The sequence below is a fragment of the Corvus cornix genome, chromosome 4 (assembly GCF_000738735.6).
Source record: "Corvus cornix cornix isolate S_Up_H32 chromosome 4, ASM73873v5, whole genome shotgun sequence".
Classification (NCBI taxonomy): domain Eukaryota; kingdom Metazoa; phylum Chordata; class Aves; order Passeriformes; family Corvidae; genus Corvus; species Corvus cornix.
This window is the reverse complement of record NC_046334.1, coordinates 15,474,777-15,603,556: the sequence shown is the minus strand read 5'-3', so window position 1 is coordinate 15,603,556 and position 128,780 is coordinate 15,474,777. Positions and strand designations below refer to the sequence as shown.

Sequence of the window (128,780 nt, the reverse complement as noted above, 5' to 3'; positions counted from 1 at the left end):
GGATTCTCAGATAGTCCAGGCAGGGTGTTCAATTGCCTAATGCCCTCTGCCTCCACAGCAGCAATCCCAAATGCCCACCTGAGTCCTTTTGGGTCTTTGTAGTAGCCATTCCGGAGGAAGTCTATGCCCAGAATACACGGGGCCTCTGGGCCGGTCACAATCGGATGCTTTTGCCACTCCTTCCCAGTCAGGCTCACCTCAGCTTCCAAAAGGGTCAACTGCTGTGATCCCCCGGTCACCCCAGCGATGGATACAGGTTCTGCCCCCCACATGTCCCGATGGCATTAAAGTACACTGTGCCCCAGTATCAACCAATGCATCATATTTTTGTGGCTCTGATGTGCCAGGCCATCGGATCCACACCGTCCAGAAAACTCGGTTCTCCCGTGCCTCTTCCTGGCTAGAGGCAGGGCCCCTCTAGCCCTGGTTATCATTCTTTCCCTGGGCGTACATGCTCGAGGTACCTTCAAGGGGATCCGACATATCATCCTCCCTTCTGTAATGCCTGGCAGCTCGGTCACGGGAGGCTGAGGCTACCTTCACCTTAGCGGAACCCCCTCGGTTAGTGCCTCCCTCCTTGAGTTCATGCACCCGCGCTGCCAGGGCAGAGGTGGGTTTCCCATCCCACCTTCTCATGTCTTCCCCATGCTCACACAGGAAAAACCACAGCTCAGCTCGTGGGGTGTACCCTCTCTCTCTAGCAGGGGGACGACGGGCTCTGACTTGGGGGCCTGTGACTCGCACTGGTGCCACACTGACCCTCCTCATCTCCTCCCTCATCTCCTCCCATCTTCTCCTTCATCTCCTCTTTGAGGTCCTGGACCACAGCAGAGACATGAGCTTTCAGCGGGCCATTGATCATGCTGTCATAATGCCTGAGCCTGTTGGCAACAGAGCCCACTGTTTCTCGGGTATTGTCAGCATCAATCGTTGCAATGAAGGTGGTGTATTGCGATGGCCCTAGCCTTGCCAGGTTCCACATCATCTGTCCTGTGCACCTGACCTTATCGGGGTCATTATCATGCTGTCCATCCTTCCCAAAGAGTACCTCTAATATTGCCACCTCTCTTAGCTGTTGGATCCCTTGCTCGAGTGTCTTCCACTGCATTCTATGATGATACTCCTGCATTCTTTCTTTGTGAATGAACCTTTCTCTCACACTCATTAAGAGCCGCTCCCAAGAGAGAAGAGGCCCTGGCTCCCTCACAAATATCTGGTCCACACCTGGGTCCTGGGTCAACGATCCCAGATACCTTGCCTCACCACTATCCAGTTGCACACTTGTGCCCATAAGGTCCCAAACCCGAAGCAGCCAGGTGGTATAAGGCTCACGCCCCCTTCGCACAATGTCGTTTCGCATAGCACGGAGACTGTCGTGCGACAGGGACTCAGTAATGACCTCTGGCTCTGGCTCTCCTGCTGGCTGTGAGGGCCCTGGTTGCCCATCATCATTAACTGGTCGCACTGATTTGGTCTTATACTTCCTCCTTTGCACAGGGGCGACTGCTGCTGGCTGTGGTTGCCCTTGTGGTTCAGCTGAAGCCTGGACGGTTGTAACATCCGTGGGTTCCACTGCTGCACCATCGGACTCACCCTCTTTGGGGCAGGGAGAAGGTTTTTCACTAGCTGAGGAGGTGTATTCCCTTAGCAATTGGCATATCCCCTGGCGCACCTGGCCATCTCCTGGCACATCTCCTTGCGCACCTGGCCCATCTTCCTGGCACATCTCCTGGCATCCCTTTGCCAGTAACCCCCCCACCCAGTTTGGGTAGTCCATTTCTGAGGTGGACTGTTGGGCGGTATCAGTCTGTGGGGCGGGATCCTCTAGTGTCTGGGGCTGTGGCAGGCTCTGGCTCTGGGGTAGGATCTGCTAGTGTCTGGGGCCCGTGTCAGGCTCTGGAGCAGGATCAGGCTCTGGGGTAGGAACTCTACTCTCTGGGGCCATGTCAGGTTCTGGGGCAGGATCTCTAGTCTCTGGGGCTGGTGTCCGGGTAGATATCCAAGCCAATCTCAACTTATCCTTGAATGCTAAATAGAGTAGGCCTATCAGCCAGCAGATGGTTAGTATTCAGAGGGAATTTAAACCCTTTCGAAATTGATGGGTGGGCCCAAAGAACTGGTTGAGGGGTTGGGGAGAAAACTTTCCCCTGGTGTCATTTCCTCACAGAAGGTACCATTGTTAACATAACCCCAAAAACATGTGCTCAGTGTGTGATAGCTGTTTATCCATGTGCCCACATTCCGGAGGAAGGTTAAAAACCCATGAATTCCTCACCTTCTCGACCCATAACGCAAGCTGGGATAAACAGCAATGGTAGCTTAGTCAGAGGACCCATACTCAAGTAAGGAGCTGCAAAGGGGAAGAATATAGCCACGGCTACATGCCACCCAAACCAGGGTTAAACTAGACCACATAGTGCTGCCTAACAAGGTTCCAATATCCAGCCACAAAAATAAAGTTATCGAGGAACTGTTATTCCTTTTTCACCTCTATCTCTTAATGCCCTCAGGCCCACGTTGGGGCGCCAAGATCTGTCTCGGTTTTGAAAGACAGTGTCTGCTAAGGAGGCAGAGGCCCCCCTTGAAGTGGCAGATATAACCCCTTTTCCCTCCAAGTTTTATATTTTGAAATCAAGGGCCTTTAGGCAAAGATGTGGGGAAATAGGAATAACAGTTCTTTACTATATATTATTATATGTATATAACCAGTTCAAACAAAACAACAACAACTATGGCAGTAACAGCAATCACAAACCCAGTGCCAGCCTTCTCGGCTGTCAGGCTATTTCCGCCTCGGGTGCAGTTCCGCTCGCAGCCGGCCAGGGGCGCTAGGCGGCTCCCGGTGAGCAGGGCAGGTGCGATGGTTCCCCCGCGGCTGCAGGGGCGCTCCGGAGCGAGCTCGGGGAAACCCGCGGCTCTGGTGCTCTGGGATCCCGGAAGGATGGAACAAAGGCTTCACAACCCCTGGGGCAGCTGATACCCGGGCTCTCAGGAACAGCAGGCTGAAACGGCAGGACGGACGCAAATCCCGGGTGGCAGGACGAGATGTATCCAGATGGGAGAACCCCACGGAGGCCCAGGCAGGCAGGGCGAGCAGGGCTACAGCGTAGCGAAACTCGAAGCAGCAGCGGGGCAGGGCAGCCACAGCCCGGTCTCCCAGCAGGGCAGGGAAAGCGGCTTTTGGGGTTCCCGGCATTGTTTTCCAGCAGGAAGAAAGAACGGCCGCAAAAAGAAAGAAGCAGCAGCAGCTCCTTTCTCTGCAGCTTCTCTCTCCAGGATGCTCCGAGCGAACTGACCCCACACCCAGGTGTAGACAAAAGGAGTAGCCAGGCCCGCCCCACTCCCCTTTTTGTCTTTCTTAAGTACAGCTATTTGTCCCCTAGCAACATGCATATGGGAGAAAATTCCTTTAACAGGAAAAAAACTAAGACTAAACTAAAACCCCAACAACCTGCAAGGAATGAACCTTAACTTGTGAAAGTTCATAGGCATTATGGAACATTTTAAGGCATTCTGAGTGATTAATGAGTAATGCCAAGTAAGATGATGGAAATTTCTCCTGTTGGCTGCCAAAAGCTAGTAGGGCGTAGCCTCTAGTACAGTCTGATTCCTGTGAGAAGGTGGCTTCTTCTTAAAATCAGTTTTCTTCAATTTAGATATTGAAAGATGAAAGGTTGTTTTCCTCTCAGAAAAGTTTGATTCTTAACATCTGTAGAGCAATTACTTGCATAACGGACTGTACTCAAGTTAGTCTTCCTTGTTAAAGTCAACATATCCTTTTGGCTGTATTCTTCCCTACCCCCTTTTTTTCAGTGCTGTACTCAGCTATTTCTTTCCTTTGCCCTGCAGCTCCTTTAGCCTCACTGTAGGTACACTGTGTGGGTTAGACCCAGTGAAATCCAAGTGCTTTCCAGGATTTGTCCAGCAGGGATGTGCTTCTGGCAGTCAGCTTTGGTTCTGGAAAGTGCTAAGGTTAAGGAGGTGCAATAAAACAACTCTACAGGGAAGTGCTTTGCTGAATCAGGGTTAACAGAGAGTTTTGCTGTCTCAGCCTTCTTCAGACTCGTCATTGCTCGCAGCTTCATTTACCTTGTTGAACTGGTTTTTGTGTGTGCTTGCCTGGATGGGTTTCTGAGTTTTGCTCACTTTCCAACTCAACTTTGGAGGCAGGACTTTGAGGATGGGATTAACCAACTCCTCCAAATACGTGGAAACCTTGAAACCCTGAGCATTATGGCTGTAGCCTTTGCTTTACAGCACCAACACACGTATTTGTAGTGTGGCCAGTTCCTTGCCTACTGGTAGGGAAAGACATGAGAATCAAGCCCTTGGGAGGTTTGTGCAGGTTTTGGGATTGCCAGAACACAAGAAACTCTGCAGGTGTGCAGAGTTCTCTGTAGTGGTAGCTCTCTGTAGTGGTAGCAGGGAAATGCAAGGCAGAAGGGTGCTGAGAGCCAGAGGGGCTGGCAGGGCTCAGGGATTATTTACGGGGCTGGGGCAGCAGAGCCTTTATGGAGCACAGTCCTCGCCTTCTGACCTGGTGCAGAAGTGCCCTTTGCAAATGAAAAGGCCACCCAGGGCTCCCTCAGGCCGGGAAACACAATATCCATTGGACCCTTTTCACCTCCAAATGTGAAGGACTCATCAGTGGCAATAAATGGCAGCGGTAAGATGGATTTCTTGTCAACAGAGCTGGGAGAACACATTTTAATTAAAGGACAGCAGTGACTCGAACAGTGAAGGTAAGGGGGTGTGTCTGTTTAAAAACCTGATGCAGTGCACTGCAATGAGATGTTTTGAACAGCGTGGTAAGGGCATGAGTTTGACCTATTTCTGTGTATAAACAAATACATGTTTTACTTTACAGCAAATATATTTCAGGAAAGCTTACTGACCATGTCTTTGTTCTAATGATTTTACTATTGCTTGGTATGTGTTCCTTCTTCATTGGTACTCTGTGCTTGATTAATTGTTTCACAATGCCATAAGCTTCTGGCATTTGTCCCACAAACTTAATGAATGATCATACCTTTATTAGTATAATGTCATGTTCTATTTTTTTCTGGTGTTAAGGGATGCTGCATTCCCCTTCCTGAACCAACACTCAGGTATGGCCAGCACTGTTAGTGGTGAGCAAAGAGATACCCATTGTTCTTCTACAGGCCCTGCTGTAGATGTTGTGGGTAATTTTTTGGCAATGTATCAGTATCTGCACCTTATCTGGAAATAATGTTGTTTTATGCTTGAAACTTCTGATTTTTTTTCTTTTCATTGAAATATCCTTCTTGTCAACATGTCCAGATACAGGTAGGTCTATAGGCAGGTGAGAGGCGACTTAAACATAATATACCCACAGCCTGTGCTTTACCAGTGATGCCTGAAGTCTGTAGCCTTTTCAGGAGTTCAGAATTAAGTAACAACAGCATGCAGGCTGCCTGCACACCTTCATTTGTTTTTGGTTGGATTTGCATTTCTGTGAAGTGTTTAAATCACAAGCTTCTTCTCTGGAGAACTCCATTCTCATCCAATGCACAGGTAGATATGAATGGTTCTTCAAAAATTATATACAGCTTAAATACCATTTGGAATGATGATCACCTGTAGGAAGCTTTTCCTGATAGGTTTTTAAGGCAAGGAGCTCACTACTGCATTTCTGAGCTTATGATGAGCTGAAGAGTACAAAGAGTTTATTTTATTGATTTGTTTTGTTTGCATTTTACTTAGGGGAGATATTTTCCTTCATTTGCAATACATCTTACAAAGACAATGACTGAAAAAGGGGAAACTTGTATCCCTGATCAGTGAATAGAAACAGGTGAGAAAAGCTGCAGTCTGCTGATTTTGGAAACAGACAGGAGGGATGAGTCAACAGGTGACAGAAAGCTTTCTTTGGAGAAACACTGATTTATCAGACACACTTATACAAGTGCTTTTGAAGGGGGGCAGGTGGAAAACTGCTAGAAACTCTGGGTGAAAGCAAACCATTTCTTTTTCCTGGAGAAAACTCAGCTGTTGTGGAAAGTCTAGAGAATATTTTTTTCCATTATCTTTTGTTCTGAAAAAGATAGCCTGAAAAATCAGCCTGAAAGAACTGATACGAAGTTTATTTAATCTTCATGGAGATAGCTCAGACTCGAGATTCCCACAGAGGTTATCTGGAATAAGAAAACAATCAAGTATAAACCCTTCTCCTAGTATCTGCCAAGTACTTTGACACAAGCTGTGCTTTAAACCAGAAAATTACGAGGAACGTAATGTTGCAGTGTTGGTAGAAACCTTAGCCATACACAGTTGCAGAGAAAAGTTGAAGGGATCTTGGATAAATGTTTTTTGCCTGCTGAATGCTTGGTTAATTCCTGGTTGAAAGCAGTTGCAGGAGTAGTTTGTTTTTATAATTGTGCCAAGAAACGCCCAGAGTAAAGGACAGGTATTGCTGCTTTCCGAGTGTGTCTACAAACCGTGGTCAGGACCAGAGCCCAGCAGAAATTGCATAACCAACTTCATCTGCGCACAACAAACCTTTTCCCACAGGTTTCTTAGCCTGCAATTCCAGCTCTGGGTTTAGCAGCACGCTCAGGGTTTCCTTTGCTGCGTCTGTGTGGACACCTGGGATTCGTGTTTGCAGCTAGGTTCTGTGTTCGTTTCGAAGATTTTGAACCTTCCGAAATTTTTCAAAAAATTTGAGCCGTTTTCTTTTGGTTTTCCAAAACAAAAACCTCCCATACATATAATAATAATAATAAACAACCCAAGGAAAACAAACAAAAAAAAACAACAACAAAAAATAAGCAGACGCCGCAGGAGCACCCGCGGGGCCGTGGCGGAGAGCAGGGGCCGGCTGGCGGAGCAGCCGCGGAGCAGCCCCGGCCCAGCCCGGCCCGGTCCGTGCCCTCCGGCCCCGCTGGCCGCAGGCAGCGCCTCAGGAGCGGCGCGGGGCAGGGCACGGCCCTCGCGCCGCCCGCCCGGGCAGAGGCTGGGCCGTACCACGAGCGCTCGGCCGGGCAGGGGGAGGCGGGCGCGGGGCGGGCGCGGGGGCCGCGCTGCCGCAGGTCCCGCCGCCCCGGGCACTGCGGGGACGCTGAGCGGGGCCGCGGCCCCGCCGGACGGCGGCGCCCAGCCCCGCCGGCTGCGGGCCGGACCGGGGCAGTCCCGCGGGGCCGGGCGGGTCCCCCTCCCTGCCAGCGGCCGGGGGAGGGCCGGGCGCCCGGATGTCGATCAAAATGAGCGAGCTCCAGCCGTGCGCTGGCCGCCCAGGCGGGGGGAGCCGCGGCGCGGCGGCAGCGGCGGGGAGGCGGCCGGCACATGGGACGGCAGGCTTTCGCAGCGGGGTAGAGCCTGGACAGCTGCGGACGGAGCTCATGGATAGAGGACGCTTGGCAGGATAACCCCGCGATGGCTGCCCAGTCGAGGTACGGCATTAAATAACTTTGGTCGCGCCCGGTGCATCTCGCTGAGGGCTGCTCGCAGCCCGGCGCTGTTTGTGATGCCCTGGCTCCGGCTCAGGCTCACTTGGCTGTGGGGTTTTACCCCGAGCCCCGGGTAGGTTTTGTCCGTGTGTTTTGTTCACCGAAGTGCCCGCTCCCTCTCCCCGCCGTAAACTTTCTTCCAGCAGGAAAAACAAAGTCTTAATTGCTCCCCGTCAAATCTCTCCCAGTCCGAAAAGTTAAAAGCTCTTTGAAACTGATTTGCTTCTCCCCCGTGGACCTGTCTGTTTAAAAGCTCTTTGAAACTGATTCTCTTCTCCCCTCCATACTTGTCTCGCATTTGTTTGTTTCTGTTCGCCTGTAACCAGCCCGGCGTGAGCAGGTTTCTGTCAGTGCTTACAGCAGTGTTTTAAAAGGTGGGGAATGGTTTCTGTTCGGCCGGGTTGCAGAGCTGGCTGGGCGCAGTGGGAGCCGGTTGTGTCTGCTGGATAGATGGGAGGATAGAAAATTGTTACAACAGAGAAGAGTACCGAAAAGAGTTACTTGGTTGCTGTCAGGGAGCAAAATTCAAGTTGAAACACCGATCTTGGTTAAATACTTCGCAGCTGCGGTTTTAAAGAAGCTGCATTTTGCCAGCTCTCGGGGGAGTGGGGGAGTGTCCTGTCTAAAGTAAATTTCACACTCAGCATGGGGGAGGCAGCTTTTCTTATGCAGTAGTACTTGATGGAGCAGTGCTATTTAAGGTACCTGTTAAATGCCTTTTAGCGTTTACCATGCCTTAATGGGCATTTCAAAAATGCCAAAGAGAGAAATTCCTTTTTGCTCTTAGTCTCACACCAAAAAGCCACCCTGTTCCCCTTTCCTGCAGGCAGGGGGGGGGGGTGGGGGGGAAAAAAAGAATTAAAAATGGTGGTATATCCTACACATAAGTTTGGCACTCACGGTGCATTTTCACAGTGGTGCTTTTCTGCAGGTTTGAAGCCAAGAGCTGGCTTTAAATTACAACTGGAGAAGGACAGAGCCCTGAGGTTTGGGGAAGAAGCAGGGGAAGATTGATTGCTTGGTTAACAGCTGAGCTCTTCTCCAGCTTCCACGGCCTACTCTCTCGAATGTGGATAGACTGGGAGTGTTTGACATAAAGAGTACTTAACAAAAAAGGTGAAGATTGAGAGTTTAGCATCTTTTTTTCCTTTGTATGATCCGTTTTCATGATTTACTGGCCTGCATTATCAGCGTTGCTGTAATAGGACCACATGCTGGATGCAGCATAAATCCGAGGGATGCTGGCTGGCCCTGGAGCTTGGCTTGGCTCCAGGGCCAGGGACATGCCTGATGTCTCAGAGGTCGCACAGCCATTCTGCTGGGTGGCAGGAGGGCACGTGGGAGCCGGGTCCCCAACTCCAGCCAGCTGGCCGAGACAGGCCAGAGTTGGCACTGGGGCCAGTGAGCCACATCCCTGACCCCTAAGGTGAATGGCGCAGAGAACCGAGTGTTACACGCTGAGTGGCTCAGACTGAAGGGAGGAGAATGGTCCAAGGCCTGGGTCTGGGGGGCTGAATTTTGCAGGGCAGGTGCAAGGACCGTGCCCCACACCTGCTATTTGAGACAGACATGGGGACAAGATGTGCACGTGCCGTTCTGTACTCTTCCTCCTTCTCCATCCTGTGTGTTGGCTTTTGCTTTTGTCAGGATGCTGTGAGGTGCTCAAGCTATAAAACTGCGTCAGAACATTTCAGCACAGCAAGTACAGAGGTTACTCTGTATGCCTGAAAATCAGTGTTAAGATCTCTGATTATTGCTTGTTTTAAGACATTTAAAGAGTGTGGGAGTGCATATGAGTAGCAGAAATGAGTCTGTAGGAGAGAGGTTGCATTTGCCAGAAAGCCTGATGCTTGTGGTATTTCTGTTTCAGTGGCACAGATCTGCAGGGGTATCCATCTCATTTCAAAAAATTTGTGCTTTGTGGGTGTGTAGAAGCTTTTATTCAACAGTAAAGGATGAATTAATATTCATAATAATTAATTAGAACTCTACTGCATGAGACTGAGAAGCCATATGTCTCCAGAATTCATTTGCTGAAACATGTCAGAGGGTTTACTCTGCAAGGTAGCTGACAAAAGAAACGTGTGAGCTTTCTGTGTTCATTTGTGCTTTGCAGAAAATACAGGCAATTTTTGCAAGCTCAGTAAATTACTGATGAGGTGGTGTGATACTGAGCACGGTAGTGGTGTGTGTATCCCTCTGTACAAGGCCTTCAGGCACTCCTCCATCTGCTCACGTTTTCTATTTCTCACATGCTGTTTGCTACAGCTAGTGAAAGTGATGTGACATACGGGAGGATGCTTGTTTGGAAACAAGAAAATCCAGCATCCTTTCTTCAGCTTCAGTGCTGTGATCCTCAGTGCTCACCTAGCATTTGGGTTTCACTATTTTGAAGGGTGGAAGGGTAAGGAAAACAAGGTGATAAAACATGCCTGTTGCTGCTCCTTAGCATTTTAAAGATTGTAATAGTGATAGCTGAAGAATTGATGTGCTAATGGATGCCACAGCATTCTTTAAAATCGTCATCTTAAGAAATGGTTACAGGGTGAGTTGGGCATGGCTTGAATGTCAGCTGTTTGAGAATGATCAGCTTTTCCCATTAGCTGCTGTAAGTATCTTACATCTGGAGCTATTAGGTGGAGAAATTATCCTCCAGTTAGCGTTGTTTTGTGTATAATGTAAGGTTGTGTGGGTTTTCTAAGTTGGTCGCTGAGCTGTAGGTTTGCAGCTGTAGCTTTCTATGCGCTCGCTTCTGGAATGCACGGATGATCTGATGCCTGTGGTGTCCCCAGGCAACAGGGCTTGTGTCAGGTTTTTATGGTGTATTCAGGAACGTGTGAGCAGAAGCAGAACTGATCTGAATGAGGACGAGTTTACTTTCTTGTCGAGTGTGGTGTGATGTTCATCATGTGCCGTTCAGCTGCTCTGGGAATACGGCAGGACCCTTGGGAGGAGTGTGGGACAGACTGGCAGAGCTCATCTCTTTTCTGCTTCTTTCTTCATTAAAATATCTGTTACGCTGCAGCAATTGCAAGCTGAAGATCTTTAGATGAATATCTGCCGGCTTTTTTTAAGATGCAGGCTGCTTTTCTCAGGTTGCTTGAAGTCATTTTAAATTGTCTGTAGACCCTGTCAGTTACACTTATTTACAGTAGGAGGATAAACAAAATGCTTTGTTTCGGACGCTAAGAATTTCCAGTTGTCATATATATAACTTGCCTTTCAGTGTAGTCATGGTTAGCATCATTTCTGGTGTCCAGAACGAATGCAATTTCCTAATCTTTGTACACAGGTGAATGCAGTACACAGTCAGAGCAACATGAAACCTGAGTGTTGTGCTGTCATCCCTGCTGGGCTAACCTTGCTCTTCCTCCTGAGTCAGCCCTGCAGGGAAGGGTAATGATGGACAGCAATCTGGGAAACCCTCTGTTTTCACCCCCTAAAGCCAAGTTGTACCAGCTAAACCCAGAAGAGTCTTGGGAGGAGGCTGTGCTGCTCATTTTGGTAGAAAAAAATGATGCTGTGAAGAAATAAAATGTGGCCTTATCTGTTTTAAAAACACAGTAAATTCTGAAGGGAGTAACACTGAGGCTTTTTCCTGAGAAGCTATGTTGAATGAGCTTTAGTTCATTCCATGTCATTTCACAGTTTTCCAGGCCAGATGTAAAGACACTTTTCGTAACTTTTTTTTTTCATGGGTCCTGTTGGTACAGGCAAATGCCAGTATTGGTGATGCTGGGTTCCAGAAAGCTGATGGAGGTCAAGAAGGGCTGAAACAATATCTTGTTGGAGTTTACTTGTCTATTGAAAGCTAAAACATCCCATGAAACCCTGTTGGTTTTGCTTGTACATTGCCACTAGCCCTGCCTAGAAATACCACTCTGTTCTCTCCTGAACTACATGTCTAGATGATCTATGGCATGTTTTGTAGGCTGCTGGGGATTTTCCGTTTGCAGTTCCTTATTGCCTGGACTTTCTGAGCCTGGAGTTGCTCTGGCAGACCTGCAGCTGAAACGTTCCCACACAGAAGAAAGAGATGCTCACAGGGAAGTGGATTTTTCAGGTTGGTTTAGGTTTTTTTTGGCAGTGGATATTCCAATTTAGAGTAGGCCACTGAAAACTTTGAAGTACAATTGTCATGGCATACTTGAGCTGGTATACAAGGGAATGTTTCCTTAGGTCATGTAATTTTCCTGTGTCTGAATCTGTGTTATAAAGAGAGGCCTCTTCTCACAGCTTTTTATGAGAAAATCATTTGCTAGTACAACTGCAAGACACAGCACGAATAGCAGGAAAGAAGATTTTAATGAGCTGCATAAATTCTCCTCAGCACTTTTCTTCTGAGAGTAGCCATAGTGAACGATGCATGACGCTTTTAAATACCTTTAAAATATAATAGGAAAGGTGTCTCCTTAAAGTATGTGGGAATGCTACAATGGCATTGTTTTCCATGAGGTGGAGGGCAGTGAAGTGAGGAAGAGTTCTCCACAGAGCGCAGGGTATCATCCTAGGGCCTGGGTTTGGTGCTGGGTGGTTGGGAGTGCAGAGGCTGGTTTGCTTACCTGGCATGACAAGAGTTACTGTAGAGATGCATGAGCCTCAAAAAAAAGAGAAAGTACTTTTCCTGTTCAGTCTTGAACACAGCCTGGAGATTTTTTTTTTTTCCCCCTGTGGTATGTTATAGTGGAAAATGTACTGCCTATTTTATGTTTTGCAATATTGGCTGCTGCAGTTGATCTGTGCTCATGATAAAAAAGAGAAGACGGTGTAGGACTGGCTGGGGCAATTATCACTCCCGAACGAGGTGTTACCGTAAGTGGATTAAGATAGAGCTGCCTCTCCAGAAGAGTGCTTTTGTGGGGAACAGACAAGAGGTGCTGCATGTGCTACCAGAAGCTTTTCCACAGTTGCCTATTCATAGACAATTCAGGGAAGAGAAGCTGAATTCTAGATCAGAATCAAGCAGCTGTGGAAAGTGGTGAGAGGCAGAATTCTTGCAGCCCAGAGGGAAGATGGCTCTGCACACAGCCAGCCCCCAGCTCTCTTTTGCTTCTGAGGTGCAGAAGTTGTTGATCACCTTATTGAACTGCGTGGCTTTTTAAAAGTGCATTTCTTTTGCTGCCTTATTCTTGTATGGGAAGGGAGAGGTGGCAAATGGGGAGAAAGAGGAGGTGTGTGGGCACAAAACATGCATTTGAGAAGTTGCTCTGCTCCTGTTAGTGCTTCAGAATTGTCAGGCTGAGGTATCTAGGCACACTTGATTACGCAACCTTCATCACAAATGCGATATGCTTCGTGAAGATGTTTATCTTCTGGATTAGTTTAGGCTTAGATGTTGTTTGTAGAATTGTCATTTTCAGTTGTTCTGAGTGTTTATTGTACTAGCAACCTAAGGTTTTCCTTTACTGTTGTTTTTGCAATGTTATCATCAGGTTAAGAGAAAATAATGTCTCTGCTGTAATTTTTAGAGAAAGTTCAACAAGCAAATTGTTAATGTTTAACCTCAGAGGCAACAGCAAAACTCATTTTCAGAACTGCAAGAACTGTAGGTTTCATTTTTGTACTTGTAAATAAAAAAAAAGAGCAACAAAAACCAACCACAAAAACTCATCAAAGAATAACAAAAAACACCTCTATCACCAGTTCAAGGAAAACATAAGTAAGAAGTAGCCCAACCAAAACATAAGTAAGAAGAAACAAAAGAGGAAACTCTTGAGCATATGGTAGTATTTTTATTTCCGTACATCTTTTCTTTTTAGAATGCCATATAGTGTGTAAGCTGCAAGCAGCAAGTGATGTATTCAGCGGTGTATGATCAGCTCCTTCTCAGCACAGTGATGTTTAGCCGGTGGTGTGTGCATGTGAGGTATGTGAGAGAGCTTGGGTGCACGTACCTCCTCCCTGAGCTGAGCTGTGGGCACTGCAGGTGGAAATATGGATATCTGCTGGCATCTGAAATTGAAAGGAATTATGGAAATGTGAAGCAGTAAAGGGATATTGACATATTTGGAGAATTGGAGGCGTGATAAGAAATTGCTTTCGGTTTTTTTGTTCTTCTGCAGTTTGTAAGGTTTTGCTTAAAAAATATTACTGAGATAATTCATCTTTGCAAGCACAGCTCAGAAGCTCTCCCTCATAACTGGTATGCAGCTATTTCTCAATAGTCCTCTCCCCTGCTGTAGGCTATTTTGGAAAAGTCATCCTAATCTGAAGGCAGGGAATATACTGGCAGTTTAGAAGTGCTTTGGTGACATGCTTCTCTCTTCCCTGTCCCCACAGCCCTCGGCAGAACAAGCTGTTCTAGGAAGAGTTGTTTTCCTGATGTCAGTAAGCCTGTGGCTCTGCTGAGAACAGGCTGTCAGTCTAGAGACCTATTTCTTCATAGCTTTGCTAAAATAACATGTGCTAACAGAAAGAGAGCCTGGTCTATCCCTCTGTGCAGCAGAGCAGGGTGCTTTGCTTGGATTTTTGAAAGACTCCCTTAGAGCTGCCATTACCTGGAAGCTGTCGTGTCTGTCTGTCACTGCAGGCCTTTTTTACTGTGAAAAGTGCTGGCATAGCTAAAAGGCAACAAATACACTGCAGAGGTGAGATAACTGTGTTGGCCCAAGTGTGAACTCCATGATACTGGTGAAGAATGCTTTTTCTGGCCTATGGCTTCAGGGAGGATGGCTATGGGATGGTGGGTATAAGCTGTGTTGGCCAAAGAGCTCTTCTGGACCACTGTGTCTCCCTTCTTTGCTGAGACCCTTCAGCCCCCTTGTAACAGAGTGGTCAGCTTTATCCAGCAGTTAACTCTTAATCAGTCATTGCTTTGACTTTGGGTTTCTGATTTAACGCATGATGCTCTGTAGCTTGCATTCTGGAAGCAAGATGAATGAGTTGCCTTAATATTTAAAGGGAATGTGATCACTTTGCCGAGGTTTTGGAACACTGTAGGTGATCTTTATCTGTTTGCAAACCCATATCCATTTTACATGGACTGGCTTCAGCAAACTAGTAATAGGCTCTCTTTGCTTAGCTGGGTTTGTGGTCCTCCGTAAAGGGAATGCCTGGTTCTGTGTAATGTGCTACAGGGGTAAAAAAACTACTGGCCTGGAGTTTAAGAAAATTCTGTGTAACCACCCAGACTGGAGAGAGACAGAAAAATAGGTAAAATCATGTGCTGTTCTTTGAGAAGGACTAATCTGCTTATAGAAACACCATAATAATGAGATGTATTATTTGGAGACATGGGGTACTTTTACCACTGCGTCCTGCAGGAAAAGCAGTTGACTTGTACAATGAGGAATTAAGAACAATAGACCAAAATAACTTCCTAAATTGACTGACTTGGGAAAATTCAGTAACTCACTGTTTCACATATGAAAAAAGACTAGGTCATTTAGTGAATTAAATGGCACAAAGCTTTCCCTTGCAGTTCTCTATTTATTTGTAATAAAAATGAAGAGTTTAGCCTAGGATGGGAGAAGAAAAAACATGCACAGCTTCAGTCTAGAATTTCACTCTGAAGATCCTTTAACTTTTTGCTGTTGTTCCCTTCCCCTTCCAAATCAGTTCCAAACTCTTAGTCGGTAAATGGGATGACTTCAGCCTTGGTTTTGGTTCCAAGTGACCCAGCTCCAAGGTGGAGTTTCTGTACCTGCTTTAGCATGTCACTGATGAGTAGTGCTGTTGCTTGGTGCTGTGGTGACCAGACAGTGCAGCTCTGCACGAGTAGGACCATAGTGGATTAAAACAGATGGATGAAACTGTCAGTCTGTAGCAATTGATAACATTAAAACTTGGCTACCAAGCTGGTTCTTCCATTACTTAAACATGTGGATCAGTCTGGTTCCTAATGATTTGGAAAGGGTGTTTTCTTTCCACATCAGTTAAGTAAACTGGATGAACTGACTGGCAGTAAATAGGTTTCTCTCATTACACATCCCCTTTTCCTGCATGTTTGGAGGGACAGACTGAATTTATGTGCAGGCAATCTACTGCTGTTTCTTCCTCTTAAAATATAGACAGCTGATGCAGTGTAGTACTGTGTTTCACGGCCAGAACCTCCTTTCTGTGATTCTTGAATAAACGAAAGCAGTTTGTAATTATTGCGTAATCTGGGAATTGCAACCAAAACCTTCTTGGGATCTGGTTTGGGAACTGTATTGGTGTGTGTTGATATTGTTTTGCTATTTGAACAGCTTGTGAGAGAATTTATTGTGAAAACTGAGAAACTGTGCATACTAAAAAACCCCAACTAAACACCCCAAATCAAGAAAAAGAAAACCATACACACACACACACAACCCCCTCTCCTGTAATGCTTATAAAGTCAGATGCAGTCTGGGTTAATTTTTAAATATAATGAACATTTAGTTGACGTTCTGTCCTTTAGGCTGGACACTGGCCAAATACAGTGGTTTCAGTTCTTACCTAGAACTGACTTTGGTATCCGTGCTGTACTTAGTTATAAAGAGACACATATGGAGCTCATGGTGTTTTAGTCACAGGTCCTGTGTTCAGTACTGTTTCCACTCAGCTCCCTTAAGAGTTCTTATTCCTGTAACTTTCTGATTTGGCAGTCCTTTGTGCTAGTCAAACAGTAGAAAATAGGAGAAAAGGTCCTATTTTCAACTATAGCAGGAACAAACATCAAACTCATGTTTGAAGATATTCCCCCCATCCCCTTGAAAAAGTCTGATAGAAATGCTGTATAAAAGAAGGTATTGTGACGAAAACTCTCTTCTTTCTGTGTCCCAACCCCATCTTCTGGGCAATTTCTTCTTTGCTTCCCTGTTCCTTTGTGCATCGATTAAATATCAAGTTAATGGTTTCCTTTTATAAAAATTGCTTCCTTGAAAATGAGCCATCCTCCTCCCTCGCAGCCTAATGATGGAAAAGTACAGATGATATTGATATAAGCTGTGTTTACTTGAATGTAACAGCTTGAAAGACTGTGTACAGTAATCTGCCAAGTGAATAATGATTTGGTTTTGCTTGTTCAATATTTCTTCCTTTCCCCTAGAGAGGGGGAGGTCTGAACAACCAGTAGCAGTTGCTGAGGTTAATAAGATGCATTTAAAAGGTCTTTAATTATGCCGTGCAATTTTCTTAGAAGGTCCTTGAACTATTCTTTCACCCCTTCCTCTTCTGTTTTGAGTGGGTGAGTGCAAATAAGATGGAAGTGCAAGGGAGGTGCAGGCACTGACTAGATACAGATCTAGGATCCTGCAAAGTCTCAATGGAAAGCAGGAAACCAGAGGAGGATTGAAATGGTTTGTGTGAGTTCAGCTGGCCAAGGGTGTGCTGAAAGCTAAGGCAGTGGTGAGAACTTGCGTGACAGGGCTCAGCAGGGTGAACACGTAAGGTGTTGTTACAGCTGCTGCTCCAAATTTTATTGGTTCCTCTGGGTGTTTCTGTGCCGTCCTCATTTGGGACCAAATCGTAGCCTTCAGCTTGTACGTTGGGTTCCAGCTGATCTACCCCTTCCATATCTTTTGAGAGACTTGTATAAGGCAATGTTGTACTTTAGTGACAAGAGGAATTTACACCAGTATCTGGTTTTCTAGTTTCCTTTGGCTTTAAGTTTTTCAAGTCCACTTCAAAAAGTTGTTCCTGGTAAAGATCTTCGCTTAAGCTTGTGCTCAAAAAGAATTCTTGACCTGGAGCTTTTACACAGAGAATGGGTTTTGCATATGTATAAGCAAGTGCTCAAAATGGATTCCTGGTTCACAGCTTGAAACTGAGGAATGACAGAAAAAGAGATGTAGAAAAGGGAGGGATATTAACCTTACAATTTCCTGTGTTCTTTCTCTGTTGTGTGCATTACTACAAGCACCACATTTTGAAGCAGGGCTGTTAAGTGAAAAAATGGGGAGTTAAGGCACAATTTGCTAGTTGGGAAGGATTCTAAGAGCTGTTCTGAGGATTAATGAAAGGGCAGTTTAAAGAGGGATAGAAAAATGCATAGTGAGACTCTTTCCTTACCCTCTTTTTTCAACTGGCTTCCAGAAATACTTATGGCAAGCTTGCTTTGCAGAATTTTATTCTTTTGCAGCCCGTGTTTAGTAACCACGGGCAAGATGGAAAAGTTACAGAATGTGTTAGAAAGTGTGTGCTGAGGATGTAATCCTGCAGTTCCAAATTACTAGGATCAACTTGCCTTTTCTTGAAAATACCTAGCTTTCTACAGTTGACTTGGCTGGATGTACCTGGGTTATGTGAGGCGTTAGCTGCTGCTGGAGGTGTTATTCATTCTGTTTGTGGGTGTTTCATTAATGAATCTCGGGGCCAGCGAAAGAATATAGAGAGATGAAGCAATCCTGAGTCAGCGCATCCCTGCGATGATGCAGGAAGCTGTCTGCTTGGATGCAGGTTGTTCAAGAGGCTTTCTGTGCTTGGCACTGGATGTAGCTCTAGGCAGACAGTCAGGGGGAAAGGAGTCCAGCAGCCTGCATGTAAGAATGTAAAACCTTCTCCAGGAGCTTGGTGCAGTGGTTACTGTAGGGCATCTGCTCTGTCCCTTGGTAAGCAAAGCGCACGCCTCCTGCCTCATCCTGAGGGCAGGGAGTGAGTATTGTTGGAAACGTGCGTGGGAGGGCAGGGATGAGGAACCCCGGGGAGAGGCAGTGCTGATTCATTCTCCTTCCAAGTCTGTTGCCACCATGCTGCTGAGGACAGGAGCTTGTTGGCTGTTGCGCTGAAAATATTCATAAGGGCAGAGGCTTGGAAGGGCATTATCAGAGAAGGCGATGTATTCCCTGGAAGGTGCCGTGAGTCACCACTGAGTGGACAGAATGCTGGATATGCCTGGTGAAACCCCTCACGTGTATTTCTGCAGCACTTCAATGGGATTTCCAGCCTTGGCCACCATCTTGGCGTGAAATCACCACTGTCATTTTCTGGGTAGACGTGCCTTCCTTTGGCTGCCAGCTTTTGCTCCTTGAAGAGGTGATCAGTTTTTATGGAAGTAGAACTTCCTTGACATTTTTTGCTCTGCTCTTAGAGGCACAAGAAATGATGCTGTGTTTACAGAGGAATGCACCCACTCACGACTGTCTGGCCAGTGACTCTTCCCCAGTTTCACCCAACCTCTTGGCAGGCAGCCACTCCCCCTCTTGCTTACTCCACGCTGGCCCATCTGCAGTCCTGCTGCCCATCCACTCTCTGGCTTTGGGATCCTGCCTAAAAGGAGGGTTTCCCTGTGGACCCATGAGCACTGCCTGACCATCCTGGGCTGCTTCACCGGGGCTCTGCCTGACAGGCATCAGCTCATGTGGCTCCTGCTGTTGCATTAAGTTGTTTGCTCGATTGTTTAACAAAGTGCTTTTAATGGAAACATAAAACTGGATAGAAATACAAAGCCTAATGGAATAATCTCTTAATTGCAGTGCTGCAAATGACTATTCAGCACATGATTACTGTACTTCCAGGGGGAACAGGGAGGAGGAAAGGATATTGAATGAAAGACACTAAACACTTAAGCTGCTAAGAATGATGATTTATTGCCAATCTGAGCATCGGGCTAAGCAGGGCAAATAGACTGACAATAGTAAGTGCTTTTGGAGGTAGAAATTGCCTCATTCAGGGTATTCACTGTGTGTGCAACATGTAAATTCTACCAGGATAAAAGCACAAAGAGTGATTAATTAATAGTGGCCAGATACTCATGCATGCAGTGTCCTTAGGCAACCCAGAAAAAGGTATTAATCAGCACATTGCCCAATTATTGGCAGATAGCTCCTGGTGTGTAGTAGTTTGCCGTTTCAGCTAGAAAATGCTTTGTTCCTCTGCCTCCCTGTAAAAATAATGGGGTTTGCTGTGTTACGTGGTTCACAAAAAATACTCCATGTTTTTAAGCAGCCAAGGAGATGTGCTCAGAGGCACATTGACGTTATCACTTTTTAGTATTGCTGCAAGCCTTTCATGGTACATTAGTCTTTAGAGAAACTGTGTCCATCCTTCAGATATCTCACCTAGGTTAGACAGCAGCAGGTGAACAACTATTATGTTGGTATTGAGCTGGCTGTTGATTTGGTGTACAGCTGTGTGTTCTCCAGACCAGGGCATGATTAGCAGGGAACATGTTCCCCAGGAGCACATGCTGCTCAGGGAGGTGAGGTAAGCAGCCTTACTGATTCCCACCAGCACTTCCCTTTCTCATGATTTAGTGCCTGGATTCCCGGTGCTGCCTTAGGCAAGGCTGCCTGACTTCACCTGCCTGCAGAAGCCCCTTCGTTGCTCAGACCTTTCTTTGCACTTCTGGGACGTGCTTGGTGCCTGCTGGACTCTCCCTGGGGTGCACAGATGCAGACCCAGCACCAGGCTTGCACCAGGCAGGTCAGAGATTTCCAGTGTTTGCAGTGGCCTCGGCACTGCCAAAGCCATGCTGCTGTCCCGTGGGAACTGGAGCTGGCTGTTGCTTTTGGTCCGAGCCAGAGGGTGATGTTCCCACTGCCTGCACGCAAGTGTGGCTAATGATGCTGGAGCTGAGCACTTGGCTGTTTCTCAGTCTGCTTCCAATACCAGGGGAAAATAGGTGCTTTTTAAGTAGAGGTGCAGATGATGTGGTGAAAATGTGTTTTGTTTTGCTTGTTTTGTTTTTAAATTTGAAAATCAGAAATATGTCAAATAAGTGTGTACAGAATTGAAGGGGAAAAGTATTTGCATCCGTTTTATTATTATTCTTTAAAGGGATTCCTTTTTGTAGCTGGTTGCTAAAAGTAACAGCTTATGTAAATATTCTTAAAAAGCAGGAAAAAGGAAAGATAAGATACTTCAGAGTGTATTTTGGAGGGGTATATGCTTTGCAGTGTGCATTAGGCATGCATCAGTACCTGCCTAATGCACCCTGTCATGGATTATTGCTCTTGCTTAGATTGAACACTTGCCAAGTTCTTTCGAATGACAATGAGATGCTTTGTTCAGGCTGATGATTCGATTGCAGTTTGAAACTCCAGCACAGAGAGGTACTCGGCTACAGAGCATGTGCACCTCTTAATAAAATTGAAAAACAAATACAAACCATAGGAAAGTTAGCAGGTCCTTCTGTGTATAGATGAAAAAAATTAGGAAATACTTCTGGAATAATTATAGTCTGGCAGAGACTGCAGGAAAGATTTTCAAATAGGCTTTTCAGCATATAAATAGATCTTTTCAACAAACATTGCTAATCTCGTTATGCTTCTACGTAGTCCTTGCTATGCAGATAAGACTTGTCCAACCTGTTACTTGGTACATGCTGTTATGTAAGTGAAAAACTCAAAAGGATAGGAAACCTTTCTTTCATGCATTATGTGTTTGCTGCTAATTCCTATGAAAGTATGAAAGAACTTATCTCTTTAGTATTTTTAAATTTTTCTTAATCTCAATTTAGTTACAGTACTATCCTGTTCATAGCATGTTAGATTTGATTTACTCAATTGTTTGGGAAGGATTTACACTGAGAATGTTTCACAAGAAATGTTATAAAGTTGCTCTTGTGTTTAATAAGTTGCAGGGGATTAAAAATTCAGGAGGCAGAGTTGTATATATCCATATTTCTGAGACAGTTTCAAATGCTTATATTTGCAGGTTTTGCTTTTGATATGCCTCACAGCAAATTAAACCACTGATAGCATTTGATGTGGAGTTAATTCTTTGAACAGCTTCAGGTTTGCAGTCGGAAAGGAGCAAATTCTCAGGCTGATGTTACATTCTTTTACACGCTGGGCTTTGAGCTGCATTGAGCTGTCAGCTCCAGGAGTCTGTGCTGGCCCTCAGCTGGGATGGTCGCAGAGGGAAGAAAGGAGGACCCTTCGGACTGTGCAGGAAATCTGAGGTGAAAGGCTCTTGGGCTCTGCAGCAGTCTCACTGCCAGCCCTTGCAAGCTGTCTGACAGCATTTACAACAAGCTGGCTGAAGTCAGGTCTTTAGAAAACAGGGGTTTGGGGATGGCTGAAGGGAACTAAGCTAAGCTGAGCTGCATGTGAAGTGAGTGTGGCAATACGCGTATGTTAAGGCACCTGTGGACCTCATGGCAGAGTGACTGATGGAACAGGAGCTACTTGGCACAGCATGGACAAGGTCAACTGAGAGCAGGCTCCTGGGGAAAGCCAGTGATATATTCACTTGGCCAGATGTGCAGGGATGGTAGCTATGTGAGGAGAGTTGTGTGAGAAATGCACATCCATGAAGCAGCTGCTCACTAAACATTTCTGGTTTTCTTCTACTAACTGTGTATCTTGTTGAAATTATTTTTTGCTGTAGTGGAGAACAATAATGTTGGGGTTTTTTTAGTGGCATTTAGGAAATTCTGTAAAATCAATGAACAAAAGGCATGTCCACTTGAATAATTTTAATGTAGTCCTAAAATAGAAAATGTACTGCATTTGACTTCCTGCACATGCAGTAAGCATTTCAGTATCCTCTCAAAGAACTAAGGTAGTAAAATAGATTGTAAGCCTCGAACCTTTGATTTAACTTGCAAAATTATTTCACATGGAAAATTAAACATTAGTTTTCTGAAATTTAACAGCTGATATCACCTGGATTATTATTTTTCTTTTTTTATGTTGCTGCAACTTGCTTTTTATCTTAAGGCCTTTTAACTGAGAAGTCTTTCAAAGGCTTATGACTTTTATGAGGATCCTGGGGAAACTGTAACTGGGTTGGAGGGGACTGTTGGGCTTTGCTTGACTGAGTACTTCTGTGTTACATCAGGAATAACATGTTTGGACATTGGTAGGTCTAAGAAGCATGGTTTAATTTCCTATAATTCCCTATAATCAGTAAACTGAAAATATGTGTGTGAATCAAAACGTTTTAATTGTGTGAAAAAATGAATTAAAATAGGTCTGGGAAATTAATATTAAAGGAAAAAATACTTTTTCTTGATCCCTTAATTATTTAGGTCTCTTTCAAATAGTACTAGTTTGCAACAGCCTTTTTGCCTAATCTCTCATGGTTTGCCAGTAAAGGACATTGTTTTGGAGCATATTTTAAAGAAATAGAAAACTGATTTCATTTTTACATTCTGCTCTTTGTACGTTTCTACTGCAAACACGCAGTTCTCTTGCTGCCTTTAAACCTATTGATTTTACTGAACAACAAGAACAGCAAAAAGAGAAATTTCAAGGCAAAAGCAAATGAACAGGTAGGATAGGTTTTATATAAGGTAGAATGTAAGTTGTGCCCCATGCTTTTTCCCAGGCAAACCTACAATAGTTCATCCCAGGTGCTGGATTTCTGCCATTGAGATGAGGAATTCAGAGGCAGATGGGTACAGTGGGAGATTTCATGCACCATTTCACTGAAGAAAGTCTTCAGACTGCTCGGGCAGCAGCTGATAACCACTTCTGACTATTTCAAGTACGCCTTGTCAGTGTTAGAGACACTGATATTTTGCCAGTGATGGGTGAGTTAATAAAATATCACAGTCCTGCCTCTGTGTTTCCGCTGGGGAACACCTTCTCCCCGTGCTGGGCAGTTGTGCACACATGTACGTGCTCTGAAAGGCTTGCTGCTCACCTCGTGGTAGTTACCCTGCTGCTGTGCTCATGCAGCTGATTTAAAAAGCCCTACCAGAAAGATTAGGCTTAGAGATAACAGCTGAAGACAGGCAGTGAGGTGCAGAGTGCTGGAGGATCTGGCTAGGCTTAACAAAACTTGAGATTTGGCACTCTTTCATTGATTTTACTTCAGTCATGTAATTTTCCTGAGCTGGGGTTTGTAAGCTAATGAGTTAAATTTGTTTACACGTCTCAGGCTGACTTAAACAATCGAGAAAAATACATGATGTTTTTTATTGTAAGTGACATGTAGATAATCAAGAGGAAGAAACACTGTGGGAGGGGGTAATGCTGCAGGGCAGTCCATTCCCAAGTAGTGAGAGTTGTTCCAGGTGCTGTTAATCCTGGTGGAGAGCAGAAGATATCAAGCTGAGTTTCTAATGGGTCTACTCACTTTAATTTTTCTTGCTGCCCACCTCCTGCCTGAACACTGACTTAATCCAGATTGCCACTGTGCTGCTCTGACGTGGACATGCGTGAGTTCATGTCTACATGCTCAGGTCACAGCAGTTGCCAAGTGCTTTACCTCCATTTTCATCACGGGGAATAGTCCAGCTTGCAGCAAGCTCCAGGTGCTTCCCTGCAGAGGCAGGGAAGGTGCCACTCGAACAGTCGCTGCAACAGCGGCTGGGGCACAGGGCTGGTGACCCTGCTGTGCCAGCATCCCTGTGCTTGCCCTGTGGCAAGTCGGGAATAATGCCAGGTTGCATTTTGTGGATGAGACTTCGTGACTGCAGCTGACTTTTAAATCCATAAAAATGGGAAAAGGTCACTTCTGAGACAATCGTGGGTGACTCAGAGTCCCCTCTCTGTTGGAGCAGGATCTGCTCAGCAGGGAATGCCGCTTCTCCATAGAAGCGGATTCTCAGACAAAGCCAGGATGTAGCGCGCTGTCAGAGGGATCTGGGTGTACCAGCTGAGCCTGACCAGATTGGCCCTGGGTCTGAGAGCTCTCTGTGGGAAGAGGCACTTGGGGCTATGTGAAAATGTTTGCTCAGCTGTGCAACAGAGCAGTGTTGATGAGTTAGTGGCAAACTGAAGCCTCCCATTTTGATACAGAGAGTGAAGTTTAGAATAACTTATTTTTCACTGTCACCTCTGCAAAGTAAACCCATTTGGGCAACTGTCTTATCTGTATCCTGACAAAGCTAACTTTTTGATCCTTGCTGATGAAGTGAGAAGAGACATGGATGGGCTTCTCTTGGCTGCAAAAGCTGCTCACATGGAAGCTCAGCCTTGTCTCGGCTGGTTCACCACAATCAAGGTGTGCAGCTAGGAGAAGGCTCTCAAAACCTGGGGAACTCCTGGACTTGGGTCCCATCCTAAGCTGCACTTCTAGAGCTTCTCCATCGGCTGCAGCCAAGGCGCCAGCCGCCTTTCTGTGCATACGCGGTCACTGAAATAGCACTTGAACTGCAGATCTTCACTCACCTACCCAAAAAGACACGCATGCCTTCAGGGCTGAATGGCAGTCAGAACACTCACGTGGCTCGGGGAAATCCTGGGATGTGTGCCTGTGACTGCCGTGTACGGAACGCCTTGCAGAGGCGAAGTGGTCAGGATTTTTCATTGCACATACCCGGTGATTTAAATTTTTCACATTTCCTGCTTTGCCTGCCACATCCAGAACAAACAAGGCCTTGAATTCATCAACTCCTTGTCTGCTTTCCTTGTAATTACACTTCACACAATCACACCTTCTTAAAAGCTCTTGTAGGATATTTGCATTTAGATGGAGAATGACAGCTTTCGTGTTCCCCATCTAACTTATAATTAACACCTTTTCTGACTGTTCTATTAACGTCACCTACATGGGGAGAGGCTGTAAGCCTGGGTTACTTGAGAGACTTCATTTCTACAGCATCTCAAGTAGAGAGGCTGCCTCTTGGTTTGTTCAGGTCTTCAGCTATGGCACCATAGTTACATGCTCTATAATTGTCACGTTTTTCCAGATTTCCTAAGTTGGTGTTGTAGGTGGCAATTTATGACTAAATAATAGTTAGATTTTAAACTTTTCAGGGTGTGAGGGAAAGTTCGAGTCATAAACTTCACTTGTTTGCCTTTTTTGAGTAGGCACAAGAGGTTGTTACTGTCAGTTATTTGCATCTTTTGACAAATCTTTTTCCTCTTTTGAGACTTCATGGCCACAGGCTGAGAAATCTTGGGGTGTGTTTTTAAGTTCACAGCCATTTGCACTGGGGTTTAGGCTCAGTTCTATGAAGGATCTGTCATGTTTGAAGAACATCTGAGAGTTCCCAGTTTCTGCTAAAGTTGCTGGGCGCTGCAGGGACTCAGTTCTTCTCAGGAAAAGATCAGGCTTACTCCTGGGAACTGCTTGATGATCAAAGGCCTATTGATGCTGAAAGGAAGCAAAAACCTTTTAATGGCTGAGTAATGAATATAACTTTAAACTTGGCAACAGTGGGAGGAAACAAATAAGTAAGAATTTGAACCCAAAGATTACCACAGGAGAGGCTGAGATGATGATTAATGTTACAAAAGTAGAACTGTTTTTTTTTTTCCTGGCAAAAGCTAACTTAGCTTCTACTTAAGCAAAGTGGCAGTTCCCTTCTGCCTGTTACAACATCCCAGCCTTCTCTGCTTCAATTTTTTTGTGTAACCTAGAGGGCTCTGTATTTAAAACATAAAAAGAGGTGTCTTCAACATCATTTTTCCATATGCTTTGAAGGAAAGGTTGCAGCAGTGCTGCATTTTCTTGGAACATTGTTTTTGTTCAAAAATATTTGACAGGAGGTTTCTTACAGTCATTGTAGATAAACAGGTGGGCTGTGAGGCGTTGATCTCTTGCTTTGTGGGTCTGATGTCCCTGTCATACAGTCAGTAAACAGGGCTGGATAGACTTGATGAGTTGAAGGAGCTAGAGGAAGCAAAATCTTGAAAAGCAAATTCCAATTCATATTACTTCAGTGTGAAGATATGTGTTTTTGGGAAGCACGTACCAAAGCTGATTGATGATGCTGATGCAGAAAATTATTGACTAACTGTACCATCTGTTGTACTTCTGCCATATGTTTTTCTCTTACCATTTGTGTATGTTCAAACTGTGTGTTTTCTGAGAAATAGTGTTTGATGTGAAACAGAACTTAAAAAAATTCAGCAAGTAGCAACTTGTCAATGTTTGCATAAAGGAAAGGAAGCAAAGGTTGGGCCAAGGAGTTTTTGATGCTGTTTGGTATTAACTGTAGTGTTGTCCTTTCATCTGCTTGTGTTGCAGTCACTGTCAGGCAGCATAGGTGATACCAGTGTGAGAGCTGAGCACAGCTGTGCTGCTCAGGAGCTTTCTGTGCCATGCCTTTATCCACGTTTCTTTTCAAGCTCATGGCCTGATGAATGAACTTGCATTTTTAATCTTTGTAGATGGGATCTTGGCTCTATAAATTGGTGGCAATTCTTCTGTGGAGACTTTCACAGGAATAGAGCTGGGATGCTGCAGCAAGGCTGTGGTGATGCATCCTTGTGATATCTGTTTAGTTGTGTCTTGCCTTAAACAAAAATGTCTCTCAATCATGATCAGCAGTTTCTTATGTGAAAAAAAGAATCATTTTTAATGCCAAAACAGCTTCAATCAATTTGTGTTTTCCTGCAGTTGTACTAAAATGAAATGTTGTGTCTCAATGTTTCAGAGGAAGAGGTTCTGCATGTTGAGAGGGAAGTGAGTGTTTTTTGTATGTTTGCTTTTTAGGCTTTCTCCACCCCTTTTCCCTGCTCCTTGGTAATTCCTTTTGGGAGCCAGAACTAGATCTTATTACAAATAAAGCAGATTTTTATTTTCATTTCATTTTCATTTGAAGAATGCATGGGACAGAAGAGGCAGAATTTCTTCCTGCAGCAGTCTGTTTTTTGAAAATGTTGTCATGGTCTGGATTGTCACATATCAGCATTTGAAACTCTGTAGTAAGGATAGGCATGTCACTGAGAGCAGCTTCAGAGCACGTCGGTATTTGGTGGCTTGTGTTACAGATCTAAGTCTGGATGATGTTGCGGGTCAGGGTGTGTGCTTTGCTGAACTTCCTGAACCAAATCCCTTTTTATGGGAGCCAGTGCAGTGCCTTCACCTTGGGCTGCTTTGAGCCTAGCAGGATTCTACTGTTTCAGTCTGTAACAAAGCACAATTTCGGGTTTTTTTGGGGGGTGGGGGTGATTTGTGCGTGTGTCCCCCAAATCCCAGGCTCCCATGTGCTTGGTGTGTTGGTGCCGAGCCTCAAGGTCCAGTTTCCCCAAGCTTTTCCACAAACCAGTAAGGAAGAGCTTGGGGGTGGTTTTGAGGTTTTGCTTGAGTTCTCATTCTAGGAGAATCTGAGTATCAAAGCTGTGAGTCTGATGAGGTTCCTGAAGAACAGGGGTTCTCCCTGCAGCTTTGGCAGAAGCAGGGTTGGGGCTACGCGTGCGCGAGGGACGCCTTGCTGGAGCCTGGCAGAGGGCGTCTCCGCACGGGTTTCCTTGCTGGCGCCTGGCAGGCCATGGAGACCTCCTCTCCTCTTGGCACGAGGCCACGCAGGGCCTGAGCTGACCGTGGTTCTCAGAGGCTTTCTGCCTGGCTTCCTGGCACTTGACCTTGAGGTAGCTGCTGTGTGAGTTACAGCATAGCCCAGGTTTTCAAAAGGTTTTCATGATACCTATATGATAAAGTAGAATTGGAAGGAGTTTTAGCTCTTGCATTCAGGTAGTTTGAGGTCTTTTCTGTAACTTGGAGAGGGGAGGGCTGCTGCTCTCAACTGCACGATTAAATAAGTAGCTACTCAGTGTTTTTTCCCCTTATCCTCTGCTTTTGAAACTGTAGCTTCTTGTGTTCAATGAAGTTGGAGGAAAACTCGGAATGAAAATTACATTGACCCAATTCAGACAGGGAGGCAGAGGGTGGATGGCAATCCTGAGCAGCAAAGGAGAGGGGAATGACCCCTGGTCTGGCTGCAGGGGCAGTCAGCTGTGCATGGCCAGCAGCCTGGGCCACTGTACCCCGTGAGGATATGAAGACTGACCTCGCTGAGCATTGCCCGGTACTCCCGTACGTGTGCGAGCACCCGTGTCCGCCGGGATGTTCCCAAGCAGGCACCTTTGTTTCTTCTCAAACCTTCAGGAACTGGCACTATGGCAAATAGGCGGTGTCCCTGGCCATCCCATCTGCCCCCCTTCCACACTCTTTCTAAAGAATTTATTGCTGGGAAGAGAGCTTGGGGTCAAGGAAGGTTCAGGGAAAGAAAAGGCCTTTAGGGGTATTACAGCTGCTGTCTTTGCAGCAAGCAGCACGTAAGTTGTTTTGCATTCAGTGTCAGGGTACATATAGGAAACATAGCTACTTCTCATCATAAACATTATTGTTGTGAGAGACTCAAGTGGTTAAGGGTTTTCCTTTTGTTTGAACGTGATTAGAACCTCTGAGCAAAACAACTTGATTACTCTGAATTTGGGTGCTTGCCAGCCTAGAAATAGAAGGACATCCGTAATTCTCATGGATGTAGCGCAATGTTTTAGTAAAAAGCAATTTTCAGGGTCATAATATGTGCCCTGCCTTTTTGTGAAACACATTCACTTAAAAAAATCATTTGCAAGCATACAATTTCGGATAGTAAGTATAGCTAAGGTTACTTCTAGCTTGCCTTATAATTATTCCTAAGTTTTTGCTTTTTGCAGTTGGTGTCTCCCACACCTGACTGCACAAAGCTGTCCCGGTGCACACACAGGGCAACTGCCCAACTAACTGCTTATAGATAGGAAATTGCTGGCATGCAAAATGACATCAGATGCACAGGGGAAATGGTTCTATTACACAGTTTATTATGGAAGGATTGTATGTATTTACTGAAGCAGTGGTCTGTGATTCCTGTTTCCTTCTTTTTTCTTTTATGAACATTTAAAATTGTTTGCAGAAGTAGGGTACATAGATATTACTGGACACTTCTCTTTTGCTATATTTGGAAACAGTTCGGCACTAGCAAAGGTGGAAACTATGCTAAATGTGCACAGTCTAACCCCGAATATGTTTTTCTGTCTTAGTGGTGCAAGTATATCCTTACTGCAGTTCCATATATAGAAATTTGCCATCCGGCAGCATCGTTTTCCAGAGCTCCCATTGAGTCAGGAAACCCCCTCTGCAGCAGTCAGACCTCTTGGGTAACTGCTACAGCAAAGCCAGTCCTCTGCCTCTCCTCTAGGGATGATTAAACTTCCAGCAGCAGATTATTGGTGTAGCATTTGGGAAGATGTCACTGGTGGGGAAGACAAGGCTCTTCTCGTGCAAAGTGGGACACTTGAGAATTAGCATGTTTGAAGAAGAATATAGGAATTGTATGTATATAGTAGACTGTTCAGTAGAGTAGAATTAGGACAGGAGAGAGATGCCTGCGTGCTTTTTCTTCCCCAATGTCTATAAAGATTAGAGGAAGAGATTCCTTTGTTTTGTAGTAGTATTTCAAAGGCAAGGTGTAGTTTAAAGTATCTGGTTTTCCACGAAGTCTTTCTGCTGTGCATGTGACAGAGGTTTATTGGTGCTTTGGTGTGGGGCTGGTGGAATTGAGTGCATGCAGATGTGGTTGAGGAGGAACAGGGGGATTTTACCTGGTGTTTTCTGGGTTTCTGAGACCTTTCTAAATACGTTCGCACGATTGCCTTAAATGCAACTACACGGGTTTCCTTGTGAGCAGCTTTCAAGCCTGTTTACTGCCAAGTAGGCAAAGTTCATTGTTTGAAAGTGGCAACACCTTCAAAATGATGGATTCTCTTTTACTCCTGGGTGAAGAGTTGGGGTGGAAGTCTGGAGGAGAACAAGAATAGTAGTTTTTCACACTTTATTGTTGCAAGTGGATTTGCCAGCTGGTGTGCTTATCACCCCCACTGACTGCTTCTCAGTTTGTTTCACAATGAAATGGATGGGTAGTTTTTTCTTTCCCACTCTTTTTGAAGGATGGTATCAGGAGTAGAAATCACTGAGAAGGATGCACGTACCTACCTCGTGTGTCACGTTACTGTGTTGTGCAGCAAATTCTTGATGTAACTTATTTGTTAGCTGTAACCATCCCGTGGATTTCAAAATGACTTTCATTCTGGATGTATGCCATTGTCTGAAAACCAGGATTTCTGTACAAAGAAGATACTTGCTGATAACACTGGTGTACAATGTTAATCGTCCTTCATTTCTCTCTTTCCTAAAGCTTGTGCAATGAGGACAGAAACTTGCTGCGGATTCGAGAAAAAGAGAGACGGAGTCAGGAGGCACTGGAAGACAAAAAACAGTTCTCTGAGAAGACTCCCCTCTTTGCAGAACCTTACAAGGTAATGGTATGGGCTGTGGTGGGGGAAGAGAGGAGGAAGGAGGGTTGGGGTGGAAGAGGAGAGCTGTGGCTCTACATAGGGTGTAGCAGACTTGAGCATGATAAATACAAACACGACATCTTCCCATCTGCTTAATTTTATTTCCTCAGAGTATGTGCTTGAATCTCTGTCAGTTGTGCAGGAGCAGTATGGACTTTAGACTGTCCTCCTGTAGTTAGAGGGAGAGTGCTCAGGAGCAGCTTGGCTGCCTGTCTGCCTGCAGCTATATAACAAATGGATCTGATTTTCGTGCTCCTGGAGGCTGCAGGTGCACCAAGCTCAGGTTGGAATAACTGATAGTGGCTCAAGCAGTCCTGCCTGCTTTGGAGAGAATTGCAGGATCAAGATGAGCTTGCCACTCATGGTGATGTGTGGTGATTAAGTTAAAATCCTGAAGAATGTCTCTTCCTGAGCTGGATCTCTTGGGGAGCTTTTGAAATATCCACCTCTTTGTTCTTCTGTTGCAGACTAATAAAGAAGATGAGTTGTCAAGCCGAATTCAGAACATGCTGGGCAATTATGAGGAGGTCAAGGAGTTCATGAGCAACAAATCCTGTCAGAACCTTATAGGGATTCCAAAGAGTGTTGCCCCTCTGTTTCCCCCTGGACAGCCTGATCACCCATACTTCCCTGAGAAGGCCATCCGTACACTGCCATCTTCATTCCAGCACCCGAACCGCCGTCCACCCGTGGGACCCATGGTTGTAGCCCCTCGTCCTCCAAGCCACTCCAGTCACTACCAAAAGGCACAGTCAGGAACAGAACCACCTTCAGCTTTGCACACCAAGAGCCGCAGCTTACCCAGCGCTCGGAGCCACGGTCAGGAGCACGGCCGTGGTGGCCGGGACAATCAGGCAGGTATTCCCCACAGCCACAATGACAAGCCTGGGAGTGGGGAAGGTCGTGCTCATGGCCTGCAGGCCTCCCCTCTGGCGCTTTCCCCGTTCCTGCCATGTTTGTTGTCTTCTCCAGTGGCACCCCTGTCACCTCTACATTCCAGCCAGCATATCAATTCCAGGTCACAGAACAGCAGCAAAAGTTATGGGTCGACCTACAGTCAAACCAAATCATTACAGGACTTAGTGACAGGATCGCAGGAGAAGGAAAGTTGGGAGAGCCCAGTCGTTACCTTGACCAGCACCACTCAGCCTTCCTCTCAGACTTTTCCCCCTTCTTTGGCATCAAAAGCCAGTGCAATGCAGCAGAAACCAACTGCCTATGTCAGACCCATGGATGGCCAAGATCAGGCACCATTTGAATCCCTGGAGCTCAAACCTCTCCTGGAGGAATACCATGAAGGACCCAAAGAAGATGTCTCAGATTTGAAGGCAAAAGTTAAAGCTGAACTATCCAAGTTGGAAACCTCTTCTGAGCCCAAGGAAGAGACCGATGAAGATCTCTCAGATTTGAAGGCAAAAGCCAAAGCTGAACTATCCAAATTGGAAGCTCCTTCCGAGCCCATAGAGGTGAGTGCAATTTTTGGGGGTCTCTGTTCGAGCAGGGCAAGTTTGGCTGTGGAGGAGCAGGTCAGCAAACAGCAGTGACTGCCAGATGCAATGATGACTCTGTGTGTGTTACCCTGTTTGGAAGGTGCATTTTGAGGTTCACCTGGGTGTGAGATACCTGTTTGAATGGTGAAAATGTGACACTTCCTGTGATTTTTCTATTGTTTTCTCAGTGAGGCTGCAGCAGGTTTTATGGTTCGAGCCTGCCTCTGTGCCCATAATTTTTGTTTTCCTCAAAGACTTGTTGAAAAGAAGGGGGAAATGATACGATGAGAAGATAAAGTGTTGATGCAGAGTGTCAGTACTTTGAGTGGTGGTGGGTGGAGGCCCCAAATCCTCACTGAATATTGGGACAGCCAGCAATGCAGTGAATTCTGTGGTCACCTGGGCTTTGTGATAAGGGACTGTGAACACCTAAGGATTCTCCTCTGTAAGTTTGTAAAATCTCACTGTAGATCCACAGGAAAGTATGACTTGATACTGCAAGCTTCCTTGTTGTACTCCATCAGTTTTTCCTGACCCAAGGCCACCTCTGATTTGTCATGTGGGATGCAGGCAGAAGCCCAGCCTGGTAAAGCAGTGGGAGATGAGGAGCAGCACTGTAGATGTGCTGTTCAGCAAATGCAGCTCCTTTTCCTGTGCCCTTCGAGCCCAGTTTCAGCTGTGCCAAGGGAGCAGCACACTGACTCTGCCTGCCTCGTGGCTTGGCCTCCTGTGAGCTCAAAGGCACTTGGTCCCCTGCTACATTTTGAGATTTACTGTGCTCATCCTTCAGCACTGAGGTTATTGCTATGCCCTATGGGATGTAGCATCCCATGGTGCTGACCTAAGGCAGCTGGGCGAGGTGAGCTATGGAGATTGTTTCAAATAGTATTTTGCCACCTTTGTAATGAAAAGAAAGAGTGTGGGTGCAGTCTGCTTTTCATGGAAAAGGGTGTGGATCAGCTGCGAATGGCTGTGGGCAGTATCTTGTGGGAAATGAGAGGAAACTGCCAAAATGACATTGTTGAGAAGTTGTGAAAATACTTTCGTGCTGAGAGACTTTATTTGCTACCAAGTAGGTTTGGCATTGCACATCACACCTCAAAACAGGAAGTTCACTGAGGTCCACATTACCTTATTTGTTTACCTGGATATTTTACTCCTGGGAGATAAAAAAAGCAGTGCAGGGCATCACCTTCTACATTATCTTATTGTCTCATCTGCGTTATTGTCTTATCTCTTTTCCCATCCCCATACTTATTCTGTCATCTCATGTATCTCTGGTTTAATATGAATTTTGATAGGGCAGCATTAGCTATGACTCTGTGTGCTGAATGAAACCTTTTTCTCACTTTCTGTTGAGCATGTGAGTCTGAGTCCAAATGCCCATGAAAATCCTACCATTGCCAGTGCAGGAGTAGCATTGCTCACGCTCCTTCTGTTAGATCTGTAGCAAAGGAAGAACACAATAAAAAGGGAATTGAAGATAATAAGAGAAATGGTTTTGCACAAACCAGGACCTGGATTTTAATTATATGCTTAGTCCCTTTTGAAGCTGATAGAGGAACCTTTTTTGTGAATATGCTAAATGATCCTCCTTTGCAGAAGGGATCTTTAGGCTGTGGCCCCTGACAGTTTTCTGTGCATAGGCAGGGAGGAGCACAGGCATTTTGGATAATGGCTCTGTAAGCTCTAATGAGAAACACATTACTTCAATTTCTGCTTTTTTCAGTCTTGTCATTGTCATGTTTGCTAATTTCTGTTTGGTCTCAGTGATAAACATCTATTTGATAATAGAGCCCTCCAGTGCTGAAGCCTGGAGAAGAGGAAGAAACAGTGAGGTTGCACCAGTGGATATATGGCCTGTGTGCTAGATGTACAGTACAAGAGAGCCTGATTGGGGGTCTGTTGGCTGATGAAAGGTCGTCTTTAGTTTTTGGTGAAACAGGAGCTGCAGGGAGGCTCCTGCCCTGCAATGACCCTGACAGTGAATAGGTTTAGACCAGAAGAAGCTCTGCTGTTCTTCCCTCTTCTTCCCTGAACTGTTTGGCCCCAGTTTCCTGAAGGGCCACATGCCAAATACAGTTTTTCCTGTGATCTCCCTTGACATGACTTAGGAAAGCCATTTCCTGAACCACATGTGTTCTGGTTAATTGAATTTCTAAGGCGTGTTTCACCTGCAGCTGTAGATTCATTATTGACAGCTTCTGCTCATGGGTACACTGAAAAGTTCAGCCTTCCAGCCCGAATAGACACACAGTTTCACTGTAGAGTGAGTGAATCCAGAGTGTGTAACAGTGCAGTGTCTTACTTTGCATTCAGAGACACTGAACAGCTCCTTCCCCTCTTCCCCAAATCCTTCACTTTCAAATGTCATCACTGTCCATTTAAGGCATCTTTCCAAATTTGTTGTGAGAAAGTTTGAAAATATAGCACACATGAAGAAGCTTAGATGTATCCCTTCTCTTCATGAGAGAAGGTGCCAGGTTTTACCTCTTCCTCAGCACCTAAACAAAGATGCTTTTAAAGCCATTCTCTCTCTCCATGTCTCTAGGAGAGCTGCAGCACCAACAGAGACCCTTCTATTGCCTCCATTGACACAGACTGTGATGTGTGAAAGGGAATCAGCTTGACAGCAGGGCAAGAAGCAGCGAGGCTGTTTCAAGGAAGAGTGTTTATAAATCCTCAAGCATTATTAAGGTCATAGTGTATGGAGGAATGTATGGCCCTTTAAGTTCACTGAAGATTTGGCTTTGTTTTCCCCAAAATTTTGTGTATGTTAAGGCATAGCTCCTTTTACCTTGCATAATGAGGCCTCATTGGACTCTTCTGCCTGTGAACGGGGAAGCAAATAGGGAAACAGCCAATTTAAAACAGGGAAACAACAACAAGCAACAATGAAGCAGCCCAGATATGTTAAGTCTTTTTGGTAACACTGTATTATCTTTGAAGCACAGGGTGCACACAAAGACCTCTGTGTTCAAATTGCTGTCATTGGGCTGTGTTTTCCTCAGTAAACATTTATCAATGGTCACCAATTAAAACATGGTTGATGTATAGTAAATAATAATTACTAAATAGCTATGAAAAAGTTTGGATGGCAAATATAGAAAGTCCATTCTAGATACATAATTTTTCACTGGACTTCTCTTTATGGCACCTGAGTTTTTTCTACTGGCAGGAGTTGTCAGACAGGTGAATCCTGTAAAGTAGAAATAAATGTATTGTTTTAATCCTGCATCCTTTCAAAATGAAAATCTTTAAAGACATATGTAGCACTGTTGGCCTTATGTAATGAATGCACAGTATTCATTCATGTAAGTTAGGATTTAAGCTATTGTTGTCATCTTTCTGCTAATCCTATATGTATTTCTCATTTACTGAATAGAAGGGAGCTTGTGTTTTGTTTGGAGTTTTCCCCCTCACCCCTCGTATTCCGTTTTTTGGCTATTTTTTTTCCTTGCTTTGCGCCAAGGCAGGTAACAAGGTGTTACTTCTGTGTCTCCTCTGCTGCCCTTTTTATAATCAGAAGTGCCTTAGGTGATTGGAGAAGGGTTTCCATGCTTCACCACAGGCATTGTGTCAATTCGTCCTGTTGCTGGCGTGTGACTGCTAAAGAAGGAGATCAAACGTGAATGAGAATTGTTACTTTTTCTGACTGTTTCGGGTAAGAAAAGTTTTAAAGGCAAAAAAAGTAAACCTCAACTTCACCATAAGAGCTGAAACTGAGCTATCTCATTTTTGGTAAGCATCCCTAACAACTTGCATGTAAATATCCAAAGCTGTGCCATCCAAGGCCTTTCCAGAACCCTTGGGCATTGTGGTGTGAGTTAAACTGAACTGCAGCCAGAGGAAGGTTTACTGTGGGATTCTCTGCTGCTTCTTGTCATACCAGGTGTCCAAAGATGTATCCTTTTACTTGGGTCTTCTCCATATTCCCTTTTGGCTCTCAGAAGTGAAAGCAGTTGGTACTTTTAATGCTCTTACATTATTTTAGTTTCTTTTTCCCCTCATTCACTGGGTTGCAGGTACATCCAGAGGCAATGACCTTAATCAGTGCCTCTTGGGATGGTTGCATGGACCACAGGCAGTTTGGGGGTTTGACTAGTGGTTATGAGGTCAGGATTGCACACAGCTTTTGCATTTTTAAATGCATAAACACATGTTGGCTTCTCTTGTTTTCTCTCACTTGATGAGCATGCAATATCTTAGGAGAAATCACAGTCAATCCCAGTTGACAGGAAAGAATTATGTCAGTGCTGTGTTTTGTTTGGGTTTTTTCAGCTAAACCAGGCCAGAGCATGAGGGTGTAGTTATGTAAACAGAAAAAGCTACTTGTATTTGATTTAATAGGTGAGTCCCACAGGATGCAAAAGAGGTTTTTCCCTTGTGTGCCTCTCCTTTGGAAGAAGCCATGCATCCTATCCAGGCTGGAAATAAACCAGCAATAAAATGCCAAAGCAGCTCTGACGGCTCACACGAAACATCCTCCACCAACCTCTCTGTAGATTTTTTAAACTCTCCGCACCGTTTCTTGCATGAGTGGAAAGTGCCAAAGGGACAGATGTTGCCAATTTGAACCATACAGGGGGAAGGCAAATATTGCTAAGCAACCGAGTGCTTGAGAGAATTTTTCGGAGAGGAGCCAAGGGAGTTATGCCTGGGAGCGCCTGCAGCTTCTCATGGCTCAGTGCGAGGGAAGAGATTAAAAGTTCTTTCCTGTCAGGGCTGACGCCGCCAGCACAAAAGACACCATAACCTATTGACACTGATTAGGGCTGACAAGGGAATGTATGAAAACAGGAAATCTGCCCTGCCATGTGGGAAGGCAGTAAGACATGTTCACAGAGGTAAGTGCAGCACACAGCTGGTGCCAGGGTGGGGTCAGCAGATGGCTTCAGCGGGACAAGGTGAAACCCAGGCAGGCACCCAGCCCCGTGAAGTCCAGTGGAGGCCATGTCTGGGTCTGGCTTTCGCATCTGACTGGAAACAGGTTGCTCAAGGATAGGCTGGCAGGGAGAGGGGGGTGTTTTCAGTGAATCTTGTAATAATTGCAGGCTGCTTCGTGTAAATGGAGTTAACTTCTCTAGTTACTGAAGGATGAAAGAGCTTATAAACAAGGCAAGTCTTAAAACACCTGTGTGTGGTTGTGCTCCTTCCTGACCAAGCAGCACTTCATAGCTAACTGCCAGCCTGAATGCCACTGGAGATGTTTCCTCGGAGAGTGAATCTGCCTGTTTCAAGTCTCCGAATTCTTTTGGCTGTAGATTCTGGTGTCTTGTTCAAGAGATGTATTTTCAGGAATGAAACACAAGATTTATCTTCCTGCATTAGTCATCACATTAACACTCTCCTAAGGCTACTTTGAGCACCTCCTGGACTTTGATCTGATTCTTTGCTTTGTTTAAATGTGCAGAAATGTTTAACATGTGCTTTGTGTTGTATTTCTTACTTCATGGGATAGTTTTTTACTAGCTACCAGTGAACATCAGTGGAAGTGGCATTTTGCAGCTTAAGGATGCTCCATAGGAATAGTCTGGATCAGCACAGTGATGAGGGTTATGACAAGTCTGGTGGTACTGCTTTTGCTTCTTGGGCACTGGTCACGGTGCTCTTGCCCCATGTGGGTCCTGCAGCAGGAAGGTGCCTCACTGAGGTGTTGGTCAGCTCTCTGGTTTTCAGTGAGCAGCAGCATTAAGGGGAGAAGAGTTTTCCTGCTGTTTGTATGAGCTGGTACAGTCCTACATCGAGAAGGGCTTCCCAATGTTCCTGCGTAGGGCATGAGATTGCCAGAGCTCACTGAAGCTTGACTACAGTAATATGGTAATTTTTGAAATGAATTCAGTAAGTAGTGGTGTTCTTGCCCTGGCACACTACTCAGTGCAGTCTGTTTTTCTATAAGTGTCTGTAAGTTATGCCTCTCTTACACAAGTAAATGCCTGTCATTATTGTGTGCCTTGAAGTTTCAGGTCTCATTTTTAATTTTCTCTGATGTCTAACAATGTCACTGTCTGAATTATCTTTAATATCCTTCTCCCTCCCAAGCTCTAGATGCCAGTTTTCATCTTCATAATGATGAGCATTTATTACCTAGACAATAAAATAGTGCTTAATTATTTTAAGCAGCAGAATATTTTAATTCCCTGTTGGAAAAGGTGATACTCCTAACTTTTTGATCTCCTGCTTTTCAACACACCAATTTCTCCTCTTAACTGCTTTAGCAGTGTTATGTTTTCTTGCCAATTTGTTCCATTGGTCAAATGGAACATAAATGTCATTAGATATCGAGGCGCTCTTTATGCATGCAGTCAGGTGTATCAAATAGTGGGAGACATGATCTTGGCAGTCTATCACGCTCCAAGCAAAAAGCCTGGGTGCACTTCCCAGAGAGGCTCTGCCATCAGCCCAGCTGCCTTTGCATGTACCCAGCCACAGGGAGACAAACTGCAGCTGACATCACTTTGTGCTTGTTTCAGACCCAGCAAGGGCTGGATGCTGGCAAGTGTCCTCTGTCCCCTCCCTTTCCTACAGCCACCTTCATCTAATAAAAGACACTACTGCCTTCTATAAGCCCCTCTTTTCCAGGATACTGAATTTAACAACTTTGGCCTTTCTGCCTTTTCTTCAGATGGAGCTTTTCTGGAATCAAAGGAGGAAGGAACAAGGGTGATGTTTGCTTTTGCTGCTAAGGAAATAAAGCTCAATAGTACTTAGCTTGTGGAATAATTTTTAACCAGTTATGAAACTTGACCTAAACTTGCATTACTTACAGAAACTCCAGTTTGGGTGACTTGTTCAAAAGTGCACTTTCCTTTGAAGAGAAATAGTAACTTTTGCTATTCAAGACATTACTGTACAGCTTAGGTTATGCCACAGTCAGAAATGTTATCTTGGCTGGATTGCAATGCTTCACTAAGTCAAAAGAAAAATTTGACCATTAAAAAACCCCCCAAAAACCTACTTAAAATTTTCAGATCTTTTTTACTGCTTGAAGTTAGAAAGAATAGCAATAACATAGGAATACTTATTTTTTTCTGCTTCTTGGGAGATGAGAGAGTTCAGTATCTGTATTAGGATAATTTTAAGAGAATTTATTTACCTTGAATCAGAGCCCAAATTCAAGAATTTGTTTTAATACACTATTGAATCGAAAGCACCCCAAGAGGGAGAAGTGAGTGAGCACTTCCCCATTATTTTTAAGGTTAACTGCTGTATGTGTTTACAAGTATTTTTCTGTGTCTCTAGAATTTGCACACTGGCAGAGTGACTGAGCATTTTACAAGTTTGTTGTAAAATAAGCAATGTGTGGAACGATTCCTTATTAACACTGTGTGGTATCTATTTCTTCTAAAGCTTGTATTTTTGTAACTTGGTTTAAGAACATTAGTTTTTTAAAATATGACTTATGCATGTTGTGTTTTGAATAGCAGTGGCTTATGAAGAATGCTATAGGTTTGGGAAGATGTAGGGTGAATTCATGTAACAGGAAACAGTCATGTTAGATTCAGATCCAACCAACCTAGTCCTCATCATACAAGGAATACTTTGGTTTCTTTCATCAGCCTGTCAGCTGATTGCTGTTCAGACCAAGTTGTAATTCAGACTTGGCTGGACACCATCTGTTCTCTAAAGGTGACGGGTATGGTGCATTCAGCCTGAATGTTTTCACTTGAAGCAGGCATTTTACTGAAGGTGCTCTTTGGCTGTCACACGTTGCTTGTCTCTTTGCAGTTTTGCTTTGTTAATCCTTGGCTGGGTGTGCTGAAGGAATGCCATCTGTGCTTTACCAGTGCAGAGGACACCCCTTGCCTCCTTGGTATGCTGTACTGTGGAGCAGGATCAGCTCCATTCCTGCCCCTCTTTGCTAATACAGTATTCGTGTTACCACAGTAATACTGCACACTTTTCCATAATGAAAGCAAGAGGAGAAGCAGTGTGGTATTTATTTCTGTGTTTGCTATGGTAGCAGTAGCCCCTTGGGTATGTCCTACCCTTCCCTTAGACATTTCCTTAGACATTTATTTCCTCGGAGCCTTCTGTGGTGCACATGTAGGGAAATGCTTGTCCAGCTTTCAGGAGTCTAAGGATTCTGTGTGAAACTATTACAATGTAGAGACTTTGTCTGAGAGGACATAAAGAAATCACAGTACACAAAGCTGTTGAGCCCTGTCCATCATGTGGCTACAAATTATGAACCTGCCTGCTCACATCCCTGAAGTATTTTAAATGGTTTGAGTGTTTTGCCATTGGTTCTTGGGAACTTTTCGCACAAACATTGGCATCATTTGAGCAATTATGTATGAAGGAAATTATAGGCAGTGAAACAGCAATACAGAAAATCTGGAAATGTCTGTGGTCCTCTCCAGTTTCCTGTCCCTAAGATGCTTCAGGAAAAGATGGAGAAAGCTTTTCCTTAGGCAGAGGTTGGTTGGTGTCTTGGTACTTCTTGTAACCATGTCTCCTTGTTTGGATTTTAATTAGAAGCCATTCAGTCAGTATGTTAAATAAGCAAAAAAGCCATTGCTTCCCTCCAGGTTATACAGACAAGGAAAGAAACAGTGAACTGACCCACTCCCATCTTCTCAGTATTGCTTTGTTTTCTGACAGCCTTTGAGCCCGGGAGGCTCATGGCCTGTAGCCTTCCTATTACACCTGACTGACAAGGATCACTTCTCAAATGCCGGCCGGGTATGTTAGCTCAGCACCCCCTTTTTACCAGCTTGGCTGCAGGTAAAAACTGTGTGTGACAGCTCTGCAGGGCATAAGCCTGGCCATAAAGAATTTCTGGGACTTGAGAAATACCATCTGCAGTCTTTAATGCAGAGTTTAGGGAATGATAAAAATGTCTTTTAAGGAAGCTTACGCTTTGAGTCATGACAGAAGCAAGTGTCCTCTATGTATGGATTTTAAATATTGTGGACTGGTTGTTCTAGGCACAGCATGAGCAAAGAAGGTTCTAGAAGGCTCTGTCCAGCCCTGGCCTCTGTTCCTACCTGGCAAACAAGCTGAGGGTGCTGTGGGGTTTTTGCTGAGTGCACAAAGCTGTTTGCTGAGGAGAGGATGAAAGAGTCTGTGTGCGTGTTTGGTTGAGTAAAAACAAACATCTCCTGGGAGCAGACCTTGTCAACCTTGCACACTGCTTTTACAGCTGAAAGTTTAAGTTAAGCTGCTTTCAAGTTAAGCTACTTTCATTTACCTGGTCACTCTTTTTAGCACACAAAACTGAAAAGACTGACCATGTAACTGGTGGACAGGACTTGCTCTGGTTTCCCGTTGTCTTTAGCAAGATAGGGAGCTTCAAGAGACTTGTCCAATATTTGTCTCGAGGAGGATAACTTTCATCTGTGTATACATGATGATGATAATAATAAGGCACTTTGCTGTTCCAACCACAAAACATAAAATCTAGAAATAGTTTTTTTTGCAGTTAATTCAATTGTAAAACAATGGTGATAGTTGCCTTTGCAAGCAAAAGGATAATCTGCTATTTTTTTTCCCACAGGTTAAGTTCCTTGGTTTGGAAGCATTTAAAAATATTTCTTCCATTTCCATTAAGGTTTAAAAATAGCATGTAGGCTCTTTCTGAGTTAAGAACTTCATTTTCTTAAGGAGAGAGATACAGTTCCTATCCTTTCAACATATGTGTTTTCTTCTCTTTCTTCCTTTGGGAATACTATCCTTAGATGCACTAACAAGCATCCCTTTATTCATGTCCCTCCCTCTTGCCTTCTCCTTTTATGTACTGGTCCTGGTGACTGATGCCTTTTAGCTCCCCTCCTGGTTGAGTGGTGTGTCCCAAGCAGCAGCAGCAGAGTTGTACTGGGTGCTGGCCTGGGACTGGTGATGTTGCTCCAGGCTCCAGCCTGTCTCTTCAATTTGTTTTATTTCCCAAACTTCTATTGGCAGTGGTGGTAATGAAGGGAGGTGCCGAGGGGCACTGCTGTCAAACAGAGGGGAGAGCCTGCATCTCCAAGTCTTGTTTACCGAGTCATTAAGGGGAGGTGCACCAAGTACCACCACTGCCATCATAAATCTAACTCGGCTTGTTTTCCAGGGGGAAAGTGGTCTTTGGAAAGGGAAAACATTTCTGAGAGATGGCAACAGTTAATTATCTGAGGTGATCCCCAGAACCACAGGATGCCTCTCACCACCAAAAGCCCCAATTTCTTTGATGGTCTTAACAAACATTATTATTATTATCTTATCTTCTGTTGTTTCAGCTGAAGTGACCAGTTTTTTTTTCTGGAGTAGGCTAGCATCAGGCTACTCAAAATACTGTAAAAGTATATCTATGAGCATAAATTGCAACAAGGTGGTACTAGAAATGAGAAAATGCCTGAAATGGTGGCTTGCTGCTCTTACTCAAATGCTTACATTGAAAGACAACCTCAGCCTTTTATGGACACAATACTTACACATTCTCATTAAACAGTATTATAAATTATTTACTGGAGAGATTTTAAGGGGACAGTAGGTAAGAAAGTTCTGTGGAATCAAGGCGTCAGAATTAGGTTTTTGAGAGCTACTGTACAGATGGCAATTGCAATGGAGAGGTGCTCTTGTGTGGAAGTTCTTTGTGCAGAGCAATTTACTAGTGAGATAATTAGCCTTGGCTGGAGTCCGGGTCTGCATGGCTATAGACAGGTGATGCTGCACTTAACTTCCATGCTTACTTCATTTGGATTTCAGTAGTATTATTATTAGATGAAGGCTAACAAGAGATGCACAAATTTCTGTCAGCAGCTCAGGATTTGTAACGAATCCTTCATTAAAACATATCAACAGTCCGTTCCCCCAGGACACAACCCCCTTGGCTACTTCACTCGAAGAAAGACAAAATAGCAATTTGTTTTTCTTACGCCATTTGAACACAGGGAGGCCCGTGCATTTATTTTTAGATTGAGCAAAATAATCCATCTCAGGGTTAGAAAAGCGTGTAAAATCTTTAAAGAATGTTTTATTTCCTGCAGGCGCCCACGCAGGGACAGGACAGTACAACCATTGTTTGCTGAGCATTTTGATGTAAAATGCTTAAATTGCCAGGATCATTCAGTGTCAGCTGAAGAAAGCTCATGGGAATGGTTTGATTTGTTTTCAAACCTTTGTCAGGGGTGGTGACAGGCTGGAGCTGCTGTCTTCACTTTGAGCTGGGCTGCTGAGTTGAGGCGTGGGCAAAAGCAGAAGTGAAGGTGATATGGCATATTTTTAGTGGAAAAACTTTGGTATTGCCATGGAAAAGAGAGGAGTGGACTCAAAGGGGTTAAGTGTGCTTGTGGAGCTGTCCACAGGGAGCCTGGCTACAGGTGAGCTGCTGGTGAAACCCTGGTGCCCACAGAGGACCTGAAGTAGCACCCAGAGAAATTATTTTAGAAGGCTCCTTGGAGTCTGAGACTGGTAGATTGGATTTGTAGTCTACAATGAAGTCTTGTGACTTCAAGCAAGCAGCATAAACACAAATGAGAAAACAAATGCATTTATAGTGTAATTTTGAAGATTTTGTCTGGCTGGATGAGACAGAATCCTTTTGTACATTTCTGTTGGTACCTCAGCATTGCTTTGGTGTGCACAAAGCAAAAAGCATAAATAGGTTTTGTTTTTCACGGAATACAAAAGTGAAACTTAACTCTGAAAGCAATGTCAAGCAGATCTACTTCAGCTTTGCTTTGATTTTCTGGATTTATTCCAGTCTCACTCCATTAGGTTGCAGAAGTAGGTTGGTGAGAGGGGAGACCCAGGCTTGTTTCTACTCATCCTCCATAGCTAAACCCACCCATCTGGCTACCTGAAGCTGGGACAAAACCCAAACAAGTGCATCTCCAAACATATTTTTTACAGCTCTGCAGTGTGTGCTACCTTGTTATTGCTTTCCACAAAGAGAATCTGATATAAGGTTTTTATAAAATTTCTGCTATTTCAGGTTTTTTTGTGTTTAATTTTCTCTTTTTGTCCTTTTGTATTCTATCTTATGTTTGAGGTTTTTTTGGTTGCTGTTGTGGTTGTCATGTTTTTGTTGAAATTGAGTGAGCTTTCTTCTTCTGTGCTAAAATTGATGTGTCTTGCAGTAATTCCTCCTGTGAAAATTAATCCTAGTCTTGGACAACCTGCTGAGAAAATTGCCTTCCCTTCTCACGGGTTTGTCGTTCTGTGACAGCAGCTTCCTGAATTTCCTGGAACAGCTCAAGCTGCTGTTAGAGGGTCTCTGCTGCTAAAGAGTACCTCTATGTTATTTTATGGTAGTAATGAAACCTCAGACAATATTCCCTGTAATAAAATGGCCTTTAAAATCTGCAAATCTGCAGCCTAGTTTATGAAGCCAGTCATTAAGGACATATGGAGCCCTGTATGATTTGAGATTTTAAGCAAATGATGTCTATAAAGGTTTCATGACAGTAATGAAAGTCCCTTTTTATTGTATATTTCTGAAATGTTTTTGAGCTTAATAGAAAAATAGCACCAAGGAAAACCTAAATATAAGCATGTATTTCCACCCTTGCATATGAGGGAAGTGTGAAGTCAGGAAGGGATGGTCTCGTCCTTAAAATACAGTTTGTTTTGAAGTGTTTGCACATTCTTTGATTTGTTATTGACTTAATCCAAAGCTCACAGGCAACAGTGCAAAGACTTACACATCTGTAAGCTTTAGACTTTAGACTCATACTCCACATTTTATCTTTTAAAAACACTAATACTTTTTGCACTAACTTTAAAAAGGAAACAAACAAAAAACCCAATCCCTACAATTTCTTAACATGAAATCAGAAGAAAATCTTGTGTTGACTACCTGCCTGCATCTTTCTTATTTGACACAATTTTGATGGTTCTGTTTGCTTTTCATCCCTATTTCCCCTGTGCAGTCACTTCTCCAGTGGTTTGCAGGGGTTGTTTTCATTGCAGCAGCTGTGACAGTGATGTTTTCCTGGGTTCACCTAAATGGTTGTTGATGCCAGAGCTGAGACAGTTGTGTTTTGTCAGAAGGGGTGGGTGCTGGTGGAACTTGTGGGCTGGAAATCAGAGTGCGGTTTTATGCCCCGGGGAGCTGTTGTGGTTACTAAGTTTCACCAGTATGTGCTTCAAAACCAAGTCATTTTCTATTGTTTCCAATCCATTTAGCTACAAGCAATCAAAATATCCCTGCTCCGTCGTTCAGGGAATACAAGGCCTTGGACTAGGTTAGTGCATGTGGGAAAATACAGCGTTATGCACAGACTTTGTGTGCTTTCTAGGGAAAAAAAGTTGCTGGTAGCAAAGCATGCATTGATTGCATGGCAGGTTTTCTTCCGTGTTTTTCTCATAATATAAAATACCCATTTCATAAATGTTTGTAAAGCATTATTTTCAAATATTGGGTACAATATAAGAAGCACTTCAGATGTGTAAAATGAAAAGCGTTGTAAGACTTCTGATCTGTGATATGGAACATTCAAACACCCTTGGCAGAGAATCTGCTTGGTGTCTGGTGTTCCTCAAGATAGTGTGTGAAAGCCTTTATGAATTTTCATGTTTATGTATTTCTGTCAATCAACAAGACAGTTTGAGCTTCAAGCTTTGGCAGCCTTTTTCAATACATGGCAGAACATTATTGCATCCATCATCAGGATTAGTAGGGGCTTGGTTAAAATATGCCTTGTCTCTTATTGGCTGGGTCATTTTTGAAACATGCCTGGTGTGTGTCCATCTCTCATCTGTCTATAGCATGGAAAGGATGGATTTTTAATTGTACAAAAATACATCAGGTGGGAAGTTGCTTTGGAGAGTAAGTTGGCTTGGTATCGCTAGCGTGACTTGTGTGCAAGGAGGAGAGGGCATCTAATATGCAAGATCTCCTGCTCTGACTGGCTAAGCACAGAGATGGGTGAAGTGAGGACAGGGTGGTAGGTTTCAGTCTGATTTCTGTCCTGCTGTTTTTTCAAACTAACCCTTCACGCATATGCAGTTTTGTGATCTTCATTGCATTCAAGTGGCAATGACTGTGCAGCTGACATGAAAAAACAAATTTAAAACTAGATATTCCTATTCAAGTATAATAAAGTGTAGTATTAAATGGGAAGCAGCTGAAAATGTGATTTTTTTTTATTTGTTTGGTTGGTTTTTTTTAGTATGAGGCTGGTGACCTTCTCTGCTGATAGTTGCAGGGGCAAAGCTCTCATTAGGAAATGACAAAAACCTGACAGCGGAATGAAGGGCACAGAACTCATAATTGGCTTTTCTCATCATTGCTGCACAACTTGCTTGGGTTTTGTTGGCGTTAATAATTCAGTCTGAGATCAGGCAAAGAGCAATAGCTGGTGTGTTTGGGCTTTACACACACATTTCAGTTTTAATTAGGAGGAGATATCAGGCAGCACAGGAAACTCACCCGTGCTGTAGCTGTTCCTCTCCTACACTGCCTGGGTACCTGCAGCACCACTGTCACCTAAGATGGAGATGGGAAAACAAGGGGCTTGTTTGTGTACAGGATGTCAGGGGGCAGCTCCAAATGGGCTGTGACAGCAGAGGTTTGCAAATAGCAGGGATAATCAGTTGGGAGGAAATTACTGAGGTGATAAGAAACAGAGAGGTCTGCAACACCTTAATGCAGCCTGTATCCATTCCAGTTAATGTCTGCTTCCAGACCTCCTGTCCTCCTCTTGGCACACTCTGTGTGCTCTGACTGCCGCTGGCCTTGTTTGAGCCCACACATCTCGGCAGTGTCACGTGGTGGCTTCTGAAATAATGCATGGCCAACTCTCTCTGGGAGGCGACTTTTTGACATCTTGCTTGAAACTATTCTGCCACAGCCTCCTGATGAGGCAAGCTATTTAAAGACCAGGGAGAAAGCTTCAGCCCCCTTCTTCCACATGAGAGCCATCCTTCAGCTCCACTTGGCACATGTGACAGAGTGGGATGAAAATGTGTGCTGTAATTTTTAATGGAATATCTTTTTAAAAAGAAACAACCGCAGAAGCTCTTTAACCCCATCTTCATTACAAAAAAAAAAAAAGCAACCAACCACTGCTTATTCTTTGTAGCATCTATGGCCCACATATTATCATGGCCAGTGGGGCATCCCTTTTGTGTGCCTGGTGGTTCCTTAGGTAGTTTAGTTTGGTTTTGGGGATTCTTATTATTGTGATTTCCTCATTCATTCCCGAACAGAGCTGTGCAAGGCTCAGGGCGTGAGCAGAGCTATGTGTTCATGAAAGTGCACGGATTTTGGAATTGGAGGAGAGGACGAGGAAGTATTTCTGAGAGTTTCGTCACACAGTTGCTATGCAGTGTGAATTGAGTGCCTGCGCGGATTTTAAATTGTTTTCTAAATTAGGAGCTCCCTCTCCTCTTTTGTGGGTATGTGCACCTGTGCATTTCTGCAAGCCTGTTGTAGTAAAGACAGACTAATTCCTCAAGTAACTTCTAGGGCTTCTTACGTTTGTGTAGATGCTTGGAATTATTTTGGCCTGAAGTCCTTTTCAGTTCAGATCAAAGTAGTAGTGAATCCTTTAGTGGCTGTTTTCCTTTTTTTACTTTTAAATCAGTATTCTTATTAATATTATTAGTAATTAAATGAGTATTATTGCTGTGGGAGCTAGCTGTTATTGAAGCACAGCATCAGTTTGGTTGTGCTTGACCTTGACCACCAAAACATCTTGTAAGTGACATTTGGAGGTGCCTGTGTCATTCCCAAACTGAAAGAGTGTGTGAATGTGGCATAAGGAAATCCTAGCTGGGGACTGTACAAATGTCAGTGTCAGACAACAAATATGCACCAGGCTTAACTGGAGTTGTCTGTGGGGAGCACATTATAGTGTTCCCAGGAAAGGCTGTAAAAGTGCTAGCAGGGATAGACAGCAACGTGGAATATTTGATCTCCCACACCCACAGTCCTCAGTGGAGCTGAGCTCATTTCAGGGATTTCTTTGGCTTTATGGTTTTTTAACTCTTCCTGCAGCAGCATCATATTTCTGCTTTTCCCTAAACTCTTCTCTTAAAGCTGGCAAGGACATCCCTTGCTGCTGGGTGGTAATTGTGGTTTAATGGTGGTTTAGTGGTTTAACAAGCTGAAACACAGCCAAGATGTGACTTGGAGAAAAAAAACACCAAACAAACAAAAGGGAAGAAAATACTCAGGATTCAGAAAAGCCCACGTCCTTCAGGCACTGGATGCATAGCTTTGTAAAAGATGAAGTGTCCTCGGTCACTGGAGCTGGGATGGAGGGAAAGGGGGAATGCCCCACAGGTTTGGGGCACAGGGACAGTCACAGTCCTACCTGAGAGCAGAACCTCCATGCAGTCAGCTGACTCTGACCAGTTTTGGTGTGGTTTTGACCCTGTGCATGTCCCGAACAATCTGTGATTGTAATCTCTAGAGCAATCATTTCACCATGTATTTGATAATGGTATCCTAAAAAATTCAACAAAGACAGAGGTCCTTATGCTGTCGATGGCAGTCTTGTGTGGTGCTTGTTCAGTGTTGTGTGTTTCTTTCCCTTTAAATTTTGTGCCATGAGGAACAAAGTGGTTTCTGCTGAGCCCCTGGACCTGTGAACAACCAGTCACTGAACCCTTGGGGGTTACAATAAATCCTCCTGACAATTGAACTATAAATACTCTGTGTATGTAAACCTGTATCAATGTCAAAGTCTTTTCATACTCATCAGAAGGAACTCCAGGAAGGGTGATGTGGGTTGTTTGGCAAGGATAAGAGAGGTCCAGACTGGCTGTTACAGATATTCTCTGATTCTCAGGTTAATTGAATTCCACTTTTGTCATCACTTATCACCTCATAAATCTTAAGTTTCTGAAATGGGTGAAGTAAACTGATTTTGATTTGTTGCAATCAATCTATTACAGAGAGAATTTTCAAATACTTTGTACAGGCAGGAATCTTGATTTCTTACCGGTTTTGTGGGAAGTTTTTTTTTTTTTTTTTTGTGATGCTGTCATAGGATATCTCAGGAGTTTCTGGAGCAATCTGTACAGGAAGATGCAAGTGCTTGTGTCTGCTGTTTTCCACTTACTGTATTAAGAAATAAATTAGGCTGAGCTACCAGGTTAAGCTTGCTGGGAAGTAGAAGAGGAAAAGAGGTGCCTTTTTTGGCACTGTGAGTTACAAAGCATCCTGGTCTCTTGCCATGTGGTAGTTCCTTGCTGTTCACCCTCCCTGTCCCCTCCTCCTGCCTGCTGTGGGACACATCTGCAGGCCTTGCTTTCATTTGTGTGACTAATCTGGCCGTGCCTCAGCTTTTGTTTGTTTGGGTGAGTAAGGTCAGAAGCAGCTCTCCATACGTGATTTTCTGAAGAAAAGTCAAGGCTTTGTCAAATGAGCACTGCCTCAAAGAGAGCTTTATGTAGACTCAGACAAATGGGGCTGCAAGGAAAAGGCATTCCTCATCTCCTCTTCTCCTTCCAATGTAAATAGTGCAGCATGTGGGAAACAGATGAGTGGACTTCCTGTGAAAGGGCCAAGGATGATAATTTTTGACTTTATTGAAGTGTTTGTTTGCTTTGCTCTTTACTTTTTTCTGGGGAAGTTCCTTCTGGTTGGGTGCTGTAGCTCACTGTCCTCTTCCTTGAATGTGAATAAAGTCTCCCTGGCCTTTCCCTTTCAGCAATTACTCTGATGACTGGACACTTCCATAGAATTTCTTGTTTATAGACAAGAAACTGGTCTGGGATGCATTTTGCTTGTTACGACTACTCAGCTCTTTGGTCGTCTTCTGTTTCAGCCACCTTTAAGGATATCAGTTAGGAAAGGACATGTAAATAACAGATACTCTCAAAACACACACTTTGTTAGTAGGTGAGAAGCTGATCTGTGGAAGGGAAGTGGTGTTCCCCATGGCTGGGGCACATCAGTGTGTGGAACCACACATACGCTCTGAGAAGGGATATGTTAGAAGACCCTGCTGTTAAAATTTGGGATTGGGTTCTTATAATATCAAGTGATTGACTGTCAGTCACATCTTCAGGTCAGCTGTGTCAGCTCAGCAGCTTTAGATAAGTTATTGGTAGTATCAGTAGAATGTTTGCTCCTTTATCAGGTACTTTACCAGGTCTGCCACACCTTCATCTCACAATCAGAATGTTTAACTTGATGAGTCAGACTGGTTTCAGCGTTATTAAACACCAAAAGCACTGTGATGCCCCCTTCTTCATTTACCACCAGTAGCTGTGCAATACCATTTGCCGCTGGTGGCCTTGTTTGAGGTGTTTTACCCCATTCCAGGCTGAGCGTCCTGTTGGAATCTCCCCTCACATCTGCCAAGGACCTGAAAACAAGAGGCTTTTTAGAAGTGCATTATTAACTGCCCTTCTGATGGGGATTTTAATCCCTACTAGCATTTTATTACTAATGGGCTTCCATGAAATTTATTGAGCTGTTGGTAAGCAAATGTTCACTGAGTGCATGCTTGTCTCATGTCAGTTGGTAAAAAACCCAAACAAACTCATGCTGCTTTCCTCTTTCTTGTCACAGCAAACCAACCCCATTGATGTGCAGTCCATTGAAGAAATTTTGAGGGTAGGTACTCTTAAATAATAGATCTCTGGGTTTGCTTAGCTTTTGCCTTAATGTAATGGTTGGGAAAAAAATACCTCTCTGCTTCTGTTCACTCAGCAGAGGAGAAGTAAAGATAAGAGTCAGCTGGAGTTGTAAGATCAGTCTTTCTTACCAGTACATAAATGTAATACAGTCTGGTGCAGTTTGAGGCTGACAAGTCATCTGAGACAGCCAGAGCTACTCCTACATCAAGTCAGGGCGTTGCCATTTCCAAGTGCCCCTTCTCCAAAGGCTCTGGACATGCTGCCTTGTGTCCATGCTGCCAGCCCCAGCAGCATGGCCCTGAGCAGGAACACACCTGTGTCCTTCCCACCTGTCTGTGCATGGCATTGCTGCTGCTCCCTCACTGTAATTCCAGTCTACTCATGCAGAGCAAAGCCAGGTCTGATGCAAAACTGTCTCTGCTCTAACCTTGTGTCAGAACTGACTCTGTGAGCAGTGCACAGGCTCCCAGTGGCTGTGGCTGAGTCCATGTTACCCCTTCCCTGTGCACAGTGTGAAAATGCCTTGGGATTCCCAGGCCAGTGGTGCTGATCCTGAGGAGACAGTTCCTTGATGTCAAATGCTATTCTGAGACTCTGAAGTCCTGGTGGAACAGTTTGATTTCTGCAGTTCACTTCCCTTGCTGTTGCTTGAGGTTGCAAAATCCTGATGCCTCGACTGCTCTCCAGAAGCTGCTGTTGGGGCAGTGTTTTAGCTGGAGGGGACCTGTGCACAGGTGCCCACTGGCTGCCCTGTGCTGGTTGGGGTTGCAGCATGAGGATTCCACCTGGAAGTCTGGCATCCTTTTGTGTTTCACCAGACATATCCTATGTTCCTGCCTGTTAGTAATGCATATCACTATTTTTGTAGCAACATGGGGAAACATGTCCAAATGCATGAAGAGGTAGATCCAAATGAATCTCTGAAGCATGAAACTTGTTCTGTGTCTTTCAGCAAAAATCCTGATAGCTGCTCCTCTCAATCTCTTTCCAGGAAATGACCCGCTCTTGGCCACCTCCCCTGACAGCTCTTAATACGCCTACTAAAGCAGAGCCTTCCAAATTTCCATTCCCAACAAAGGTAAGATGCCCTCTTTCTGCCAGGACTTTTGATAAACTAGAAGAGAGTTTTCTGGCTCTTGCATGTGTTTCCATCTGATTTTGTCCCCCTCGTTAAGGGCTATTAGAAGGTATTACCTTCAGAAGTAGTCAGATAAATTAAAGCACAATGGGGACGAATAAAAAAATGCTTCAGCAACTTAGACGTTTGTTGTAATTGTGGTCTTCAAATGCAGCTGCTTTTCTGAGACATTTTAAGTATCTCTGCTGAAACACAAAATACATTTTATCTTTTTGTCAACAGAAATATTTGCTGACTGTGTTAAACAGAAGTGTTTGGCAGCTCTTATAAAATTTTTAAAATATTTCTTCAAGCATGTACATACCCCTAATATGCTAGCAACACATTTTTGGTGACAGTAGCACATTACCATTTCTGTCCATGCTAAGCTACGTCAGGCCAGCTTAGACTATTGGGTGCTTTGACAAGCTAGTTGAAATGTTTATTACAGTAAAGTAACACATGGAAAACAAATCATCAGTATGCTGCTCTTACAAGAGAGCTCGTTTATTTTATTCTCAATTTGCACTTTGTCCTTTTTTTCTAGGAATTTCAACCTGAAGGATCTGTAGCAAAGGATCAGAGTAAGTAGATACCTGAAGGAAATACACAGTTATATGTGTATTGACAGATAGTTTTCTGTGTTGTGTGTTATACATGGCGTGTAAAATGTTTACAATAATTAAGAGGCGTGGTTTCCTCTGCTTTGTTGAACAGTGATGAATTTAGAAATGGCTCAAGAGTTTGTATACATTCATTACCTAGACATTAAGGCAGTAGTTCATCAGAAGACAAACATTATTTCATTAGGAAACCCCATTTGAAATGATGAATAATCTGAATGACAGTTATGTCCTAGATGAGTCTACTCTGGTGCTCAGAAACCATAGGGTAAAATAGGCTACAAGGAGGCAAATAAACCCAACCTATTCATTTCTGATTTCCAGAGCAGTATGGAGCACCTTCAGAAACGTTGCCTAGTTCTCAGCCAAGAACATCGTAAGTAACCAGACTCTGTTCACATCTCTACTGTGCAGTTAATTAAAAGGACCTGGAATGAACTAAATTTTGGGTTACTTGATGTTTCTGAAGATTAAGGTTTTATCAGTCTGATTTTTCTTAGAGAACTTCAGTGGAGGGAATTTTCACCAGAAGAAATAGAATTGTTGCATGATGGAATCATAGAATTGTTTAGGTTGGAAAAGACCTTTAAGATCATCAAGCCTAACCCTTAACCTGACAATGCCAAGTCCACTAAACCTTGTCATGTTTATGATGACTGTATTAAAACCAAAACAAAACTGAAGGAAAAAACCAACTATTAATGCGCCAGATTAAAGTTATTTTGTTCTTTTGATCTGTGGCTGTTTCACATCACACTTCTGTGCTCTTCAACCTACAATAATGTATCCAACTGACATAAATTACAAAGGATCCAAACTGAATCTGATTCTGGATATTGTTTTGAAGCCTGGGAGGGCTAGTAAAGCTACAGCTACAAGAACTGTAAAAACCAGGGCTGAAATTTTAAAGAAAAAAAAATTGGTACATAAAATAACTTGGTGCCGTTCTTGTAGGTGAAAAGTGGTTATCTGCTAATTAGGTTAATTACAGAAGTTGCTTGAAAGCAGTTTTGTGTGGGCTGACATTAATCTTTCAGGATTAACTTGGCCAAATGCAGCATTGGTGGGTTCTGAGCCCCAAGTAACAAATGGAAGTCTTTCCATGTCTGGAAGGCTCAGGGGTCCATGTGCAAGGCACTTGCTGAGACATTAAATTTAAATGTCTGTCAGTTGATATGATACATAAAGATCTCATTACTCCATGATGTGTTGTTCCATGGAAGGCTGCAAACTACAGACTTGTACAGCTTACTCCACTTGTTTACCTTTTCCTTATCACAAATAATTTAATTAAAAACAAAACAAAACTGGGCTAGTCACAAGTAAGAGCAAAAGCATGTCTCTGTCTTGGTTGCGATTTTAGAATTTTTCACTCAAGCTCTGTAGGGTCTGTTAAACATTCCTTTTCCTACTGTTGCAGCATGATGCACTGGAGCCCTCACTCACTGGGAGCATGGGATAGTGTCCTGCTGAGCAGTCAGCTACTCCCTTAATCTCCTCCTTATTTTGGTTCACTTTCTTCCACCCCACTTCAGTCCTCAATGACTTCTGTAAATTTTCACTGCACTATTAAAACTAGTATTTCCAACTGCTCCAGGCTGTGCCTTCCTCCTCAGCTACCCTATGGCCATCATCATTATTTCAGTTCTCAGCTGCTTTTAAAAAATCCCTTTAGCCCTTCAGTCAGTTTTCCAGGCAGCAGAGAGAGAAGAGACTTTTCCTGCAGACAGGAATTGGAAAAGACTCCTTTCTTAGCCCACAGGGCCAGAATTGTGAATTTGGCGTGTAAATTTGGCTCCTTTAGCTAAGGAGCTCTGTCCTTAGATGTAATCCCCTCTCTGCTCAGCATCGTTGTTGGGCCCTTCAGAGCCAGTGCTCACCTGCAAGGGATGTGTGTGCCCATGGCCAGCAAAGGCAGTGGAAGCAGGAGGAACAGGGTGGCCTGGGTTTGTGTCCAAGTGAGGCTTGCCCGAGGACTTCCTCTACATCTTTCTCTTGAACTGATGCATCCCTTCTTTTTTGTGTTTGTTTTCTTTGGCACAACAGGCCTGGCTTTCTGTGCTGTTCAAAGCACACGTGACTGTCTGAAAATTCAGCTGCCTGGAGTAGCTTGTGTTGCAAAGTGTGGCTGGATGAAAACAAACAGCGTTTGTGCTGGTTAATTAGAAGATGAAATCCCAGGGCATCTGTGTGCCCAAATTAAGCATTCAGCTTTTCAGACCGTGTAGGGATTTCCCAGATGGATTTCATTCTTGAATGCAGCCTTGAAGTTTGCACCTGGCACTGCTGGAATGGAAGCAGCCCTTCTTTTACAAGGGGACATGCCAGCTCATTCTTGGTGATTCATCTTTAACCTGGCTAGCAGAGAGGCACCAGCCTATGCTTTCAGTGAGGTTGTTTGGCAAGTGATAATAATTTTAGTGCTGTTTCTCTCACTGAAAGAACTCTTTTTAAATAGCTGTAGGGAGATTAATGGTGTGTATATAAGCTGCAAATGAACAGGTCCTGCAAATGAAACCTTGGCATCTATTAACTCCTGAGCTAACTGGAGCATTAAAATTATTAAGACAGATTTATTTTCTTTAACTAGCCTATTTAACAATTTGTCAAAACCCTGTTTTGGGGAAACTGGCTTTGGCTACCCTTGCAGAAGTATGCCTTGAAGTCTAGTGTTCTTCCTTGATCCCAAATAGAGTATATGTAGTTGCAGTGTTCTTTTATGCTGATGGATTTTATTTACCAGCAGCTCAGGTGGAAAAGGTAGTCCTTTTTATTAAAAACAGCTAAATCAGATATAAGAAAATCGAGGTAGTTTCTTTGCACATCCCTGTCCACAGCAGGGTTTTGAAATGAAATGATCTTTAAGATTCCTTCCAACACAAACCATTCTGTGATTCTATGATTATCCTCTTACCTCTAAAGGAAATAAGTCTTTAGTCCCCAGTTCTTAAAGCAGAAAAAAATAAAACAAACACAAACGAACAAAAACCAAACCCAAAAGCAAACTCAAAAACTTTCAGCATATTTTTGCATCCCTGGAAGTTTCTTCACTACCATTTTGAAGGACTCCTTCCCCTATGGAGTTGTAAAAGAAAATGAAAAGGATTCACTGAGATACCAGTAGATGCTTGGCCAAACTGCCCAGAAGTGTGAAGAGTGCCTGTATTATTTTTTATCTTTCTGTGCCTCATCTGTCTGGCAGTGAACTTGGGCTCTGGCCCACATGCAGTGCTGGCTCATGCAGGATTACTGCAGGCTGTGGGCTGTTTGCCTTCTGTAGGAAATTCAGGGCTCTCCTTTTCCAAGGTGGTGTCGCATAGAGCTTCCCTTCAGTGTTTACTCTTAGTGAAGAGGCAAGAGGTGATTTCCACCGAGAAGGTGTGTGAGGAAATGAGGCAGTGGAGGGTAGCTCACAGGGGAATGGCAGTCAAAATGCCTGAACAAAGAAAGAACCGACTTTTTCCAACTTTCTCCCCCTCTTTCCAGGGTGATGTGGTGTGGTTCACTGGGGATCACTTATGTTTGTTTTCTTGCTATAAAACATGTTGTCATGAGGGGTCACAGTCTTATTTTTCTTATTTGGTAATAAGAAAAATTTCTCACAGAAAACCTGTGGTTTGAAATGAGGTTGAAATAAGCAGAGTTTTGATCTGATTGATTAAAATTCCTGTCTCAGTTCCCAAGCTTTTGATCCCATTTTTGGAAGCACACTTGAATAGTCCTCTGGGTTGAGGAGTCAATCACTAGCTAGTTTCAGGATTTGAGTAACTGTACTTTTGAATAGCCAAGTTTTGCCTGCCTATTTTCCAACTCCTTTGGGATGCCTGCAAGTTTGCCAAAGAGGGGGATAACAATCTGGGAGAGCTTTGGGTCCCTCTCCTTCCTTTCCAGCCTTTTATCAACCTTGGTAATATATTGAAATTGCAAACAGTAGTTACCACCTGGAGGCAGAGGACTAAATGATGCTTTTGGAAATATTTGTGGGCAGCCTGCTCTCTTCTCTAGCAATAGTGAAACAGAGCTTGTGCCTCCCCACTTGTAAACTGCTCTGAGTACCTGAGCTGCTCGACATTACTGCTGAGATGTGCAGGAGCATGGAGTTCATTGTGAGGGGAAGAGATGGGAGATGGGCATTGACTTACCTATGTGTGACAGGAGACTAGAGCAGCAAATGAGAGTCCTTGGGACAGAAGAAATATTCGCAGCCCCTGAGAGCAGAGTGTGTGGACATGCACAGCTCCTGGTGCTCCTGTTGCTTTCTGTCCCTTGAGGAGCCAGTGCAGGCTCATAGCATGAGAGTTCTTACTGTACCAGGATCAGACTTCTTCCACCCTGTGCCAGTGTGCTAGGTAGCCTTTCTGAGGAGCATTCCCCACACAGAACTTGGTCTTTGTTGTCTGTAAATGGCAGCCATTGCTACAGACCTCCATTGCAAAGTATCCCAAGGTCAGTTGGAAAGCAGAGGTAAAAAAAAAAAAAAAGCAAAACATTTTAACCATTCATTTCAGGTAATGACAGGGTTTAGTAGATTGAGCATGCCAAATGTTCAGAAAGGATGGGGGAGGTTGGTTTGTTTTGGCAAGCACAAACCAAATCTTTTTCAGTGCCTGCTGCTTCAAAATGTGTCTGCCTTGGCTGATATTTATCTTCTGGTTGTCTTTCAGAATGCTCCAGGACGACCTGCAACTCAGTGATAGTGAAGAGAGTGGTGACGACCAAGTCGGTTTTAGCTGTTTTATACAATAGGCACACAGACTTCCCTTTAAACATCACCACTTGTTGCATTGTTCTGAGTTCTGAGCTAACCTTTCCTCCCCCTCTCCTCTTTGTTTTTGTGAACAAAACAGGTTGTTGAAAAGTCACCTTCTTCACTTGCTGCTCCAAGGTACAGGTTTGTTCCCAAACTACTCACTAGACCACATAAGGAGTAAAACAAAACTGTTTTTTATGTGTGGGGTAGGAGGGTAAGGGTTCCTGGTTTCTCCTGTAGCTACAGACTTTGGTTTCTGGCTGCTGTTGAAAGTCAGCTTTAGTTGTGTGGGGCTTTAAAGAAAGCTCCAATTAGAAATGAATAATCTGGCATGCTGGATTTTGCCTATGAACCAGAATTGTATTTCCTCAACTGCTCCCATCTCTTCTCCTCCTCCCCTCCACCAGTGTGTCTGTAGATCACACTGCAGCTAATGGGATTTTCAGCTGTAGTGGCAATGGGTGAGATGTGAGTCCAGTTTTAGCTCAGAAGGAAGCCCAAAACAGCCAAGTGGGTAAAGAACAGGAAAGGGTTAGGAAGGCTCCTTGAAGCTGTTTCAGCTCTCCTTGATAAGGAAGCTGACTGTAAGCAGTTCCTGCCATGTATTGTTAGTCAGAAGCAATATTCAAGGTAGACTGAACAGCCACATGCCAGCATTTGAGGAAGGAAGGCGGAAAAGCTCACAATTTTTCCTATAGGAGAGCGCTGACATAGATTTTTTTGGCTTGATATATATATTCTTCAAGCACAAGGTAGTGGTCTGCAAAGTCAGACTTGCAGAGGAGCACACCAATGCTTGGCATGATCTGTGTCTCTGCAAACTCTTAAAATAGGAGTGTTCTCATGATATCAGTCTTGTATCAGCAAGGAGCTTGCCTCCAACTCGTACAAATGTGTTGATACTGATGTGGGAAACCAAAGCAGAAAAAATAAAATATCTACATTTTAATTTTGTAAGCCCATTTCAAAACAAAAAAACCACTGTGCATAAAAGTGACAGCTCTCCCTCAATTCCATCCACTCCACTGTCAGTGTGGAGCAAAACACTTTTGGTTAGAGGAGGGTGTTGCAAGAAATGCTGCTGCCTCATGTGGCTATTAATGAAGTGGTTACAGCAGCATGACCAAATAATACAGATGAAGTGAAAACTTAATGGGCAGAACAGGAAAAACAGAAACCATCCTGAAATATATGTTCCTGTCTTGTTCACCTTTATTTCAAGTTTTTCATTTTGAGGGTTGGGGTTTTCAGAAAAGCACTGGGCAGTTTTGGTGCTTTTTAAACTTTGATTGGCTAAATGCAGTTTCACACTGTGGCAGTGCCATCCTGCTTACATATTTGACTGGGTTGGAGTTGAAGGTTTATTATTTCCAGCAATTTTATATTCTGGTGTTTTATGTGTTGAGTATGCCAATGTATATCTCTGGCCTGCTCCCCTCTCATCTCAGTGCCAAAACACGGGGTTTCAGTTTTATTTTTGAATACTGCCATGTCAATAAAATAAGTAAGTAACCTTCAGCCATGCTGCTTTCTAATTTTATCTCGTGGTGGCCTTGCAGTTCCTTACAGTCCCAGCCCAAGAGTGTGGCATCAGCACATTCCAGCAGCTCGGAGTCAGGGAGCACCAGTGACTCAGACAGCTCCTCAGACTCGGAGACAGAGAGCCACTCGAGTGACAATGAAGTGAACGACCCTCCAAGAGCACCAGCACTTGAGGTGAATGCAAATAAAAGGCAGAGGCTGCTTACACAGCCCCTTGCCTCACACTCTCAATGCAGTCAGGGCAGGAGACCTGAAACACTGTCATTGTTCAGGTGTCCCTTTGACATCTTTGCTGCATCACTCGACTTTTCTTGCCCTTTGCTTCCCTTCTAGAGTTTGTCAGCCTTAGTTACCCTTAGTAACAACATAATTAGACTTTCAGATGCCCAACCTGGGGGTGCTCCCCTGTGTCCTTTGGCATAGTTGTCTAGCTCTCCTGGAGGAATCAATGCCTTCACTGTGGAGATACAAGCAAGGCACAGATGGGAAGCATGGCTGGGCTGGGCTGTGTGGGGCCCACCTCTGCCCATGCAGGATTTCTGGGTGCCTTTGTGGGCAGTGGTGGCAGGGTGAGACCAGTTTCCTGATAATTTAAGAGGAGCTGCTACCTCCCTGCAGCTCCTGTGCCCGAGTGACAGATTCAGCTTCTTCCAGGTCGCAGCTGAAGAGATCAGAACTGCAAGAAGGGCTGGAATATGCTTAGTCTTGCTGCTGTTGAATTTGGCTTGGATACTGCTGCAGTGGCATTTCTGAGGCTTTTACTGGGAAAACAGACAAACAGAACTTGGTGCCTTAAACTTTCATAATTGAGACCATGCATTTTAAAAAAAATCTTCTGCAGAAGTACTCATGTCCCATGCTTTCAAACAGTTCCTCCAGCTTGCAAAACGTTCTCAAGCCAGTGGGAAGTGCATGGCTGTATCTGCAGACCACAGCTGATGTAAAACAATCTACTGGCAGTTTTGAGGTACTTTTACAAAGCCCTTTCATTTATTTTTCCTCCCCTGCCTCAGCTCTAGCTTTCTTTATTTTCACCTTAGAAGTGCATGAACAGGGAGACGCCAAAAACAAGCTTTGAGACAGCCTGTCTTTGCATCTGACTCTAATACTTCTTGCCCTCCAGCATTTCAGTTACAGACTTTGCCCGCTGCAGTATGGTGTCCTTGAAGGAAGATGTTATACTTCTCCTCTTTCACCAAATTCTGCCTGTTTTTTCCTGAAAATACCAATGAAGTCCTAGCTACTTGCCATTGACCTTTTTATCCTTTTTTTTATTCAGCCAGATGTTCGTCTATGATGCTCTGGAGCAAGTTAGTGCACGTGGCCTGTTTGTTTATAGTCAGTTCTTCACATGCAAAAGCACACACTTTGAGACCTCTAGGCAAGAGTCCCTGGGCTCTGGTGAGCTGTGCTAGGGTGGAAATAGCCCATAAAGGCATCAGTTTTGAATCCTCCCTTTCTCTTCTTGTCTGCAGCCTGAGCCACCAACTTCTAATAAGTGGCAGCTCGACAACTGGCTGACCAAGGTGAATCCACCAGCAGTGCCAACAGAGAGCCTCAGTGAAATTGCCTGTGGGGATGGACGTGAGGAGGGCAAGAAACAGGAGTGGGGCATCAGCAGCAATTCCTCCCAGCAGCATGCTGAGCTGAGGGAGCCTCCTCACAAGAGCCAAGTGGCCAGGGCTCCTCAGGAGGCTCCTCTTCCGACCAAACGCAGCTGCCAGAAGCCTCCTGCACATGCTGAGGAGCCCTCGCCCAGGCAGACTGTGGGGGTCAAAAGGCCCAGCAAGCCCCTGGTGCACGAGGGACCCAAGAGAGGCCTGAAGGTGGAGAGTGAGCCTGGTCCTCTGGAGGCTGCAGACCAGTCTTCTAGGGACAAGCTGAAGGTCAAAAAAACACTGAAGACAAAATCCACTGACAGAAAAGACCTGAAGCCAGGACTTCAAGAGCCCTCTGAGAAAAAAAAGGACAAGGGCTCCCACCAGGCCAACGCCAAGCCCTTCTTGGACCCCAAGCTCATGGGAGATGCCCAGGCACATGATGCTCTCAGTCCCCTTCCTCAGGGCCAGGGCACAACCCCCATCAGGACCAGCAGCCACAGGCCTCAGGATTTGCACAAGGAGAAACTACCCTTGCCTCTTGGGGAGAAGTTGCTCTCACCAGTGAGGGACCCCCCAACCCGTGAGCGCCTTGTGGTGAAAATAGATCTCTGTCACCTGGAGAAAGTCCCTCAGCCCCCCAGGAAAGATGGACACCAGAGGAAAGCAGAGACCAAGGACCTTTCTGGTGGGAGGAAGCAGAATTTGAAGAGGAAAGCCACGGACACTCCTGAAGAGTCCCTTGGAAAGAAGAAGGTGAGAGGTGGAGTGGGAGGTGGGTTTGTACAAGGACCAATGTGGTGTTTGAAAATCCCATGTGGAGTTTCCACTTCATAGGTTGGGAGTAGAGCCATTATCCTTCAATAAAGCTGTTATCAAGGGGCATGTGAAGCAAGACTGTCTGCGGATGTTTCTTGTTGGTCACAAATCCCCTCCTGAGCAAACAAAAAGCCCTGGAAGCTATCTAACGTGCTTTGGTGTTTCAGAATATATTTTTGCTCTGTTTCCTTGAAATCCTAGTTTTGTCAGACAACAAAACCAGTTGTAACAGTCACTTTCCCTTGAATTACAAGAAAGTCCTTTATTTAACTGAGGTGATCGTTGCTCACAAGTGTTTTTTGGAAAGCTGACTCGACTATGAATATACCTCCAGCCAGCTGGGTCGGCTGCACAAAGAGTTGTCTGCAGGCCTTGTGGTGAATAGGTATTCCCTCTGGATATTTCAGTCCCTGACTCCACTTTTGCTCCTCCTCACAGAGCAGGTAGCTCAGCATGGGTGGGTGAATAACCTTGGTTTGGGTTTCATTTAGTTTTGCCATTTAATGAGTTTCTTGTAATTGTGAGGGAGAATTGAGAAGAGCAGGGAAATAGTAAAGAAACTTGAGAGACCCCCGGAAGTTTCTGCTCTTGCAGAGCAGTGGGAGAAAGGGAAGCAGGCAGTCAATCTGTCACATCTCTCCTGTTGTCTAGGAGACACAGGAGAGGAGTTATTTGATGTTGGACATGTCTTCCCTTGCAATCCCAGTGTGCCTGACTGCAGAGAAACCCCCCTTAGAGCCTCACTGTCAGTTCTGTCAGTGCATTAGTACCCTTGGAGGCTCAGGCCTCACAGCAGCCAGCTGGGTCAGGTACAGCTGTCAGATGCCTTTTGTGGCAGTGTCGAACCTGAAAAACAGCATAAGGATGTGATCTCAGTGCTGGAGCCTTGTCCTGAGCACCCTGCCAGAGGCAGGCTTTGTGTCGCAGCACAGCCCAGTGAGTGACACAAAGCTGGCTGTGTCCCAGACGTGAGTACAGACTGGGAGAACTCACTGAGAGCATTCCAGCAGAGAAGGACCTGGAGATTCCATTGGATGAGAGCCTGGACATGACCCAGAGGTGTGTGCTTGCGGCCCAGAAAGCCAAACGTGTCCTGGGCTGCATCCAAAAATGTGTGGTCAGGAGGCTGAGGGAGGGGATTCTGCCCCTCTGCTCTGCTCTGGTGAGACCCCACCTGGAGCACTGCATCCAATTCTGGGGTCCCTAGATTACCAGCACTTAAAAATTTCACCTGTATCAGCATTTTCGTAATAAAAACCAAACCCCCTGCACATCTGGAGTATCTGTTTGATCCAAGTGACATGCAAGTGCCTTGCTTTTGATTACTGTTAGCAGCAATAGGTTTAGCAGTTCCATCCCTGCCACTACAGAGCAATTAATCTATCCAAGCAAAATTAGATAAAATGTCATTTTAGGTTACTTGTCAATGAGCTTGCAATCTGTATCTTCTGTGCTGTGGATTTGCAATTTGTTGGTTCCAATAAGGTATTTTTTCTTCTTTTTTTAACCAGAATCAATCAAACTTAGCCATGTTGGTCTGTATTTTATGTGAACTTTGAAAACCTAAGTAATTTTATTTTTCCTTTTTTTTTCCTTCCTATTAGAGGGAAGAGAAGGAGGAGACTGATCGGAAGAAAATGAAATCAGAAAAAGAAACAAAATCATTGCAGTCTTCAGCTAGCAAAGACTCCAGCAAATTGAAGTGAGTATACAGTAGTGGAATGGCAGAAGGATGTATAAATGCAAGTTTTTCCTAAACAGCTTAGATCAAGGAACTGTATTTCCTGTCCTTACACTCATGGGTTTGCTTCTAAAATAATGTGCCTTCTGAAACCTAATCTACAGATTTGCCTTTACATCCTGGAAGTAACCAGTCCAGAAAACAGTTCTGTAGATGTGGGTGGGTAAGGGTAGGGAGCATTTCCTTTCTCCACTAAAATAATCCTGTTGTCTTTCCCTTGTTTTCCTAAGTGACCCAATGGACACACAACTACCATGCCTTTTGAGTCCTGACCGTCTAGAATTACAGGTGGCTTTCATGGCCAGGAGTTCCTCCTTTTTCCCAGCACAGCATTTGCAGTGCTTCTGGTAGATCTGCTGCAGCTTCCCCTGTAATTTGCATACCAGAGCACTGCCAGCATTCTGGCTAGGCCTTTGCTAGAGTGAGTGCTTCCAAGAGCATGTTTCCAATTGGGCACTGTTCCCAAGAGGAGAGACTCATGCCTCAGTCATGGGCTACTGCATTCAATTCCTGCTGGCTTGTGGCTTGGATTTGAGGTGTTGGCTTGGATTGCTATGCAGTGTTGAGGTTTGTGTCCTGACAATAGGAGTAAACTGCTTTTCTGAAGAGAAAACACTGATGCACTCCAGAAGCACTGAGGCATTGGGACTAACATTTAGTTGGGTGAAGTGATATTTGAGCTGTGGTAGTAATAGAAGAGCTTTAATGCTGGGGTTTATTCCTCCCTTTTTCTCAGTGAAAATGAACACCTGTTTTAGTCATGGTCTGGCTTTTGGAATGTGAAGGATAGGATGCATTTTTGGGGAGAGGGTGCATTGGGGCAGGTCAGGTGATGGTTCTGTGCTCTGTGGAGCATCAGCTGTGCCAAGGTGGAGAAGCTTGGGAGCATGTGTGTGATGTGAGTAGGGGCCAAACAATGAGAAAAGTGTGTGGTAAAAGAGGGGAGAGGACTGTCCCATGTACAACAGAATGAGGCAGGATGTGCACCATCACACCTCAGTCTTCTCACTGGGTTAAACTTCATTTCCTCCTCTTCTGATGTTGCAGTCCCTGAGCTGGGATTCTCTGCTCAGTGTTTTCTTGCAAACTTTGAGAAACTGATTAAAAATATGTAAAAGAGAAGTGATAAAACAAAGTTTAGAACTATTTGGTGCTGTTTAGAGCTGCCAGAGTTCCCTGGTCATCCTAACTTCAAATGATCAGAAATCTAGTATTATTCAATGTGATGATCTCTGCCATTTAAGATCACAGCATTTTAAGTCTCTCTCAACTTTGTAAGTGTTGTCTAGTTTATCTGGGAAGTCTTAAAGGAAGAACTCAGTTTAATTCTGTCAAAGTACATACAGGATCAAGTGTCAGGGTGAGTATCTCTGACCACAGAAAATACCATCTACCAAAAGGGGAAGAGGCCGGCAGTGCTGCAGTTCATTTGCCTTGTTGGGTGATTCGTCCCAGGGATTTTAGTCACTGAATTACCTCCCTCGTGGGCTGCCCACGTGACAGATTAAATCGAGATGAGGTTGGCCAAACAGCATGTCAAAGACAATATTCTTTCAATATGAAGACTCGTCCCAGACCTCTGGTAATGGTAAAGGACCTGTTTGCAGGGCAATGGAAAGGACCCTTAGACCTACTACTAACATGGGGCAGGGCTTATGCTTGTCTCCACAGATCACCATGTGAAATGGGTTCCTTCGCGGTGTGTGTGGCCATTTGTTGCGCCGTCCTGAAGGGTGAAGGCACTACTAATGCCTTACCCCCAAGATGGACAGAGCATGCTACACGTACCGATACCATGTGCATATCGTTCATGCCACAGGCGTATGTTGGTGGTTTTGAAAGGTTGTTACTGGGTACTCCCCCTCTTCCTTCGTCATATTACATTTGAAAATGTTTCAGGACCTGTTCAGGTTTTTCTCAGTGTGTTTTTATTGATTAAACAAAAAAGGGGGAGATGTGGGAAATAAGAATACCTTTGTTAGAGTTGTTAAATTTGTTATATTCTGTTCACCAAAAAGCACTCTGGGAAGGGCTCAGCTGTGGCTTGGATGGCCGGAGAGTCGGTTGAGAGTCGCCTCGTGTGTGAGGCAGTGATTGGCTGGGGAGACGTGTGGACACCACGTGAGCAGAGAGTGATTGGATGAAGGGACGTGTGAACAATGACACCGCGGTGGCGGCCAGCCAATGGGTGCTTGTTTCGGTTAAGGCTCCCTTGAGTTCGGTTGAGTTGAGAGCATAAAAAGGCTGGGCTCGTTAGGATGAACGAGCTTCTTCGGAGCTACAAGGAGGTCCGCGTGTCTTTGTTCCCCACTGCTACACCCTCTCGGAGTGAAAAGGGGCTGTATTGGAGGTGTGCTTTTTTTGCAGTGTCCTGATGTTCTGGTTGCAAGTGTTTGCTCCGAGGACAAGTTTTGAGACTTATAGGCATATAATAATATAACTTGAAAAACAGCTTGTTTGTATGTTGATGGTAGGTGAAGGTTTGCTGCCTGAAGCGCAATGAAGCCCCTGAAGTTTTGTTTCGCTTTTGTTGAATTCTTTGTATTAACAAGCCATCTCACACTTCCAGGGGAGTTTAAACAGAATTGGTACATGGTGTAACTAAGTTTGTAAAAAATCTCTACGTTGTATGTACACCGTATTCATGAATCTGCTTCCCATCTCCAGAGCATCAAAAGCTTCCTCTGAAACCCAGAAGAAAGATGTGCTCCCACCACTGCCGGCCATGTCTACTGCACAGCCTGCACCGAAGTCAGCCAAGATGACCCAAAAGAGACCCAGAAATGAGACTGATGAGCTGCCTGCCATGGATAACCCTGCCAGGAACAAGAGCAACCACAAGGATCCTTTGTTTCCCAAACACAGGAAAGTGGAGGGAAATCATATGGAACTGTCAAAGGACATCAAAGTAGGTATCCAGGATAACTGGTGGGATGGTTCCCCCAACCCATGGGTGCTATGTGATTCTCTTTAGAAACATACTCTGTAAACACCAAAGGCATGAGAATCATGTTTATGCTGATCGCCATTTTGGATTGTAGGCTACTGCAAATACAATACTGGTGTAAAAATAGGTGTGCTTATAAAAAGAAAGAGGGGATTGCTTAAAATAAGAAACAAGCAACCTGTGGTATTGGCTACAACCCAGATATAAGCCTTTATAGCTTGTTTACAAAATGGTTCATGATCCTTGCCAACTGGTTCTTTGCATTTCTGGGTTACAAAATTCGATTACATGGCTGGTGTGGTCTGGGATGTTGCTCTGTGTGTGTTAAGCCAGACTGTGCACACTGTATTAGCTGGCTTCTAACTGCTTGCTTTTTCCTGACAGTGTTGTTAGTATTGGGGAACCAGCAATTGTTGTGTGGTTAAGGTGGAAATAAGTGTGAATGGATCTTACCATTCTGCCTTGGCTAGGGGACATGAAAACGGTGCTGCTTGCAGCCTCACTGCTCTCTTAGTCATTGGGTAAGGAAACCTGCTGCCGAATTTCTCTGTGCTTGGGAAAAGTTTGAATGGTGTTAAGCATTACAAACAGTCAGGTGAGAAGCAAGCAGGGATTGCTGAGGAAGAGAGCCTGGAAAATAGACTATGCTTGGGACAAATAAACATTTTCACTTGAAATTTAGGAAAGCTGGGCTTTGGAATTATTTTAGGCATATCTCTCTAACCAGCTTTATCTCTTTGTTTTTTCAGGGATCTGCAGATGAGGTCACAAAGCCTTTCCCAGTGCCTTCTTTGCCAAATGGTACCTCTAAGCCAAGGAGACCTCTGCTCAAGTTTGAAAAGTAAGTTTTTGTTTGACACCCCTCATCTGTACTTTCTGAAGGCTGGATCTGAAAAGATGATCATAGAAATGGGTAAAACCCCTGAAGGCATGAGGCAAGGCTGGCCCTGAAACCACCCTGGCTTCTGCTTTTTTCTGAGATGTGTGAGACCTGCCTTGTACCCTACCCTGTTTCTCTTTCAACTGTTTTTCCTCTCTGTCCCCAATTCAGGCAGCATTCAAAGGAATACTACATTGAACAGGCCCAGAGGCTAAAGCACAAAGCTGATGCAATGGTAAGCCTTGACCTTGTGCTGGGAATGTTGACCAGCTCCTGCACTCAGCCCTGGTACCTGTGTGTGTGGGAATGAGGTTCACTGGCTACCATGACTTCCTTACTCCATACATGGAGTATGTTCAGTCATGTGTTGGGAGGCTGTCTTTATTTGGCAGGTGTTCAGATGTTCTTCTTTGATGCAAACACATCTAGACAATGGGATTCAGAACTGGCATTGTCTGGGGTTAGCTTTGCAGAGCTATAAAAGAGTCCTTGGAAAACAGATGGAACAGTTAGTTTTAAGATATTTTGAAAAGTCAGGATCCTGGCAGCTATTGAGTTGCTGGTGGCCAAGACTTGGAAGTGGCCCTGACAGTCTGATTTTTCTCTGCTCTGCACAGTTTAACAGTGTGCAGGAGTGAACATATTGCTTTGCTAATTTTGGCTCAGTCAGATAATGTCCATTTGCTACTTTCTGTTTACCTGTGAAAATGAAGTGAATACTGCAGTGGGAAAGTTCCCTGTGCCTCGCAGAAGGCAAGCCTCCAAGACCAGACAACAGTATCTAACAAAAGTGAAGATAATAAATTACTCAAGGAAACCATTGAGCAAGAGGAAGAGATACAAATGGAGCACACAGAGCTGATGACTGGGATCACATTAAGGGTTCTGCTGAGAACCTTTTAGTTGTCACCAGAGGCCAGACTGGAATCTTTTTCTTTCTTCAAATCCTGCCTAGCTAGGAAGAAAAGAGAGCTCAAGTACACTTGAGAGAAGTGTGTTTGGTCCTAGTTGAAAAATGAGAGTTTTTTCCCCAATAGACTGACAAGACTGGAAAGGCCTTGCAGTACCTGGAGGCTGCCCTTTTATTCATCGAATATGGGATTGCCTTGGAATCAGACGTGCTGGAACCAAAATCAGCTTACAGCATACTCAGTGACACCATAGTTCTCATCAAGTAAGTGGCTTTCAGAGGGTGACAGTTTGGCAGCACATTTGGAGGGGAGGGCATTTTGGCACACAGTCCTCTGCTCAAGATCTTACAAAGTTCTGGATGCCAGGACTGGGTACTCGGGGCAGGTTTCCTGACTTTCCAGCTGTTTTTTGAGATTATTGCATGTGCTGTTTTTTTCACGGTCTGTGGAGCTTCAGAGCGCTCTGGTGGCTGACAAGGTCCTGTTTATTTTGTCTCCTTAGATTCATTATGACACTGAAACCATTTGCAGACTCCTCAGTCTCTTCACATGGAAAAATCTTTGCTGTGTTACGGTGAGTAATTGTGTTTCTGTTCCTTCATGTTCTGCTTTGAAACTTGATAGAGGGAAAGATCCATTACTTCCAGGGGTGAAGGAATGAGTTAAATGGGAGTTAGAGTTATGCAAAGAAAAAAAAACCCAATATGAAGGAACAGGAAAAAACACAATATAAAAACCAGAATGAATTGAAACGTCTCTGAAGTGAGCTGGGAGATCAGTAAAGGACCACATGTAGAAAGCACAGGCTTTAAAATTTGATCTGCTGGTAACTTGAGAACCACATAAGGGCTTTCACCTAAGGTGAAAGAATGTGATTTGGCTGCCTATGTTTGAGCTGTGTAACTGAAGCTGTAGCTGAACATGGATGAGGCACTTCTGGATGGGGGCTTACTCAGCCTTTGGCACCTCTGCGAGCCTGGGCACCTGTTTGTATGAAAAACCAGAGAAGGCCCTTCCTTGTTTGTTTCTTTCCCTTGTGATGTTTTTCACAAAGTCTTTTTTTATCATGATCAGAAGAAGGAGAATTTTGAGCTTTCTTGACTTTCCAGTAGAGCTGAGGTGTGCCTGCCTCCATCCCACAAGGCTGATGGGGGCGGGGCACAAACACTGACCCTCGGGTGTGTTTCTGTTCACAGCATGCGCTGCCAGTCCATTCTGCACATGGCAATGTTTGGGTACAAAAAAGACACTGCAATGAGGTATTCCAGACTCCTGAATGACCACTTCAAGGTAGGGCACAGGTATCGCTAAGCTGCCAGCTGGATGGCTGTGGTAGTTACTGATGTCAGCTGAACAGGCCAAAACTAACTACACTTTTATTCCTTGCTGCAGAGTAATTTCAGAGTAATACAAGCACCTTCTCCAGGTGTTGCAAGGTAAGATTGAAAAATTTGTTGTCACGTGTCTGTGTTTCAATGACAATGAGTAAGAGCTTTTCTGTGGTCATTTCATGTGGCAGACAGCTATCAGGCTGTCTTTCAAATTCTATGGCTGGGAGAAGGTTGTTTGGACTTTGATGGTGGTACTGATTCCAGTTACATTGTTTGGCCACCTTGCACAGGCTAGTTCATTGGGAAGTAAATGGTCTCTTGAGAGCAGTGGTGGAAGCCCTGTCATACCAGTGACTAAAATTAGATTGGTTGAAGTGGTGGGGGTGTGATGAGCCAGGCAGTGTCTGGAAGGTGGCCGGCTGACCACATTTAGCTGCCCTGGGTCTATAAATAAGTGTGTGTAGGCTGACCTGGCTGCGCTGAGTAGCTGCCAGAAGCTCCAGCCTCCATAGGAGGGGAGCTTCAGTGTGCCTGAATTGGAAAGCATTAGGGAAAACACTTGGGTAATCTGGTGAAGACTTTCACAAGTAGGTGTAGATTTTGGAAGATAGATGGGTGGCCCTTTCTGATGTCTGGTCCCCACATTTTCTCTTGTTGAGCAGAGTCCTTCTAAATCACTTCCAAAAACTTGGCCTTGCCCTCAAAGTACAATTGTTTGTGCTGTAGCTGAACACATCTCACTTTTCAGCATTCCACTCCATGCTGCCAGCCTGGGTGACACTGGATAGCTCCTTGCATGGGGCAGCCTTGTGGAAAGATGTTTAGCTCTGAAGTTGAATGTGGTGTTTCTTTTCTGCTGCAGAAGCACAGGCTTGCCTTCTCCTCTCTCTCCAATACCCTCTCCTGCTGGATCTGTGAGTTCTCAGCCGGGATCAAATGATAGCAGCAGCATTGGCCACAATGGCATTGGCAACAGCACTGGCTCTACTGTCACTGTCTCCTGTCATATCTCCAGTGTCACCTCCTCCTATGTCAACATCACCTCCTATATCCTTCATGCATATGAAATTTGGGAAAAGGCTGATGCACTGGCCAGAAAGAATAAAGGTAAGTTTTTGCCCTTTGTCTTTTCTGTCTTGTGTCATGGTTATGTGTGTTCTTACTTCAATCCTAACAGTCAGTGCAGCAAGCACCGTACCTAAAGATCAAAGCTTGAAATATGTGGAATGTCTCAGCCAGGGCATATTGGCAGAGATACTTGATGGTGATATATTGATGAGTGTTCCCATTAAAAGGTTGTCTTGGCATCCTCAAATGTCTTAAGAGCTACGGGATGAGGGTGTCGAGTGCAGGAAACCAGCCAGCTCGCTTCAAGGTAACACAAGAAGCGTAAGGGGGTTGGGGTTTTTCTGTCTTTCCCTTTGGGGCACTGAGCTTTTCTGAGTTGATTCACTTTGTTTAAAAACATCGTTTTGGCCCATAGCCTTGTGTTTTAGTTTCTGTCAAACTTCCAGGTCATTTTGTCTTGAAAACGGTGAAGCTGCCTAACAGAGAAGCTGAGCAGCTCTTGAATTTGAGTCCTTGCTGGGTACGTGCCCAGTATTTGCCAGCAGCAATTCCTAGAATTGCTGCAACTTTTTTTTTAATTTTACAGTTTTGTTGTTAAAAATGTTGTATTGTCCTGTGGTGAATACACAAAAGCCACAGGGTGGGTGCAGTCCAGCCCGTGACCTGCCATCCCACATGGCCTTAGCAGTGTCATTTTTCATAAAACACAAAGTTTTGTGAGCCACTGTGGGCAAAGAGATGCATTGCCATGACCTGTTGGCAAACTTGCAAAGGAAAATAAGCACAATGTGCCTGGCTGAATTGTTGGAAGGCTGTAAAAATCCTCACACTAATGAGGCAGTTGTTGAAAATCAAAAGGTTTTCCAAGTCACCTCTGAATAAAATAACTGGATGTTGGCTGTCCTCTGAGCAAATCTGTGCTTGCAGATGTATTTTCTGTTCTGTCCTCAAAAGGCTGATAAAAGACTGTCACATAGAAGCAGTGGATGCTGCTAATAAGCCAAAGGAGTGAGTCATGGAGGAAGATGTGTGGGAGGGCAGCTTGAGCACAGCCTTGCATCAGTCAAGACTAAATTCAAAACGTGCTCTGTGACTGGTCCCGATGTAGGGGGATCATGAGTGGGCTACTAAATACTCTCTAAGGAGTGGATCTGTGCAGAGGCCAGTAAATACTCATGTAGGCTTGGTGGTGTTGTCACTGTTCAGGACGGTGGAGGCATTTCAGAACTGGAACTTACTGATAATCAGTGTAATGTATGAAGAGGTACAGAGAGTGAGAATGCAAAATGAATAAAAAAGGCCACATCCTTGATTCTTTTATACAATTCATAGGGCATAAGAAGAGGAAGAAAGAGCAGTAGCCTTTAGCTATCAAGATCCTATAAACCAGGAAGTCCTAAGCTGTTGGAAAGCAGTGAGCTGTAACTGCTGTCCAAGTCACTTGTGCAGAGCTGAAGATCCTTCTGGAGGGCCCACTAACAGGTCCCAGCTCCTCATGGAGCACTGTGGATCACGAGACTCTTAACAGGCTGTCTTCCAGCCTCTGATCTTCCCTAGCAAGGACAAGCTGAGGCTGCAGGCATGGATATGGAGTCCCTCTCCTTTCACATGATGCTGTGCTGACAGATCAAGTTATCTTCTGTTTGCTCAGACAGGGGCTTTGAACTCCATCTATTCCCCTTGGAGGGCATGGATTTTGTAAACAAAAGCAGGAAAATCAGAGGGAATGTATTCTCTGCTTCTGCATTGGCAAGTATTGGAAAGGAAGTGTGTGTACTCCGCTTCTGAAGAGCTCCTTGCACAGCCAAGCACAAATTTTCCACCTCTAGCTTCAGTCTTTGTGTATCAAAAAGAAGAGTTGAGAATGACCAGTTTCTGGAAAGGTGTTTAGCCAACATGGTTGAGCTGAAGAGTGAGGGACTGGGCCTGTGTCAGTGGGAGGCAGGTCATGCAGGAATGTCTTGGAAAGGTGAGCGCAAAGGAATAGGTGTGAGAATTTCCCACAGCTCATGGTCACCTGCACAGATGGTTGCCAGCACAGCAGGGCTTGCAGCCTGCCAGCTCCTCATGGCAGGGTCAGGTGTGCTGCAGGAGCCACCTCCTGTGTGGGAAGAGGAGTGGGATGTCTGGAGTTGGTGGGATGGGAAGAATGTGAGACATGCTCAACTATAAGCAATCCAAATCAGAGCTGTATAGCCTGGCAAGCTACACAAATAGAGACATCCTGATGTCTCCAAGGTTTGAGGATGGATGAAGGAAAGGGACCACAGCTGTGTGTGCTTCTGGGTGCTGCTCAGGAAGACACTCAAATTTGGCCTGTTTAGAATTTGGGGGAAGCTTGAAGTAGCTTGTGTGGTGTGAACATCCAAACTTTTGCCCACCTACCATGGGGTCTCTGTGTCCTCTAAAGTCTCAGGACATGAGGAAGTGGCTCAGTGTGTGTAAACATGTTTTCCTGTTGCCTGCCTTGCCTGCTGTGCTTGCCACCCTTCCCAGCCCTGTGACACTACTGAGCTGTCTGCACTGTTTAACAGGACTGGCCAGCTGACTCTGTGCTGCTGCTGTCACTCCTCGTCTGTCAGATGTGCCTGGTGTATAAAACCAACCAAATGTTTTCTCCTTCTCTCCCTTTTTTTTTTTTTTTTCTTCCAGAGTTTTTTGCTGAGCTCAGCAGAGTGACGAGTGCTCTGGCACTGACCAGTAGCCTGACAGACCTGGTACACTACATCAGACAGGGATTACAGTGGCTGAGACTGGAAGCAAATATGCCTTAACTGGTTCTCCAGGTGGTTAAATACCTTGAAGTTTTTTTGCACTTTCGAAGCCTCAGAAACAGTTTAATTTTTTTTTAATTGTTCAGTACAAAGCACCTGCAAGGGAAAATATTTTAAATAAAGTTGGAAGTTATCTGGTTACACTGGAAAACCCTTGAACTGTGTTTTTCATGGGTAGCACTTTGCTACCTTGAAAAAGAAGAGACGGAGGATGGCACCTTCCTTTAAAATGATCGAAGTGCAATGAATTGTCTGAATGGCCCAATGTATTGATGGTCTATAAACATTTCTGTTACAAATAACCAGCAGGACAATAATTGCACATGATGCTGACAAGAAGGAAATCTGCCTCCAGAGGTGGTTATGCAACATCCCACAGTCTGCAGCAGTCGTGTGCCCAGACAACGTGTCAGAGGAGCTGTTTTTGCAAGCACAGATGCAATCTTTGGTGTCTTTGTTCCTCAAGAGCAAGTAGCAACCTCATCAAGCGCCGAATGGCATTATGTTACAGGAAAAACAGCAAAAGGATCTGCTCTGCCTGCTTTCCATCCTCACCCTCCTACTTTTGTCAGCCAGCTGACAGAACTGAGGAAGCCACTGCCTTCAGTGCTGCAAGTTTCCTTTTCAGATCATCGCTGCTTTGGTCCTCCTTGCTATGCTCTCGAGCACATCCATGCCCCAGGCACTCCAGCTGTGTTACTGAGGGGCTGCCTCAGCTTTAGCCTTGCAAGCCAAACACAGTTGGGGTGGCAAAACAACGTGGTGTGTTTGGAGCAGCCCCACCTCTCTGCTGAGAGATGTCACCATGAGGATTCTTTGTTGGGCTGATTTTTGTCATTTCAGTGGGTGGGGCTGGAAAGCTGCACTGCTTCATTGTCATTGCTTGGACATTGTTCTGAGAGCTTCCATGGGAAGGAATTGCTTCTGATTAAGGAAGGATTAAGTGGCTGAATGTGGAACATAAGATAAATTTTTCATTTGGATATCTGCCTGCAACCATTGAGGGTCTTGGTGAATATCTAAGAGCAGGATTTGTACCAAAGTAGGGTTTTCTTCATGTGGGAGACAACTCATGTGTTCTCTCAGCCATACTATAGGATGGGCCCAGTGACTTAAAAACCTGTCAAGGGAACAAGAAAGGGAATAACGAGCTGTTTCCAAGCATTTTGTCCTTGTAACAGTATCAGTGAAGGCAGCACCCATGGCATTTGTGCATTCAGTGAGGTGACACCCTTCTCTACCCAAAGATTCCTTGTGTGACAGCAGCAGCATCCTGCCATCCCCGTATGTAATAGTGTGCCTTAGCCCGCTGGTCCCCTCTCACATCCCTCGCCCTCTCTGACAGACCCATGGGACTGGTGAAGAGAAAGACTGTATCCCAAAACAATGGTGTTTACAAGGAAGAATAATCTCCCTTTTCCACATAATTTCATGATGGAGGAACAGGTCTGCAGACGTGCAGCAGTACCCTCTTTGCAAAATACCTGCTCATGGGTTTCAGGCTCATGAAAATGGATGGTAAATAAATACCAGCAAAAGGTCTTCATTTCCAAAAGTAGCTTCTGTAGAAGCGGTCCCTGCCATGGGGAAGCCTGGGCTCCTCCTGGCTCTGGGAGGAGGTGGCAGGAATGTGCTGGTCCCAAGCAAAGGGGTGCTCTCCTGTCACCTTCCCTGGCAGTGCAGGACCACTGGGATCATGGCTGGGCCCTTCTGCACCTTGAAGGGACTGGCCTTTTATGTTCACTGTGTTAAAATCCTCAGAGCATTTCAGGGATGAGCTGTCCTAACAAATGGAAGGAAGATTCATGTCCCCCCTCCCTATTTTACCTATCAAGCTTCGCTTGCACTCCTCCTCCCTGGAGCAGTGAGTGCTTGGAGTAAGCCAGGGACAAAGAAGGGCTCAGCATTAACTGTTTTGTTCTCAGGAAGTGCGTGGATGGGCAGCCAGCCTGGAGGCTGATGTGCACTTTGGAGCTCGATCCCAGACTGGTGGATCGATGCCACCTTCGGACTTTGTCTTCAGACAAAGCTATTTCTAGGATCACCAGCTGAGGAGGAGGAGGAAAGATGAAAGCTTTATTGAACCTGAAGACCACTGTGGGAGCCTGCAGGAACCATAGCAGAGTGTTAGGGGAAGGCATAAGGAGCAGCAGGGACAGGGGTGTCCTGGTACTTTCCTTCTGTGCACATCCATGTCCCTCCCTGCTGCCAGGAGAGGTGCTCGCTGCTGTGCGAAAGCAGTCACGCGAGGGCTGCTCCCATTCCCAGCACAAACTCCCCTGGGCTTTGGGGGAAAGGAAATCACAGGCAGTTTGTGTCACAGGTGTGTGGGGGGACCTTTGAGGGCTCTCACTTCGAAAGGAATCTGTGGAAGCATCACTCCCAGGCTCCACAGCAGGAACATAGGTTTTGTTTCAGGACACAGAGAAGACTGTTTAAATAATAGGAAATTCTTAAAAAAGCCATCATATTTCAACTTTGAGCCAGGTCAGAGGCCTGCAGAGGGTTAGGAAAGAAGCTCATTGATTTCACCTGGGCCTATTCAGGTCTTTAGAAGAAACAAACTAAAAAGAAATAAAAACAGAAATCAAAACGTAGCAGTGGAGGAAATAACGTTTGCCATTAAGAAGCAAACCATTAATCCAAGGAAAACCAGGGGTGATTGTTTAATCCCAGAAGGAAAGGAGGCAGCTATGGTGGCAAAGCAGCATCATTTCCATGCAATATTTATTTAAAAGAAATAATAATACATGTGTTGAAATTGTCAAATGTTCTATTTTTAAGATGCCATTTATTTAATAGTTGAAAACCCCACTTACATGGAGATAGAGATCTCTTCTGTAACTGAAAGTCAAAGTCTGACTGCAATGTCCTTGTTTTTGGTTTTGTCCTCTCCCCTCCCTCTTGGTTCCCATGATAAATCTGTACATCTTTTTTTGGGGATGTATGTCCCTCTTGTATATAACTTTTTTCTGCCCTGCGTGTGATGGAATTTCTGAGATGGTTGATTCATATGGGGGAAATAAACAATAAATGAATGTTTGTTATGAGGTGTTTCAAGAGTCCTTGTGTTCTCAGCTTCTTGCAGAGAGAAATTCTAGCGTAGCTTTTCTCTGAATGGCCTTAGTGTTTCCCTTCTGAATGAGGTTTAGGTATGAATTTCTGTACAAGAAGTCTCTTGTTCCCTTTGCTGCCCTGTTTGTTGCCCCTTGCCCTTTCATTAATGCCCAAAAATGGTGCAGATGTAGATGCTCAGAGTGGCAGGAGTGCCATGACTCGGGACATGTTCCTCCTACCCTCTCAAAACTGATCCAGGGAAGGCTGTGCTGGGCCAGCTGCTGACAGCCAGCAGAGCCCAGCTCTGAGTGCTCCCTGACAGGAACATTCCACAAGTTGGGTTCAGGCAGTCCAACAAGATAAATAAGAAAACCAGGAGGCAAGGCACAGAAGTGGTGGCTGAAGGGTCCTTCTCTGTGTTTGCCACAAAGGTGTTGTGAGCTTGGATTGGTTTCTGAAGGGCTGTGAGAAGGATTTCCCTCAGGGAGTCCCACAGGATTTCATGCCCTGTGGCAGCTATGTCTTGGTTTACAAGGGGATCTCTTTGCCATGGATTTGCACTTCCTGTTGGAGGCTTTTCCCACTTTTTGTTTTCCAAGCTGTTCCTTGAAAGAATGGTTTTGGCATCTCTGCAATATTGATATATAATTTGTGTGTGTGATTCAGGTCTACTCTGCAGCAGGCGTTGTCCCCAGGATGTTTGCTAATAATGGATGTGGTTTTCTCATGCACTGTGTCAGTTGCAGAGGATACTGACACCTGCTTTAGTACCCACTAGAAATGCTGCTGTTACAGGTGCTCTGCATAGAAATGCACTCTTGCACTGTGGTCAGTGCAGGGCCAGGGCAAAGCAGGGAGGGTTAATTTTGGGGGTGGGATGGGAATGGTGCTGAATGTGCCAGCAGGGAGGACATCCAGCCAGGCAGGATGTGGGGCTGTAGCAAGTGTTGGCTCCCCTGCTTGGCTTTCTGCCCAGGGCAGTGGCCCCCCTGGGCTAAAACAGCCAAAAATATTTTTCCAGTAATACTTTGTTGTAGTTTCTTTAATTATCAAGTCTTTATTGCCCAAACCTAATTTTGCAACCCTGTTTAATTTATTTTGAGATTTTTTATTGATTATAGATGAGCTTGCATTCTGTCTTTGGCTTGGCTTATCCTCTTCAAAGACAAATGTCATTTTTGGCAAAACAGCTGAGTTAAAGTCGATTGCACTTTGTCAGCCCTGTGCTGCTCTCCAAACACTAAAATAGCCCCCTGGCAACCTGTGCTTTCCTTACATTAATTGCAGTTTCAGCAATCCCTGTCACAAAAACCAACACTGTTCCTGGGCTATCATGAACCTTTCTGAATGTGTTTCCATAAACTTTGTGTTCCTGAAGCTTGTGCATGTTACAAGAGCAGTGTGCACTCACTGCTGCTTTGGGATGTATTTTATCACAGTATTTGGTTCCCAGAGTTTCCACTGGGTTTTCCTCATCTCCTACTCAGTTTTGCTGAGGTTAAAGGGTTTTTTGTGCCTAGAATTTCATGTTGTAACATTAAGGCCATGTTTTATACTGTCAGAGGCACTTGCAAAACTTGTAGATTATTTAGTGAAATCTTGATTTTACTGCTGGCCAGTTGCATATGAAGAAATACTTGTAAATGGAAAAAATAGTTCAGATTTTTTTCCAGTTTCCAAGTAATAAAATGCATCTGTTTTTTACTTGTTGCATGTGGGGTTTTTTTCCCAGATGCCTGATGTACCTTTTCATTTGGAAACTATAGCTGTGGTAAATTCAAGTCTTTGTTTAAATTTTCATTTGAAAGAATCAGAAAATACTGTCAGCTTAACAATTATAAGGGAGTCATTACTTAGACAATGTAGTGCCTTGGGAGTAGTTGGAATCTTTTGGACCAGGGAGGTTGTGAGCAAAAAGTAGCTGGGCTCCAGACCAGGTCATGAAATACCATGCAGGCAGATCAGAACTTGGGGGCATTAGGGGTGTATATCTTGAAGTCAACGCACAAAATCTCTTTTAAGCCACACAGCTGGGAGAAATGAGCTTTTGAGTATATTCAGTGCTAAGTGCAATAGTTAAGCTGAGTGCAGGTAGTAAATTAGACTAAACAGTCTGGCTGAGGTAAAAGGGGAGGAGAAATCTGCAGATCACAGGCACACCATTTATTTTAGCAGACTAAATCTGTCTCTTAACAGCCAGTTGGGTTCTCTGTGATGATTATTAAGCTACAGGCAAAGAGTTCATTGTTTTTCTGTAGCCAGTGGAGGAGAAGACTCACTCCAGACAGAGGCATTACTTCCCCCTGCTGTTATTTTGTGTAAGGGCAAGGTTTGCCCTGGAAAATAGAAAATCCCATGCTGCAATTTGGTGGCTGACACAGCACAGTTCAGACATGGTCCTGGTGCATCCCTGTTCCTCTCCAGTGATTCCTTGGCACTGTGTGAGTGGGACAGACCATGCACCATGGTGTGCAATGACTGGTGGCAACTGGAGAATGGCAAACTAGTTTGCAAGAACATTGGTAAAGAAATAAATGTGGATTTTTTTTTTAAATATCTTTTTTTTTTTAAGTGCTCCAAGGGCAAATTAATTCTCCTCATAAATCCAGCAGTAAGCATGGGAAAACAGGACCCAAGAGCTTATATCCTTTAAAACAAAAATGTATGTTTAAAGCTGAGGAAGTACAAAATTTTATAATAAAACTAAAAAAAAAAAGGTGAAATTAAACCTCCAATTTTATTTCCAGTGACTATAGAAGTTCAGGCTGGGGAACTGGGTTAGGTGGAAGGAGGCTGGGCAGTAGCTCTCGTGTCTTGGATGAGGGCAGGCAGCAAAACATGCTGTTACTGTTGTGGTTGAAAACAGGAATTTAATAAGGGATTCCCTCTTTTCAGAGAAAATGTTAGGATATAGAGTTACAGTGTAGCAATCAAATGTGAAGGAAGATTGTTCAGCTGACACGTAGTCAGAGCAACAGAGCTGCAGGAATCTGCTCTCATGAAAAAATCATCCGGTACTTATTTTTCATCATCAAGGTGAACAAATCATGTCCTTGATTTGGTCAGGAAATTAGGTATTCTTGGAATTGATGGTTTGTATACCTTATCAGTGATGTATTGTTTTAATTTTTTTTTAGATTAATTGTGTCTCTCTGGCTGAAATGATTTAATACCACATTCATTCACCATTTGAGGGGATTACTAGGTGTGCAGAAGCCTTTTCTCACATGAAGTCTTTCAGGAATCAGCTGTACTTGAAGGAAGGATAAAGAATCTGTGAATCATAGAGATTAGTTGAGCTGCTGTGGTGTTTCTCTGGCTACAGAATTCCAGTGTCAGTTTGTTTTTCTTATCCCATTAACCAATAATTTACATGTGAAATTCTCGTTGCAGAGGCCCTGCTCCAGGACTTCTCCTGTCAGGACTGGTAAAGAGCCTCCCTGAGTTTCCATCACTGCTCAAAATGTTCAAGTAACAAAATTTCTTGCCACTTTTTTTCACTGAATGCCCGAGCCTGCAGCCTTTGGACCAAGCAGCTGCACAATTTGGTACCTGAGGGCTCCCTGCATGGCTCCTTCTCAGCTGCTGGGCAAGGCACGGGGGTTTGGTGACATGGCTGTGTCCTGACGTTTGGAAGTGTCGAGCTCCAGCAGGGTCTGTGAGCAGCCCCTGGTGTGCAGCTCCGACCTCTGACGCTCTGTGACACCCGGGCACCTGCCAATGGCAGAGCCCAACCTTTGTCAGCACAGATCCCATCAGGGCTCGCTTTCGTTTTGTGGGGTATTCGTTGTCAGAAAGCCTGTCTGTGCAAGGTAATTCTCTGCTTGTCTGGAAGGGAGGGAAGGGGCAGGCACTGATGGTCTCTTCTCCCTTCCATCCCTGCAGATCAACAGGAAGAGCTTCATGGCCCAATTCTTACTGGTACCTCTGCAAGCTGAGAGCAAGAAGTTGTCTCTCCAGGGAAATTGCAGGTAAGGCTGGAGCTGCTGGGAGAGGCTGAGCTGAGGAGAGCCATGTCTGCACAGGGGAGCGAGGTGAGAGCTGCTGGGACAGGGAGCCTACCCTGGGTGAGGTAACTCCTGACTCCAGACTCAGTCCTACAGCTGAGCTGTCACAGCTGGGGAAAAACGATAAAGCCTCTGTGGAAAAACCCAAATAGCAGAAGCGAAGCCAAAGCTTTTGATTTATTATTTTTTTCAGTTTTAATAATCCAATGTCTTCTGTGGCTGTACATTGAGGTGTCTCTTCAAATAATTTAATGTATGCAAAGACATGAAGTTCTGCTCAAAATGATTTCATGTCAATGTTAGTGACAATAGCATTGAAAGGAAGGGAAGCTCTTGAGAGGGTTCATAAAGTTTAACTTTTCCAAGCAGCTTCCATGTTCCATTAGAGCAGTTATTTGCCTGTGGCTTGATAGAGAAAGGCAGAAAGAAGAGGAACCAGTAAGTCCAGGAAAGGGATACAGAAATCAGTTTGATTAAATACAGAACTCTAAAAAAACAGGGGAGAGCCTTTGGAATGGAAGCTGCTGGACTGGAGTTTCCCATGTCTGTTTTCCTGAGGTCTGCACCTTAGGGGTTGGCATTTGAGTAACTGTTTCCCCCAGCTGCCCCCAGCCCTATGGATTAGGAGGCATTGTTGGCTCACCTGGGGTTAGGAGCAGGTGTGGACTGTTTCTTGTACTGCCAGGTGTCTACTTCTTCAGCTTTAGGGAATCTCTTGATTAATCTGTGTCCAAGTGTGTGAAACAGAGCTCGGCTCACTGGGATACAGTGCAGGTGGATTATCAGCAGCAGCTCATGGTCAGGAGGGGGTGCACCATCTGCCTTGGGAAGGCTGATTTTGTTTCACCTTCCAGGTGCCATCAGGGATTTATGGTATTTCTGCAAGTGCTCTGCTGTGTAGTGCTAACCTTTCCTCTTTCTTTTTTGGGATACAGTATGGAGCATTTCAACAGGACTTGACAGTGTGATCACTATTTGTTTTAAGAGCTTAGCAACTACCGAAACTGTCATCTGCCATCTCTTTAAGCAGCCAAACCGTTTCAGGCCAGGTCCAACAAATGCCAGCTCTTACAGATAAGCACTATGGTAGGGCAAAGGCTCAACTGCCCTTCTGATTAGATTCTGCTTGGCTTAACAGGGAGAGGGCGGTTTTAATCCAAATAATCCTCACTAATGGGCTCAGGCTACAGCATAGAGGTCCCTCAGTTCTGCATTGTCCTTTGCTAAAATATCACAAAATTCTAGAGCGGAGTGAGATGTTCTCTCCCGGAGATGCCAGGAAGCCTTTGCCAGGTTCTCAGCCACATTGCACTGGGAGAGACAAGCCCTGAAGCAGTGATACCAAGCTGTTTTCTTCTCACATCAGCTCACCTGTCCCTGCAAATGTCATGATCTTACTGAAAGCTAGAGGACTTTTAAAAAGGAATATTTTCTATTGGCTTTGTTGGTTTGCATAAGAAATTACTTCAAGGCCCTGACAGAACCTAAGGGGGTTCCTGTCCTTCAAAAGGGAGTTACATAAATCAAGATTCTGTGTACTCCCATGCTGATTTTCTTCCTCCTCTTCTTGCCTCTGCAAAGCATGTTTTCTCCAGTCCATCTAAAGGAGAAAATTTGCATTTTCTTTCAGTTGTGCAAGCCAGCAGGGCAGAGCTCTGCATCTTCCCCTGACCACCAGGAAAGAAGAAAGATTTCTGGCACCCCATTAGGAACACCCAGAGTAGTGATGTTCCCACTGGTTCATACAGCAGTGTACAGGGCAGGGTTTCATTTGTTACTTTTCTGGCACACACTTGTTCTCTGTTGGCTGGCTCAGCAGTATTTAGCAATTGTTCCTTGCTTACGTGGAAATAGTTCTTGGATTAGAATTCCGTCTCTCTGTGCAGTTAATTTGTTGAACTATGTGGTAAAAGAAATGTTATTTTGCCCTTAATCATTGTTAACAGAAACATAACCATGACCAAACTCTCTTGGATATACATGCAATTTTCAATATAATGTACAACAAAAGGCATTGTATTAAAAATTTCTATTGAGTGTCAATGGTTTTAGTTACAACCTATAAAATTACACTTAATGAATCCCATAATGTTTCACTTACGGTGTCTCTGTCCATTACAAATGCTGAACTGGGAACTGCCAAAGGAGTATTGCACTGACTCTCATAATAATAATAATAATAAAAAAAGTGTTCATTGCAGTTGTTCCACATAATCCTCCATAACTTGCTCTTTCCAAGTTTGTGATCCTTTGATGCTTATTTGGCTACAAAATGAAAGCCTTGTCTCCAGATAATGAAGGAAAGGAAGGTTGTCCTGGACCATTTGAAGTCTGGGAATATTTGATTCTTTCATTGTTTACAGCTAGACTTGAAAAGGATCAAAAAGATTTTTTCAGGACTAGCTTAGTGTAAAAGCTTCTTTCTGACTTGTAGCACAGGCAGTGACCATAAAGAAGGTATTATCTTTAGGAATCAATTACACAGTAATTAAAGCAAACTACAGATTGCTTCATACAACAGGGACAGGAAGTGAATATGGAAACAACTTCTCTATGTGCAAGCCAGTAAGCTTGAATTCACCTAAACCCAAAGTTCTCTCTTTACTGAAAGCTTCAGTTTGTTCTTACTCTTTTACACTTGTTCTGGAAATCAGCAGACACCCAGATTGCTGTTAATGATTGCACTTGATTTCCTTCCAGAAGCTGTACCTAATTATCCAAATGGAGCACTAAGACACAACAGAGTAAAACAGATTAAAAACGTTTTCAGCTTAGTTCTCCATTTGAGTTAACTCCATTGGAATGAAATTTCACTGGTCTTAGGATCTAGAGTGTTTTATTGTGTAGAAATGGGGGAGAATTCCCCTAAAGAGTCTTCTAACAGTCCTTACTATATTTTGTTATTTTCAACACAAAGCAGCAGGCTATACAGGCAGCTAAGCCCAGAATGTCCACTGTTGAGAAAAGGGCATTTGGATCCCACATGGGAGAACACAAGAGACAGTGTCAGGCTAGGAATGCATGGTGAGTCCCGTTTCTGATGGATTGGTATCTACTCGGATGAACTAAAGCCAAGATTGAAACAGGGACAAGGCTAGGGCACTGGATACATAATTATCCTGCTTTAAAGGAATTCAGACCTATTTTGGGACTAATTTAGTGAGAGAGGCTTCTATTTCCTGATCAGACCCCAGGATCAGGGGTCTGTTATACCTGAATCAGTGGCCTTGGGAAAGAGATGTCAGCAGAGTTGGGGTTACACCAAGACTGAGAGAACCTGTCCCTTCTGACCCAGGGAAGGGGGCAGAGCTTGTGCTAAGCTAAGGATAAACTTGGTAAGGAGATTCACATGTGGGATCCTGTTGTGAGCACAAGTATCTTTTGGCAAGGAAATTCATCTTCATTCACAGTTGAAAGTGGGCTTTCCAATGACAAAAGCATTTGAAGAATTAAGATCAGAGAAGAGAGAAATCAGAGACCCAGTCCAAGGCTAGGACCAGGGTCTGTGTGAAGGTAATAGAAAGGATTTCCAAAAGAGCATAAGCGGGTACGGAAATGCAGTTTTATGTATGGAGCACCAAGAACAGCTCTTCTAAATTGGGGGAAGAGAGAATCTCCATCTAAACCAGTGAATAACCTACCAGTGTACTCTGTCCATTCCTGATGAACACAGATCTTTGAGGTCTTACACTACAGTGCCCACCAAAAGCAACAGGACAACGGAAACATGAAAGGCAATCTCTTGAGCTCTGTTATATAAAAAAAAGCTATTAAAAGAAGCTTCTTATTGTGATAACTGCTACCAAAAATCCTGTGTATTAACAGAATATGAAGCATTACCTAGAAAATCTTCACTTTATTTTTTCACTGTTCATGTGATAGGTCTCAAAATACTCTGACTTGGAAAAAGGTAGAAAAGTCCTGATCTCACACATTGTTTCTAAAAAAAAAGACTGATTTATGACAGATTCTGCTTGATTCTATTTACAGAGAATCCTGCTGCTAAGGGAAATTGGTATTGGCACTGACACCTTCACAAATTGCTACCATGGGTGAAAATGAACCCTCAACATCACAGCTATGGGAAGGTGTAAGTAGTACTGGCTGCCAGGTTGATATGTAAATGTGTGTATTCCAGTATCACAACCCCTCACAGCAATGCAAAATGTTTGAAGGAAAAATTATTATTGCTACTGAGAATATCCTTCTCAGCACCAATAATAAAAATCCTGCAAAAGCCGTGCTGGCCCATTACCTGGAAATGCCAATTTCTGTTTGCTGGTAGAGGTAGGCAAGAGAGCTTCTGACAAACATCTAAGTACAACATGTTCAGCAGAGACTTTCACCTGCCTCTGATTTGCAGGCTGAGAAGTACAAATCATGTGTGACTTGTCTAAGGAGGAGGAAATCAACCACCAGTCATCAGCTGATAAAGCCACAGGACAAGATGCTTACTCCCATTTTGGTTTCTTTGGTTTCTGGGTTTTTTTTTTTAGTATGAGAGTTACTACTTTTGTAACAATAATGTTTGCTAAATAAACCATTATGCTTCTTAGCTGCACATTTTTCTCTAATAAAGACATTTATTTTCTTGAATTTTTATTTCCTCATCTAAACACTGACTTTCCCCTTTAAACATGAGTTTATATACCAAGATATTTACCTTAATAAATATATACATATTTATATTATATATTGGTTTGTACCCTTCTAACTTACATATATGGATGGAATTTTTAAAACTTTGTGACTAAGCTGAAAGTTCCTTGCTTTGGGAGCACAATGATACAAGAAGACATTAAGACAATTGGGTGTGATCATGGTACATGTTGCAATTTGGTTTCAGAAGGAAACATGAGAAGGAGGAACACTGAGCTGATACAGTGCTCTTATTAATATTAGTCTTTCATAAATGCTTTTTTTCCCTGCTGTTTTGCAGACATTTGATGTTTAGCAGGACAACTTGTTTCAGCTAGATCAAATAAGGGTTTTCCCTTTTACCTGGGATTGTGTTGTTACAATCTGTGTGGTTCCTCACATGTATCAAAATGCTCCTCCAAACAATTTGCATTTGGAAGCTATTTATGCCATACATCAGTTGTGTTAAACATAGGTTGAAGTGCATGACTGAAGCTACAAGATAGTGACTTATGCCACATTTCACAAAAATCTTTCAGATACTGCCGTGGATAAAGACAATACTCACACCAAAGTTCCTCCTGAAGGGGAAAAAATAATTCTTATATATGATGTCTAAGCATGTGAGGCATATGCCTGGGTATTTAACTTTCCAAAACACAGAAGCCCCTATTGGGACACCCAGCCTTTCCAAAACCCAGGTTGCACAAACCCTTCTGGGCTAACAGGAACTGACAGTAATTCTGGCAGCCAACACTGCCCTCCAGTGTGGGTCGTGTTAACTTCGTTCTGCAATGGCTTCCTTCTTCAGGGTTAATAAATTCATTCAGTGTGCATTGCTGAATGTCTCATCCCATTACTTAATTTAACTTTATTTTAAGATAAATATTTATTTTATTTTATTTTATGAAAATAATTTTTAAAGCTATCGTTTATCAGCTGTTACTCTCCTTTCTATGAACTACTGCACATATATAAAGGAATGTGTAAATATATTATTATTTGATTTATCATTTATGTTTGTTTTATACTGTGTTTAGCATTTTTTGAAAGTTCTACAGACCCACTGCATCCCCTTCAGAGATGATGTGTAATATATTGTGGATTTGTTTTCTGCAGTTATATTTCTCTATATAACAGACATAAAGGACGTCAATATTACTTCACTACTCTCCCTGCAGATTTCTGATAGTCCATACAGTACATATACAAAAAAAAGGATGCCACCCTTTCAAATCAAAAATTCCCTCCAACACCCTCAAAGCATGAGGAACTGTTAATCTCTAAGTGTACAACTCATCTCATAGTCAACACACTGCTTGTATATACACAAACACCTCGATCTCATTTAGAAATAACTGGTGTTACAGGCATAGCTGATTTTAATTTATCCCTGAATCATCTTTTTTCTATCATTCATCTGAATTTCAATCCCAAATCGCATTAAAAGATAGCATTAATGCTAACACAGTTAGGATGCCCAATACTCCCAGCCACCAAGTTGCAGGAAGGTTTATTTAACCCCATATTCTCTGTAGGTTTATTAACTTATTGAACAGCCACCAGAGTTTGCATTTCATAGGGAGAAGAAGAGATGGGGGATATGTCTGTGTGTCTGTGTTTTGCACTGTAGAGAATAATCTCCAGTCAAAATGTGTGTATACAATTCCTGCTCAAAATTGCCCACCTCAGGGACTGTGTTTTGCAGAGTTTGTGCAAACACTTCACTACACTGCTGTGTGAACACACTGTAACACGGGGCATTCTTTAACTATAAAGAAATATCTATTTTCCCAGATTAAGACACTTCCCAGAATTGTTCAAAGCTGTAATTCTTTATCAAAACATACCATAGAGAAGGTGGCTGGAAAGTCCATTCCAATCAAGAGGAAAAGAAGGTAGGCTGAGATTGCACCTTCAATTGTGCTGAGAACACTGAATGATCCCATTGGTTCCAAGCCCTGCAAAGAGCTGTTTTGTGATGCTGTACTTGCCCTCACAAGCAGCCATGGTCTCAAACAGCCTCCTTTGCTGCATGAAGTGGTGCAAACCCCTCAGTTCTAGTGCCTACTGCCATGCTGAGCTCCCCAGTTTGTATTTCATCTGATCTGTGGGTAAATAAATTCCAATGGAAATGCAGCTCGGCTTGGCTTCTCCTCAACCTCCTGCTGGCACCAGCAGTTGTTCCCAGTCTTTCTCTTGCTGCAATAGGGGAGGTTTTGTGCCAGGCAACTGCAACTGTCAGTGTCAAGGGTCAGCTCCACAGCCTCTTGTCTTTGTCACCAGCTCCCACAGCTGGCTGGCATCCATTTATTCTATTCTCTCAGTTTACAATCAGCTTGAGACTTTCTGCCACACAAATGCTGCTTCCCCCTGTGACCCCAGCAACCTTTACTTGAAATGATCTGTATTGTTAAATCCTGAGGTAATTTGGCTGTGCCCTGGGCATTGGTTCAGTTTCTGTCCCCTTCCACCATCCTTGTGTAGGTTCACAGAGTTGTCAGGTGCCATCAAGTGGCAGGACACGTTTCACATTTTCTATTCTGCACCAATACAGCCCCAGTACTGACCCCTGGGGTACCCCCTTGGCTTCCAGCTGGACCCAGAGCTGCTGATCCCAACCCTTCCAGGCCAGTGGCTCAGCTGGTTCTCAAGCCACTTTCTCAGTCTGTATTTCATCAGCTCATCCATGAGGATGTTTTGGGAGACAGAGTCAAGAACCTTGCTAAGGTTGAGGTAAACAATGTCCACTGCTCTGCTCTCCTCCACCAAGCCAGACATTACATTGCAAAAGGCTGATGGGTTGGTGAAGGTTGGCTTATCATAAATCCTTGCTGGCTACCAGTTCTCAGGAATCTACCCCATCCCTATGACCACTCAAATATTACTGAGTACTGTCCCCTAGCCACCCTTCACACTGTATTAGGAGCATTTCTCTTCTGGATTTATTAGCTGTGAGCTCCTCATTCCTCATTTTTAAGGAGGTTATAATAGCAGTGTAGAAAGCAATCCCCATCTTTAATTTTTCACCAATAAACGTTTTCACTGGAGCACCATCAGAATAAATACTAATTTACAGATTACTAGTCCCGAGGTGGTAATGACAAGCCACGAAAAAGCATAGGGCAATCACATTTATGTCACTCACATCTGGGAGAGGCAAGAGCTGAGTGTCTGCCTCAACAAAGACCATGACACACAAACATGTTGCCATTGTTTTCCATTCACCCTAAGAAAAAGACCTGAAGGAAAAAATGCTGGTTTTGTTCTTGACCATTCTCCAGATACATTTTCTGACTTGAAATCTGAGACCATTATCTTCCAATATGATCTCACTGCTCCAAGTCATTCCAGTGGACAGCTAGAAACTTGTGGAAAAATGAACATTCAGGGATGTTCAGGAAGGATGATAAAAGTACCTCACAGGACAATGTTGTAAGAATTTTAGTGAAATGGGAGTTATACTATTGTATAGCTTTGTATCTCTTGCACAAATTAGTAAAAAAAAGTTAATTCATATGCCTTCTGCCCCTTCATTTTTCCTCAGTAAATTCTAAATCTCCAAGCTGATAAATCACTTCTCCCTTCGGTTCTTTTTAAATAAAAATGCTGAAGTCCTATTGCACTCTTCTAGGCCTCAGGCTACATAAAAAAAAAAAGCCTGAGAGAGCAGTAAGCCTGCAGTGAGCCTCTGGGGAGGCAGTTTAAGGCAAAAGTAGGAGAAACATTGTCTACAGATCCAGTTGGAGAGCCCTGAAGTGGGCTGTTCTTCTCTTTGAAATGTTTTTTCCTTTCCTCCCACTCCCACTTTAGTCTATCTTTGCATAATCTCTTTTATTTTGTTCAAAATCTCTTTTATTTTGTTCAAGTGAAGCAGCAGCAAGAAATTCCCTCCTCTCTTTTTTTTCTTTTAATTGAGAAGAACTGCTGGTACTCAGCCTCTGGTGGGAAAAAGCACAGGCCAAGGCAGAGTCCTGGCTCCCTTCTCCCACATTATTCACTCTGGTGCAGTTAGAAGCCAATGCACACTAATTGCTGTGATCTCCCCATTTGGCTTTTAACTTAAATAGCCATCTGTAGGAGAATCTCAGCTGCTTTCAGCAGCCAGAAGCACTTGAAAACAGCAGCCCCTAACATTGTTTAATTTTTACTTTGAGGTCATGAAAGAGACCACTAACTGTTTCAATGAAACTCCATAGGATGGGCTTTGGCTGGATGATTTGTTTCTGCTTTAGGATTTAATTTTAACAATATGGACTTTTCCCCATTAGCATAAAATAAATCAGCACTTTGCGCTGGTTTCCCACGCATCACTTTCCACAGGCTGCCAGCATTAGGGATCATGTGGACAGATGACAAGCACTCAAACTACTTACATCTATTACAGTCCACTGGTCACATCAGCTCCTGGTTTTGATCATTCTTTGCCTTCTATATCACTGTTACTTGCTTCTCACAGTCACCAGGTTAATATACACACATGCCTTGTATTTAGACAGTCATAAATTCAAATCAGGTAGCAAGGGTTTGAATAATAGAAGACATTTTTTCTCAGGCAGTTAGTTGAAATACACCATAGCTATACTTGTAGGATTTCAAGGAGATCAAATATTAGAACTCATACTTTCCTTCCCCAGCTTTCCATATTTGTGTTAGCACATAAAATACTGCTTTATATAGAAATGATTTTGTTCCACAAGTCTAACTGAGATAAGTTTGAGATTTACTGAGCTAGAGTCCAAGTATGGCACTTCATCATCAAAATCACATGGGATGAAACAAATTATCCAAGTTAATGAAGGGAAGCCATTGAGCTAGCTGGAAAGAACAGGGTATTTTTCCATGAAAGATTTGCAGGCTTCTCCTTCCCCACTCCACCACTCCTGCCTTACTGCGCTGTGCCATAGGGGACATCACCACACTGCTCCAAAGCTGCCCCATCCCTTTTCCTGGCAGCCCTCCAGGCTCCATGGTGCCTTCACCCCTTCCCCACAGCCATGCCCTGCTGTGAGCTTTCCATGTTTGCCCACACAGCAAACCCCTCACCCTCAGCAGGACCAGCAGCCTCCAGTTCTACACCAAAAGAGACAACAGAGAAAAGGGATTCCTGCTGAAGCAGCAGTGATGGGACCCAATAACATCCCTGCAGTCAGTGCTACACTGCTTGGTACATTTCCTCCCATGCAAAGCAAAGCTAAGGAAGTACGCTTGGGTTTTAGTCATGTAACCATGAGTTCTGAGGACAAGGAAACCACTTAAAAATAACCCCATTGCTGGATTTTTTTTGTGAGGCAGGTATGTCCTAAACTATCAATGAGTTAAGGCATAGGATACAAAGGTCTGGGGACATTTACACGTAAAAAAAAAAAAAAAAAGAAACTTAAAACTAATCAGAAACTAGGGCACAGGCAGGAAAAGCATGGGATTCCTGGCTCTGGGTCCAGCAGAGTTGGTGATCTTCTGGGTGTGTCTGTTGTGGAGAGTTTCTACAAACAGTTTTGCAAACTACAGCAAAGGTCCCAAATATTTACAAAACATTCAGAAACATTCAGCTTTTTGCACCAAGTGAAAATGTGTGTTCTACCCACGGTCAGGGGCTTTACCTACACACTTCTAAGATCATCTTTTCAGATCCAGCTATCTCCAGTCCAAATTAATCTGCAGTGCTTCCTGTCCAGACTAGTCTGTATACTGTCAACTCAGATGCCAGTTTTAAATATGAAAGAAAGATTGGACTTGCTGAAGAAAGAAGTCAAATATGTATCTAAATACCACAACAAAACAAACTGCAGATGCTTCTCTGAAAACCATGTCAGATTAGAGATGCACATTTTTTGCTAAACACTTCATGTTTCAATTGGCAGCTCTAAGCCAAATTACTCTGCCTAACCCCAGAACAACACATATACAGAAGCATCAAAATTTCATCCAGAAACGTTTTTGAAAATGAGGGGATTTTTTTCTTAAGACTCTACATGAATAGACTAAACATTTCTAGATTTTTAAAAATATACGAAAGTCAGATGTTGTCCACCTGTTAATCACTGAGGTCAGATAGAAAACAAACCCAAATTGCTCCACGCTCACATCTGAATTTTTGGTGTATGTATAAAAACTTCATTTTGTACAACTGTTAGAGCAGTTCAGATTAAACCAAACATTGAACTAAAGAAGTGGCTTCATATTTGTATTAACAAAAGATAATTTTCCCTGTTTTGCTGGACAATTGCAGCACAGCTGCAAGCAGCATCCTTGGATGCAAAACCTTCCTTTCCTGCATTCACCTCAGATTCCAGTGCTGCAACAGCTCAAAGATGGGTTTTTAACTTTGGTAGGAGTTCAGTAAGCATGTGCATTTGTTTGTATTTGCAGAGTAGATTACAGCTGGAAAAGAAAAGGGGTAACTTTTTTGTTTTATGGGAGGAAATGAGAAAGACCAGTGCCATAGACAAGGATTTCATTAAGATGAAGAAATTCCAGTTCTCCAAAGGGAAAAAATGAAGCTTTGCTTGAAGATCTTTCATGAAACGATTTGTGTGGTCTTTATAATTTCAAGCTCTTAAAGTGTGATAGCTGCAGATTTGCATGATTTTCTGAACTTGTCTTGGAATTTGAGTTTTCCTTTAGCCTGTTTAAGCCCTGAATTCCATTTCAACCAAGTAAAGACAATTTTTGATCAAAAAGCTGTTGCACCAGTGTGTAATCTTCCAATGAAATCTATCAAAACTCTAACAATAGGCCTAAAAGGAGACACTAAAACTTGACAACCAAAAAAATGAGCTGCAATTTTGTATCATTGTCTCATCCTCACTGCATCTTCTAAAGCAGTCATCCTCCAGAGCTCATATAGAGCATGTTTTTGCATGTCAGCAAGTATTTCCATTACCCCAAAATATGACCAAAAAGTCTCACTGTGATGTTAAAATGCTGGAAGCAGCATAAGAAAGCAAGACATTTTTCACATCAGAAAGTGAAATAACCTGAAATTAAAAAATGTATTAAGAATCGGTTAAGATGGGGCAAACCCAGCTTATTCAGATATTATTTTCCATTATTTTTAAACTTCTTTTTATGTAGCTGGTTTACTGTTATTTTTCACCATCCTTTTCCAGACCAGAAGTGGAAATGATCAGTCAATAATGAAATCTTGTCAAAGGCTATGGAGTGGTATAGGAGAACAGGAGACACTATCTCAGAGCATATAAAGTGGGTTATTTCTGAGGGAAAGATTATAAATAAACCCAGTATTTTCTAGTTGTTATTAGTTTTTCACTTGTATGTCAAAGCATCCCTAAAGGGAGTCAGGGTCCTTAGCAGGAGGCCTACAGTTCTTTTGGAAATATGAGAAACATCATCTACAGGGAGAGTATTAGTGGGAAAACACTGAAATGGAGGAAAATTATGAATAAACTGCTGTACTCATCACACCTTCTAAAACCAAGAGGGGAACAATTAGAAACAATTCCAATAGCTGACTGGAACAACAGTGGAAACACTGAGAGAACTCCTTTCATTTTACTGAAGCAAAAACTGGCATCTGACTGCACATCTAGGAAGAAGCACTTCCCCAACAGGATCCCATTTTTCATTCTCACCCCATTAATTAGATAGCACAGATGAGGTAGAGTACACACAACAGCTTCATATTCTAGAGCTGCAGGAGGGTAGGGCCAAGAGGAAGACTATTTTCCCTGAAAGAACAAGGAATAATTTTGATATTTGTATCCCACTGCAAGCAAATAATGTATACTTCTTTATCACTGAAAGCCTCTGAAAATTTTCAGTGATTACTGATCTCACCAGACTGATTGGAAGAATTACTAAAAACAAAGAGTGTTTTGCCCAAACATCTAATCAGGTTTTTCTGAATTCTTCCTCAGCAGCCTGTCACCTTGATGTCATTCTCACCACTGCCATCCCACACCCTATAAATAACTATATTTCATACACTGGAGTACAAAATTAGATTTCCTTGAAATTTCTAGCTGTCCATTGGTTTCACTGTGGTTTTCTGAAGGGAGGTGCTCATCTTCCTGAATGTCATCTGAAGAGACCATGAAAATGCACTGTCATAGTATTTGAGCATATTTTTCATTGGGTGCTTTTGTTACAGAATTCTCAGCAGGTGAAATGAAAATCTCTATTAAAAGATAATTTTCCAGTTTTTGAGAATTTATCAGTCATTTGAAGCACCGTGCATATTGGAATTATTTAGGACACTGCTTTCCAAAATTTGAGCCCATTCTACAGTTCAACTTTTTTCATTGGAAGGGATTTTTGTTACGTTACCATAGAAATGAGTGAAGAAGCAGAAGCTGGTTCGTGATGAATAAAACCCACAAAAAACCAACTGCAACCAAAATCTCCCCCATCAACCCCCCAAATACAAAGTTTTAGCAAGAATTTTCCTGAAGAGGGGAAGCAAAAGATTCTTACTAACCTTTCCCTTAGGGATATAGGGTGTATCATTAACTTGCATTGCATTTGGTTATTGAAAACCATGTATGTGTTCACACAACCAGACAGCAGGGCTGTTGTGTAGGAATCAACATTCTATCACTAGGAAAAAAATTACTCATATTTAGAAACATCCAGGCCTTCAGACAAAACTCCTATTTCCTTATTTATCCATTATGTAACATTTGGAGACTGCAAGATTTTCTATTCCATCTTGTGAAGAAACATCTGAAAGGACACAGTTTAACCGAGTTGATTTCGGTCTGAATTGGAAATACCAGTTCATTTCGACTTTTCTGTTAACTAAAAGGCCTTCAAGTAAAAAAACATAATTGCTATGTATTTTCTAACCATCAAGCTGGTACCAATACACTGACTTAAATATAATTAAAGCCTGTGCCCAACAGCTGTGTTTGCAAAGCTGCTGAAGGTACAAAATATTACTTTTTTAAAGAAGAATGCTTACATCATCAATATTTGGGCCAAAACCCTCTGAGTTCAGCATTACTTCTAGCTACATTTTTGTTTTTCCCATTACAAGGACAGTCCTTGGCTACAGTACTCAGGTCACACATAAGCTCTCATTCTGAAGCATGCTGGTCCTTTCTAACATTTTGATGCCTCAAATGAATACTTGTGACTTTGGTTTGTACTCGCCTTTAGTTTCACTAAAGTGCTTGATTTCACTCCCTAAATCTCAGCATTTTCTTTCCATTTCCTTTTATCCAACGCCTTCACTCTTCCAAGCCACCACCTCCAATTGTCTTCCCTCACTTCAGAGACTTCATCATTGTTGGTTGCTTATTATCTTGGCTGCTTTCAGCCCTCAAATCTCAATTCCCCATCTGTTCTTCCAGTCATTGGTCTTTCAGTACTCTTTTTGCTATTTTAGCTTTTATAATCTTCTGGACTTCTTAGACCTATTACTTCAATTTATGTAAACTATTTCTATCCCTGATCTCTGTCCTTGCTTCATTCTTGTCCCTGGGCATCTGACATTGTCACTAAAGCCTTATACTCTTGCTTAATCTCTCTTAATCTTTCATTTATTCTTCCCATGCTCCCAGCTCTCATTCCAAATTGGAAACACAGCTTTTTGCCATAGAATTTCAGAACTGCACTTCTTTATTTCTTGCATCTTTGCAAAGGGGGCATCTGTATCTGTATTGTTTATATGCAGAAGACATTTTGGTCATGCACGTTGTGTGACTACATAAAAATCGCATTGTTCTGTGGCTCTGCACCACCTCTGAGGGTTCCAGGATTCCATGTGGTGAAAAAGCACAAGGGAATTTTAGAAGATCGTATTTTCCACTGACAGCTCATTCTGAGCTGAAATGAGTGCACACAACAGTGACATTTTTAGCTGTGAATCCAAATGAAATTGTTTTTTGTGGTAAAAGCCAACCTAACCCTAGTATTCAAAGGGCTGCAGCTATATCCACTTTCTCTGGTTAATACTCGGCCCAGCCACATCTGCTTCTAACCTGCCATTCAGCTCCAGACTTGTGGTTTCTTTGAATCTGGCATAATCTACACAGCTGCAAAATGCTGAGCACCAGCCTTCACTAGTCTGGAGTTGTCATTAAAACCTACCTAATATATCCTACAGTCAGGAAACTGAGGATTCTGTGAAAAGCAGATATGTTCTCAGAGAGGCAGATCCTGCCATCAGACAGTGTCTTAGGAGGAGCCTGGACTGGTTCTCATGTTTTCCTCCCATTTGCACCAGTAGGCAGACAATGAAGGACCTTAGTGGGGGAAGATATAAACTGTATTCCTTGATGAATAAGGATGAACTCCCTGATGCAATTTTTATTTTTCTTAATTGACTGGTTTTTGTCCAGCAGAAAACGGAACTCATTAATTGTAACATTAATGAAGTCCATGAAGGTTGGGATCAGACATTATCTGTTCAGTTATCAGTCCCTGAATCCAGTGCAAACATTTTGGAGAAGAACAGAGATAGGGATTACAATATTGTCATTGAGCTCACGACTTCCTTCCAAGACCTTCCTGCTAGGCTCCACTCATGCTTCCATCTCACCTCCTGCACTCTCAGTGAATGCCCTTTCTTCGCCTGTGAAATGAGAGCTGCATCACAAGGCTGGATTTTTGTGCATTTCACAGCCCTGCTCACAAGAGAAGAGCAGACAGCTCAGCATGGCTCACAAGCTGCAGTTTTGCCATGAATTCATCATCAGTGAGAAAATGGTGGCCTTAGCTGTCATTGGTATGGAAAACTGAGGAGCTGAACCAGTAGGCCATAAAAAGGTGCCAAGTCATCTGTCAGTGTTCTGGATAATTTCCACCTGGAGTTAAATTTTCAGTTATTTTCCCCACTAACACACAACCCAGTTTTGGTGCCAATCATATTTGTAATGAGCCCATGCAAACCTGCTTCATTTTCTCAGTTGGCTTCCTAGAAAATATCTGTACATTGGGAAAAAACCATGGCCTTTACTGACACTAACCAAAATACTTGTTAGTAAAACATGTGAGTAACATCCATATTTCCAAAGATATTGCGACTCCTGTCAACATTTCTAGAATCAATTAAATTTTCCTGGTAAAGGAGTAGCCTGTGACCAAGGAGTCACATTTCTCTTTTGCTTGGTTAGCACCAAATGTGTAGAACAAAGTCTCTTCATCTCAGTTCCACCAGCACAAGCTGATCAGGAGCTTACTCGAAAGAAAGAATCCATTTAGGATTTCTAGGGGAAACTAGCCTTCTGTGATGGCTCATATCAAATACAGCAGATACAAATACTCTACAGAGTCCTGTTTTACTGCAGCTGGTGGCCACCTTCTATTTCATGTCATGGCAACCCAACCCTCAGTCTTTCTTTTTTTCCTAATTTGTTACTTTTTGCCCATACTGAGTGTTCCTGAAGATACATGTCTGGAAGCAAACCTTTAAAAATTTCGGTCACTACAAATCCCCGAAACTGACTCGGCTTCTTAAACAAAAGTATTACAAATATGTTTGAAATAGAAATTTGAGGGGTTTAATAAAATCTAAAAATAGCAGGTATTTTACCTTGTGAAAGGTGGCTTCCCCTGTCCTCCCCCCAGCTCTAGACCTTTCCTGATTGTAAAACAAATGCAAATCCTGAATGGAATGTATCTTTAATCTTCTTTGAAAACCTTAGACATGCTATGCCCTAATTCCAGTTGTGTATGTTCCCTGTTTCCCTTTCAAGCCTGTTCCTAAATTAAAGCTGGGCATTGGGATATCAGATCAGATAGATATCAGGAAAAGGTTTTCCACCCAGAGGGTGGTTGGACACTGGAACAGGCTCCCCAGGGAAGCACCAAGCATGACAGAGCTCAAGAAGCATTTGGACAAGACTCTCAGGCACATGGTGTGACTCTTGTGGTGTCCTGTTCAGGGCCAGGAGTTGGACTCAATAATCCTGATGAGTCCCTTCCAACTCAGCACATTCCATAATTCTGTAACCTTCTCTCTCTAGTACTGAATCTATGCACTTCCAAGAAGTTATTTCCTTTTTTTGCTTTTAAAGAATTTTTTGCAATGCCATTATTTTAATGAGAATCTTTCTGATGATTACAGAGTATTTTTCTATCATCAGGGCCTATTATTGGTTTTGGAATTCAATATGCAGTTAAGAAAGAAAATCCAGCCTTCTGAGTCACTTGAATGTCTCAAGGTGCTAAGATTAAAAATGTAGAGGTGATTAATAAATTCTTCTAATTGCAGTAGGATCAGAATTTGGGATTTCTTAATCAGAACTTGTTAATCATCTTCACCATAATCCCATTTTAAAATGCACTTATTTAATGCCGGGATTATACATCTTGATCAAGATGTGTTCTGGGGTGACAATGGGGTGCCTGTGAGAGGGCACAGACAGACTGCCTAGGTGTAATGAGGCTGAGGGAGGAATAACAATGTCCCTATTCATACACCCAGACCCTGCAACATCTGAGCCATCTGCTGCTGAAACTGCAGATCTGGACTGAAGAATGGCAGATTATTTCCCTCTTCTGTTATTCAGACAGCACTTCTCATTTGACATAGCTTGCAGGCACTAGGTCTTTGCTGATTTGTTCTGTTAGAATCCCAGAGCAACTTTTTACTGTCAGAAGGCACTTTGCAAGCTCAGAATAACATGCAGCTGTGGAATTACAGCCCTTAAAAGAATATGCCTAACTGGATGAAACTGTAAAAGGAATTCCTGTGTCAACACAAAAGGGATCTAAATCTAGAGTTTTAGTTATGGAGTTCAGTTATTAAACTCTAGTTTAAATAAGTTTAGAAACTAAACTTAGAGTTAAGTTGTATGGTAGAAGAGAATAGCAGCACAATATCTGTAGCACAGAACCAGTGAAATGAAGCTCAGTAAATTGCTCATGTGAGTGGTCTTGATGACTCCAGCTGATTACTGGTGTGAGAAAATTTTGCACAGTTTGGCTCATGGTTACAATGAAAACTGATTTCTTTTAGAAGTGATCAGCAACACTTCTGAAACCTCCTGAACACCGGGGCTTGACCCCCAAGAGCCACAAACCATCATGGCCAACTTCTAAAAAGGGCACAAAGTTGCTTACCAGCACTCAGCGTGGACACTCTATTGCAGAACATTGTAAAACCTGTGCTAGATGAAGATGGACTCCTTGTGCAAAGATCAGATTTTTGCCAGCTATTAAAGGTGATGGAATAAACAATATAAAAATGTTTCTTTCCCCCTAGAAAACAACAGCCTCCTGAGTAGTAACCGAAAGCCTGTTACAGTCACTCACTGACTAAACAGTTTTGATTCCTCGGAATGTTTTTACTCTCTGCTAACAGCAGCAATTCTTCTTCTATGTTCTGTGGAGAAGAGAGGGAGCTGGACTTTGCTTTGTTTCATAGAGTTGATTTTGCTGTCTTTAATAATGAAAAAAAAATATTTGCACAAGATGGGACTGGACTGTGAACAACCCGGCCTAGTGGAAGTTGTCTGTACCCATGGCAAGGGGTTTGAAATAGATGATCTTCAAGGTTCCTTCCAACTAAAACCATTCTATGATTCTACATACTCAAGAACTACGTTAACTAGCGTATGTGAAACACAATTTTTTCTCCATTACTTCTACATCTTTATGTTTCCCTACCCAGTCTGTAATACTAAAGAATTCTTGCTGGAAGTAGCTACAAAATATAAGAGTCAGTCTGATGAAAATTTTAAGTAAATAGTCCTCCAGAAATTTATTTTCCATTTTTGTTTAAATAGAGTCAGGTATACCTGAAATACACACAAAGTAGTTCCATTAAAATCAGCCCAGGCATTCCACTTACTAAGGCTACACTACAGCTACACAAAATGATTCCTCACTAACTGCAGGAAAAAGTTCTCTTGTTTGGTGTACTTTTGATGGCACAAACCTGGCAAAAGCAATTCTGCTGCTTCTTGTTCAAAATACCCTATTTATGCAAAAAAAAAACCCACAAAAACCCAAAAAAAACAAACCCAAAGAAACCGAATTTTGTCCAGCATGAAATGAAAAAGAGGGTGTTCCCAGGGAGGGGCACTTCACAAAAGCCTTATCACTGGCACACATTAGAATACACCCCATTCCTGTTCTTCTAGGTGTACTGGAGTCCTCAGATCAGACAACACAGATGTTCCTACTCTGGCACGTATCCCGTCTGTTACTTGAGCACACACAGGAGGGAACAGAAGGCCACAGTCAACTATCTGAATACCATTAAAACATGATTCTAAAGTGATGTCTGACAGCAGAACTTAGTGCTTTGAAATCAGCTGGTTGGAAATTCCCTGCCAAGGACCCGTGTCTTTCTGTCAAAAGTGCTATCCAAAAAAAGCATCCACTTTGTCTCCAACACTGCTGCTTCCAGCCATCCAGCCTAGCTCAAAGCTCACTAGTAGGAAAGCTTGTGAGACAGAAAGATATTCCATGTGTTTGTCTGTGTGCCTGTTGAATGCTTTGCTTCGTGGCAAGGACTGCTGAAGAGCAGAAGCAGTCCTCCAGTGTCTGGACAATTCACTGCAAGGTGCTTGCAACACTCTTGTTTGAGGCGGTGTGAACTGGCCTGGCAGTGGTGGCTGCACCTACTGTCTGTCTAAATAAAGGCCCATATTGCTAATAACACCCTGGCCCTGCAGTCCTTTCTCACCCCATATCATATTTACCATTTACAATATTCCATCTGGTTTCATTTATAAGTCAAACCTGTACAGACAGGAAAACATGCTGCCCTGCTGCTGGGTTTGTTTCTAGCATATACAGAAGGGGAATGCAAAACAAGTGGATACAAATAAAATTTTAAAGGCCTGAAGGATGACTTTGCATAAAAAAGGTTTTAAGGGTTAAAAATGTCTAAGTTTTTACTGCCCAGCTTGCAATATCAATCATATTGAAAACTTTTTCCTCCTGTTTCTTCTTCTTCTGTTTATGAGACAGAGGTTAATGCAACTTGTGGTGAACCTTTCAATTTATGTTGAACTTTATGCTGAGCAAGAGTAAATCTTGGTTTGACCAAGATGGCTACTGTGTATAAATCCAGGGATGTACGTAACTAGTACAAGTGACTGTGTAAAATACTGTCCATGTTCTTCAGCCAAACACATCCTTTTTGCTTCAAACTTGCGTTTCACACCATAAGTGCAGACACCAACTTTTAAAAAATTTGTAGAAACTGTAAAAATTGCCATTATTACCCCAGAAAGTACAGTAACTTTCCATTTCCAGCCTCCATTTATTAAAAGCAGATGTGCTTTCACATTTTTAAAGTGCTAAACTTTAAATCAATAAGTCACACTGTTAGTTTGGAAGACAAAGCAGTTGTCCTAGGGGTCTATAACATCATGAATGACAGGGGAAAGGGAAAGAGAACTGTCCACTGCTTTTGCTCATGGTAAAAAGATGAAGATGATAGTGAACAACCCTACTGGATTTTTAAAAGGGAGGGAGAAGAGATCTTGAGCTGTGTAACTCATGTCTTCAGCATGTTGTTCCAGTCAAGTCTGCACTGCTGAAAAGGCAGGAGATGTGAAAAGGTTTAAATACAAAGTGAGGAAGATCACCCACATCTGCTCTATGCTTATTTTTTGGTAAGGCACCTGTTCCTAGTGCTGCTGGCTGCAGTGTACAGGGCTTTTTAATTTTTTGCAAGTTATCCACAAATGAAACTAGCTGCTGTACAAACACAACTATCTAGCTGTGGTAGTTGTTGGAAATTGGAAATTCAGAGCTTGAAGGGACCTGCAGGGACTATTCAAAGCAACCTTCTTCACACTGTGCTGGTAATAAGGGTAATTTGGGTAATCTGTTTTTAAAAGTAATCTCCAGTTAGCAAGGTTCCAACACCGCTTTGGGTAGTTTGGTTTTCTCTTCTTGTACACAAAAAGACTTAACTCTAAATGACATAAAACTCATTTCCTTCAAATTGAGGCAATTCCTACTCATCTTTCCTATAGTGGAAAAGAAGCATGAATAAACTATAAAAATAAACTATAAAAATATATAAATAAACTAAAAATGTGCATATGAATGCGAGGACCTTTGAACCACAGGTAGGAGGGGTTGCTGGTCTGACTTTCGTATCCCCAGCTTCTGCTCATCAGGGCTTCCCTGATTTCCACACGCTTCTCCCTTTCCATTTATTTCCTGTCTCATTTCCGATCAGAGCTGCAGAACATGGTTCTTTCAAGTTTTCTGTTGCCTTGTCTGAACATGCTTTTGCAACACCATCTCCCCTGTTTCCCAGAAAGCTGGGACTGCCCTCTCCCCCATGGCTCCATCATTCCCATGAGCTGCTCCCCTCCTTGGCAGGCAGGGAACAGCAGGACTGTGGGCCAAAAATCCCCCGACTCTGTGAGCACCTGTGTCAGCCCAGGTGTTGCTCAGACTTCATTGATGCAAGTAATTGCAAGCTCACAGGTAGTTTATCTGCTAAGTACTCAGCATCTACTCCTCTGGGACTGGCCAGCCAAGGTAGAGGAATACTTTTTCAGCAATCACAAACATCTTAAACAGTGCAATAACCAAACATGAACACCAAATAACACATACTAAGTACTATTTCTAGCACACAAGTTCTGTAAAAGCTCAGAAAAAAAATACAACCAGTCCAAAAGCATTTTCAAAAGCAAAGTTATTCACAAAGAAGAGGCTTGCAAACATCAATTACAAAGCACTGTAAACATAGTTTATATGAATTATTCCTTGCAAATATTTGTTATTCTTATTTCCCCTGCATTCAAATAATACTGTTTGTTGCCCAGGGCACTCTTGATGCAATATCTAAAAAAGCATTTAAGTACTTACTAAATTTCTATTAAATGAAGGAAAAACAGAAGATCCACATTAAAAAAAACCCCACCATATAGGAAGCAGATTTAGCCCAACTCTCCCACCCTAAATAATATTGCTACACATATAATTCATACAATTACCTCATTCTTAAACTCAGAGTAAGCGAACAGAAATGAAAAAGATATTGTTATCTACGGAGCCAATGGAAAAAGTGATGACCTTTCAAATATTCCTTTGTGTTTTGTTTCACAAAAGTCATCTGAAAATCTCTTTTTGGCTTTAATGAAGAAATTGTCTCTATTTGTAGAGAATGTCAGTTGGCACCTGAAATTGAAAGCTGACATAGGGAAAAGTAATACTGGTTTGAGAAGATTTACAAAAACCAGAATCTGTGTCTTCCTGCAAATTTACAGCTCTCAGGGTAGCTGCACTGCTGTGGGACTTACACACTGCATGCTTTTAAATATATTTATCTTCACAGATAAATACAAGCTGGGGACATATTACTGGTCTTGCCCTACAGACCAGGAGCTCAGTCTCAGGAATAAATGTCACTTGTCAAAGCTCACACAAGAGTATTCTGATGGAGTCATCTCAGAAAATCCCCTTACCTCTCTGCTCCTCTTGTCTGTACCATGTTCTGGCAGGGCAGCCCTTTGTGTGTCTGTATGTCTCCTGGGCCCCAGATACCCAAGCTCCTGCACAGCCAGAGCCCCAGAGCACTCCCTGGCTGCTGAGAGCACCTGGCACCAGTTAGTGCTACTCAGTCATGGGAAGAAATAGTGGAAGAGTGGCACTTGATTATTATTAAACCGATTTTAAATTTAAGAATCAGTTAAGACTGGAAACCTGAATTTTATTGGATGATACTGTCATTCTTCCACTACTTCTTCCCCTGAGCAGCACAAGGAGCAAGCAAAGATTTGCAGTGGTCATCTTTGATCATGAGTGGGTGGGTGTACCAACTGTGTAATTTTAAATTAAGTGTAAATGAAAACAATCACAATAGCTAGCCTAGTAAATGAACCAATGCCTAGGAAGCACTGTTTATGCTGGTAAACTAGTTGTGGCCCAAGCCAGATTTTGGACAAGAAAACTTTCCAGGAGCCATTTCCAATAGGTAGTTCACAGGTATACAAGCACAAACAGTGGCCATTCCAGCTAGTCTCAACAGTGGTGGTGTTTCTGTGCAGGGGTAATTTATTAGAAAATAGTTTAAGTGTGGCATTTTCCCTAAAGAGGACATTTATAACTTCAAGAATGTAACTATTTTGCAGATACAGCTCTTTTGAGAGTGCTGTTTAACTATCTGCAATGGAGAGGGCTTTTCTTTCCTCCCAGAGGGTCACACAGCAGCTCTCCTGCTGTCACTGCACTGCTCTCTCAAAAGGCCACTCCTGTTAGTTCTCAGGCACCGGGAGGGCTCTTAAGGACACTCCAGCCTCACCGTAGGGGATAGGATTGATTACAATTGAACCCTCCTGTGAAAGAAACACAAATACATTATTATGGCTGCAGCGTGCACCTGAGCTACACAAATGCAAAACCAATAATGTCAGTATAATATAAGTTCTCCCGATATTTTTCCTTATTATTAAATTGTTTCAGTATCAGACTATTTTTGCATATCTGTTTCTATAGTGTTACTGCATTTATTCTTATTATTACATAAGTTACCTAATATTTTAATTTTTATCAATATTAACTCATCACAGATAAGACTGTCTGTGACAAGTTATTATAGCATAAATCATGATAAATAATTACAGGATCTAAAGTAATTCAGACAGATAAAACTCACTTGAACACTTCAATTGTCATTGCTGATGCAGGACCTTTTATGAAAAAAACTGTAAACCAGAAACCATTCCTACAAAAATGTGAGCAGGTCCTATCCCAGAAGGGAGTTAAGCTGAGGTAAATTAAATTTCAGTTATAAGCTGCCTAAACTTAAGAATGCCATACAGTGGCAAAAACTCCCCTCCCAGTAGAAAAGCAACTACAGTGCGAATGAACATCAGAAGTCTGAGTGAAAAGTGGGAAGCTGAAACTTCATGTTCTATAACATACACAGATACAAACAGTAACAAATATCCAAAGAAAAAGACTTGGACTTACCTGTGATTTTTTCCATGCATACCAAAAAGCAGCAACTATAAGAACAAAAAGCAACACAAGGGCAATGCTGACTCCTGCCACTAGAAGAGCAAAAAGAAAGGTAACCATGACTCTAAGCCATTAAGACAAGGAAAAAATTAATACCTACATTTTTTGGTGGGTAATTATACAGCATAAAATAGTTACATGTGACACTAAAATATAGGTCTTGATTTTTCCTACAAACACAAATCTCATTCAGGTCTGGGTTTGTACAGAAATAAGCCAATCATGTCACAGATCACTACAGTACTTTTTTTTTTTTGGCAGTGCAAATATGTGCTATAATTAATTTTTTTTTTTTTGTGAGCAACAGTTACTGCTGATCACAAAATTAATATTTGTGTTACAGATTTTGTTAAAAGAAAAAGGCCCAAATACTAATTATAGTAATAAGAAAGCAAATTACTATGGTTTAGTCTAGTAGAGTGATACCCTCATTAAACAAATCACCAGAGAAATACCATGACTTGTAATTAAGTAGTGTCTTAAATACTATTATATGAAAACACAGTTTTTCAGCAAGTCCATACATAGTTTTTGTACTCCATGACCACTTGCAGTAAAAGAAGTTAAAAATTCAAAACTTAGGTAAAGAAAAAATCATTTAAGTACATATCTTGAAGTTGTCAACCTACCTACTAGAGTTGGCAGACTTCTTCCTGCCAAAAGGGAAAAAATAAAAATTAGAAACTTGAGAAAACTGCACAGCCATGTGTAGTGAAGTTAAAGCTGCTTTCCCTACCTCAGTATAAGAGACTACAAGGGGAAGAAATAGGGAGGGCAGGTGAAATCCCTGACACTTCAGCTGCTAACACTGCCCTAGCAGCTGCTAGTGGAGACCACCACCACCACCACCACCCAAAGCCCCACAAATGCAGGATTTGAGAAAGCATTAGTGTTCTGAGCCTGCACGTATGAAGCTTCATGCAGCCTGCAGCTGTTAAGAGAAGATGTGGGGCTTGAGAAAGCAGAAAGCCTCCAGAAAGCCCAGCAGGAGCAGGGTGGCATTTGAGACACACACAGAGGCATGTGCTGCACAGAGAGGTGTCACAGAAACAATCAAGACACTTCACAGGTTGGGGGGACCTTTTCTGCTGTTATCTTCCTCATTAGTTGTCTTCTCTTGGCACAGAATATGAAGCTACCCACTGATCATGGAAAGTGCCTGATTTTATATTAAATGATGCATTTCCTGCCCCTTTACAGAGAATTACTTAGGCTGTATTATTTGAGATGTCTGAAATATTCTTTGTGCTCCAGCTTCCACCTCTGTAGAAACAGGTGGAAACCTGTTTAAATCAATCACATATTGCTGCTAAATTGGTTTGTGCTCACAATTCTTCTAAGGAGAGTCATTGTGTGGAAAACAACAGCGGAAAAGTGCAACAAGGCATTCACAAGACTCAGGTGTGCCCACTTGAGGGAAGAACTGACTCAGGACTTGAAGGAAGCAACAACTTAAAAAACAGACCTGGAACACGATCCTCTGGATCCTCTGGATCCTCTGTTGCTGGTGCAGAACTTGGTGAAGAACTTTGGATATATTTACCACCTACCCAAGGAGGTGATAAACTACCTGTTGTTTCTGTGTTGCCTACATGGTTTGCAGTTGTTGATGCATACTGAGCGTTACAAAGATATCCTAAAATTTAAAAATTTCATTAAATTATTGCTGGAGTACACCATACCATGTACTCTTAAGGTTGTTTGATAATTTCAGTTATAAGATTCAAATGCTCATAATTTGGACAATCTTGCCTGCTGTTTTACATTTGGAATGTTTCCCTTCATCCATTTTTTTGCATGAACATTTCAGTTGAAATTGTTAAGATGTTTCTCAGAAAAAGTTTGGAAAAACTCCCCTCACTGCCATTTACTAAGCTTTGGGAAAAAAAAAAAAATCACAGATATTATTCTCAGATATTGTTTCCTTGCTCTGGAGTAAGAAAATGAAATCCATAAGGGAACAGTAGCAGAGCTTTTACTAGATTTGGACACTCTGTGATAATTAGCAAACCCATTTTCATTTGTTTTGATGGGGGTTGATAGGATATGGCAGCTCAGTTCACCTGGGGCCTTTATTGATATATTCATCCTCATTCTCACTTTTCCTCTTTCTCTATATGCTTCTCAAATGGGAAGCAACCACATCGATGGAGATGATGACACTCATTTGCTTGCTTTAGTTAACAAATATAATTAACACCCTTTCTTTCACATTATTTCTCCATTTCTATTGCAAACTGATGAAAAAGAATTGGGGAGGGGTGAAAGATACTTTTCCTGAACTTTTTGTTAATGACAGGAAGAGAGGAAAACTATAGTCTTTTATAAGTTATTGGAGCATTAAGGGAGTCCTTTTTACAGCCACAGTTGTGACATAAAAAAACAAACTAAAACAAAACCTCCTCTGTAGAAGCAGAAGCTCCAGGAAATTCCACATGGACTCTGAAACATCACAGGGCGGCAAAGCTGTGCCCTGGGAGATTCTTGGACACATAAGTTAAAAAAATTCAGCATCATCAAACAACTTATTTAATTCTGGTCTCCCCTGAGATTTGCTGTCTGCAAAGTTCCTCCTAGAATTATAACATCCCCTCTGGACATAACATCCATCCACAGTTTCTCTGGAAGAGAACAAACGTGTGCACCCAACAGTACTTATGGGCAGATGCTGCCTCTCTCTGAGAATGTGCAGCACTTGTTAGCAATGCATTAAGGTTACTCCAGGCTTAGGAGAGAAACTTGCTTTGTCACTTTGAAGCTTTCATAGGTCTCTGCCAAGCAGGGCACAGCTCAGCAGAGAGGGGTGGTATGCATATTTCCATGAACTCCTTAGAAGAGGGACAGCATAAATTCTCAGGCAGGCTTGTTTCAGAACACATGTACCTTCACGATAAGAAAGTCCATTAGCCAACCCCCTCCACCTCTTTCCACCTTCTTAAATTCTCCCTCTATTGCTTTAGAGGTGTAAAGAAGAAAGTGCTTTATGTCTTCGCACCAGACAAAGCCTATTTTCTTCTTTTTCACAAGCAAGAGTGTTCTGGTGGAAATGTATGAAACGGATAAAAGTAGTCACAAATTCTAACAGACAAATATAAACCCCTTTCATTATTGCCTAATACTTTACTCAGATTATGTAAGGTCTCTCTAATGCAACATTCAGACACAAATTCTATCAAACGTAAACGCTTTCATTAGACAGAACTGATACAAGGGGTCCTGACAGTCCTAATTGTGCAAATGGTGCAGTTGGGAAGTTCATGAAACTTGCAGAGGGAGATCCCAGCCATTCTCACTTCTAATCAGCAAATCTACAAAGTCTTTGTAGGGCAGGTGGGAAAGCCTGGTGCTTATTGTTAAAAGGCTCGAAATAATTCAATTCTTTTGTTTCCTTGCAGCATCACTGAGATACTGCCACTGTACCTGTAACCAGCAGTGCAGACAAATAAAAAGGGATGAGCTGTAGGTGTTGTCATTTCTCTAGTTTTATTGTTGATTGTTAGGATATTGAACATAACCGATATTAACATTTATTTTTGTCATTCATTAATGAGTCTAAGATGACTAATGTTGCAACAAGTCTTACCTTTTATACTGGCCATTTTGTCTTCCTGTACCTGCAGAGGATTTCTTAAAATACAACCTAAATAATTCCTGAAGATTTATTATTAGGAGTGCCACAGATAATTGCATGGCAGAATAACGGTGCTTTTTAAGCATTCGTTTACTGATTAAGCTTAATTTACTGATAGGGATGTAACTAAAGTAATCATTCATGTGATACAATATGATAATGCACAGACAAAACACTTTCAGTGATTGTACTTACAGATCAAGACATGAATTAACACTTAGAATGTACTTAGGAATATTTTCAAGAAGTAATTACAAATATTGAAGAGGAAGTATTGGCTGAGAAAAAATATAAAGAAATGTTCACTCACCTGTAAACACCAGAATGAACATAGGCATTGCCTTAATCATCTTCATTTTTTGTTTTTGTGTCTAGAACAGGGCAAAAGCACCAGGGAAAAATCCCCAGGTCTCTGTCCCCACAGCAAAGAAATTGGGGGTGTTACCCGCAAAAGCCACAGACCTCAAAAGCCTGCCCCTGCTGCGCTTATCATTCTGCTGTGCTGCTTATTGGCTGAATCAGACTGGTTCCTGAGACAGCTGTTTCAAGGACTGGGATGCCAAATGGGCTGTGTGACTCCAGCAGTTCGGGATCTGCTGAAAAGAATTTTTTCACTTCACCAAGTGTGCAGGGAGCACAGGAATTATGAGACCAACAGGTAAACGGCAAGCCCCACTCATATGTAAAACAAGTTCTAAACTGCTCATTCACCAAAATACTGCAGTTTTGATGAGGATATTCTCATATGCCACACCTACAGAGAGACTGTGTAGGTCTCAAAGCTCTTGGTAAGTGTGGAAAATGCATCCAGATGGAAAAGCCTGGACACACAGAAGTGAAATGCCTATTGATCGCAAAAGCCAAGCATTTTCTTTGGCACTGGTCACAGATACAGTCACAAATATTCACAAATATTTAGTGCACCATAAAGTGAAGCATTCAAAGCAAAACCAGCGCCAGCCTGTAAAGTGTAATGACTATTCACACACCTAGATATTTAGGATTATTTAAAGAAACAGTATTATGCCTTCCATAGCTGCTTCCCAAGTCCATCTCAAAATTGATGGTCAGTGTTCCAGATGGGTTGACAGAGGTATGAACTTCATCAGAGGGTATACCATAGAATATGCTGAGTTGACTACTGATAATTTGAATTTAAAAGAAACAAATTTGTCAAGAAAAAGGAATATGCTTGGCAAACTATCATCCTGCTGCCAAAATTCCTCCTGCTGCCCCCTCTTCTCTGCTGAGACGATTTCTTTTGAGGTATACAGCAGTACAACAGGGAATACTTGTGTCTCCCTGGACCCACGAAAAAGGTACCAGCTGGACTTTCAGGAGTGACAAGCAAGCAGGAATAACAAGCATTTGGACAAATATCTCCATTCCAACAGACAGCATAATGCTTGCAGCAATGTGTCATTAACAGCTCTTTTTCAGTGCACACCCTTATCTTTTACTCGGAACATTTATCAGGCTACAGCAGACTTTTGCAGTGAGAAACACTGGTACAATGTTTTCTGCCTTCCAAGTCCATTGCTAACCAGCATAAGAAACCACTTTATTTGTGCATCCCTTTTTTTTCAAAGGCTTTCTCCCAAAGACTGCTTGTGTAACAGACATTTTCTTCTTAGATTTTCTTTGAAGACTATCTCCAGTAACAATTATGTTTTCTCTGCCTTCTTACCAACGTTTTCACTGGAGTAAGAAATTAGTATCTTCATGCATCTCCTGTGTACACACACAAAAAAAAAGTATTCATGCAAGAGACAAGTTTGAAGAGCCCTCAGAGAATACTCTGGAATTCCCTACCCTGGTTGCCATATTCTGCATTTCTGAAACCTGCTGTCATTGCCATTGCTAGCAAGAATGCCAGAGTGAATCCAGTCTTCTAATTTTACAAAGTGCCACACCAGCAATAGGTGCACTGTAAGACAAACAACACTGATTTATGAAACAAAGTGGAAGTAGGAGAGAAAATTCAGAAAGACACCTATAAACAAGTTTTCTGAAACCGCAAAATTCAGAAAGATCCCAGTTCTCTCCAGGAAGTTGTCTAAATATCTGGAACCCTTCTCAAATCTCTCTCAACTCTGTATTCTCACTTGCAGTGAGAATTCTTGTCCTCACACATTCAAATACAGGTACCTCCTGAAGTGACAGCAAATATTCTGCATAATTTACTAATAACACTTTCTAAGTTTTTTCAGACCCTCTGAAATTTGCCATTCCTTTTCCACCAGTGGCATCTAGGAATGTTGGACGCTCCCTTCCTCTTAGGAGTGGGATGTGACAGCCACACACACTAATTTTCATGTCTACACTATTGTATGTGGTCGGGAGCTGTGGTATGAATAGAAAACTATGATAGGGAAAAATAAGAATCATTACATTAAAACTGTATGATGTTTCATGATCTCCTTGCAAGATAGCTTCTATTTACTTATGAAATAGTAAGTGGCATATGTCCTAAACCAAAAGGTCTTTGTAACAAGATATTTACTCTAAGGTGACCCAAAATCATTGCTGCTGCAGATTCAGTCATACACACTGCAGTCTACCACTTGTTTTCTGGTCCTCATACATATATAAATGTACACCCACACAGTTGTTTTTCCAGGCAAGACTAAGGAGGTGCTGCAGGAATAGTCCTGCTGAATTTTCCTTGGAAAAGCAGGGCTTATCCCTCTGAAGAACGAGCTGCCAGGATCCTTCTCTGGCAGGTTTTCCCAGCCCTAGTTGCGTTTTGTGCACTGCTCTTGTTACACAAAGCCATCACCCACAACTGAGATAACTGAATAGAGCAGACTTCTTGAATCTCTGTGGTTAATGAGCAATGTGGTTGTAACATGTGGAAGAAATTTTGTCTAGTCTGATCTGCAGCCACTCACTGGTAGGTTCTCTCTCAGAAATTTATGCAGCGCCTAGCAGATATAGGAAGTGGAGGTAAGTAGTTCATTCCTCTTCCTGCTTACCTTGGCAGAACTACTGACACCACACAAGAAGTTTCAGTATTGTGGATAGCAAGCAATCACTGCTGTCTTCCACCTCATATTTGGAGAATTTCAATATTAATCTTATTATCTTTGCCTTTTGAGTTAAAAGTAACATGTTGGCCTTTTATGTTAGCTCGTTGTCACAGCAGTCGGTATGGGATGTTGTTTAATTTGAAGAAAATGTCCTCTTTATACTGGACCTGCAGATATGTATAACACAGAACTTCTGTCTTAAAGCAGCTTTAGTTTCATTTAGGTCTGTCCTGCTTTTCCTACCTGCCAAAACTCTGCATTACCCCTAATGCCTACAGGAACAAAGGAGATTGATCTGCACATTGAATTGAATTATCTCAGTTACTGCACAAAATGATTCCGTTTATTGAGGAAGGACCCTTCACAGGCCTGGTGAAAATCTAACCCCCAAACAGCTCTCATTTTCATGCTTCCATGTTTGTGTTACAGTGGCAAAGTCCTTCCTTCACAGACTGCAGGTAGTAGTTTGCCTTCAGCACCACATACAAGTTGCTGAAGTGAGAGACTGCCAGCTATTTATTTTTTCACATATGAGCATTTCACTCAGGAACTATAAAATGCTTCATCCTCTCTGCATTTTGTAACGGAGAATAACATTGAGCCCCCTGTGTTTTAGTTCCCTTGATCTATTGACCACACATTTTAAGGACAGGCTGACAGCTAGTATGTCAGTTATTTTCAGATATCTGTCTCTGTCAAATTCAGAAATCCCAAGAAAATAAACGAAGTGCAGGATTATAAATACATGTGAAATCAGAGCTGTCATCACTCTCACGGATTTTCCATTGTGCCTGCTGCACTGTTTTTAGGCTAAGATTTCCCAGATGTTTAGTAGGAATGTTTAGAAAGTAACGCATTTCATTTTTCTGATGGGTGCAACATTCTTAAATTTAACCTATTCACAATTGGGGGGTTATGCCTTTTTTTTTTTTTCCCCAATTGTATCAGTGGAATAGAATAATAAAACCAAAGTTTAGCAAGTCTACATAGTTCCTGATGGCCTGAAAGTTGTTGTTTCAAATTATTAGGTAGTCTTATTTATTCAGATGAATAAAACATGACAGAGACACCCTGAAAGGATGCTGCTCATGTGGGCTTACTCCAGTCCTCAGAGGCCACCACTGGGTCTGTATTGCTCTGAGCCATAGTGGAGCAGAGCAGGAACTATACTCTGATTTAAAATACAAATTTTAATTATTATTAAAAATTTAAAGCTGGAAATTTTATCCAAAATCTTACCTTGCTACTTGATATAACTAAATACCTCCATCTTTCTGGTCAAGCAGGAGGATAATTATACATTTTAATGGAAGTAAATACAGTTTGAACATACTTAGAAACAGTTTTTATGCAAGTTGAAAATGTTGACTGACCCATTTTCTATGCTGCCTAAAATTGTTCCCTTTCACTTGCCTTTTTTTTTTTTTTTTTTTTTTTTTTTTTGGTCAAACTGCACTTGGAAGAAAATTTGATTCCCGCTGAAAACATATAAAAGTTCTAGAATGAGTAGATCTTACATTCTTACCCTCACAATGAGACATCTTATGATTTTTACTCTCTTTCTGGCTCAGACTATGGATGATTGAGCCACTAAAACAATCTCAAAGGCAGGAAATACCCCCTCTGAATCTTCTGAAGAGGCTGCTGTTGTCAGAAAGGTACTTGGAGCCCCCAGGTGCTTGAGCAGTGATGCCTCCACCAGAGCAGTGCTTTGGCTCTCTTTTAAACACCAGTAGTACACTTTTACTACCTGAGTACTAATGCTGCTTGCATTCCTCAGGCAGCGTGTGCAGCATTTTGGATCACTGGCACCTCACAGATCCTGGCCAGAGGACTGCTGCTGGACAGCCAATGGGATAACAGGGTAAAAATGTTTACCTTAAGAGTATTCTGCTCATGTTTGAGTTAAGATGTCAGCTGTTTCCCATGCCTTTATTAAAATACAAACATTTTCCCCATTCTGAAGCTTTGCTGTACTTTGTATGCAGTCAGCTACTCTTACATAAGCTGCAGAAAGCTTAAAAGGTTGCAGCTAGGTGGCTTGTGTTCATTGCCCACAGCCATCAAATGACATCAGGAATGAAGTCATGTAATCAGCTTTGCCACCCAAGACACAGATTTTAAGACTGCACTTACATCTCTCTATGTGTAAATGGATTTGGCATGGTTTATATTACAGGGAAGACCAGCTTCTGTACACACCTCCTCTCCTTCCCATCCCCACACTCTCTTCTCTCTCTCACACATCCCTACACATGCTTTTAGTCAAGAGATGTTCAATAGCTACAAGTCTGAATTCTGTGACCCTAGGCCATTAGCCCTCTCAGGACAGACCCAATAAACAACTGAAACAGCAAAGAGCTTTAGGCATTTGATCTCTGGAGGAAACACCAGCACTCTGCAGAAGATTTCTGTGCAGTGACAAGTGAGATGAAGGCAGGTCGGAGTGGTGACCTACAGAGCCTGCAGGCTGAGCTGTGTGCTACCATATCACAGGAAAGGTTTGTTCTGCAACAGCGACAGCACTGCCACACTGAGCTCCCTGTGACACAGACTCCTGGCACAGAGCTGCAGGATAATGCCTTCATTCATCCAGGACTTTCAATTTAGAATCCATTGCAGCATCCTTCTCTTTAATTGGAGAAGAGAGCAGCTGCCCATCTCTCCTGTAAGAGATTACATTTCAGAGCACTCGGAGGTACAATTCCTTCATCAGTACAATGTTGAGGAATATAAAACCCCAGGGATTCCTTTGTTTGAGGTCCCTCCTTGGAGGTGTCAGCTTGAGCTCTTATTTTGTTGTTGCACCATGATTAAATTGTTTTAAGGAACCATATGTCTGAGACTCTGCTGTGGGAAACATGGGTTGGTGAGGGACACCTCTCTGTGTGACATTAAAATATATATCTGCAAAGTATTAATGCATGCATTCGCTTATTAACTCCTCCATACACAATTTTTGAGCACTTCTGTCTAGCATGCTTCTCTCAGAGCACAGTTTAATCCACTCCTGTTAACACTGCTAAACATGAGCTGTCTTCTATTTGCACATCACTGAGTTAACATTAGCCAAAGAAGATTTCTCATTGCCTAAAATCTGAGTCACAGGCAGAGATGGACTTCATGGAAGTCAGATATACCAAAGCATTTTGCCCAAGAAACATGGAATGCCTGGACCTTTGTAACTGCCCATCACTTCCATAGCTGACAGGATAGCAGTGACATTCAGAGCTGCTTTCCAGTTTGATGTCTATTTGACAATATTGTTGTGAAGGAAATAACTAAGATATATTTTCCTACCTTTATGCTTTCCCATACTCTCATGTCAGAGTGTGCTACATTAAAAGAAATATCACAATATCATTAAAAGAAATATAATCATAACTAAAAATCAAGCTCTGAACAATTGTGGTCTTTGAGTGGGTACTTAGGCTTCCCATTTTCTCAGCTAAATTCCAGTGAGTTGATAATAATGTTACCTATTTAGGCCTCATGCTTGAAGGTCATCTGCTCAGTAGTATGTGGTGGCTGAAACACGACCTTTCCAATGTAGGTTTGGTTCCTTTTCACAGACTGGGGAAAAGACAAAGGCCTGAAACAGATGGTCCAAATGTGAATAATCTTGCACAGTATTCATTTTTACAAATAAAAAGCTTTCTAGTCTTACAATTAGCATAAATATTTTGCTTCCCCTAATACACTAAGTTTCTATCTTATTATCTTGCACTTAAAATACTGTGAACTGAAAGCCCATGTTAGAATTTTTAACTTTGAAAAAAAGGACTCTTGCTTTATTGCACGTTCTCTCAAAGCACTGCTTTGGAGAAACTTTGAATACCTGTTCTTGTCCTTGGACACTAGAGGTCACCAGTGGAACAGACACGAGGAAAGGGATTGGTTTTTATAGTCCCCAGTAGTACGGTGGCCTCAATTCCTCTCCTGTGACTTTCATTTAAGTTGTTACTGGAAATCCTTTGGCAACTCGAATTTTCGAAGAGTGAGATTAAATTATTTCTTTCAAGCAAGTTATGTCTCAGATGTATAGCTGTCTATCTATTTGAAAGGGATGGGTGTTTCTTGAAAATATGATTTATTCATCCCTCTGATATTTGAGAGCTACTTGGCTGATACCTGATGTATTTGAGCTCTGAGTAATGTTGTTGAGACAGAACCACAGAACACCCAGCAGAAACACATGTTGTTTCAAACGAAATAGCATGGCCCATTTCAAGGAAGAAACAGTGCTCCTTTACTGGTTCCATGTGTGGTGTGTGAGGGGTTCACTGAAGCAGAACGTTCAAGAACATCAGTTGCATTTTTTGACCAAGAGACCTCACCATCTTTTAATACATTCAGCGCTTTCCATTTCTATGAGTGACACTTATGACAAGAAAACCTCCAAAATCCTCTTGGATGTGAAGAGGATCAGAAATGCTTAGAAATCTATGCTTGAGCACAGCTATTCCCTTAGAGAAAATATATCCAGATTTTAACCTCTAAAAGATGAAAATTTGCTTAAAATATTTGTGTCAGATCATAGCTAAATTTAACAACCATCAAGTTTATATACTCTATCAGTTATTTATATAATGCATGCTACTATTAAAATCCTAAAAAAGAAGCAGGTTTTTTAGTGATGATTCATTTTACGAAAGTGTTGGATTTGTTCAGTGTAATAAACATATAATGTGTAATAAACATAGTGCTGCAGTTATGGAGACTGACTATAATCAAACAATTCTACCAACAGAATGTCTTCTTGGTTCATTGAAAGTTATTATCATGTCAAATATCAACTCAAGGATTGTTTTGTCAAAAGATTTCAAAAGATTTTGGATATTAAACCTATCACAGATTGAAATTTTGGTGAAAAGTCTATTGAAACTCTATAAATCCTAAAACCTGCAGTAAGTAGCAATACCACACAGGCTTTTTGCACACTTGCTTTCTCTACCCAGGTTGCATCTGACTTTGAACTCCTTTTACTTTGAGGTGCAGCACATAAAGAAGTCTTGAACCATACAAAGATAAAAAATATCAGGCAGGCAGGAGGAATCTTGAAAGAAATAAAAATAACTGGACACTATATGCTACATACTTTCACTACTTTGTTTAAAATAGCATGTTGATGTACTTAAAACACTTCAGATCTGTGTGTTATTTATGATGCTGTAAACATACAGAAAAGCATGAAAGTCACATTTTCCAGTGCATCCAAGGAGAGAAATTTAAAATTACAGCTATTGGAAATCTGGTTTACGAGCTGTGTGAAAGGTGCAGTTAAATGCAGTGCTGTAAACTTTGGCCTACAATACCCTACGTGTAGCAACTCCTAGATAGGGTTAAAGAAAAGAAAAATCAAACTAGATGGAGACTCCTGGCTGCATTCTGATTTTTCTACATTCTTCTGGAAGGACTGTGAGAGCACATGTGAATCCAGCCCACATCTTATATATCCTTGTATGAGCAAGACACAAACCCAGAAAACTGCAATATATAAGTTAACACACAACTTATGATCAAAGGTACGCAGGGAAGACAGCTCAGCTCAGCAGGGAGGAGTATCAAGGGGTTTTGTGAAGCTTTGTGAGTCAGGCATCAGATCTGGGACACAGAACTTTGAGGAGGGTCTTTTCTTGGAGCTCCTGCAGCTTCTGCTCATGGGCTTTTTTCCCTTCGCTTCTCCTCCCCCATCTCTCAGCAGCCCACAGCAAATGTGAGCTGAGTGTAAGCAGAGCATAACATGGCACACCTACTGTACTCCTATGCCTATACCCAGCCCAAAGTATCCCTCACACCAGGACCAACACACACAGGAAGAACAAAGCACCAGCAATAGCTGAGAACTGGGCTTGCATGGGGAATTCACCATGGGGCAAATCTAATTGCCTTCTGCTTCTTTTGGGCAACCAATCCGTGCAACACAGCATCAGTACATTCGGATATGGTTTTTACTGCCCACAGGATTTATCCAGTAAGTCTGAACTGGACTTACCTAAAAAAAGGTTCTTTTACTTAGTGCACTCATAAAAGGCTGGAACCAGTGAAGAACGTTAGACACTGGGTTATGAGATACAGCTCTGCAGAGGTAGAGCTTTCACATGGATCAGTTCTCCATTGCCTGTACCCTGTATTTGAGGAATATTTGAGGAAGTGTGTGTTCTACAGACACAAATGCTGGTGCTGACACAAGACAGCACACACAGGAAGGGACAGGTGGGACCAACCCTTTTGGCAAAAGTCTGAATTAGTTTGACTGAAAAGTCATCACTGAACTGCAGCATGTATTTTACGAATATGCATATAAAAGACAGAAGTTGGCATGAGAGTGGGCCTTCAATTTCCCCTTTAATGCTAAACAACCAGAGATGTTGATATTCAGGGTATGCTACCAAGCTCATCTCATGCCTTTGTGGATGTGGGTCTCAGCAGAGGGTAAGGGTAGTAGCACATGAGACTGGCTATGTAGCTGGGTTGGAAGAACCAAGGTGTTTTTCTTGCCGATCTCAGGGAAGCATCTGACACTTTTACTGTAATAATTTACTACAGTTTTCATATTTGGTGGATATATGTAGCTCCTGGAAAAGCTCTTCTGTATTTACATAAATGTACTGTAAACAAGTCTCATTTACCTTCATCCACCCATCATAGAGTTCTGTAACTAGAGGAATTAAATATTGCAACTAGCAAATATAATATTTTATCCCTCTGGTCCCTTCCCATTTTCTTAACTTTCATCATCTTCCAAAATTATGTTTCTGTTTCAATTATTCAGTTGTTTTGTTGTTTTGCACTTTGTTTCTTCCCCCTAAAAATGTCTTCTTGGTGAGAAAGCTCTGATCAGCTGGAAACCAGCATTCTGAGGAGTAGAATATACGTTCGGGTTGGTGAACCCAACAGATGGGCCAAGTGCATCAGTTTTCTGATCCTTTTCTCTAAGCAGCTGAAACCCTCACTGGTTTGACAGGATCAATGTGTTTCTCAAGTCCTTACAGCCTTGCTCTACCTGCTTTGTGCTGACCTTGCAGGACAAGGGAGTTTATTTGGGCATTTGGGGGTCTCTCTATAGCTGCAAGAAGTTCCTCTCACCCAGGTCCGGGCCTATGCTCAAAGAGAAGAGGCTGCACCCATTGCCACACTGGCTCAGAGGAACCTGGCTGCTCGTGTTTCTCAAGAGCTCTGGCTTGCTGTGTAACTCAGGCTAAATCCTGGCACAAATAAATTGCTTAATCTTGAGATCTGAGCACACAGCAGTGCCAGCGAGGTGACAGAGGCAGTTTAGAACTCCCTGTGTGCTTTGTTCCTGAACCTCAGTGTGCAATTCCAGAGCTGTTGGGGTTTTCCACCAGGCCTGTGCCATACCAGGGGTGAAGTTAACCATGACGGTTACCTTTGCTGTCAGAGCCCCTGCAGTCCAGGCAGGAATGCAAGCTCAGGCTGGTAGCCAGCTACCCTGAGACTGTGTAGTTGCTGGACTTCAACAGAAATCAACTTGTAACACAGAGACTATGTTGGTGGGGGAAGGGACAGCACTCTATCCATGGCCACCCACTGCCTAGGAAAAGTCTGGCAACAGGGGTGTTATTCTTGTTCCATTGGCAATCGTGGGACTTTTGCTAGACTTGATCCTAAATGAATGCATTTTTCTGACCCAGAGTCTTTTTATGTGGTTCGGTATGGAAAAGTGCCACGGTATTTGTCACAAAAAGTCCTTGCTGGCTAATCCGTTTTTAGGATTGTTGATGGTTTATAAATTAGAATTATTAGTCAAACATTGCTCTGTGTGTGCAAATCCCTACAGACTGGGCTATAGGGCCAGCATGGAACCACCTTTCTACCTATAGCAAGTTGTTTTGACAGAAGGTAAAGGCAGTCAGAGCAAAACCAGAATGGTATGTAAGCAATTTACCCCTGACACATACTTTAACATATCTTAGTCATTGTATTGGTGCAAAACATTTATGAATCTCCAATAAAAGTGAACTTCTTACATTCAAAAGCCTTGGCAGGTCCCACTTACATGTGCCATATCTCTGTGGCGACTAACTGCCTTGTGATTTCTCTCCATGTTAAACAGAACAGGGACACATTAGCAATTTAAAGGTCAAAGAGGTAAAATTAGATGAGTGTGCTGGTTCTCTTTAATCAAAGCACAAACCCTTCAGTAGTGCACCAGCCTGCCCTTCCCAGGCATTCAGGATGCCTGCCCTAGAGGTGAGCTGAAAATGGCATTTAGAGGTGAAGAACCCTTCATGGGTGCATGGCCATAAATCCCAAGTCAGGAAAGTTCTGTTACTTACAATAGATTGAAATAATCAGAAAATGAAAGCTGGCAGGCACTTATGTACATCCGTGTGTTGCTCTACTAACCCGACTCAGATGTCTCACTGCCAGATTCCCTCACTCCCTTTGTATTCCAGATTCCTCATTCATCCAATTCGCATGAGTAAATTGATATAAAAATATATATAGTGCTAAATTCTGTGACAGATGTAGATCTGAGCCTTGAACTGCAGAACATTCAAAGTAGCAAAAATGGCTCAAATAATATCGACCCTGTATTTTTTTGTCGTTCCACACCTGGCTGAGTTTCAGAGCCCCTTTGCCCACTCTCTGAACACACCTTCTTACATAAGAATGTTCCTGGGGAAATGCAGGATGAATGAATAACATAAAACCAATATGGATTATTTAAAAAACAATTGGGAATTTTTTGCCAGTGTTCCTCTCTGCCTCTAAAATTCAAAGCTTGAAACTCAGAATGGGCAATGACATCAAATGTGAAAGAAAAACACAGTGTTAGCTGCTCCTGATGTCCTGAAGTTAGGCCACCTTCAATTGAATGATGTTTCAACAGGAACCTGTATCTTTTGTACTAGTGCCATGTCAAAATCTGTCCCTGCAGTTTTGGTAACTATTTTTTGCATCAGACTTGTTCTGATAAACTTCCTTTTTTTTTTTCTTATTCACATAAACAGAAATTCACAGCTTTGGGAGAATGACTTCCTTGACCCATAGTTTTTATAGAGATAGAACCCAAATTCTGTACATTCTGCTCTTTTCCTAGAAATGCTAATTACAAAATTAATACAATGTGCAAAACTACAGACTAATCTAAAGATCAAATGGGGGAGGGGGGGAGCACAGAAACCAAACCCAAACTCCTGTTTACACTGAGTGTAACAGCACAGAGAACTATATTTGCCATCCCCCAAACAAAATTTCACTTAAGAACCAACTAAATATATTTGCTTTGATATGTCTTTCAGCCAAGGGACTTCACTCTCTTTTCTTTTACTTGGCAACCTGAAATATGTTGTTTGTTTTGTGTTTGGCAAAAGATATTAGAAAGATTAGAAGCGTTTATGTTATTCACAGTCACATTAGAATGAGAGTGTGACAGCTGCTAACTGCCTAGAATTTATGCAAAAGTTCTCCATTTAGCTTTCTACATACATATGTATGTGTGTGTGTAAAAAAAATTAATGTATGTATATATATAAATGTATGTATATATATATATATATGTATATATATATATATATATAAAAGCACATATACAGCATATGTAAGTATACCAGGTCAGCTTCCAGACAATTCCTCTGGAGCATTTTCTGCAGCAGCTGGTAGAAACAAGGCTAAAAGCTGACTTGAACAAGTGGTAAATCTGTAGTGGCAACTTTTCTTGCCAAAATTTGTTGGGCAACTTCTCACGTAGAGGAGGGTGCTAAAGCGGTGACTTGAATGGCCTGAACCGTCTCCTTGCTGTGTGGCCAGAACCCCACACCATTTTTAATCCTTTTTACCTCTCAGGGGAGAAAGGATGGTCAGAACTGTGTTACCTCTCTAAAAGATGCACATACATCTGAGTGGAGATCAGCCTTCCTTGGATTTCTGGGCAGTGGCAGTGTGAAAAGAAGGAAATGCAGGCTTTTCCTGCTCATACTTGATGTTTTTTCATCTAGCACTATCAAATGGCAAGTTATGACACACAGTTAAGAGAATTAATTTTCTGTGACGGTGGACAGTGGAGATGTGCTCAGCTTCTCAAACATAAACATCCCCCCCCCAGGAAGTATGATCTGCAACAGAGCCACTTAATATCTTCTAATCAACATTGTTTCCTCCTATCAAACATTCTAAAGGACACATCTGTGCAGATGAGAATAAAACCTATCAACAGGGGACAAAAATGTATGAAGTTGAGCCTGTGCTCTACATGTGCAGAGTAAGATGATATGCACAGAGTACTGACTCACCACAATTCTACCATGTAAGTGAACATGTTTTAGCCTTGTCTGCAGCTACAACTTAACTGAGGCTAAGCAGCCACTCATTTGCATCTTTCAGAGGTACACATTGTCAACATGTGATTTTCAAAGTGTTAACAACGTGCAAACTTAAGACATTTGCAGTCACTAAGCATTATTTTGATTTTTTTTCTAAAAAAAAGTGAACATACGAAAAAAAGGAAAAACCTAAATTGCTGAAAAATGCAAACTCATAGATGACAGATTTCAGACCATAAGACTGCCAAAAACTTAGAGCCTATAAAGTGATCAGGGCTGAACTTGAGATGTTCATTTGGTTGAAATATTTCTCTGCTTTGTTTGATCTTTGTTGGTTGTTTTTTGTTATTTTCATGGTTTTGTTCAGCTCACTCAGTCAGCCCAAGTTAAGACTGTGTTTTTCTGCAGTATGGATACAGCTCAAGTGTCAAGGGTAGTGGTGATTAATACATCCACATTTTTCCAAGTCTGGCTAAGCCTATATGATCTTTCTCTTCTTTCTTTTTGTCAACTGTTTGTCAACTTCTCTCCCTTCTTTGTTTAGAACATCTCACAGGTTAGATCCTGAAAAAGGGAATTCCATGACTGGACAGAGGTACATGGGATCTAAAATATAAAAAATTCCTAAATTTGACATCAGCTGCAGTTGCTTACAAGGCACTGCCTCACTCCTGGTTCAATACTGTTTACAAGAGAAGGAAAGGAATGGTCAACATATGTTATGGAAAGAATGAACGACCCTGATGGAATGGGTACCAGAGATCCTGTACATTGCTCACTGGCAAGACATCTGTTTTCAGCTGTGGGGCTTTTATTCAAGAACTGATGAATAAAGGCTCACCATATCTAAGGACCATTGCTAACTCTGGTGACAGAATTTCTCTGCATGTCACCCCTATCACCCTGCACTAGTGATGTTGCCTAAGCATCAGGATATGCTAAAGTTTGATTGACTTCTTACTTCGAGTTGCCACTACAATGTCTCAGTCATCATGCCAGGCTGGGCCATCGTGAGCCTAATTTAAACACTGAAGTTAGAGTAGGACATGTAAGTAGCATTACATCTCTAAAAGAAATTAACCTGTTTAAATTTCTTCTCCATTTTGCTAAAAACTTTCTTTCAGAAATACTTAAAAGTCTGAAATTAACCTGCGTATTGCCACTGAACTGGAAACATCATCATCACAACGCAGAAAAATCAGTTAAATACCCATGGAAAGGACATTCCGATAGATGTAATTCAGACAAAATGCAAATAAGCTCCAAGAGTCAGACTTTTTAAAACAATAATTCACTGTTATTGGGAGGGAGGAGATGTTTATGGTCGTCTTATCCCAAAGGCCACCACATACGATATTCCCACTGACTTTAATAGTTATAGAAGGTGCTGATTTATGATTGGGTATAAGGATGTTTCAGTCTTCACCTCTTCACCTCTTATTAGCACTTGTCTTCTGCTTCCTTGCCACAGTTTAAGCAGTCCCAGATGCTGTGCAGTTCCAAAGCTCCCCTCTAGCTCCCATAAAACCAGAAAAATAGGATCTTGTGGAGTACATTGTGAGTGGTAGAGATGGGGCAGGAGGGCAAAAGGGAAGGATTCTCTGTAGAATATGACCGGATGAGCTAAGGATGGTCTCAACTTGCTACTAGTTAGAGTTAAACCCAATGTTGCCCTGAATATTACACGAATTTTCAAGCTTAATGCTTCCACCAGTATAAGTACCTTCAGCAAATCTCAATCCACTTAACTGAATATCTTAGTAAGAAAACTTAGCGGTGAGGGGTTAATGTGTTTTAGTCAGAAATGTGAAAAAACAAAGCTATACAAATTTAAAACAAGTATACATTTCTCACTGCCTTCATAAATGAATCTACTCAAGCATTTCAAAACTACAGTAATTCTGCCAGTTATAATTTCAGTGATTGGGATAAATGAAATCTTTATATAGAATAAAAGAATTGAGGCTAATGCTGTTTTATTTGAATAAGAATGTATGGAACTGACTTTATCCTAACATTGCTGTTTAAAAATACCATTTACATTGCTCTAAATCTGGAAGAAGTTCCTACAAAATCTCTTGGGCTGTAGAGTAATGTGGAGAAATGTATATAATTTTCTCTGGAGAGTAATATATTCTTCTCAGAGTATTACAAGTCCTGCAGTTTATGAATGATACTTTCTACAGTGCTGTGGTAAACAGGAATTTTCACTTACCATATTCTAGCTGTAATTAAGAAAGATGGTTTAGTCACTTTGTCTCTTCCTACCTCTGCCAGAAGGTCAAGATTCATATAAAGATACACAACTGCCTCTCCAGTATTCTTTTTCTTAAGTAGCCAAATGCCTCTCCCTTTTCTGGCAACCGCACTCCGACCTCGTTATTGTGAAGTCAGGGATTGTGCCTGCAATATTGCCATTAAAATGGCATGCTGGGGGCAATTTAGCAATGATACACACATGCATCAAATGCCACCGGCATTCCGTTTTGCATATCCCTCAGTTTTTTTCTAAGCCATTCCCTACATCAGTAAATAAAAGCCACAATAACAACAACAACAAAAAAAATACCTTCTCCTTATTAGACTGCCAGAGATCCCAAAATCTAGTTGATATCTGGTTCCAATTTGTCTTTGTGGAAGGGAAGCCAAAGCCTTGCTTTTCCTCCTCCGTGCAGAACGCAGCCAAAATGTAGCCTAACCTGGGTGCACCCACCCACACTCACCCGTGTGTGCATACTGGTCATGGCTCGAGTTAATAAATTTGATTAGCTCGTACAGTACTCCAAGCCAGCAGCCCACAAGGCAGGTTCAACCAATACCTTTGCTCCACTCACTGCTCTCAGCAGACCACCAAGGCTCTAGTTTGTATTTTTAAACCTGGGTTAAATTGTGGCATAACCACAAACCATTGTATGCGATTAACAGTGGGGTTCCAATGACTGACTGACAAACAAAATCTTAGCACACTGAGTCTGCTTCTCCCAGTAGTAAACACATGTTATTAATGAAATGATTCTAACAGGCTACACAATTGGAAGCCTTTTTCTTGATTGACAGACTATGCTTTTCTCAACAGGCAAAATAAAGAGGGCAAGAAGAGTACACTTGTATTTTTTATTTTGTGAAGTAAAGACATAAAACTATTGCAAATAGTCTCTCCATTCAGTCATAGCCCAATGGGGTGTTTCTCTGGCCAGCCACTGAGTGATGCATTACCTTGATACACAAGCTCTGTTTCTGAGAGGGCCAAGGCAAAAACAGTTGGCACAGAGCAGGCATCTTTCAAGGGCTTTTTGTAGTCTTTTAGTAGGGAAATTTCTGAGGCCTCAATAAGCAACAACAAAAGTGCTGCCCTCCAATTCTTATTGCTCCCTTTCCATCGTGGACCTACACCTCTGTCATCACTGACATAGCTTAACAAGAGAACAGATGACTGGGGAAAAAAGGAATATGTCAACATGCATGTGGCATGAGATCATGACACCATCACTCAAAACCACTGCAGACTGGTACAGTTTAATCGCCAGCTGCTGGAAACAAGGCTCGCTAAGCTAGACTGGGTATTGAGCAGCAGGGTGGAACAGATGGGCTTCTCATTCCTAGGCACTGGAAGTTCATACTCTCCAGAAGAAACAGCAATGGCCAAAAAACAGGATGGGAAGCATTACACAATTTCACCACGCCTTTTTTTTTTTCCACAAGGAGCGGATGAAACACATATCCAGCACATCTTTAATGAAACAATTCATACCAAGACTGTCATCACAACTGCCAGGGCCTCTAAATTGGACCTACAATATTCAGGCATGGGATTTAGTTACACACTCAGTAGCTGTGTTCTTCAGGCTATGAAGCAGCCCTCCCTACTTCAGTCTTTCCCTGGACAGTTCATATACGCTACTACAGTGTCATTTGCCAGGCTGGAGGACAAAAAGAGGAAGCAGGGGGTTCTGTGAGTGCTGCTGCCAAAAGAGAAAAATGCAAGTTTTTAGCCTCACTCTGATGAAATGGCCCCAAGTTCACCCACCTGGATTATCATTACACCTAACAATGCCATTACAGCCAGTAAACAGTAACACACACGTTACTCTCAAGGTAAACTTGCTCCTGTACTCAAAAGGAAGGTTTGGAATATTTGTCTTCATGCCAGTCTGCACACCAGAGCTGCTATCATTACACCACATGCTTGGCCTCGAGTGCTGCAAAGAGAGGATGAGATGAAATACTTGCCTTTCAGGGGAGGTTCTTACTGGGGAGCAGAGAAGCAGTATTTTACAATGAGCACATTCAGCACTCCACTATCAGCACTTTCTCATGCTTTTTTTCATATCAAACACACTAAAAGGAAAGATCAATATTAATATTGCTATTTTGAGTTTATTCCAAGCAATTGTTGCATCACCTGCATGTGAATGGCAATTTTGCTGGAATAAACAGTCAGTGTCCATGGGATTCACTGTTTCATTTCAAAGAAACAAGCTGTGAATGCTGAAAGGCGATTTCTTCCATGCAAAAGGTCAGAGTTCATGTCAGAGCAATCTGTCACAGTTGAGTCACTGATATTTCCATGCTGCCCTGTTCTCCCTGTACGTGGTATACAGCATGCTGAACTGGGTTTGCTTGGTCACTTTTTATAATTTATTATTGACCTCCCTCTGGGAGACAGATCTCACATCTCAGAACTTTGCAGCCTTCTGGGGCAGAAGAAGAAGAATTTCTGGGTGGGAGGGAACAGAAAGCTAGAAAAGGAAGGACTGGAGGGAATGAAACAGTACTGGTGCAGCCAGGCAGGATTATGTGTCAGCCTGTGACGCTGCCTTCCGAAGGCCCATGAGGGATGGTGTGGATTTTCTCCAAACAACTAATGCAGATATTCCTGGATGTTTCCTGCAGTTTGATGTGCACCCACTGCATTTCTGTGCACCCACTTTTGTCCTTGCCTTTTTCTGTTCATGGGGGAATAAAATGCTGCTTCCTCTGCAGAAGTGACCCAAACTAGAAAGCCAGTTGTTACTGCTCCTTTTTGTGGATAGGTAATAGCCACAGTCTAACCTAGAAGTTCTCTTCAGATTCTGCTCCTGAGGATCATTCTTCTCAAGAAGAGACTAATTTTTCTTCGAATAGAACTTCAAGGAAAGAGATAAACTGCTTTTGCCTGCTTAGGTGCATTGTTTTCTGTTTCCCTCATTAATAATAGAGCGGCAAAAAAGGCTCCCCCACCTTCCACAGAGAAGAGGAGAAATGGCAAAAACAATAGAAAATAATCCAGCTATAGATTGCTTTAAACACTAGACTTAAGCAAGGATTTCAGTCAAGGCACTTTGGAATCACCCACAGCATGGAATATTTCAAAATAAGGTGACACCCTCTCATTAAACCTTAGAAATTAGTAACCTTAAACTTGTTGACAATAGTTTCAGTGGGATCAGTGACTTAAATGAACACGTATAAATGCTGATAATAATTTGCCTTATTATACGATGGAAATCATACTAAAGGTAACCTGACATATTGCTAAGCAGGGATTTCTGCCTCCCAAGGACCAAGGAGTGAGAGAACATGAAGTCTGGGTTTTATTGCTCCGGCTGGGCTGGCTGTGATGAGGGCTTGGTTCTGCTATCATAAAGCACAGACACATCCTGTTGTCAATTAGACTCACCGGTATTCTGGGGCAGCAGCATTGGGCCCCTGGGATGTTGTATAGTTTGCTTTGCTATGTAAACACCATGAAGTAATCCAGGCAGTGAAGAACACAGATGAGCAGACAATTTGCAGCATACTAAGCAAGAGAATAAAAGGTCTGCGAGCAAGAATCAGAGAATAAATATTAACAATGTCCCTGGGATATAATATCCACTGGCCTGCAGTCATTAAAAATATATACAAAAGAAAGTTAAGGGACTAAGTAAAATAAAATACATCTGTGTTTTGCTTCTGTGGATAGACTGAGAGAAGGACATACTGTAGGGGGAAAATTGTTTTAGTTATTCACTTTTAGCACATATCAAATATAGCTTCAAGGTGGAACTTTTTTTCATATAGCACCCATGCTTGATTCAACTGGGCTTTGAATCAAGCTGTAAAACCAAACATTCATTCTGTACCTGTTTATTTATCTCTTTTGTGAAAGTAAAATGTAATAAAATGTCCTTAGACACATTTTAGTTGGAGCAACTTTGGTCCTCTTTGCTTGAAAATGCAGTCCCACATCACCCTTGAAAAATCTATTTGATACCAGCATAAACTTGTAAAAAAATGGGACTGCAACATATTTAAGAATGTGCTCCTGTGTCTGTCTTCCTCTCCTTTTGGACACACAGAAATTAGATATTCAGGATGTTTAAAACCTATCAGAGTCTATTGATCAAAGAAAATATATAAACTCATGTTTATTAACAATGTTTGTGTTTAAATAAAACTAACGACAGCACACCAACATCAAAATATTCCCCTTAGTCCCTTGGTGCTCTTTGTTTATGGCATTCAGCACAGAGAGCTCCTTCCCACCCTCCCATTTATAAATAGTGCTTCGCTGATGGTAGTCTTCTATTATCAGTTTTACAACAGCATGTCATTCTGTCTTTGAAATTTCTAGATAAGACTATGGAAAAATTGCATGGTTTACTGTTTTGAAGACTGTCTTGAGAACCAGCATTCCTGGTTTCTATTCCTCTCTCTGTCAGCACTTTGCTGTGTGGCTGCAGCCAAGTTTCTCATCTTTTCTCCTCTTTGTTCCGCTACATCTGCCGTCTTCCAGATCCTTCATCCATCCTAATGTTGAATAGGTGCAAGCAGTTTTCTGGAGTTTTGTCTCGCTACTTACAACAGAATAGAAACTACTGAAGGCAAGGGACAGAAAAAATAAACTCTGTCCCAAAGGATTTTGTTTGTAGTGAAAAGGCCAGAGATTTCACAGGAAATAAAACCCAGGCAGCAATGTGACCAGCCCTATGCACTGTTCAGTACACCCAGGAAGGAGCAGCTGAGCACTCATGAAAAAAAACTGTGGGAAGAGGGGATATGGAGATGCATGGCAAATAAATAAATTCAGAAAAAAATAGAGAGGAAAATGTTAAAAACAAAAAAGGTACAGTAGAAGCTTCTGTTCAACAGCTCAAGCACATCTTCCATGCCAGACTGTGTCGACTGACCAGCCACAACTGGATAATCCTGGGCAGCTGGTTATTGACTTCCCTGGCTATGGCAGGAAGCATCACAGCAGGAGCCAGCAGGGCTGGACACCCCTCTCACAGACAGCATTAAAATTGTTTGGTAGGAATTATCAGTGTTTAAGTTTTCCCTCTCTCTCCCCATCGTTCCTTCCTACCAGAGTGAAAATGTCAGCTCCTCATCTGAGAGGGCCAAGGCAAAAACAGTTGGCACAGAGCAGGCATCTTTCAAGGGCTTTTTGTAGTCTTTTAGTAGGGAAATTTCTGAGGCCGCAATAAGCAACAACATTGGAAAAGAACTGAAATCTCCTCTTTTGCTAAAAACATCCCACATTTTACATAGGAATGGGAGTTTAGCCTGCTAGAAAAGACTGAAAGGCAGGTCACTATTCTAGAGACAGTGAGTTAATGGGGAGGTAGAGCACACACAGATTCAAACTTGACTTTTTTTTTTTTTGGTTCACACAATGACAGCATAAAAATAGATTGGTTTATGACAGTGTGAGCAATGGATCTGCCAAGCTGAATTTAAACTCAACTCCATAACAGAATTATATCCCATCAAGTGGCATGACATGCAATATTTCATTTGCTGGCTCACTACTACACTTTCTGTGAGAAAATATAAAACCAGTATCATTGCAGCCTCTATTATTTGTATTTTCTGAAACTGTGTGGTATTAATTAATCAGAAAGGAAGGCAGAATTCTTATATGAAATATTTTTTCCATTTTGATCCTCATTAAAACAAGCTGAGCACAAAAATTGTAAGAACTGATCATGATCACTAATTGTAAATAATGAAATGGAAATATACTTACCCAAAAGATTTCCATTGATTCACTTTTAGTATTACTTCTTTTATTTTTCCCTGAATGAATAATGGAAAGCTGACTTTTTTTTCCCAAATAATTAATCTTCTATTCATAAAATTGGAAAACTCATCTTCTTTATCATCTTCATTTACTATTGCACTGGAAAATAAATTTCAGAACGTGACAGTTAGTTTGTAGACCAATTACTACATTGCTTTAAAGCTAGCCAGAACCCCACCTTCCTGTGCTGGCACTATACAGCCCTTGGGATTTCCAGAAGAGAAGTCATGACAGCAAAGACGTCACGAATTCCACATTTTTCACTAATGTATGCATAAATTTATATTCCTCAGCTGGTGGATTCTGATAAAGTAATTGTTCATATTGTTCAATTCTTTAAATAGGTGCTTTAAATCATACAATCACAGAATCATAGAAAGGCTTGGGTTTGAAGGAAACTTAAAGATCATCCAATTCCAACCTCCCTGCCATGGGCAGGAACACCTTTCACCAGACCAGGTTGCTCAGAGCCCCATCCAACCTGGCTTTGAGCACGTCCAGTGATGAGGCACCCACAGTTTCTCTGAAAGAACCATCCTGACCCATAAGGTATATTGGAACAGAGAATAAGCAAGACATTCACAGTTCTGAAGATGACCAGTGTCAGGTCTGAAGTGATTATGTAGTTTACTGTATTATATCAACATCCAAAATGGAAAGTTTTCATCAAGAAACATATTTCTAAGGTATAAAATTGCAAACTCCATTTGCTGAGCAAGATCCATGTTTGTGCAACTTGAGCCA

General features: G+C 42.7%; 1 protein-coding gene across 2 annotated transcripts; it reads left to right on the top strand.

The window, feature by feature from the left end:
- Positions 1 to 7,231: 7,231 nt before the first annotated feature.
- AFF1 (AF4/FMR2 family member 1) lies at positions 7,232 to 75,495 on the top strand. 2 transcript variants are annotated; one of them, XM_010411972.3, is made up of 21 exons: positions 7,232 to 7,409; positions 30,169 to 30,289; positions 30,796 to 31,794; positions 50,267 to 50,311; positions 51,326 to 51,412; positions 51,999 to 52,035; positions 52,399 to 52,450; positions 56,739 to 56,793; positions 56,922 to 56,965; positions 58,384 to 58,540; positions 59,842 to 60,720; positions 62,388 to 62,485; positions 65,192 to 65,432; positions 66,221 to 66,312; positions 66,523 to 66,586; positions 67,389 to 67,525; positions 67,765 to 67,836; positions 68,459 to 68,552; positions 68,655 to 68,698; positions 69,456 to 69,700; positions 72,314 to 75,495. In XM_010411972.3, the coding sequence occupies exons 1-21, from the start codon at positions 7,393 to 7,395 to the stop codon at positions 72,433 to 72,435; spliced, it is 3,702 nt and encodes a 1,233-aa protein (XP_010410274.1). In that variant the 5' UTR covers positions 7,232 to 7,392; the 3' UTR covers positions 72,436 to 75,495. The 2 variants fall into 2 exon arrangements, with proteins under 2 accessions (XP_010410274.1, XP_010410276.1); XM_010411974.3 differs by having other exon boundaries at positions 7,233 to 7,409; positions 56,922 to 56,959.
- Positions 75,496 to 128,780: the final 53,285 nt, after the last annotated feature.

What these genes read in the sequence shown, in the direction of transcription:
- AFF1 (XM_010411972.3), top strand. An exon ending in TCCTGAATGACCACTTCAAG is followed by an intron (nt 68,553 to 68,654) that starts GTAGGGCACAGG and finishes TCCTTGCTGCAG; the next exon opens with AGTAATTTCAGAGTAATACA. An exon ending in CCTTCTCCAGGTGTTGCAAG is followed by an intron (nt 68,699 to 69,455) that starts GTAAGATTGAAA and finishes TTTCTGCTGCAG; the next exon opens with AAGCACAGGCTTGCCTTCTC.